The sequence below is a fragment of the Syzygium oleosum genome, unplaced genomic scaffold (genome assembly GCF_021117445.2).
Source record: "Syzygium oleosum isolate NSW1041296 unplaced genomic scaffold, Sole_v2.1 Sole_v2.05, whole genome shotgun sequence".
NCBI lineage: Eukaryota > Viridiplantae > Streptophyta > Magnoliopsida > Myrtales > Myrtaceae > Syzygium > Syzygium oleosum.
The window spans coordinates 6,129,728-6,264,397 of NW_026607489.1; the positions used below are offsets into that span (position 1 = coordinate 6,129,728).

At 41.1% G+C, this 134,670-nt stretch overlaps 10 protein-coding genes, 1 non-coding gene and 4 pseudogenes across 12 annotated transcripts; 8 read left to right on the top strand and 7 right to left on the bottom strand.

Moving 5' to 3' along the window:
* Window positions 1-13,078: 13,078 nt before the first annotated feature.
* LOC115676450 (protein DETOXIFICATION 27-like) lies at window positions 13,079-19,527 on the top strand. Its single transcript, XM_030599376.2, has 9 exons — window positions 13,079-13,640; window positions 14,907-15,448; window positions 16,669-16,755; window positions 16,859-16,915; window positions 17,635-17,873; window positions 18,351-18,469; window positions 18,588-18,677; window positions 18,825-18,938; window positions 19,132-19,527. The coding sequence occupies exons 1-8, from the start codon at window positions 13,344-13,346 to the stop codon at window positions 18,897-18,899; spliced, it is 1,506 nt and encodes a 501-aa protein (XP_030455236.1). The 5' UTR covers window positions 13,079-13,343; the 3' UTR covers window positions 18,900-18,938; window positions 19,132-19,527.
* Window positions 19,528-25,666: 6,139 nt separating this feature from the next.
* Window positions 25,667-30,545, top strand: LOC115676452 (protein DETOXIFICATION 27-like; annotated as a pseudogene).
* An 11,991-nt stretch (window positions 30,546-42,536) lies between these two features.
* LOC115676451 (protein DETOXIFICATION 27-like) lies at window positions 42,537-48,312 on the top strand. Of its 2 annotated transcripts, XM_030599377.2 has the most exons (10): window positions 42,537-42,692; window positions 43,030-43,351; window positions 44,496-45,037; window positions 45,386-45,472; window positions 45,582-45,638; window positions 46,460-46,698; window positions 47,288-47,406; window positions 47,523-47,612; window positions 47,739-47,865; window positions 48,058-48,312. In XM_030599377.2, exons 2-9 carry the CDS (start codon window positions 43,055-43,057, stop codon window positions 47,811-47,813), a joined length of 1,506 nt encoding a protein of 501 aa, XP_030455237.1. In that variant the 5' UTR covers window positions 42,537-42,692; window positions 43,030-43,054; the 3' UTR covers window positions 47,814-47,865; window positions 48,058-48,312. The 2 variants fall into 2 exon arrangements, with proteins under 2 accessions (XP_030455237.1, XP_056167569.1); XM_056311594.1 differs by lacking the exon at window positions 42,537-42,692 and having other exon boundaries at window positions 42,704-43,351.
* Window positions 48,313-53,898: 5,586 nt separating this feature from the next.
* Window positions 53,899-59,690, top strand: LOC115676449 (protein DETOXIFICATION 27-like). The gene is made up of 9 exons (XM_056311957.1): window positions 53,899-54,216; window positions 56,383-56,924; window positions 57,702-57,788; window positions 57,905-57,961; window positions 58,060-58,298; window positions 58,571-58,689; window positions 58,779-58,868; window positions 59,372-59,482; window positions 59,587-59,690. Exons 1-8 carry the CDS (start codon window positions 53,914-53,916, stop codon window positions 59,444-59,446), a joined length of 1,512 nt encoding a protein of 503 aa, XP_056167932.1. The 5' UTR covers window positions 53,899-53,913; the 3' UTR covers window positions 59,447-59,482; window positions 59,587-59,690.
* LOC115676532 (U6atac minor spliceosomal RNA) lies at window positions 54,658-54,754 on the bottom strand. Its single transcript, XR_004005154.1, has one exon. It is a non-coding gene; the product is annotated as a U6atac minor spliceosomal RNA (small nuclear RNA).
* Window positions 59,691-61,381: 1,691 nt separating the features above from the next.
* LOC115667466 (protein DETOXIFICATION 27-like) lies at window positions 61,382-63,159 on the top strand (annotated as a pseudogene).
* Window positions 63,160-64,955: 1,796 nt separating this feature from the next.
* On the bottom strand, window positions 64,956-66,071 carry LOC115667467 (putative clathrin assembly protein At4g40080). Its single transcript, XM_030589042.2, has one exon. It carries the CDS (start codon window positions 66,069-66,071, stop codon window positions 64,956-64,958), a length of 1,116 nt encoding a protein of 371 aa, XP_030444902.2.
* A 17,223-nt stretch (window positions 66,072-83,294) lies between these two features.
* On the top strand, window positions 83,295-86,207 carry LOC115676347 (transcription factor bHLH96-like). Its single transcript, XM_030599231.2, has 3 exons — window positions 83,295-84,037; window positions 84,531-84,998; window positions 85,973-86,207. Exons 1-3 carry the CDS (start codon window positions 83,522-83,524, stop codon window positions 86,069-86,071), a joined length of 1,083 nt encoding a protein of 360 aa, XP_030455091.1. The 5' UTR covers window positions 83,295-83,521; the 3' UTR covers window positions 86,072-86,207.
* Window positions 86,208-91,979: 5,772 nt separating this feature from the next.
* LOC115676514 (RING-H2 finger protein ATL54-like) lies at window positions 91,980-93,705 on the bottom strand (annotated as a pseudogene).
* A 4,715-nt stretch (window positions 93,706-98,420) lies between these two features.
* LOC115676482 (29 kDa ribonucleoprotein A, chloroplastic) lies at window positions 98,421-100,201 on the top strand. Its single transcript, XM_030599424.2, has 4 exons — window positions 98,421-98,906; window positions 99,017-99,115; window positions 99,459-99,746; window positions 99,851-100,201. The coding sequence occupies exons 1-4, from the start codon at window positions 98,499-98,501 to the stop codon at window positions 99,983-99,985; spliced, it is 930 nt and encodes a 309-aa protein (XP_030455284.1). The 5' UTR covers window positions 98,421-98,498; the 3' UTR covers window positions 99,986-100,201.
* Window positions 100,202-106,444: 6,243 nt separating this feature from the next.
* On the top strand, window positions 106,445-107,478 carry LOC115676481 (blue copper protein-like). The gene is made up of 2 exons (XM_030599423.2): window positions 106,445-106,672; window positions 106,821-107,478. Exons 1-2 carry the CDS (start codon window positions 106,507-106,509, stop codon window positions 107,243-107,245), a joined length of 591 nt encoding a protein of 196 aa, XP_030455283.1. The 5' UTR covers window positions 106,445-106,506; the 3' UTR covers window positions 107,246-107,478.
* Window positions 107,479-113,992: 6,514 nt separating this feature from the next.
* Window positions 113,993-114,768, bottom strand: LOC130138260 (classical arabinogalactan protein 9). Its single transcript, XM_056311816.1, has one exon. It carries the CDS (start codon window positions 114,655-114,657, stop codon window positions 114,226-114,228), a length of 432 nt encoding a protein of 143 aa, XP_056167791.1. The 5' UTR covers window positions 114,658-114,768; the 3' UTR covers window positions 113,993-114,225.
* A 4,149-nt stretch (window positions 114,769-118,917) lies between these two features.
* Window positions 118,918-120,528, bottom strand: LOC115676343 (MDIS1-interacting receptor like kinase 2-like). Its single transcript, XM_030599226.2, has 2 exons — window positions 119,398-120,528; window positions 118,918-119,279 (listed from the first exon to the last, which is right to left on the bottom strand). Exons 1-2 carry the CDS (start codon window positions 120,515-120,517, stop codon window positions 118,918-118,920), a joined length of 1,482 nt encoding a protein of 493 aa, XP_030455086.2. The 5' UTR covers window positions 120,518-120,528.
* Window positions 120,529-120,594: 66 nt separating this feature from the next.
* LOC115676322 (probable leucine-rich repeat receptor-like protein kinase At1g35710) lies at window positions 120,595-122,212 on the bottom strand. The gene is made up of 2 exons (XM_056311615.1): window positions 121,004-122,212; window positions 120,595-120,609 (listed from the first exon to the last, which is right to left on the bottom strand). Exons 1-2 carry the CDS (start codon window positions 122,210-122,212, stop codon window positions 120,595-120,597), a joined length of 1,224 nt encoding a protein of 407 aa, XP_056167590.1.
* Window positions 122,213-125,831: 3,619 nt separating this feature from the next.
* LOC115676321 (MDIS1-interacting receptor like kinase 2-like) lies at window positions 125,832-130,216 on the bottom strand (annotated as a pseudogene).
* Between the last annotated feature and the right edge of the window lie 4,454 nt (window positions 130,217-134,670).

Below are 134,670 nucleotides of genomic sequence, written 5' to 3' on the forward strand. Positions count from 1 at the left end.
CACCTCACATGTTAGTGATTAGGTAATACAATGGATCCAGATTGCCTGCATAAACATTTTTGAAAAGAAAAGGTACCGAAAGTGCGTTAGACTAGATCTAGCGTAACCAAGTCCCCAAGCTTAGAATCTCTGGTTCGTAGGAATAAAACATATCTCCCTATGTTTTATTTAGGTTTCTAGTCGACCTACCTCAAATAGATTAGTGGCGACTCCAAGCATGAAAACTTTTGTATGTTAAAAACTTAAACCCTAAGTTGCGAATTAGTAAGGCTTGGGAGAACCCGAGTTAGGCTTAGTCTTAATAATCCATTAGCCTGAGAAATTTAGGTTGCGACGGCTTGGCGACTCCGGTGGGGATTAGGTTAAAACTCTTAGTGGACTTAGGCCAGTTTTTCTTTTCAAAAAATATTTTTGTTTGGCAGCGAGGATTCCAGGTACGTCCCTAATGTTTAAGGTGTTAAATGTTTTTGCAGAATGTGAGGTATAAGGGGAGGCGTGATTGTTAACCCTTGTTTTGCAGGGAGGTGTTTGGATGTATGGTTTATTTTATGTACGAAGCGCTGTATGATATAACCTGCCGTGCATGTCTTGCATTTACACTACACTGCACACACTATCCGCTGCCGGACCTGGGCGGCACAGGTTTAGGATGGTACTGAGACAGCGGACACCCCGACCATACCCGCGTGGTACGGGTCGCCCTCCTTGGTCCCGAAAGTTCTTTCACGGTGTCATTGAGTTCCCACCACGGTTGCACTTTGCAACCCAGGTCGGCTCCTTGACTAAGTCGGAGTCAGGGGAATCCCAACCTAACCACCACCATGACTGGTTTAGCTCGGCAATCCTCGCGTCTCCACTTTGCAAGCCAGAGTCTAGATAGAAATCGAACCTCACATTTCATGCGCATGTCTATGTAGTTACCATGGTCCTACTGGGTGAAGTAAGTCTTCTGAGCTCTCCTTTTTGCAATTAACTTAGTTATTACACTTTTCGGGTCGGTCCATGATAGGTCTAAGTTCGTTTTAAATTTGAAAGTAATAATCATTGAGTCTTTTTTTTAAAAAAAAAAGAAGAAAGAAAGCTATTTTAGAGAATTTATTTTCAATCTATGTCTTTATTTTCCTAGATGTGTCATAGGTCATTATTTCCTGAGAAGTTTGCCATCATTTTCGCAAGTACAAGGAATAATGAAAAATGTCATAAAAAATGGGAATAAAAGGGAACAATTAGACTGAGTCATGGACCGATCGTTTTGAGGTCGTGTACTTACCATGCTCCATTTTCAAATTAGGTTATTACAGACCGTCAACGTTCCCCAATCCGTACTCGCTCAAGAGCAGGAATGACTGACCAAAATGAGTAGGCTCGTGTTGCTGTCCTTGAAACCGAGATGAAGCAAGTCCTGAATGTGCTCGAGAATCTCACCAAACAAGTTGCTTCCCTACAGACAATCATGTCCACACTATCTGTACCCGCTCAACCGAGTGTAGAGATCGTACTGCCCCATGACTCTCCTCCTGTCGAGTCAAAAGATAAGGGAAAAAGCGTTGCCATTGGCACTTCCTCGATCGAGAATGGTGCAACTTCAACTAACAAAGTCCGTCCGATGGTTACAAATGGAGGCGATGCATCTTTTAAGCCACCAAAGAGTGAGGAGGCTGAGCGTATTGATAAGCTTGAAGAAAAATTCCGTCAAATGCAAGGCTTTGATGATCAATTCTCACGAGGTCTTGCTCACATTGTCAAGGTTCAAGCCCCTAAGAAATTCAAGGCGCCTGAGTTTAATAAGTTCGATGGCCTTTCCTGTCCTAAGGTCCATTTACAATACTACACGACGAGGATGGCGTCGTATGCCGATAATGTGCCACTCATGATCCACACTTTCCAAGATAGCTTAACCGGACCCCCCTTGCAATGGTTCGTTTTGAAGAAGATCCACTCGCTCAAGACGTGGAAGGATTTATCTGATGCTTTCATCCATCAATACAAATTCAATATTGACGTGGCCCCGTCACGTGAGGATTTGATTCGCACTGAGAAGAAAAAGACTGAGACCTTCAAGGCCTATGCCACTAGAAGGAGATGCTTGATACCTTCATGAAGACTTTACCGTTCGAGTTTCGTAATCGAATGTTGGGTTCTAATTTCAATTCTTTAGCTAAGTTGATACCTGAGGGAGAACGCATTGAGATCGCTCTGCGCGATGATTGAGCCACTGAGCAGGCTACCTCCGCTAAGAAGTTCACCCTCAAGAAAGATAAGGAACCGGCACCTGAAGTGAATGTAGCTTACTCTCAACAAAGCCGTGACACTGCCCCGACAATGCAGTCTACTAGCAAACAACAAGGTGGACGCCAATTCACTAGTCGACAACAAGGTACTAAAAGGAACTTCACACCTCTGCCTGGGCCGTTATCCAAAGTTCTACCTGTCCTCCAAAAGAAAAATTTGCTTTCAAGTGAGCCAAAACGCTCGAACCCCGAGCGATTCTCTGGTTATGACTCCTCTAAGAAGTGTGAGTATCATATGGGGGAGGTCGGTCATTCTACTGATGATTGTTACGTACTGAAGCATAGAATTCAAGACCTCTTGGACACAAAGGCATTCTCTTTCCGCAGTGATCAACCAAATGTCCAGCGGAACCCTCTACCCAACCATGGTGGAAGCACGGATGCTGTTATTGAGTAGAGAAATTTCTGTTTTTATACTCCTCTGCGAAGGAGTCTTTCATGCTTTCTAGGATTTCAATTCATGTTTATGTTTTTATTCATAGGGCTTTGATTATTTGCATTTCCCTTCCAATAATGTAATTCATTCGACTCTATTCAATGAAATTACAAGTTTATTTGCATTTTGAGGGCATGTTGAAGTATACCAAACTAGCCCGGTGATGATATCCAACCAAGAAAAGGAAAAATATCATCCAAGGAGAAATTCTGAGGGCTGAGCTTCCTTGTGCTTCCTCCCAAAAACCTTTAAAAAAAATTTTTAAAAAAATTCCAAAGCATGCATCAGATTTACCCAGTTTGTTTTTCTGATTCGCTTACTTTATGTCTCAGAGCATAAATTCTATAACTCTTGATGACAAGGGGGCATTTGAAAATGACACATCAAGTTCAAATGATGATGAACCTATAGGGCAAATGATCACCTCTTACTTGGGCATGATGCTATCTCTAAAGAGCGAAAATGAGTGCCCAACTGTAGGGGCAAGTAAAAAAGGACAATCCATCTTTGAAGAAAGAGGTACATCGCGTTCCTGAATGTAACTAATTTTCAAAATGACATTATCTTCCTCTTCTCTTGCAGATGACGAATTGAGGGACATGTTGAACTTTCGTGATGATAGTGGACCGACAAATCCAACTGAGATAATGCCATGGTTCTAATTGGAATCCTCTGAGTCTCAATTCACATTTGTTTAGTATCCTATTCATGCACGCTTTCTTGTGTAGGGGCAAAAGCAAAGATGGAGCATTTATGTGTCCATTCCTTCTAAATAGGGGCAATCAAAGGGCTCTCATTCCAAAAAATGTCTCTCTGTGTTGATGTTCTCACACCTTTTGCAGGGACCATTTATTTTGAATGCTCAATGCCATATTTTTCATGCTTATGATGAGATTTTTGAGTATGATAAATATGTTCGGAAGTTGCAAACTTTTTTGTGCTTGAAGTTGATAAGCTTGTGAAATGATCACATCTTTCAAGGAAAAGAAATTTTGCTTGGAAAGTTTACCTATTTGACCCATCAATTTCATGTTGAAATTTGTCAAGATGGACAATTCAATGAATGATGTGGAATTGCTTGAGTATGCTAAATGAGATATGTTGGGATGATGAAAGGCAAGCCATATCCTATACACCGTCCCCTATTCATACACTTGTGAGATGAGTGAAAAATTTCATGTCTACAAGGTAAAGGGTTATCTCGCGAAAGGTATGACTATCGAAATGACGAGAGGCAATTCACTTCTCTATCCTGAACAATATAGGTTATCCATTGTTTCGCCACTTTGAGCCTAAACACTTGGAGAAGTTTTTTCAAAATACCCCTGTCAAGAATCACCCCACATCGGGGTAAACTAGAGGTAAGTCGACATCATGAAGTGAGAAAAATGAATAGAAATTTTCTTGCTCACACTTGCATTAATCTTCAAGTGTTGCTATTTCATATAAACTCATACGAAATTTAAGTGCTTTAGGATGATGAAGAGCAGTTCTTTCTCTATCCTACACACTTTATCCATTGCTTAGCCCACTTGAGCCTGCAATTTCATTTCATAAAAACCCAGTTGGTGATCATCCCCCACACTGGGGCAAGGTAAAAGCCATCACTGCCCACGTAGCATATCCGGAGCGCTGATAGAAGACGAAGACCCTGAGAGTCCAAATGTTAGTCTTTCGGTCAAAACAAGCCAAAGTGTGGCTGGCCAATGTATGCATTGTAGACAGTGTGTGTCAAAAGTCAAAAAAAAAAAAAAAACTAGGGGGCATGAAAAAGCAGTATGCCTGGTAAAAGTAAGGCCAATGCCCATGAAAAAAAAGAAGAGAAAGAAAAAAATGAAGAAAAAGGAGAGAACTTCAGAGTAGAAAATGTCGAGATATGATGTGACAAAGTCACAAAGATATCCACAGTCTTAAGGAGTCAAGTGACAAGCTCTCGAGGCCAATGGAGCATCTACCAAGAAGACAATCCTTGGCGAAAAAGAGGACCAGTTATAATGCCTAGATGATCACCAACTCTCACCCTATTTATACACATCTTTGAGCCTGATGTGTCCTTTCGTTTCTTAACCAATGAACCCAGCTTACGTTACGTCCTTTGCAAAGTCTCTTCGGATTAGGGCACTTGAATTAACGTAGAATTCATATGTTTATAAGCTTAGCTCGAAGAAATGCGAGCAAGTCTATTTCTATCTCATTTTGTAGGGTTCTTGACTTGTAAACCCGGAGACGATTGTGGAGTATTTTCTTTCAATAGCCTCGACTCGAAGAGTCCCCTTTGTTAAGCCATTGACCAAACCGACGCTACGGTCGCTACGGTCCTGATAAAGACCTCTTAGATTGGTAAGGTTGTATTGCTTGCGAGAATACTCGGATCCTTGTCGACATGATGATAGTGAGATGGAGTGATTCTCATAAAATAGCCCTTCTGAATAAGAGTGAGTGAAAGCCCTTTCTAACTGAAAGTTTCTCATTTAGCACTCTTAAGAAATCCACGTTATGAGTGAAAATTGTCTTAATTAATGATTCTCCCCAGTGGAAATTTGGTGATGCAAATATGGTAAAACCATCATGCATAAATCTCAATTGAATTGATGAATTTTGAAATGTGAGTTCTAGAATAGTCGTGATTGCTAATCTCTTTGATGAATGCATATGTGTTTTGCTCTAGTCATGTTTGACAGGTAATGTTTCCTCAAAGACTGAGGAGTTCCCAATGCTACAGTTGCTTTTTGAAGCTTCGTATTCGTCTAAATATTTTTGAATATTCAATTACTTGATTGTAGTTTCAGGTATCATTTCCGAAAATCCGAAGGGAATTTTTGATCCTATTAATTATATCTGATTATAGTTTCAGATATCTTCTCGAAGATCCGAAGGGAATCATCGAGCCCATTCAAATATCTGATTGAAGTTTCAAATATCTTCTCGAAGATCCGAAGGGAATCATCGAGCCTATTCAAATATCTGATTGAAGTTTCAGGTATTATTTCCGGAAATTCGAAGGGAATTTTCGATCCTATTAATCATATCTGATTGCAATTTCATATATCTTTCTTGAAAATCCGAAGGGAATTTTCGAGCCCATTCAAATATCTGATTGTAGTTTCAGATATCTTTCTCGAAGATCGAAAGGGAATTTTCGAGCATATCCATATTTGATCGCGGTTTCAATTTCAAGTATCTTTCTCAAAGATCCGAAGGGAATTTTTGAGGCCATTCAAATACCTGATTGGAGTTTCAGGAATCTTTCTTGAAAGTCTGAAGGGAATTATTCGATACCTTTTATCGAAAATCCGAAGGGAATTTTCGAGCCCATCTCATCTCAAGCATCTTCTCTGAAAATCCGAAGGGAATTTTCGAGTTTATTTCAGGTCTTATTTCGAAAATCCGAAGAGAATTTTCGAGCTTTCAAATACTATTGGGAATTCTAGATACTTGGCGGGTTTTCAAAAGATGTTCCATAGCCAAAGTTTGCTTTCCCAAATCTTCAGGTAAGTAAGTGCAGGTATGTTTTCTATTTTTGCATTAGCATCCACATATCACATTAGAAAATGGGTGTGGACTCATTGAGATCCCGTTTACTCAACAAAAAGATTAATGTTTCTAATTGCATTTGCATAGTCAAAATTTAGGTATCATTTTATCTTTGAATGAAACCTCTTCGAGCTCCCCTTCAAAGAGGGGCATCTATTGACACCTAAATTTTGGCACATCATTTAGTGATTAATTGCATAGAAAAATAGGGATTAAATTTTAACCCCTAAACAAAAATATCAAAATCACATATCATATAGTTTAGGATCATATAGTTTAATTGCATTCCACATTGGACTGGTGACGGTGAGTAAGCTGAAAATCCATCGCATAAATCGAGCTCGGACACCAAACGAAACTCGGCTCACCTAGGGGATAGGGGCCGAAGATCATGAGTCCAAAAGGCCTTGATTATCTTAATTTGAGCTTAAATCAACCCATTAAACTTAATTAAAGAAAAGCCCAAATTAATTCAGCCCATTTTGGAGTTAAATGAAAATTAAAGGATGAAGCCTAAGCCAAAGCCTATTTGGTCGTGAAAGCTCGGCCAATTAACCTAGGGTTGCGATATAAATATGTGATTATACTCCTTAATAGGGGGGCTTTCATAATTCCTAGAACACAATTCTTGAGAGCACAAGAGACACATGTGAGCGAGAGCAAGAGTACGAGAGAGAGAGTCGGTCGCGCACGCGCCCTCGTCGCCGTCGTGCTGCCTTGCGATCGCACCGCGCAGACGGCTGCTATTGCTGTTCTGAGACGCCACCATCCCACCGCTGCTGCATCAAGCCACCACGGTGAGTCGTCTCTGCCCCTGCTGTCTCGAGACCCCACGGCTATCAAGCCAAGGCACGATCTTCGACGACGATCTATACTTGCACCGGTTCTCCATAGTTCTTCGTCAATCACTAAGTCAAGGGCCCACAGAGAAGACCTCGCTGGATTACTTCGGAAGAAAGTTCACCATCATTAGATTTTGGGAGATTCTCAAAGGAATCCACTTGGGGATCACTCGGTGGATTTTCCTTGAAGACGTTGTAGCAGCTCCTTGCGCCACCGCACCTCACCAACGTCCAGCGAGCTTTGCTCTATCGCTCCGCTTGCCACAACGGTCCAACGAAGCACCATCCAGCGAGCCTTTTCTCCACCGTGACTGCGTGGCCAAGCCGTGATTTCAGGACGACGTCGAATCATCCCTGTTGCACCAAGACGTCCAGCCGGTCGTTCATCGTCCCACCACCATCGTGTCCGCCGATCGCCCACCGTCGATTGCCCGTCGTCGATCACCCGCCATTGGCCATTCCGCGATCCCGATCCGCCGGTGATTCAAATTTGGAAAGTAATCCGTAAATCAGGCAAAAATCTCTATCCGATATATTTTCAAAATATTTAAATTCTTAGTTTGAATATTTTGAATATTCCGTGAATATTGCATGATTGATTAGATACCTTAGGATAGTATTTGCGATATCCGCAATATTCTAAGATACCCAAAATTAGGAATTTTTCGTAATTTAGCAATGTATTTGGACGACTATCCGACCTTATCCATAAGGTACGATACGCGGCGATACGGAAAATCATTATCTTATCCATAATCACTTGGATACGATAATAGACTTTATTCGTTTTCCAAATTCGAACAATCAACTTTCCGTCGATATCTATAACCCTATAGATATGACCGTTAGTTTGATTTCTTTTTCTAATTCAAATTTGATAAGAAGAATCCTGCGGATTGCGTGGATCGTTTGAATGTGGTTGTTATCTTTGTTTGATTGCTTTTTTTTTAAATAAAGAAAATCCAAAAATATGTTAGGTAGGATTTAGATTAGGAGTTTTGCATGTTTAGGAAATCCTAAATGTATCTAGAAGATAGGATAATTATTTAATTTAAATCGGGACTTAAGATAATTTATTTCCTAGTTTAAATTAGGTGTTATTCTAATCCTAAAAGATTGTTTAGGTTATTTTTAGATTCCGAATTTCCATGAAAATCCCAAAAAGAATGATGCATGTTTAGGATAGGTTTAGGATAACTTTCTTTGAATAAGTCGATAGGATAACCTTTTTATTTAAATTAGGAATTAGAGTAATTTATTTCCTATTTTAATTTAGATATTATCCTGATCTCGATGGTTCGTTTTGGGGTGATTTTAATTTCGAATTATCATAAAAAATACCCAAAAGAAGTCACTTTAGCATAGGTTAAATTACGTTTTCTAGAATTGATTGCATGTTAATTTAGGCATTTTTTTAATTCCGAATTTCATTGGAAAAATATCAAAAATAAATCATTTGCCCGTCATTAGAAATAGGTCATATTGTCGCATATCATATAGTTCGCATGCTAGGTCGCATTAATCGCATGTTTTTTTTTGCACGTCATTGCATATAGGTTAGTTTGCATTTTAAGAAAGCGCAAATCATAAAGAACATCTTGAGTGCCTTGCTTTGTTAATTAGAAATCATATTAGGATTGTCTGTGTGATTTCTAATAACAATGCAGATGCTTGCATTGCTCTAAGGTACGTCATTCTCCTAATCTTGTAATTTATTTATTGCTTTCTTGGGTGTTAAATTGGTAGTTTGCATACCCGCACGAACACCTCACATGTTAGTGATTAGGTAATAAAATGGATCCAGACTGCCTGCATAAACATTTTTGAAAAGAAAATGTACCGAAAGTGCGTTAGACTAGATCTAGCGTAACCAAGTCCCCGAGCTTAGAATATCTGGTTCGTAGGAGTAAAACATATCTCTCTATGTTTTATTTAGGTTTCTAATCGACCTACCACAAATAGATTAGTGGCGACTCCAAGCATGAAAATTTTTGCATGCTAAAAACTTAAACCCTAAGTTGCGAATTGGTAGGGCTTGGGAGGGCCCGAGTTAGGCTTAGTCTTAATAATCCATTAGCCTGAGAAATTTAGGTCGCGACAACATCCATAACTATTTGCTCCTCATCTTCATGCAACATCTGCAATCGATTTTTGAGCTGGAAAAAAGGACGATAACCATAACAGAGAGAGAGAGAGATATGATTCTTTGTGATTTAATAAGCTTTGAGAGACTCTAGAATTTTTTAATTTTATAAGATTTGCTGGTTCTCCTATGAGTTTTTGTGGCAGCTTTCTAGTCGTTAGTGATCTACAGTTTTATTTGATGGGATCCCTAAGATGTACTAATCATTATTAACTTCTTTAAGAACTAGTATCATGTTCGTTCAATGCATGGAACTTCATATATACCTTTGCTATAAGTCAAATTAGGTGATAAATTAAATGGTGGTTTCATCATTTTATCCCAACTCTCTCTCTCTCTCTCTCTCTCTCTCTCTCTCTCTCTCTCTCTCTCTCTCTCTCTCTATATATGAAATTAGCAATATTTTTGTGGGACTTACCATATGATTAATTTACAAAATTAGTTTTGGATTATCAACTCTTACTTGAATAATTTAACAATGTTTATTTGGTCTTTTCTTTAATTCATTAGAGTTATCATTTTTTATTTGTCTTAGTTATCAAGCCTATTCTGCGATTATATATTATCAACAAGCTTGTCTCGCTAAACATTATTTAAGTTAGTTATGAACATTCATTTATTTTTTAATTACCAACTTTTCTTATCTTTGACCAAAAAAAACTTTAAATTAATCAACTACTAGCAAATATGAACATGTTGGCGTGTATGCAAGAAATTGAAAGTCGAATGATTGAGCAAAATCACTACATTAGGTATTGGATACCTACTAGCAAATATATTAGCATTATCTAATCTTCGTAGTGAATCTTTTTTCTTAGGTATTACATACCCGATCCATCTTAACACCTCATTAAGGTGTTTATAACATAGGGTAAAAGCCACAAAAAATCCTAAACTATGCCTACTGTGATGCATCTATCCAAAAAAAAAATTAGGGTAAATGTGTTACAGTGAGCATATTTTGGAGTTTGTTGTGACTTTTTCCCCATAATATAATACTACTCTACGCACTCCTCTTTCTATTTCCGAATTCTTATTGATATAAAGTGTTGAATAACTCCATGGTATATGTTTCTTTCTTTCTTAAAATGCACATGGGACATAAACACATAATTTCTCTTTTCTACAATCTTTCGGAAATCCTTTATTTTATTCTTGGGTTAATGCCATGAAAAACCCTAAACTGGTACACCTGTAATAATTTTACCCAAAACTAGTTTTTTGACCATGAAAAACCTAAAACTGATACACCTGTGACAATTTTACCTCAAACTAATTTTTTGACCATCAAAAACTCTAAACTAGTACACTTGTGACAAATTTACCCTCCGTTAAATTGGATTAATACAATGAAAAATCACAAATTGGTAAACCCGTGATAAACAGAGTGGTAAAATTTCAAACTAGTACACCCGTCAATTGCCATGTGTCATCAAACTTAGCAATTTGACTGTAAAATTGAATGGAAACTAAAGGAGGGTAAATTTATCACAGGTATACCAGTTTGGATTTTTCGTGATCAAAAAATTAATTTTAGGTAAAATTTTTACAGATATATCAATTTAGGATTTTTCACTGTATTAACATTTTATTCTTCAATGAGCTCTCTCTGACAGCACTCTTGATCGAATGGTCTAGTCAAACTGACAAACGAAACGGCGACACACATGTACACTTCGTGGTCAGTGATCAATCATTTGTGGATCCATCACGTGTGGGCATAAACAATATAGAAGGTTAGATCGTGCAAACCTCAACGACACCAATGCCAGCGCCCCCTATTCCAAGCACACCATCAGATCAGGCTGATCTTATTGCCTAGACAAATAATGACGCACCAGAAACCTTTTTCAAGCTTTTGGCCATCAAGTGTAACCTCAAGCACTTGTCTTTTGCATTATGGATGGACAAGACTCCATGGGATGATGTGAATAGGAAACCGAGTTTCCATGACTATGACCCTCACCAGATAGTCAGCCTTGCGAAACGAAGTTTTTCATTCACATAATCTAAAAGGTGGAAACTAGACGTGCCATACTAAGCAAACATCTTTTACCCACACCGAAATGGTTGGCCAAATTGATTAGAGCACAAGACAGAAACCGCTTCGCTTCTTTAGCGGGTAGTGCGAGTTTGAAGCTCCTTTCTTAGTGAATTGGATCCTGCTTGCGGGGGTAGTCCTTGTGAATCATACGTCGTCTATTCCACTGGCATTTCAATGTTGTTGTTGCGGTGAATAAGACATTCCGTAGCAAGTGTGGCAGTCGTCTCTAAACACCCATGAAGGATTTGCTAGCTAGTTTTAGAAGCCCAAATTCTCCTATCATCAAGAAAGGTAAAATGATTTCGGAAGAAGAGATTAACATGGAAGATGAGAGTAGACTCGTTAAAATGAGTCATAAACCCATTTTTTAACCCATATGGGGTTAAATAGGTCATAAATGTGTTAGTTATATTCATCAAATGGGTCATAAATGGGTTTAAACACAATATGGATTGTAAATGGGTTTACAACTTATGTAGATCCAACTCACCTCTATGACTTTCTTTTCATTCTCTCTCGCCCACACTCAATATCGCGCTCATTCATACCGCACTCTCACCTCAGTCAGGGTATTCGTTTCCTTAGACAGGGTTTAAATATAAAAGTATTTTATCAATATGGGTTGGGTCGGGCGGATATGGATAGGGTATAAGTCGCTAGATTTACGTTACATAGAAATGAGTCAAAACGGGTTAAATTGATCTATTTGAGTCGGGCCATTTTCGATCTGACCCACTCATTTGACGAGTCTAGACGTGAGGCACATAGTGCATTTCCAATTATATGAAATACCTACGGTTGGCCAGCCCATTTAGGTTTCAACTCGGATTGTACCTAATTCATGACATTAATTGTATTTTAGTAAAGTCGAAATTTGTTAACCTAAAATGAAGTTCCTAATCGCGTAATGGTGCAGGAGGCTCAGCAGAACTGTCTGGCAGTAGGTCCTATCAATTGTGCTTCAGAAGTTGTACATCTCGATTGTCCCATTCTCTTTTTTTTTTTCTTTGGAATTAATAGCAAATCACCACCAAATTCAAACCCGCCCTTTTTGTTTTAGTAACTAATTCTCCAACCAACCATTCCACGCATGCCACCAATTTCTTTCCTTCCGTCCTTTTCGCAACCCTCTTGCAATTGCATGTCTCTATTATGTTTTAGTCATGTCATGGGAGTGAAAGCTAATCGAAAACAGAAGTCAGAGATTAATTTAAAGAAAACTTGTACAAGTCTCTCTGTCTTCTCACTTTTGATGAAGGTCTATACCTATGTAAATAAAAGGTCTATATCAAGGAAAACAGACCTTGGAGCACGTTGACGTCCTATATGGGCAAGCATCATTGAATTAGGCCGTCGATGCTGGTGAATTTCCTTCCTGTTTTAATAAGAAACGATAAGTGATCTAACATGACAGATAGAAGCAATCAAAATTTAAATTCGTCGAAAGAATTATTACGCGATGAGATTTATACAACAAGTCCTACTGTCAGCAATCACCAAGGTTAGAAGTTTCTAATGCCTGCTTGTCGAAGCAGACTCCGCATCGAGATAATGAGAACAATTTCACACCACCAAAACGCGAGAGTCGAATAGGTCAAAATCAGAATTTAGCGATGAGCCCTCGATTCTTGAACTGACATTCTCCATGTTCCCATCTACCTCATTTTTTAAACTTTTCCAGATAAGAAAAGAGTATCTCCATTTCATATCGGTCCAACCTGCCTCCTCCATATGCGCAGTTAAAGCCCCCTCCTTTACAGATGTTCTTCATTATATACCATTTACTCTCACCTGTCAGAGTCACAAAAGAATATTTCCGAAAGACGTGTAGCTTGGGTCACATGGACCGTCCAATATATTGCTGTTTCGATCTGTGAAAGTCAACGGGAGAAGTTTCGAACTTCTAATGAGTACTACTCTTGACACTTGATCCTGCCCAGAGGGACTCGTCCATCACCGATCATTTCACTGCCTTCTAATCATCTGTATTTCCCTTTGCTCTCATTATCACAACCTTCCCTCTCTAGAGGCAAAAAAAGCCGCTGTTCCTTTCATGGCGATCGTCGACGGCAACGGCGACGCCGACCAGCCTCTGCTGCAAGAATCAGTGGCGGATGGCGACTGCGACGGTGGGGATCATGAGGACGAAGAGAAGACGAGCTTGAGCATGAGAGCATGGGCTGAGACCAGGAAGCTGTGGCACATCATCGGCCCTGCCATCTTCGGCCGCGTGGCCCAATACACCATGTTGGTCGTCACGCAGGCATTCGCAGGGCACCTCGGGGAGGTTGATCTTGCCGGCATGTCCATAGCCATCAACGTCATCGTCGGCTTCAATTACGGCCTCTTGGTAAGTACCGGAAAGAAAAATCTGCGCTTGCTAATTCTCTGATTCAATATTCGTTACATAGTTCCCCTGATATAGAAGTCATTCGACATGACAATGATAACCAAATAAAACTTGGACAATTTAAAGTTTTGACAGACTTAATTATATTGACGCAAAAAAAAAAAAAATACCACTACGTTGCATCAAAAGTGTGGGATTGAAATAATATCACAGATATGGGAGTGTTGGCCGGCCACCATGGCGAAGCCGAATTCGCCGCCCACGTCTATAGTCAACACCATGAAGGTTTCAACTTGCTTATCTGGGTGACTGCGATTCTTCTTCACCGGTTACTATTAGGTGTGATCGGTTTCCGGTATGATCCGATTCCAAGGTGGAATCGAGGACCGGACTGGAAACCGCACCAGACGAGTGGTCGGATCCGATCCAATAGAATCAGTCACTTAGGGTTTAATTCACATTTTACTTATTTTTGTCAATGAATATTTATCAATAAAGTTCACTTAGGGTTTAGTTCACATTTTACTAATTTTTACGAGGAAAAAAAAAGTATTTGTAGTCGGTCCGATCTGATTGGTCTGGTTTCCCCTTGGAATCGGGAACCGGACCGCTCGGACACCGGTTCCACTTTTAGGAACTGAGAACCGAACCGACACTTCCAGAAACCGAACCGAACCAGCTAGTTCGGTCTAGTCCAGGCAGTTTTCGGTTTGGGCGGTCTGTTTTGTGCATCCCTAATTACTATGCATTGCAGAATCCTAGAGTTCCAGAATCATTTAAAGTCCCTGCAGTAGATTAAGTTAAATTATAGTGTATTGAATCGATGTGCCTTGATCGGAGCGCTAATAACTTTGTGTCGGTCGGTAGAGTAGGAATTCGCGATTAATAAAGGTCGATGTGCGCAAATATTGAGGCAGTGATGCACGTCATTTGGTCTTTTGTTTGTCTTTCTTATCTGCCCTCTAGCGATGACTTCACGCTCATACAAGAAATGAATATAGCGAAACGAGTTTGGATGATATTTTCTAGCTTCAAAAATCAATTTTCACTCTCACTGAAAGAAATTTAAACATGAAAGGGATCGAGCAGTATCGTTTGCTTGTGTGTGTATGGCATTTTAAAGAGAAATTACTTTTATACACCACTTTACAGATTCATTGGGTGCTCGAAGTGATTTTAGCTAGCTAGACACTCAATTTGACATGAAAAAACAGAGAGAAAACAAGAGTTTCATGTCAACTTTTGTGTATGGATTGTGGTTATTAGTTAGGTATGGCGAGCGCGCTCGAGACATTATGTGGCCAAGCCTTTGGCGCGAAGAGATACCACATGCTTGGCATCTACCTGCAAAGGTCGTGGATTGTGCTCTTCCTGTGTTGCTTCTTGCTGCTTCCATTCTACTTGTTTGCGTCGCCACTCCTGAAGCTCCTAGGGCAGGCGGACGACGTGGCGGAGATGTGTGGCACGGTAGCTCTGTGGCTCATCCCGTTGCACTTCAGCTTCGCCTTTCAATTCCCCTTGTGGAGGTTCTTGCAGAGCCAGCTTAAGACCCAGGTCTTGGCATGGATCTCGCTGGCCAGCCTAGTGATCAACTTGCTCACGAGCTGGCTCTCCATCTACGTGTTCGACTTTGGCGTGGCGGGGCTGTCCATCGGCTTGGATCTCTCTTGGTGGTTCCTGGTGCTCGCAATGTTCGTGTACACCGCGTGCGGTAGATGCCCACTGACATGGACTGGCTTCTCCATGGAGGCTTTCTCGGGGTTATGGGAGTTTGTCAAACTGTCCGCTGCTTCTGGAGTTATGCTTTGGTAAAACTCCGTATTCTTAGTTTCCATCTCCAAGTTACACGATGCATAGGTATCTAAATTTAGCTTGCTTCTATTTTTATCTCATATCTGCACAAAAAAGGGGCTTTTCAAAGTCAGAGTTCTTCAGTTACTTGTTTAACATAATCCATTCGATCTAACTATGCATATCGTAATCGCTTAATTTTCGGTGGACATGACATGATCGTATTGTTGGGTTTATCCCACATCGATTATAGAAAGAGCTGGTGGTCAGTTTGTAAGTATGAGGAAAAGTCTCACCCTCTGAGTTAGCTTTTGAGGCGAGAGAGGCCCAATACTAGGGGTGAGCAAGATGGACCGTCTAAACTAGGACCGGACCGACTGGTTTGGTCCGGTTCTCGGGAATATCGGTCCGGTTCCCGATTCTTAAAAGTGGAACCGATTTTCGGGTGGTCTGATTCCCTGTTCTAGGGTGGGAACCGGACTGACCGGATCGAACTGATAAATATATATTTTCCTAATTTTTTCATTTATATAATATTTAATATATATATGAAAAATATTTAAAATTGGTTCCATTGGAACCGATTGTTCAATTTTTTCATATATTATATATATTTTTCCAATTTTTTCCATGGCCTTAGCCGATCAAATCAGAACTACGAAAGAAAGAACGAAATAATCGGTTCTGGTTCACAAATAATATTAATATTGATCCCATTGGAACCGGACCAGACCGGTCCGGTTCGATCCGGTTTGATCCGGTCCACGGTCCCAAGACTAGCCGGTTCGGTCCCCGGTCCTAGAAACTGGGAACTGGTCCTCCCGGTCCGATTCCCGGTTCTTGGATTGGACCGGACCGGATCGGGAACCGCTCACCCCTACCCAATACTACCCAACATTGGTATCAGAGCCTAAATTACCAATAAGTCTCGACCCAACAGTCCTTGGAAGATACGAATTATTGCCGTTCCAACCTAGGGCCCGATATATGCTTGGAAGATTTTTGGGGTTTATCCCACATTTGTTGTGGATGGGGCTAGCCAACACTTATTAGGAACCTGGATTGATCATAAGATAAAGTTTAATCACTGTGGTTTTACATGTTCTTCTAACTAAATTTAACTCAGGAAACTATGTCGTAACTGCACTGAGAATATTCACATGCAGTTTGGAGAATTGGTACTTTTCAAACAATTTGGAGAATTGGTGACCATATTTTCTTGGTATTTCTCGAACAGTTTGGAGAATTGGTACTATAGAATATTGATACTAATGACTGGATATCTCCAAGACGCAACGGTTGCGGTGGATGCCCTGTCAATCTGGTAAGAGTTTATCTCTATTTCAGTAATTTATCATCAGAAAAATTATTCACCAAGTGTCTCCTATTATGCAACTGGTGAGTTCATAATTGTACGTATGTGGCAGCATGAGCATCAACGGTTGGGAGATGATGATCCCTCTTTCCTTCTTTGCCGCAACCGGGTACTTTCTCTCTCATAACCAAGAACAAAACCAAGTAAAGTATATATTTGAACTTAGATTCATCATCCGGAATCGTATCAATCAATCCCATTATAAATTTATAAGTAGTTGACTGAAGGGGAGTATCCTCTACAAGTGTGTTTTTTATTTATATGAAACTGGTTCATCAACAACACTAGGTTATGTACGATCAAGACGAGACTGTTTTACTATAAATAAATCTGTACAAATGATTTTGTATATGTTGAGTGTAATCATTTAGATTGACAACGATGTAGACTATTTATTAAATAAGAGTAAGTTAAGCAAAGTCCCAGGTACAAGTCCAAACTGCAAAAACAAATGTATAGACAAACCAAGCACAAAGTGTGTCTATATAACGCAGAAAACTGACAGAAAGGTAAACTTCATCTTAGAATTTTGCATCAGCTTTTGACACTATTGTCATATCTTCAAAAGCATCGACACTTGTGAATGGTTTAAATATAATCAACTAAGCATTAGTTCGTAATAAGATTCAATTCTTGATCTTATTGAGTACTTGACTAGTGGAAAAAAAGTTCCTTTTCCAAGAGCGTCAAAACTCTCTTTCGCTTTCTGCAGAATAAGCTTTCAAAATCAAAAGATCTTTTCATTTATTTTTTTTTGGTAAGGAAAAAAATAGATCTTTTCATTTATCGTTCCTTCAATCTTCAATCTCTAGTTCACTTAATATTCAGAGTGAGGGTGGCGAATGAGCTTGGAACTGGGAACGGCAGGGCCGCGAAATTTGCTACTGTGGTGTCCGTTGTGCAATCAACAATGATTGGTTGCTTCTTCTGTGCTCTCATCATGGCTTTGCATGACAAATTTGCGTACATTTTCACTTCTTCCGCTGATGTTCTTGAAGAAGTGGACAAGCTCTCTTATCTTCTAGGCATCACCATACTATTCAACAGTGTTCAGCCTGTTCTATCAGGTAAATCTTCGAAACCATCTATTAATATGCAGGTTTTCGGGCTGTAAGTCTTCTTTTCCATATATCCATCTGTGGAAGGTCACATGATGTAATGGTGAAAGAAATTTTCGCGGTATTGATGTCCAATTGATCAAAAGTGTCCATACAAAGGAAAATGAGATGGTTTGCTCGGTACAAGTGTTGTATTGACGTACAGTCAAGTTCGACCAAGTGAGATATTTGATATGCTTAACATTAACTCAATTGATCATTTGGTGATTTGTTATTAGCATCCAATATAAGCTTAAACTAGAACCCTAAAACAAAGCATGATATATCGGGGAACAAATTGTTTCATTCCATCTAGAATTACTCATAGTAAGCATAATACAACTTCAACTTTAATTTAATTTCTCTCACTACAACTCAAAATTGATACATGAGAATTAGGGTCAGATTCCTTTCTCAGAATACACTCGACTTTCATCAATGCTGCAGGAGTTGCTGTTGGATCGGGATGGCAAGCGTATGTTGCGTACATAAATTTGGGATGCTACTATGTCGTTGGTTTACCTCTTGGATTTCTCATGGGTTGGGTTCTCAACTTAGGTGTTATGGTAAATTTTTCAATCCTTCATTGAGCTTATCACTTCATTTTTTTTCATATGCTATGTTACTTAAGTTCAATAACCAGATGGTTTAATTAATATTAAGGACAACTTTGAATAAATGCAGGGTATTTGGGGTGGAATGATTTTTGGAGGCACTGCTGTTCAAACTGTGATATTGGCCATAATAACAATTCGATGTGATTGGGAGAAAGAGGTAAACTTCAAGTATATTTCATTTTACTTTTGATCAAACAAATATGAGCATTCAGCATTCCATCTTTGGTTCTCTTCTTTCCATGGTAATTTGCGTTTTTACCAAATGAAATCTCCCATATATTTCTGTGATGACGACTTAACGCAGGCGGAGAAAGCTAGAGTGCGGGTTGCGAAATGGTCAACTCCAACCATTGAAGATGATGAATCGGCTGCTAGCTAAAACTCGTTGTTTGAAGCTGTCGGTGTTACGTAGATATAGGTGAGTACGGAAGTAGTTTCTCTAGTTATTCATAATCAGCATAATTAATTTATTAATCAGTAGCCAACTCAATATGATTGATCATGGTGCAATGTTATTTGTTATTAGTTTATGCTGTTCTCCACATAGTTCTTTAATGTGATTGGCTGATCTGTTTGACTAACTTTGCTATAAATATTCTCCCCTTGCGTAGGTTCAGTGTAATGGCAAGGATTAGGATGTATTGGACCAGTAGCAATTACAGCTATTTGCTCCTTTTCATGCAACCTTCTAACGACCCTTATGCATCTGCAATCGATCTTCGAGTTGGGAAAAGGACCATCAACAACAGAGAGAGAAGATATTTGTTGATTCAATAACCGTTTGAGAAACTCTAAAATTTTGAATCTTCGAAGATTGGAGCTTTGCTAGCATAGTGGTCTTTGAGTCATTATGAGAGTAGCATCATTTTGTGAGCCACAAATTTTTGAAAGAGTAGGCCCCACAACAATTTATATTGATTTGCTATTTATTTTTTTGGAGGTTCAACATATGCTGTTAATCTCACGGTAGATTAAGGATGGTAATTTAATCATTTCTTTTCCTTGAATGTATCATGTTCATTCCATGCATGGGCTTTCATATATACCTTTGCTATAAGTCAAATTAGGTGATAAACGGAATGATTGTTTCATCATTGTATGTCAATTCTCTTTTCTTCTTAGGAAAAAAATGAAACTAGAAGTGGCATAACTTTTATACAGTACTCATTTGAATAGCAAAACTTTTCTAATACTTGAGTGCTACTTTGGAAAAAAATCGATCACTCCAATGCCACCGATTATTTTCTTTGCCGGAAAATTTGACGTAATGCCAGAGAAATGTAATTAGCAAAAAATAACGTGGTTGGCTTTTATTCTTGCCCACAATTGACATATTGGCCCCAAATTAGGGCCAAAAAGCAAACCGTAACTCCCACTCTGCCATCATTGTCAACTCTAGTCCTCGAGGCTTAGGTTCAAATTGCATAATATCCATGTCATTTAGTGAACATATACTTAGGTTAAATTGCATATCATATTAAATTAGTTCATGATTCTCTAGCCCGTCATTAGGATTAGTTTACATGTGGATTGCATTTAAATAATTCATAGCACATGTTATTAGTTTAAATTAAAATTTATGTAGACATAACTTAGATTAATAACTGCATTTCATAAATTGCATATAGTTTAATAAAAAGAAGAAAACCCATAAAAAGTTAATTGACATTGCATTTGGAAATCATGTTTAGGTCATATATACGTTGTTTAGTTTTTTAATTAACATCTTGCACAACACTTGGAGCATAATCATAATGAAGTCATATTTTGCTTTATGCATTGAGTTTTTTGCTCTATTCCTAATAATTTATTTATGCTTTTGATTTATTGAGTGTTAAATTTTTGTCTGCGCACTCGCATGATCACACATTGCATATTAGTGGATTAGGATTAAAATCAACCGAGATTGCTTGCAAAATATTTTTGAAATAAAGAGAAAAAAGTACCGAAAGGACGTTAGATTAATTGAGCGTAATCAAGTCCCCGGATCTATGAAATCTCTCATTCGCAAAAGTAAAATATTCTTCTATATTTTACTTGGGTTTCTAATTGACCCATAATAGATTAGTGGCGATTCCTAAATGAGTGAAATGCATGTTAAAATGATTAAATTAAAACCCAAAGTTGCAATTGGTATGTGGTTAGGAGAGTGCACCCTAAGTATTTACTTAGTAATCCATTAGCTTTTCCTTAGTGGTTCACCTCGTGGAAGGTCGTGATAATTTGCAAATCTCTTTGGTGTAGAGCTACAGGAAAATGCTAACTTTAGTACTACATAGGTTAATCTTTTCAATTCAATACAAGAATTGCTTGACACGTGGCGCATTTGTTGAGAAAACCTTATATATTTGACAAAACTATCCATGGTTTTATATCGAACTTGATAAATGCGATAAGTGTTTATGTTTCAGGTAATATTCATGCTGAAAGGATTCTATGATTGATAAATGCGATGACCGTTTATGTTTCAGGTAGTATTCAAGCTGAAAGGATTCTATGATTGAAAGACCTACATGAACAAGTCTAGTGGAATGGAAATTTATATTGACTTGAAAATGTAAGGTTTTATGTCTACAAAATCTTAATTGCTATCGTTGCTAAACTATCTTGGTAAGAACAATTTATCATATCCATGAGGCAAAAAGAAAGTGAACTGCATGAATATCAACAAGTGAACTACTTGAATATCAGCACGATCACTCTATGAATAGCAACTAAATTTCTGAATGAATATTATCAAGGGTTTCATCTGACTATTAGCAATGCAAACGGTGGATATTAGCATGGAAGACGCTGGATATCAGTAGGGCAAATGCTGAATATTATCATAATATATACTCGAATATTAGCAGAGGAATGCGATGGCTGAATATTAGAATAATACTCGATGACAATCTTGTCACGAACTTCAAGACTATTATTTTGAGATATTTAATTTCATAGCTTAAGAATATCTTTGCGAAAATATTTAATCACGCAAGATATCTTAATAGATTGGTAATCATCTCAGGGGCAACATTCTTTCTATAGTTGAAGAACTCCACTTATGGAAACAAATATTTGTTTGTATGGCTGACCAAATCGACAGAAGACAAAGCCGTAGCAATAGATTGAGATATCAGTGTCTGCTCATTACTAAAAACGAATTTAGTGATCGGCCGTCGATCTTGATTTGAAGAAGTCACAAATATGCTTTTTAAGCTTATAACTCTTAACTTTGTTATGATGATTCATCTTGATATGTAGAGCTTGTTTTGTTTTGAAATTGTTTGGGATTTGTCCTGGTTTGCAGTTAGACTGCCATATTTCTTTCTTGTATTTCTGTGGAAATGAATGAGATATTACTTTGATAAAAAAAGTTATTTATTATTAATTATCCTTTCTTTTTATAATTCTCAAATGTGAGTGGCTAAATCCGTTTAACTGACTTTACTATATATATATATATATATATATATATATATATATATATATATATATATATATATATATATATATATATATATATCTTCCTCCTTTATGTAGGTTCAGTGTAATAGCAATGATGAGGATGTATTGAACTAATAACATCCATAACTATTTGTGTGTGTGTGTGTGTGTGTGTGTGTGTGTGTGTGTGTGTGTGTGAGAGAGAGAGAGAGAGAGAGAGAGAGAGAGAGAGAGAGAGAGAGAGAGAGATATGGTTGTTTGTGATTTAATGAGCGTAAACTAATTTTAAACTCAAAACTTGTACACTTGTAATAAATTTACCTTCCGTTAATTTTCGTTAAATTTTACTGTCAAATTGTTGAGTATGACACGTGACAGTTGACGGGTGTACTAGTTTAGGGTTTTACCTCTCTGTTTGTCACATATTTACTAATTTGTGGTGTTTTGTAATATTAATCCAATTTAACGGAAAGTAAATTTATTACAAGTATACCAATTTGAGATTTTTGGTGGTTAAAAAATTAGTTTAGGGTAAATATATCACATATGTACTACTTTGTGATTTTTCGATGTATTAACCCCCTAAAATATTAAATTTTAAAGATTTGCTGGTTCTCCTACGAGTTTCTGTGGCAGCTTTCTAGTCATTAGTGATCTACAGTCTTATTTGATGTGATCCATAGGATGTATTAAACATTATTAACTTCTTTAAGAACTAGAATCATGTTCGTTCAATGCGTGGTTCTTCATAGGGGTGAGCATGGTTCCAAGTTCTACCCTGGAACCTAACCAGTGGGAACTTGTAGGTTTCAGGTTCCAAGATATACAGGGTAGGTTCCAGGTTCCAAAAATTGGAGAACCTATTTCGACGGGTAAGTTCTAGGTTCTAGGTAGGTGGAACCTAGAACCTGAAACCTAAACAAGTGTTTTATGTTTGTTTTTTTGTCTATGTCTTCGCGTGATTGTGTGATGTTTCATGGCATTAGATGATGAGTGTATAATCTGGAACCATTGGTCTGAGCTTTCATTTTATGACTTGTTAATGTTTCATATTTTTCGTGTGTCTAAATATAAGTTGTGGTCTGTGGATCATAACAGTAAGTGGTGGTAATTAAAGATGATATTTCATTGCAATTGTTCAATTAATAATACAAATGTAACCTGGGTAGATCTTGGAACCGACCTAGAACCCTGTGGAACCTGTACGGAACATGGAATCTCTCACCCCTAGTATCGATGCAAACAATGACTTCTCATTTTAATTGTATTTATTTGAACCGTAATGCCAGGAAAACTAGTTTTTTGCATTCTCTTTTGTGAATGACAAACTTGTTCAGTATTGTTGCGTCCATTTTTGTTTTGTGTAACTTAAAATGAAATAATAAAAAAAAAAGAATCTGTTAGACCGTAGAACCGACCTAGGAACAGGTTTTGGGGTAGCTTCCAGGTTCTAGGTTCTAGGTTCCGACGGATAGGTTCTAGGTTCCAAAAAATGAGGAACCTGTACCCGAGGGTAGGTTCCAGGTGGAATCTGTAAGGAATCTAGAACCGCTTATTCCTAGTTCTTCATATATACCTTTGCTATAAGTCAAATTAGGTGATAAATTTAATGGTAGTTTCATCATTATATCCCAATTCTCTTTTTATTTTATCTCTCTCTCTCTCTCTCTCTCTCTCTCTCTCTCTCTCTAGCTCTATATATATATATATATATATATATATATATATATATATATATATATATATATATGAAATTACCAATCTTTTTTGTGGGACTTACAAACTTTATTCTAATTAATTACAAAATTATGTTTGGATTATCAACTCTTAGTTGAGTAATTTGACAACCGTTTATTTGGTCTTTTTTTTTTAATTCACTAGAGTTATCATTTTTATTTGTCTTACTTATCAATCCTATTCCGCGATTAGATCATCAACTAAGTTTGTGTCGCTAACCATTATTTGAGTCAGTTACCAACATTCATTTATTTGAAAGTCAAATAAAAAAACTTTAAATTAATCAACTACTAGCAAAAATGAACATGTTGGCGTGTATGCAAGAAATTGAAAGTCAAATGATTGAGCAAAATCACTTCATTAGGTATTAGATACCTGATCCATCTTAACACCTCATTAAGAGGTTTATAATATAGGACAAAAGCCAAGAAAAACCCAAAAATATGTCTACTATGACGCATTTATCCTAAACTTTTGTTCTGTGGCACCAAAAATCTTAAATTTGTACATGTGTGACACATTTACCCTCTATCAAAGTTTTCTCAATGAGAATCATTAAAAATCTTCCTACATGGACACCAGAAAACAAATAGTTGGCACGGTGCCCGTGGCTTAAGTGAAATAAAAAATAACGTTTTGACTAAAAAATCATCTAACGGAACCTTGACGGAGATTAAATATATCATATTGGTACAAGTTTGGAATTTCTTATGTCTCAAGAAAAATTTTAAGGTAAATGTGTCACAGTGAGTATAGTTTGGGATTTTTTATGTCACAAAAAAATTCAAGGTAAATGTATCACAGTAGGCATAGTTTGGAGTTTGATGTAGCTTTTTCCCTATAATATAATACTACTCCAAGCACTACTCTTTGTATTTATGAATTATTATTGATAGAAAGTGTTGAACAACTCCGTGGTGAATTGTTAGGTCTAATTAGGTTTCTGCATATAATTTTTACAATGCTCCCTTCATTCTTTGTTCATTTGGGTTGCTCTTGACCTGGTGGGTATATTTTTCTCATTAGATCCTGGTGCAATTAGGACAACGTAACTATATGTTTCTTTGTTTCTCAAAATGCATATGGGATATCAATACATTGAATAAATTGAAAGTTCAGAAACTGTATTGCACATTGAGCTGAAATTTAGGGACCTCATTGAACAAATTAAAAGCTTATAGACTACATTATACATTGGACCAAAGTTCATATACCATTTGCATTATTTTCCTAATATATTTCCATATCCGATAGCCTACTATTACTTAAATACTCATCTATATAGCTTGCCCCTTGTTCATTCATTTACATCAACTAGACCATATACACATATATTTGCACGCATCAAAACACAAATCATCATTAATATCAAAATCATGCTTTCGCGCAATCTAAATTTCAACGATTATTATGTGATGGGATCTATACAGTAAGTCTTTTTTGTTGACGTAGACTACGCATCGAGACAACGAGAACAATTTTGCAGCACCAAAACGAGAGAGTCAGAATAGGTCAAAATGAAAATTTAGGGACGAGCCCTCGATTCTTGAGCTGACATTTCCCTTGTTCCCACCGACCTCATTTGTCAAACTTTTCCGGATAAGAAAAGAGAATCACCATTTCATATCGGTCCAACCCGTCTCCTCTAGATGCGCAGTTAAAGTTACCTCCTTTACAAATTTTCTTCATGGACTATTACTTTAACTTATACCTGTCCCAGTCACAAAAGATGCGAATCTCAAAAGGCTTGTAGTTTGTATCACATGGACCGTCCACTTTATTGCTCTTTGGATCCACTTTATTGCTTTGTTTGTATCTACTTTATTGCTGTTTGGATCTGTTCGGATCCACTTTACTGCTGTTTGGATCTGCGTACGATTTCCAACTTCTACGATGAGTACTACTCTTAACACATGATCCTGCCCCGAGGACTCGTTCATCACTGATCATTTCACTGCCTTCTAATTTTCTGTATTTCTCTTCGCTCTCATTAACACAACCTGCCCTCTCTAGAGGCAAAAAAAAAAAAACTGCTGTTCCTTTCATGGCGATAGTCGACCGCAACGGCAACGCCCACCAGCCTCTGCTGCGAGATTCAGTGGCAGATGGCAACCGCGACGTTGGGGATTATGAAGACGAAGAGAAGACGAGTTTCAGCATGAGAGCGTGGGCTGAGACAAGGAAACTGTGGCACATCATCGGCCCTGCCCTCTTCGGCCGCATGGCCCAATACACCGTGAACATCGTAACACAGGCATTTGCAGGGTACCTTGGGGAGGTTGAGCTCGCCGCCATGTCCATCGCCATCAACATCCTCGTCGGCTTCAATTTCGGCCTCTTGGTAAGCACAAAACCAAAGAAATCTGACCCCCAAATTCTTTGATTCGATATTTCATTAGATGGTACTCCTGATATAGAAGTTATTCAACATGACAATGAGGACCCAATAACTTAGACAATGTAAAGTTTTGACAGACTTGATTATATGGACACAAAAAAAACAATACCATCACCTTGCATCAAAAGTATGGGATTGAAATAATATCACAGATATGTGAGTGTTGGCCGGCCACCATGGCGAAGCCGAATTCGCCGCCCACGTTTATAGTCAATGCTGTGAAGGTTTCAACTTGCGTATCTCGGTCAGTACGATTCTTCTTCACCGGTTATTTTTTTTTTTGATAACTGAGGTATCCCACGTGCAATGGAATATTCCTCGGGGTGGTGGGGTACAAGACCAATGCCACCGGGTAAGCCCCCAAGATGTGATCGGTGGGAGTTGAACCTGGGACCTCATCAGTTTTACTGTCCGAGGCCAGGAACTCTCAACCACTCGACCAATCACCCCATTGGTCTTCTTCACCGGTTATTATGTGCTACAGAATCCTAGAATTCCATAATCATTAAAAGTCATTGTAGAGATTAAGTTAAATTATATTGCAGTGAATCGATGTGCCTTGATTGGATTGGATCCCACATTAAATGACTAGTTGTGCCACCTTTGTATAATATGTCCGATATTTGCCGATGGAGCGCTAGTAACTTTGTCTCTGCAAATATTGAGGTAGCGATGCATGTTATTAAGTCTTGAAAGGACGGGACACATTAATCTCATTTGGCATGTGGAGATTCGTTCAAACTAGGTGTGTCTTTGTCCTTTGTCTTTGTTATTTGCCCTCTAGCGATGACTTCACGCTCATACGAGACATGAATATAACGAAACAAGTTTGGACGATATATTCCATAGCTTCAAGAATCAATTTTGACTCTCATTGAAAGAAATTTCAACATGAAAGGGGTCGAGGCAAGCTCAAACCTTCAATCCATTGATTTAATTATGTCTATTATGGGAGCAGTATCCTTTGCTTGTGTATGTATGGTATTTTAAAGAAAAACAGGTACTTTTATACATCATTTTACAGATGAATCGGGTGCTCGAAGTGATTTTACCTAGCTAGGCACTCAATTTGACATGGAAAAAGAAACAGAAATCAAGAGTGTCCTGTCAACTTTTGTGTTTGGATTGTGGTTATTAGTTAGGCATGGCGAGCGCGCTGGAGACTTTATGTGGCCAAGCCTTCGGGGCAAAGAGATACCACATGCTTGGCATCTACCTACAAAGGTCGTGGATCGTGCTCTTCCTGTGTTGCTTCTTGCTGCTCCCATTTTACGTGTTTGCGGCGCCGCTCCTGAAGCTCCTAGGGCAGCCGGACGATGTGGCGGAGATGTCTGGCACGGTGGCTCTGTGGCTCATCCTGTTGCACTTCAGCTTCGCCTTTCAATTCCCCTTGTGGAGGTTCTTGCAGTGCCAGCTTAAGACCCAGGTCTTGGTATGGGTCTCGCTGGCCAGCCTAGTGATCAACGTGCTCACGAGCTGGCTCTCCATCTACGTTTTCGACTTTGGCGTGGTGGGGCTGTCCGTCGGCTTGGATCTCTCTTGGTGGTTCTTGGTGCTCGCAATGTTCGCGTACACCGCATGCGGCAGATGCACGCTGACATGGACTGGCTTCTCCATGGAGGCTTTCTCGGGGTTATGGGAGTTTGTCAAACTGTCCGCTGCTTCTGGAGTTATGCTTTGGTAAAACTCCGTATTCTTAGTCTCCATCTCCAAGTTACGACGATGCATTGGGTAGCTAAATTTAGCTTGCTTCTATTTTTAACAAAAAAAGGAGCTTTTCAAAGTCAGAGTTCTTCACTTTTTTAACAAAATTCATTCGATTTAGAAGGAATCTTGAAATTTTGCATTTAATAATCGCTTATTTAATTTTCGGTGGACATGACATGATCTAATTAGGAGCCTGGATTGAATTCAAAAAGGGTACTAACCACAATAAACAATCACTGGTCAAGTCATAAGATAAAGTTATACCGAGTTTGTATTTGACATCATCTTGCTAATAAAATCTTACAAAAACCTAAGTTGGGAACGTGCTCCATGGAATAATTATGGTTTTACATGTTTTTCTAACTAAATTTAACTCGAGAAACTCTGTCGTAACTGCACCGAGAATATTCACATGCAGTTTGGAGAATTGTTATCTTTCGAATGGTTTGGAGAATTGGTTATTAGAATTTGATGACTATATTTTCTTGGTTTTTTCCGAACAGTTTGGAGAATTGGTATTACAGGATATTAATACTAATGACTGGATATCTACGAAACGCGACTGTTGCAGTGGATGCCCTGTCAATCTGGTAAGAGTTTATCTCCATTTCAATAATTTATCATCAGAAAAATTATTCACTAAAGTGTCCTAGTATGCAACTGATGAGTTCATAATTGTACGTATATGGCAGCATGAGCATCAACGGTTGAGAGATGATGATTCTTCTTGCCTTCTTTGCTACAACCGGGTACTTTCTCTCTCATAGCCAAAAACAAAACCAAGTAAAATATATATATGAACTTAGATTCATCATCGGGAATCATATCAATCAATCACATTATGAGTAGTTGGCTGAAGAAGAGTATCCTCTGCAAGTGTGTTTTCTATTTATATGAAGCTGGTTCATCAACAACACTTGGTTATATATCATCAAGACGAGACTGTTTTACTATAAATAAATCTGTACAAATGATTTTGCATATGTTGAGTGTAATCATTTAGATTGACAACGATGTAAATTATTTATTAAATTAGAGCGTTAACCAAAGTCCCAAGTACAAGTCCAAACTGTAAAAACAAAAGTATAGACAAACCAAGGACAAAGTGTGTCTATATAACGTAGAAAACTGACAGAAAGGTAAACTTCATCTTAGATTTTTGCATCAGTTTTTGAAAGTATTGTCATATCTTCAAAAGCTTGGACACTTGTAAATTGTTTTGAATATAATCAACTAAGCATTAGTTCATAATAAGATTTATTTCTTGAACTTATTTGGTACTTAACCTGCGGAAAATAATTTCCTCTTCCAAGAGCGACAAAACTCTCTTTCGCTTTCTACAAGATAAGCTTCCAAAATCAAAAGATCTTTTTATTTATCGTTCCTTCAATCTTCAATCTCTAGTTCACTTAATATTCAGAGTGAGGGTGGCGAATGAGCTTGGAGCTGGGAACAGCAAGGCCGCGAAATTTGCAACCGTTGTGTCCATTGTGCAATCAACAGTGATTGGTTGCTTCTTCTGTGCTCTCATCATGGTTTTGCATGACAAATTTGCGTACATTATCACTTCTTCCGCTGATGTTCTCCAAGAAGTGGACAAGCTCTCTTATCTTCTAGGCATCAGCATATTACTCAATAGTGTTCAACCCGTTCTATCAGGTAAATCTTGAAAATCATCTATTAGTTTAGGTTTTCTGCAAGTAAGTCTTCTTTCCATATATCCGTCTGTTGAAGGTCACATGATGAAATGGTGAAAAGGAAATTTTCCCAGTATCGATGTCCGATTGATCACAAGTGTCCATACAAAGAAAATGAGATGGTTTGTTCGGTACAAGTGCTGTATTTACGTAAGGTTAAGTTCGACTAAGTGAGATATTTGATATACTTGACATTATCTCAGTTGAACATTTGGTGATTTGTTAATAGCATCCAATATAAGCTTAAACTAGAACCTTCAAAACAAAGCATGCTATGTTTGATTCCATCTAGAATTTACTCAAAGTAAGCATAATACAACTTCATTTCTATATGAATTTCTCTCACTACAACTCAAAATAGACACATGAGAATTAGAGTCTGATGGAATACTTGAGGCAGTTTTCCTTTCTGAGAAGTTATTTGTTTTCACTTTATATCATACACACAAGTTTCATCAATGCGGCAGGAGTTGCTGTTGGATCGGGATGGCAAGCGTATGTTGCATTTATCAATTTGGGATGCTACTATGTTGTTGGTCTACCTCTTGGATTTCTCATGGGTTGGGTTTTCCACTTAGATGTCATGGTAAATTTTGGATCTTTCATTTAGCTAATTACTTTACACCTTCCTTAATACCATTTTCATTCCTATGCTTTGTTACTTAAGTTCATTAACCCGATGGTTCAATTAATATTAAGGCAAACTCTGAATGAAAACAGGGCATTTGGGGTGGAACGATTTTTGGAGGCACTGCTATTCAAACCGTGATATTAGCTGTAATAACAGTTCAATGTGATTGGGAGAAAGAGGTAATCTTCGAGTATATTTCATTTTCTTCTAATCAAAGAAGCATAAATGTAAGCATTTTGTACTCGGTTGCCTTTTTTCATGGTAACTTGTGTTCTAGTTCTATCTATCTTGTCGCATAAAATGTAGCGAATAAAATCTCAAATGCATTTCTGTGGTAACGAGTTACTGTAGGCGGAGAAAGCTAATGTGAGGGTTGCGAAATGGTCAACTCCAACCCTTGAAGATGATGGATCGGTTGCTATCTAAAACTCATCATTTGAAGCTATCGGTGTTACGTGGATATAGGTGAGTACGGCAATAGTTTCTCTGATTATTCATAATCAGCATAATTAATTTACAAATGAGTAGCCAACTCAATACGATTGATCATAGTGCAATGTTGTTTTATTTATTTATTTATCCTTATCTCCGCATAATTCTCGAATGTGATTGGCTGAATCTGTTTAACTAACTTTGCTATAAATATTCTCCCCTTATGTAGGTTTAGTGTAATGGCAAGGATGAGGATGTATTGGACCAGTAGCAATTACAACTATTTGCTCCTTTCCATGCAACCTTCTAACGACCCTTCTGCATCTGCAATCGATCTTCGAGTTGGAAAAAGGTTCATCAATAAAACAAAGAGAGAGAAGATAGAGGATTTTTGATGATTTAATAATCGTTTGAGAGACTCTAGAATTTTGAAGTCTAGAAGATTTGCTCGCTTTCTACGAGTTTAGGTCGCAACTTTCTAGCCGTTAGTGATCTACAATTTAATGTGATGTGGCTTTGCCAGTATAAATGGGCTACCGAGAGTAACAATATGTTGTGAGCCGCAAATTTTTGAAGAAGTGGACTCCATAATAATTTACAATTATTTGTTATTTTCTTTAGTCCATAACATACTATTAATCTCATAGTAGATTAAGGACTATCACATAATCATTTCTCTTCCTAGAAGCTAGAACGAATCATGTTCATTCCATGCATGAGCTTTCATATATACCTTTGCTATGAGTCAAATTAGGTGATAAATGGAACAAATATTTTATCATTGTATTTCAATTCTCTTTTTTTTTTCAGGGAAAAAAGGAAACTAAAAGTGGCATAATTTTTATATGGGACTCACTTTAATGGCCAAACTTTTCGAATGATCTCTTGAATGCTACTTTGTTAAAAAAATCGATCACTTCAGTGCCATCAGCGATTTTCTTTGACAGAAAATCTTACAGCTAACGTGATGCCACAGAAATGTAATTAGCAAAAAATGATGTCATTGGCCTTAATTGCTGCCCAAAATTGAATAATTGGCCCTAAATTAGGACTGTCGCAACCTTTCCTCGGTAGGAAGCTGATGAATTACGGACTCTTCCAAGCCCTACCCATCACAACTTTGGGGGTTAATCATTTTAACATGCTAAATCTGTTTATGAGGAGTCTCTACTAATCAGTTATTGGTAGGTTGATTAGACACCTAAGTAAAGTGCGCGAATACACTTTACTTTTACGAACCAGAAATTCATGAGCACGGAGACTTGATTTCGCTAGAGATTTCTAACACCCTTTTGGTACATCTAAAAAATGTTTTGCAAGTAACTTGAATTGATTTTAAACCTAAAATGCTAACATGCATGGGTGATCATGCGGATGCGCAATCAATAAAATTAACACTCAATAAACCAAAGCGGTAAATAAATTGCTAAAATAGGGAAAAGAATTCAAATAACTTAAAGCAAGCCAAAGCACATTAATTAATTTCCTAAATGTTTGCGGAGTATTTATTAAAAAAAAAAAAGGAAATGCATACCTAACTATGATTTCTACGATCTAATTAACAGCTCTAATTAATCTCTTTTTTTCGGATTTTCTTTTAATGTAAACTAAGTTATATACTTCTCTAACTTAGGTGAACATGCATGGTTTACTATCCTAATGACATGTGACATGATCTAGTCTGATTAAACATGCAATTCTAAATTAATTAATCCTAAACATGCAACCACTAGTGACATGACATATATGACATGGCGATGACGTGGCACGATGACACGTTATAGTATGATGGCGTGGCATATATGACATGGTAGGATGACATGGCATGATGCAATCAACTCTACGTGACATGCATATATATATATATATATTGGCATTTTTAATTACAATTCGTAATTAAAAAATCCATAAAATAAACTACCAAAAAATAATAGCTATCCGATCCAGATCGGGAAATAATTCTTGCCAAATCTTATCTCATCTTGGAAAACTATTTTAACCATGCAATATTATTCATCATGCAATGTTATCTAAAAAAAGTCCTAATCTATTATGCAATCTTTTTGTATTTTTAGATAAGGAAATCAAATCAAATAAGATAAACACGAAATCAAAAGAGGGAAGTTCAATATAACAAAGATAAGCATAAAATCACCAAATATATCAACTGTTGACACATAAATTTTGGCTCCTATTTAGTAATTCATTACATAAAAAATTAGGAATCATCCTCGGTTCCTAACCAAAAAAATCATTTTACTTGCATATTGATTTTAGGAGAATTTTAATTAAACTCATATATTTGCATTGTACTGGCGGTAAATGGGTTTGAATGGGGAGTTTTAAACTTTAATGAGTTGGGTTAGGCTCATGATAGCTAGAATTGATAAAAGGAGTTTTAATATTGAGGTTGTTAGAGCCCATTACTTCTTTAATGTCGTTGAGAATTAGCCCATGAGAAAAGATTCAAGCCCACAACGGAACTAGGGAATAAGAAACCTAGCTTTACACTATAAAAAGACTAAGGCTCCGTTTTTTCACGGAAAACATTTTCCTCATTTTTTAGCAATTGGTTCACTTAGGAAAATGAGTCAACGGAAAACCTATACTTAAATTCAGGAAAATAATTTCCTCTTTTAAAAAGTCGAAAACCATTTTGCAAAATATGACTAAGTATCGTCGACTCGAAACCTTACGCTTGGGCATGAAAACCCTAACATTGGTTCCCAAGTCCCGGCGTCAGGACCAAGTCTCCGGCGGCCAAGCATGGGTCTATCGAGCCCGAGCCTAGGCCCCTAGCGCCCACACCGGGGTCCAACGAGGCCAAGCTTGAACCCCTATTGCCAGTGCCCGATTCCCCGACCCCCGAGCCCGGGCCCATCAAGGCCATAAGCAGGTCCTTGGCGCTCAAGCTCTGATATGTGATTTATGAATGTTCGTTCATATAAATTTTTTAAAAAATAAATTAGTATTTTAAAATTTTCTTTTTATTTATTTCTTTCCTTTTTTTCTTTTCTTTCTTTTTCTCTTTCCTTCTCCCTTGGCTAGTGGCCGGCCACAGCGATGGCCGATGACCAAGCACAAGCGACGGATGGGCTTGGCCAATCTGGCCAGGGATGAGCTTGCCGATCTACGAGACTCGAACTCGCCAGTTGCCGTTCACCAGTCGAGAAAAAAAAGGAAAGAAAAAAGAATAAAAAGAAAAAAAAATTCAAATTCAAATTTTTGTGGGTAATTTTTAGATTTTCCCACCAAATGGCAAAAAATATTTTCTAGTTTGTTTTTAGGTTTCAGTCAAATACCGGAAAATATTTTTATTTTTCTGGAAAATGCTTCTATGGAGTTGCTGCTCTCACATGACTCAACACCACAGCCACCGCGACCCAGCCAAGGCACGATCGAGCTCCCTCGATGACTTGCACTTGCATCGCCCGTTGCTGCACCGAGCCAATACAATGAATTGCCGACCCTCATTGAGCCTTGCAAGTCAAGCCCTCGGATCTATGTGCCTCAAGATCAAGTTTGGAAACAAATAAAATCGACACCCCGATCTATGTGCCTCAAGATCAAGTTGCCGATTTTCCGTGCAATCCATAACTCTTATCTTAGTGCCTAGAGATTGAGTTACCAACTATAGCACATTATAGATTAGGAAATGATCCTAATTGAATATGCCTATCACTCAAGATATTCAATCAGATCACAATATCAACAAAATAAGTAATAAAATATTCGAATTGATTTTGGACCAGAAAATTACCTAGCTCGTGTGGGCAGCGATCGTGAAGGGAAAGAGAGAATCGTTTTTCTCTTCTTTCTGCGTGGGTGCGTTTCCCGTTTGTGTGCTTCTCCACGTGTTCCTGCCGAAAAGAAAAGAAAGAAGAGCCCGCCTCTCTTTAATGCTCTCTAATTCTCTTTTGGTTTTTCCTCCTCCTTCCTTTCTCTTTTCATCCGTGTCTGTCGCTCTTTCAATGCGTGCAGAACGTGCTCCTCTTCGTTTCCTCCTCTTTTTTTATATAGACGACGTGAATTCTTCCTCCGCATGGAAGCGCTCGACTTCGTTAAGAAAAGCTGCAGAGAAGACTGTCTCTCTTTTTCTTTGTTTCTCTCTCTCTCTCTCCTCTTCGAGATCCCTTTTGATGCAAATCTCTCTGGCTTTTATATTGGCCCCTCGCCGACGTCTTCCTTTGAACAAACATATCTCCTTTCCCTTTCTTTCTTCAATCAAATATTTCTTCCTCTTGCTCGACCAATTCCATGCATGAACCCACTTTCTTTTTCTGTCCTCTTGTAGATACGCCAGCACAAGAACCACCCCTCTTTCACATATGAGTATCTTGGGAATATCAGGCCGATTGCTTTTATTTGCCAAAAATTTGGCGATGCAATCGCAAATTTGATCACGAGATCAATCCTCCTTTATTTAGTGCTCCGCATGCAAATCATATGATATTTTCGGCCATGGTATCTCCTAATGGGCTTAGTTTAGTTAATTCAATTAAGCCCAAGATCATTTACTTAAGTCCATACGCCGCGATTTCCGATTTGTAATTATGATTGTGGGGGTTTTGGGGAGAGGATTGTGCTCAAACGCTAGCTTCTTGTCGACTACCTCAAACAACTCTCGATCCAAGCGATCATGGAGTTTGCAGGCTAGGAGCTCGAAGCTGTGCGGAGCGGCAGACGGTGACAGAGATGGGAAATCATCCAAAGCGTGAAACAAAGAAGTGGAGACTATGGGACTCGCCTTGTGACAATTTGCAAATCTCTTTGGTGTAGAGCAACTGGAAAATGCTAACTTTAGTGTGAAGACTTATGAACAGAAAGGAAGAAGAAACAATGAGAAAAGAAACAGAGTTTTGGATTTACTTCTCTCTGAATACAAGAAACGTTTCCATCTTTTGTGGTTCATCTCATTTGCTCTGTTCTCTTATTTATAATACACGATCTAATCCTGAAGAACCACCAAAGGTGGTTTTACAGCTCATCTAATGAAGATAACAAACTAACAGAATAACATAAGAAGAAAGTAAAGTTGTTCATTTAGTTAAATGCACAAAACAGAATAACGGTTCTGCAGTGGGAGAGCTCCACTCATAGTTCGACACGTGAAGCTGGAAGTTTTACTGTTAACTTCATCTCTTGCCTTCCTGGTTGAATCAGCAATATCTTCATTTCTTTTCTTTGTTGAAACAGAGTGCGCATTCATCAGCATTTGATTCTTAACATCCCCCTGCAAATTGGGAAGGGGTCGAAAGCCCATACCCAATTTGGTTCTGATAGTAAAGTGAGTCAGGCGTGACAATGATTTGGTAAAAATATCAGCAAGCTGATGAGTGCTGGGAACATAACGCACACTGAGAGAACCTGAGGAAACTTTCTCCCGAACAAAATGAAAGTCAACTTCGACGTGTTTGGTGCGAGCATGTAGGATAGGATTGGTAGTAAGAGAAATGGCAGACTGATTATCACAAAACAAAAGTGTTGGGGAGGAGAGACATAAACCAATGTCACGTAGAACAAAGCTGATCCATGTAAGATCAGTAGTAGTAGATGCAAGTGCTCGATATTCAGCTTCTGTGGAGGAACGAGATACAGTAGGTTGCTTCTTAGCTGCCCACGAAATGAGATTAGAACCAAGATAGGTGCAGAAACCAGTAGTTGAACGTCTGGTGTCAACACAACCAGCCCAATCAGCATCAGAGAATCCATATAAAGTCATTGAACTGTGAGAATGAATAAAAATACCAAGATGAACGGTTCCTTTAACATAGCGAAGAACCCTTTTCAACTTATGAAAATCTCCAACTGTTGGCTGCTGCATCTTCTGACATAATAGGTTTGTTGCATAAGCAAGATCAGGGCGAGTTATTGTTAGATATTGAAGACCACCAACTAGACTTCTGTATTCAAGTGGATTGGCGAGGAGGAGCGCATCGTTTGTCATGACAACTGGTCTTAGTGACAGAGGAGTTGAGACAGGTTTACATTCTGTCATGTTAGCTTTTGTCAAAAGATCAAGAGCATATTTGGTTTGACATAGGAAAAGATCATTAGTGGTGTGTGTGGCTTCAATCCCTAAGAAGTAATGGAAATACCCAAGATTTTTCATGTGAAAGTGAAGACTTAGTGATTGAATCAGTTTAGTGAGTAGCTGATCTGAGCTGCCAGTCAATATAATATCATCTACATAGAGCAACAGAAGCACTGTGTCTGGTCCATCATGAAGCACAAAGAGTGAGGGATCAGTAGTGCTACAGAAGAAACCAGCTTCAAGAAGGAAGTTGCTAAACTTGTCAAACCAAGCACGCAGCGCTTGACGAAGACCACATAAGGACTTCTTGAGAAGACATACAAATTGAGATTTCTGAGGATGTGTAAAACCAGGTAGCTGCTCCATATAGACTGTCTCATTTAATGTTCCATGTAAGAAAGCATTTTTAACATCAAGTTGATGTATTGGCCAGTGCTTCATCATTGCCACTGAGAGTACTATACGGATGGTGGCATGTTTGACAACAGGACTAAATGTTTCTGTAAAATCAACTCCCTCTTCTTGGTGAAACTCCTTAGCCACTAACCGAGCCTTCAATCTATCAAGGCTTCCATCAGAAGCTAGCTTGGTTTTAAACACCCATTTACATCCTATGACATTCATTTGGTTAGTTCGAGGAACTAATATCCATGTCTAATTTTCATGCAGAGCATCCATTTCATCCTGCATTGCTTTATGCCAGCCTTCATCTGCTAAGGCTGATTTAACTGATCGTGGTTCAAGAGGAACTTTGCATTCAGCCAGACATGCATATCTGGGATTTGGCTTTACAATGCCAGATTTTAGTCGAGTTTGCATAGAATGGGTAGAAAGTGTACCTTGTGAAGTAGGTGGAGGATTTTGCTGAGTTTGGTCGATAATGACTTCAGCTGGTGTCTCAGTTGTGTGAGGAAGAACTTCTTGTTCGTCAGGGACTGAGTCAGACTGCAATTGTAAGTGAGATGAATTTGATGGCATTACAACAGGATGGGACGTATTTAAGTGACCAACTTCCAAGATTCCACTATCGTGTAAATGTCCTAGATGTCCATTTGAGTGATATTTCCCCTGTTCTGCACTTGTAGAATCCAGGAGGTTAATTTCTTCTACCCATTGTCGATACAGAGTAGTATACTGATTGTACTCTGTTGTTAGTTTCTTAGTGAAAGGAAAGAAACTTTCATCGAACAGCACATGTCGACTAATGTATATACGACCATCAGCAGGCACAAGACATTGATATCCTTTATGGCGTTCACTATATCCCAGAAATACACATGTGAGTGATCGTGGATCAAATTTATGTTGTGCATATGGTCTGAGACAGGGGTAACATGCACATCCAAAGAGTCTTAGATGTTCATAGCTGGGCTCTCGTTGATAGAGTTTGCTGTAGGGTGAGTGCAGTTGTAACTTTGGTGTAGGAAGTATATTGACAATGTAGTTATCTGTCATGAATGCATCAACCCAGTATTTTAATGGAATTCTAGCATGATAGAGCATAGCTAGGCCCAGTTCAACCACATGGCGATGTTTTCTTTCATAAATCCCATTCTGTTCTGGTGTATAAGGACAAGAAACACATTGTTTGATGCCACAATTTTGTAAATGAATCTGAAATTTGTTGCTAGTGAATTCTCCTCCATCATCACGTTGAAAAATTTTGATTCTACGATCAAATTGATTCTCTACTTGTTTCTGAAATATGACAAAGATGTCATAGAAGTCTGACTTCAATTTCATTGGATAAATCCAACTATAACGGGAAAAGTTGTCCACAAAGATGACATAGTATTTGAAATTCTGAAAGGAATTGACTGGTGATGGACCCCAAATATCACAATGAATCCTCTCTAAAGGAATAGTAGACGCAGATTCTGATAAAGGAAATGGTAATGCAGTACTCTTGGCAACCTGACAGCTTCTACACATAGTTTGAGTTCTTGTAGTGCAGTGAATCAATTGCTGAGACTGCAGATACTTTAATGTTTTTAAGTTGGTGTGAGCTAACCGCTGGTGCCATACGTCTTCTCCTACAGCTTTATGTCTTTGAGTGAAGAAGGCCTCTGTGATTTGTGGATCCACTCAGTAAAGTCCTCTAACTTTCCTTCCGGGCATCACTGTTGTGTTGGCACGATTGTCCTTTATATAAACCCCATTTTTATCAAAAACAAATGAACAGGGATAATCATCTGTTAGTCTTGATACTGAAAGAAGATTTTTCTTGATTTCAGGAACAATCAGCACATCATTTAGAGGTAATGAATTGATTTCAGTATGTAACACAGCATCACCAATATAGGCAATAGGTAGACATGAGCCATTCCCTATCATAACTGTATCAGTCCCATTGTACTTAGAGGAGTTATGAAGAATACCCGAATCTGCAGTGATGTGAGCAGTCGCACCAGTGTCTGGATACCACTCACTGCCTTTAGAATCTTCAAGATGCATTGCTGCTAAGGCTGTTGGAATCTCCTCAGCCTGGTATGAGTTGTCGAATCGATACCAGCAATGAAGTGCATCATGTCCTGGACGTTTACAGATTTGACACTCCAACCGAATAGTATCTGTTATTTTCTCATCCTGCAAATGTTTGTTAGATGTTAAATTTGGGGAGGGATATGATTTGGTATCTTGATACCTTTGTGAAGAACCTGCATATGAGCGAAATCCTTGACTAGAGCTAGAAAAGTTATTGAACTGCTTAAAACGTTGATCCTCCTGATTCTGATTCAAGCTATTTGGCCTGTAACTCTGATTTCTTCCAGGATATCCATAACTATGATTTCTACTGTTAAATGGACGTCCTCTGCCATAACTACGTCCTCCGCGGTTACTACCTCTTTGACCTCCAAAACCAAAGTTTTGCTGAACAAGTTCTCTGTCAGATTCCACCTTCTGCTGAACTTCAGATTTTCTTTGTCCATAGTAGGCTAGATGAGGATTGTACTGGCTTGAGGAATAGCTCTGTAATCTTGTTTCAAACCTTTCTAACTGTGATATTACTTCATCATATTCTGGTTGAGGTTTCAAGCAATACATGGTAGTTTTGAAATTGTCATATTCAGATCCTGATCCCTCAAGAACACCAAACATCTTAGTTATCTCATCTGCAGGCTTCCCAATTGCATTTAGCTGATCACAGATTGATTTGTATTCTCTGAGATAAACAGACAATGCTCGATCCCGTTTCTGACAGGCTTGTAGCTTCCCTCTTAGTTCAAATTCTCTAGCTACAGACTTCTGTGTGAATCGATTAAGTAAAGTTTGCCATACCTCATATGAAGTTTCCAGACCAATGATCAGACTCAGGATATTCTCAGATACAGCTCCACTGATCCATGATGATACCAGTTGATCTGTTCTTACCCAATCTGTATAATCGGGATTCACAACTTCAGCTTCATTACCTTCAACTTCAACCTGTAATGTTTGAGTAGGTGATGGAATTTCACCACTAATGAATCCAAATAGTTCTTGGCTTCGCAAGAATCTGTGGAACTGTGCTTGCCAAAGAAGAAAGTTGTCTTCAGCTAGCTTGATCGTGACGAAGTTGGAGATATTAACATGGATTGGAAAAGGATATTTCTGCGTTCTTGCTGCCATTCTCGTGATCTTAGATGAGGTTCTGATACCATGTGAAGACTTATGAATAGAAAGGAAGAAGAAACAATGAGAAAAGAAACAGAGTTTTGGATTTACTTCTCTCTGAATACAAGAAACGTTTCCATCTTTTGTGGTTCATCTCATTTGCTCCGTTCTCTTATTTATAATACACGATCTAATCATGAAGAACCACCAAAGGTGGTTTTACAGCTCATCTAATGAAGATAACAAACTAACAGAATAACAGAAGAAGAAAGTAAAGTTGTTCATTCAGTTAAATGCACAAAACAGAATAATAGTTCTGCAGTGGGAGAGCTCTACTCATAGTTCGACACGTGAAGCTGGAAGTTTTACTTTTGACTTCATCTCTTGCCTTCCTGGTTGAATCAGCAACATCTTCATTTCTTTTCTTTGTTGAAACAGAGTGCGCATTCATCACCATTTGATTCTTAACATTTAGTACTACCTAGGTTAATCTTTTCAATTTAGCGAGAGACCCACTTGACACGTGTCGCATTCTCAATGGCACTGAATCATAATGACATGGCAGTCCTGAACTACCTAACGACAACCTTCGCTTGGCCTTCAATGAAGGTTGACAGGCGTTGTGGTGACGACGATTATGATACGGAAACGCTAATTGCTAACATATTAATTGATTGCATCAATAATTTCTTTTGGCAAGTCCCTCCTCAAATAACTGTTCTCCATTTTGCTGATCGAATGTTCCTAGTCAAATTGACAAAGGAAACGGCAAGACATGAATACTTCGTGGTCAGTGATATGACGTCTTCGGATCAATTACGTGAATGCATAAACAATATATTTAGGTGAGATCGTTCGAATCCTCAATGCCACCACAGCCAACAACCTTCATTCCAAGCACGCTAGCAGATCAGGCTGATCTAAGATATATAGCCAAAGACAAGACTCCACTGTAAAACGGTTTTTAGCTTTTGCCCTTCATTCTAGAGAAAGTTGTGACCTCATGTGCTTGTCTTATGCAATGTTGGATGTACGAGATTCCATGGGATGGATGTGAGCAGGAAACCGAGTTTCCGTGAAAATGACCCTCCACCAGATAGTCAGTCTCCTTGTGAAACGAAGTGTTCAGTTCACATGCCCTAAGGATAGAAACTAGATGCGCAGTACTAACCAAAATCTTTTTCCATCACCAAAAACGATTGTCATAATTGATTAAAACACGAGACAGAAACGGCCTCGCTTCTTTGGCGGCATGGCGAGTTTGAACCTGCTTGCTTAGTGAATTCAATCCCGCTTTGGGGGCGTGGCCCTTGTGAATCATATGCTGTTTATTCCACTGGCATTTCGGTGTTGTTGCTGAGGCGATAGACTCAATTTCTGAGCTTGTGGATATTAGCAGTGGGCTTGAACCAAATAGTCCATAGCAAGTGAGACACTCGACCGTATGCACACATAAAGGATTTGCTAGCTAGTACTAAAACTCCAATCTCTCGTAACGTCAAGAAAGGTAAGATAAACCATTCCGGAGAGATTCACCTGGACAAGGTGAGAAATTTCTGTCATTTGATTATAATTGTTAAGGAATAGATCTTTCGGTGTGAGGCACATGGTGCATTTCCCATACCATGAAGTACGCACGATTAGCCTGCCCATGGTTTCAACTCGGACTGGACCTAATTCATGACATTAATTGCATTTCAATCAATTCGAGGTCAATTAACCCAAATTGAAGTTCCTAATTATAGAATATGATGTGCTTCTAGAGCTCTACATCCCAATGGTACTTGTTTATGGAACTTACAGCAAATCACCACCAAATTCATACCCGCCCTTTTGGCTTCGGTAGCTAGTTGTCCAACCAACCATTCCACACGTACCATCAATTTTCCTTCCTTGTCATTGCATGTCTCCAAAAATTTTAGTATGTTCTAGTCATGTCATGAGAGTGAAATCTAATTGAAAAACAGAAGTCGGAGCATTTAAAGAAAAAATTGGACAAGTGCCTCGTCTTCTCGCTTTCACAAAATGGGGAAATATCATTACAACATTAATGGTGGTCGATTTACTTCCTTTTCAACAAGAAAAGTTAAGTTAAATAATGTGATGGATAGATATAATCAAAATCCAAATTCATTGAAAGATTAATTACGTGAGGAGATCTACTATCTTCTCTCGTCAACGTTTGATTGATTTGGCATCAATAAAATCCGAATCGATTTATTCCCTTTGAAAAGAACTGGGAGGATGATGTCATTGCATGCATCATCATCTATATCTCATGCAAAGATGGTATGTATCTGACTCGATAAATCCCGGCTTGGTTCACTGAAATTGGTTAAGAACACTTTACTCATGTCATCATATATTATTATTATTGTTATTTTATTATTATAATTAGGTATAGAAGAATGCACCAGCCATCAGCAGCCACCAATGTTACAAGTTTCATATGTCTGCTTGTGAAGCAGCGTCGGCTTCAACACACCGAGCAGAATTTCACACCACCAAACCGGGTGAGTCGGAATAGGTCAAAATCAAAATTCGGAGACCAGCCCACGATCCTTCAACTGAGATTCTTTCTTGTTCCCACGCACCTCATTCGTCAAACTTTTCCAGGAAAAAAGAAAAGAAAAGAAAAGAAAATCACAAGTTCTTCGATTCTTGTCCAAATTGGCATCTGTGTAGGCGCATCTTCTCCCCCGTATGGCTATAACCTCACCCTTTTCGTCTCGCTAATCATTTCATTGACTTCGAATCAGAGGCGCATCATTTCTCCGCGTGACTATAATCTCACCCTTTATATCTCACTAATCATCTTTTGCTCTCATCATCATACCCTACCCTCTCTAGAGGCAAAAAGAGCGCTGCTCCTTTCATGGCGATCGTCGACCACGACGGGGACGCCCAACAGCCTCTGCTGCGAGAATCTGCTACGAACGGCGACCGCAACGGCAGGGATCATGACAACGAGGAGAAGGCGAGCTTGAGCGTGAGGACGTGGGCTGAGACGAAGAAGCTGTGGCACATCGTCGGCCCCGCCATCTTTAGCCGCGTGGCCGCGTACACCATGAACGTCGTAACGCAGGCGTTCGCAGGGCAACTCGGGGAGGTCGAGCTCGCGGCCATGTCCATCGCCAACACTGTCATCGTCGGCTTCAATTTCGGCCTTTTGGTAAGTACAGAAAAGAAAGAACCACCCACTAACTCTTTGATTCGATATTCATTTGATAGTACTCCGGAGATAGAAGTCATTCAACAAGACGATGGGGACCGAACAGAACTTAGACAATGTAAAGATTTCATAGAGTTAATTATACTGACGGATACCATCATGTTGCTTTAAAAGAAAATATGGGATTGATATGATGTCACAGAAATGCGAGTGTTGGCCGACCACCGTGTAGGCTTTTAACTTTCGTACCTCGGTTACTGCGAGCCTTCTTCATCGGTTATCTGATATCATACATTGCAGAATCCTAGAATTCCAGAATCATTTAAAGTCGCTGCAGTAGATTAAGTTAAATAATGTTGTAATAAATCGAGGTGCCTCGATTCGATCCCACATTAAATGACAAGTCGTGCCACCTTACTCGTAGAAAATGTCCGTATTTGCCGATGGAATTCAATCCGGGGGATTCACTTGGGCCTCTCACGGTCAACTTTTAGTCTGCGATGACATGATTTGTATAGAAACCCAATGCAAACACTGTAGTATTACCAAACTCTCTGTTAACTTGATTTTTTTTGTCTACCTTTCTCTTTCATCACGGTCTTCAATGTCGTCACACATTAATTTGGGCACGTGGAGGTTCGTCCAAACTAGGTGTGTCTCTGTCCCCTCTCTTTGGTTTTTTGGAATCTAGTGATGCCTTCACACTCATACAAGACATGAAAGACTGTAACTAGTCACCATTGTGTATCTACATATGCGAAATGGTGTGTAAGGTGCAATATGGGTTCCACTATGTTCTAGCTTTAATTTACTTCGACAGCAGTTTGGGCGATATATTCATCAACACTAAGGGATCAAAATCAAATTTGACTTTCACCGAAAGAAAATTAAACATGAAAGGGGTCGAGGCTTTCAAACCTCGAACCCTTTAAATTGATTATGTTAACTATGAAGTAGTATCGTTTGCTCGTATATGTATGGTATTACTTATAATACAAAAAAAAACATTATATTATACATCACTTTATGGATTAATCATGTCATCAAAGTGATTTTGGCTAGCTATACATTCAATTTGACATGATAAAAGAAAGAGAAATTGAGAGCTTCATGTCGACTTTTGAGTTTGGATTGTGATTATTAGTTAGGTATGGCGAGTGCACTAGAGACGTTATGTGGCCAAGCTTTCGGCGCAAAGAGATACCACATGCTTGGCATCTACATGCAAAGGTCATGGATCGTGCTCTTCCTGTGTTGCTTCTTGCTGCTCCCATTCTACTTGTTTGCCTCGCCGCTCCTCAAGCTCCTGGGGCAGGCGGACGATGTGGCGGAGATGTCGGGCACGGTGGCTCTGTGGCTCATCCCGTTGCACTTCAGCTTCGCCTTCCAATTCCCCTTGACGAGGTTCTTGCAGAGCCAGCTCAAGACCCACGTCTTGGCATGGGTCTCGCTGGCCGGCCTAGCAATCAACGTGCTCACGAGCTGGCTCTCCGTCTACGTGTTCGACTTCGGCTTGGTGGGGCTGTCCGTCGGGTTGGATCTCTCCTGGTGGTTCTTGGTGCTCGCATTATTTGCGTACACCGCATGCGGCAGCTGCCCGCTGACGTGGACCGGCTTCTCCATGGAGGCTTTTACAGGGTTGTGGGAGTTCGTCAAACTGTCCGCAGCATCTGGAGTAATGCTTTGGTAAAAATCCGTATTCTTATTCTCCATCTCCAAGTTACACTCTGCACGGGTAGCAATATTTGGCTTACTTGCGTCTGTGTTCTACGTCGATCTAGCTAAGTAACTAGTAATTTTTTTTATGACAAACCCAAGTAAAACGTGCTCCATTTAATGACTGGTTTTACAAGTTCTTCTAACCAAATTTAACTCTGGAGACTATGTCGTAATTGCGATGAAAATATTCACATGTAAATTGAAACTTGTTGATCTTGAAAATTAAGACCATCACTTATAACCCTGTTCCTTGTGTAGATTTTTTCCTGGCCATTAGAATTTGATCATCACATTTTCTTGATACTCTTCGAACAGTTTGGAGAATTGGTACTACAGGATATTGATACTAATGACTGGATATCTACAAAATGCCACGGTTGCTGTGGATGCCTTGTCCATCTGGTAATAAAGGATTTATCTCCACTTTGGTAATCTTATCGTTAGAAGGATTATTCACTAAAGTGTCGCCCGGTATGTTACTAATAAGTTTATACTTATACGTCCATGGCAGCATGACCATCAACGGTTGGGAGATGATGATCCCTCTTTCCTTCTTTGCCGCAACCGGGTACTCTCTCTCTCTCTCTCTCTCTCTCTCTCTCTCTCTCTCTCTCTCATAGCCAAGAACAAAACCAAGTAAAACATCTATTTAAACATAGATTCATCATCGAAAATCATATCAATCAATCATACTATAAGTAGTTGATTGAAGGGGAGTATCCTCCGCAAGTGTGCTTTATATTTATATGAAACTGGTTCATCAACAGCACTTGGTTCTATATGATAAAGAAGAGATTGTTTTACGATAAATTTCTAATGATTTCATACATGTTGAGTCTAATCATTTAGATGGAAATCAATGCTGTAAAACACAATGATGGATGCCACAGTCATTAACCCTTTCTGGGAGCAATTCAAGCAAAGTCCCAAATACAAGTACAAGTACAAGTCCAAACTGTTAAAATCAAAGTAAAGAAAATCCAAGCGTAAAGTGTGTCTGTATTGTATGGATTTTGCTTTAGATCTTTGCTAGTCCCAACTGCAAGTCCGTTTGATCATGGTCGTAGTTTACCATCTCTGATAACGTAGAAAATTGAGGAGAAGGATGATGATTTAACGTAGAAAACTGACAAAAGGTAAAACTTCATGTTGGTTTCTAAATCGGCTTTTGAATGTATTGTAATCTCTTCCAAAGCGTGGACCCTTATGAATGGTTTTAATAAAATTACATAAGCATTACTACGTAAACAGATTTATTTCTTGAATTAATTTGTACTCAACCTGCGAAAAAACTCTCTTTCGCCTTCTGCTGAATAAGCTTCCCAAATCAAGAAATCTGTTTATTTTTCATTCCTTCAATCTTTAATCTCTAGTTCACCTAAATTTCAGAGTTAGGGTGGCAAATGAGCTTGGAGCTGGGAATGGCAAGGCCGCGAAATTTGCGACCGCTGTATCTGTGGTGCAATCCACAATAATTGGTTGCTTCTTTTGTGCTCTAATCATGGTATTGCATGACAAATTTGCATACCTTTTCACTTCTTCCGCTGATGTTCTTGAAGAAGTGGACACGCTCTCTTATCTTCTAGGCGTCACCATACTTCTCAATAGTGTTCAGCCCGTTCTATCAGGTAAGTCTCCATATCCATCTATTAATGTATAGTTTTTCGGCTAGTAATTCTTCTTTCCCATATATCCACGGAAGGTCCCATGTATAATGGTGAAAAAGATATTTATGGTATTGATGTCCGATTGATCACAAGTGTACTTTCACAGAAGATGAGGTGGTTTGTTCAGTACTAGGGCAATCAATCTGACATTGGCTTCGGAAATAATATGTTCGACCAAAGTTATAGAATAAGAATCAAATAAAAGCAGCATTATACCACATGGAGCTTGCTTTGAGTTCGATTGAGCTCTCTTATGACCGCGTACAGGCAAGTTCGACTAAGTGAGATATTGATATCACAAAATTGACTCAATTGATTAACTGGTGAATTGCTATTAGCATCCAATACAACCTTAAATTAGAGCTTTAAAAACCAAGTGCCATACTTCATCGAAAACAAATTGTCCGATGTCATCTAGAATTCACTTAAAGTAAGCATGATACAACTTCGACTCTATTTGAACTCCTCTCACTACAACTCAAAATAGATACATGAGAAATAGGGTCAGCTGGAATTTAGATCATACACACGAGTTTCACCGATGCTGCAGGAGTTGCTGTTGGATCGGGATGGCAAGCGTATGTTGCATATATCAATTTGGGATGCTACTATGTTGTGGGTCTACCTCTTGGATTTCTCATTGGATGGGTTTTCAACTTAGGTGTTATGGTAAATTTTGGATCCTTCATTTAGCCTATCACTTATTTTTTTTCATATGCTTTGTTACTTAAGTTCAATAACCAGATGGTTTAATTAATATTAAGGATAACTTTGAATAATTGCAGGGTATTTGGGGTGGAATGATTTTCGGAGGCACTGCTATCCAAACTGTGATATTGGCCATTATAACAATTCGATGTGATTGGGAGAAACAGGTAAACTTCAAGTACATTTCATTTTTCTTCTGATCAAACAAATATAAGTATTAAGCATTCCATATTCGGTTGTTGCGTTTGTGCCGAATGAAATCTCCCATTTATGTCTGAGATACCTTAATGTAGGCGGAGATTGCTAAAGTGCGGGTTGCCAAATGGTCAACTCCAACCCTTGACGATGATGAATCAGCCGCCAGCTAAAACTCATTATTCAAAGCTAGCTACTAAATCAACTGGTGTTACAAAAATACGGGTGGGTTCTGTGTAGTTCATCTGATTGTTCATATTTAACACAATTAATCTATCGTAATCGGTTGCCAACTTATGACAAATGATCATTGTGCGAAGTTGCTTGTTATTAATTATCCTTTTTCTTAATAATTCTTCAATGTGGTTGGCTGAATCTGTTCAGCTAACTTTACTATAAATGTCTTCGCTTATGTAGGTTCGGTGTAATAGCAAGGACAAGGATGTATTGCACCAGTAGCATCCATGGCTATTTGCTCCTCTTCATGCAACCTTCTAACAACCCTCTTTGGCTGCATCCACAATCGATCGTCCAGCTAGAGAAATTACCATAAATATAACGGAGAGAGATGATTATTTGTCGATTTATTAAGCGTTCGAGAGACTCTAGAATTTTGGGTTTGTAGAAGGTTTGCTTGTTCTCTACGAGTTTAATTTGATGTGATCCCCAAAATGCATCGACCATTATGAATTTAATTGAAGAACCAACATATAAGTCAAATTAGGTGATAAAATTAAAGGTTGTATTCCAATTCTCTTTTCTTTTAATTGCGCATTGATTCTATAGTGGTGATCCTCCAACTTTCACGTTTTGAACTTTGTAAAGGTTTTAAGAAATTATATTTTATTAAATGATGTTTACGTAGTTACACGCAATAGTAGTTTCATTTACAGACAAACACAAATACAAAAGACTCGAGCTTATGTTCAAATCATCTGGCAAGTGCTTGCGTCCTTGGAAATCAATCGGACCAAAAATTTTGATAACCCAAGCTATAAAAGAAGAAGCCGGTGGAACTCATGTGTAAAGCAAATGGTTAAAACCCTAGCACAATGCACTTGGTGCATATAATAATAATGAAGCAATAAGAAACCTATTGTATCCACTAGGCTGAAATCTGGACAATTAGAATTCTTGGTTCCCACATGAATCCTAATAGATCCGTCGATCCACATTCAGTTTAGTAAATGTACTCGGTCCATGTAAGTCATCATCTTATATGTCATGCACACGCATGGTAGTAAAAACACGTCGAATCCCAGGGGGATTTACTGAATTCGTCGTGGACACTGACATAACCCACGCGCTCATCAATCCACCAGTCCTTTTGTTGCATCTTTGCTTTCATACTTTCCATGAAAAGGAAAAGAAATTTGAATTTCTTGATTTCACATCCAAATTGGCTTCATCTTCTACATCTCACTCGTTGCATTCTTTTCTCTATTCTGGTTGCTCTAATGAATCACTGCCTTCTCTCTCTAGAGGCAAAAGGATCATTGTTCGCTCTCACGGTGATCGTTGATGACGTCGGGAATGCCTACCCACCTAAAATGTTATGTGCATTTTAAAATATTACAAAAAGCTATACATGAATTTAAGTGTCAATTTGATATATTGAGATAGTTTCAAGAGCTTAAAATTGGAAAAAAATGATTAAATAATATGTTCTGCTAGATTGAAAATAGTAAAATGTAACAGTCGCTTCAAATAAATTTCAAATTTTTCTATATTAATTTCAAACAAAATACTCAAAGTTGGTGCGCAAAAAGCAAACGTTTTTAAAACGAAAAGGATCTTGTCATGAATTTTGTACTCTTTTTTTGCCTTAATTTCAATGAAGATTTTGAGTCTAGCCTAGTGCTCCACTTTAAACAATCAATACATATATTGTTTGTTCAGTATAGTCATGTCAATAATTATATCCCTGGGACCTTAGTCAGAAGAGACATTATATAGATCTATGACTATCGCCATTGTCGATGAGATAACTTAATGGAGGGGTACTGATAGCTTTCTAATTAATTAATGGTCAGGACAGTAAGCCTAGGCTCATTGTGCACTTCCCTCTATACCAAGTAATCAGATTAAAACTTTTTACATTCCTGCGGAAGATTTTGCTCAAGTGTTCTTGCAGTAACTGTGATGCAGTGAAAAATATCAGGAGCGCGCACCAGAAGCTCTATACCTTTGCCCAGGGAGATCATTAAGATGGATCCCAAAGTTCAATATATTCAATTGAACCTACATTCATTCAAAATGTTAAGTTATTAGTTATAAGCCAACTTTGATATATCGACTGTTAGAATTCGCTGCACAATCACAAAGAAAATATAAAATAAAAGCGAGAAAAAAAATTTGAGACGCAAGGTTTTATCCCGGTTCACCCTTAAACTAGAGCTACGTCCAGATGAGAATTCTACTATAATTAGCACATCGCACCCCTCCGTTACATCCCTCAATTATAAAAGAAAGAGAATATATATATATATATATATATATATATATTCAATAGCTATTCGTGAGCTCAAGCCCAAACTACTAATAAAATCACGAATTCAACATTCTCCTGTTGCTAGGAAGTATGAACAAAATCCAAACATTCTCCCACTTGGTGAATACTCCATATGCTTCTTTAAACCCAATACAGTTGTACACCATTCAAACTTTTTTGTACTCATTGTCTCGGTAAAAAAAATATTCATTATTTACATGTATGTCAATTTTCTCCAGTATTACAATCTTCTGTTCTACTTTCTCTCGGATGAAGTGATATTATATGATAATGTGCTTTGTTCTTGCATGAAATCCAGGATTCTTAGCCAAGAATAGAGCACTCTAGTTATCACACCCAATATTCACTCTTCCTTGTGTAAAACCAAGCTCCTTACACAATCTACGCATCTAGATTACTTCCTTAGCAGCATGAGTAAGGGCCATGTACTCTACCTTAGTAGTAGATAAAGCAATCATGCTCTGCCTCTTGCTCATCCAACTCACAACTCTACCGAATAGGGAATCAACATATCCACTGGTTGACATCCTACTATCAATGTCACATCCCTAATCAGCATCCACAAAACACTTCAGTTCTAACGCTGGCTATCCCTTTGAGCTTTTCATACCTTCGTAACATAACTCAAAGTTAAATGTACCGCAAAGATAACGAAACACCCACTTTACTACCATCCAATTCTCTTTTCCCAGATTGAACATATATATGCTCAATATTCCAACTACTTGAGCAAAATATCTTGACGAGTACATATGATGGCATACATCAAGCTCCCAACTGCGCTTGCATATAGAACTCTTGTCATCTCTTCAGCTTCCTCTTTACTTTTAGGACACTGGAGCGCTGATGACTTGAAACTTGTGGACATGGGGGTCTTCACTAGTTTACAGTCCTCCATGTTAAACTTTTTCAGCACACTTTCAACATATTTTTCTGACTTAACCACTGTAATTCGAGGTTTGAGTTGAGATTTTGGAGAGATCGATTGCGCAAGCGAGCAAGCGGTTTGGAAAAACAAAGATCTACGTTTTCTCTTAATTGGGGAAAGAACGGCTGGGCTTGAGCAAAATTATTCGATTTGAGTTAGATTGAAAAAATTTGAGTGAGATCTCAGTTAATCTCAGTTAGGGTTCTTTGGATTGGGGTGTTGGGTGAGCGTTCGAGGATTTGGGGTAAGAAAAGAGGGATTCCACAGCGACAAATTTTTTTAATTGTGGAAAACGACGCCGTTTTGATCTCTAGCGTCCACGTCAGTGCTGGCCGTCCACCGGTTGGTAAGTGAAGCGTTTCCTCTTTATATCTTTGAATCACCTTGATAACATTTATTTGATCATTTTTGGATTATCGAATTTTTTAATAATCTACCGGCTTTTTTTTTTTTGGTCGGTAATCTACCGGCTTTTATTTGCATAGGAATCGACCAAACTAATATTAGTAAATGTTTAAATAAGAGTTGGTAATCTACAATTAGTTGGTAACAAACTCAAATGAAGTTGGTGATTTCTTGTACAAGTTGATAATTCTGATAAAAGTCGGTAATTTTATATTTCGAAAGTGGTTCACTAAGAGCTTCTAACGTAAACATAATTAATCACTTTAGCGGAAAAGAAATGACAAGTGATCCAGATAAAGTTGGCAATTTAATATTAGAGGGTTAGGTGATTCAATAAAGGTTGGTAATATGGAACCGATCAAATTAGTGTTGATAAGTGATTAAGAGTCAACAATTTAAAAACTAGTTAATAACTTAATCGGAGAAAAGTTAGTGAATCACTGAACTGAATTTAAGGTTGTTAATTTTGTTTGGAAGTTTATAAGTTTAACAGTATTCTTTTAAATATAAATTATCCTCAAATAAGTTCATACTTGTTGCTGTCATCGATTTGGTGAAAATTCATCATAAAGCACACATTCGTACGTGAAAATTCATTATTTAAATAGAAACCAATTGAACCACACGGTATCGGGAGACAAATATCGGCATGAAATGCAGTTCATTAAGGAAAAACAAAAGGAAACTCATAGTGATTACTGTGTAACAATCCCCAGAGATTTATTGACCGAAACGAACATTAGAAGTGTCATAAACATACGCGGATAGGCAATGGAAAAGAGATGGATCTGAGTCTCCAACAGGTTGGGAACCAGCCAAGTCTGACTTTTGGGTGTTCAGACGGTGCCGGTGGTTAGTTTTTTTGGCTCCAACCGCACATGTCTTGTCCGCTGGTGACGCAATTTCGTTTTCGCTCATTCCACGTAGAAGATTAGATTAAAGTGAGCTGTACGGGCAAAAGTTTCTCCAAGTCTTGTCCAACGACCAAGGAACCATTCTCTTTCTCCGTTATTTTATTTTTCTGTTTTTGAAAACAGATTTGGCACAAAAATTTATTTAGTAACGTAATTTTTTTTTTTACATCCAGAATAAATTTTTAGTTCAAAAATAGATTTGAAATAGAAATAAAAAGTAAAAATTTTCAATTTTTTCTAATTCTGGAACAAAAAGAGAAATAAAAACTCTTTTCATCGCTTGCCCTCGCCTCTTGCCGCCCGTCGCAACCACCCACCCGCTGGTCTCTGCCCCCTGCGGCTCCCCGCCGACCGCCACTGCCACCCCCCGACGACCGCCTGCCGATGGTCGCTGCCACCCCCTGCCACCACCCACCCGTCCCCCAGCCATCGCTGCCCCCCAGCCGTCGCCTCCCGCCGCCGCTCGTCGATGAATAGAAAAGAGCGTAAAATGGTGAAATTTTGTATCATTATCAAACGGATTTCTGTTCCGGGAAGAAATATTTTGTATCGTTATTAAATGTGTATCTCTGTTCAGAAACTAGTTCAGGAAATAGAAATAAAAATATTTCTGGCTAGAAATTTATTTGTGGTACATAATGATTATCATTCGCGTCCTAATAAGCCGAGTAAGAGAATAGACGGATTGTCAAAAATTTGATCTCTGGACACGAAGGATCCTAGTAACTAGCTTTGTTAGAAACTTAAACTATCAAGAGATGCATACAGGCCCACAATCAATGCACATCAACCATATATCTTGACAAGTCTCCCCTGGTATTTTCATTTCAGAGCTAGGCTTAATAGAGTTGAAGCGAATCGATAGAGATAGAAGAAGGAAAAGTGAGAATCCACAAATAAGTTGATGTAGAAGGATACCTAAATTAAGGGAGAGCAAATCTAACACTGAACTCACACGTAAGGGAAAGATTGTAAAGATACATATGTGAGTTGTATTAGAAAAGTCACATATCGAAGAATTGATGTGGTATGTAGTATATAATATATTTTAGTTGACCCATAACTCATTCCCAACACAAACAAAGTAGATACATTTTGAAATCTCTTATGAGCGAGATGGAAATGTCTATTAGGATAACACTATTTTACCCATTTTATTTGACACTATCTTTGATAATCACATTTCGTGATTATTTTAATGTACATTGGTAATGGAGATACTTAATGGATGTGTTGACACTAACGTATGAACATAATGCACCTTCCCTTCTCATGGCACCATGTGGTGACCGGTCAAATTAAGAAAGTTATAGCCCGCGCACTACACAATGCAATGGGCAAAATAAACAATTGGACGCACCATAAACGAGTAATCGCTCTAAGCTCTGTTCCCACACGATTATTAAACCTCATCGTGTTCTTCCCCGCATATAAACTCTCTCTCTCTCTCTCTCTCTCTCTCTCTCTCTCTCTCTCTCTCTCTCTCTCTCTCTCTCTCTCTCTCTCTCTCTCTCATGGCGAGTGTGGCCGGCAACAGTGATGTTAACCAGTCCCTGTTGGCGCACCCAGTGAATGGCCATCAAAACGGCGTTGATCATCGGGATGAGAAGGAGAAGGAGAAGGAGAAGCTCACGACTAGAGTTTGGATCGAGACGAAGAAGATATGGCAAGTAGCAGGCCCCGCCATCTTCACTCGGGTGGCAATGTACTCCATGAACGTCATCACCCAAGCCTTTTCCGGCCACCTCGGGGAAGTCGAACTCGCTGCCATGTCCATCGCCAACACAGTCATATTGGGCTTCAACTTCGGCCTCCTGGTAATTCCATTGGACCCTTTTTATGTTTATGCTTGTCTTGCTTAATGAGAATAGTTTTTGTCTCGTCGTTCGCATTTTGGTGGTAAAAAACCTCTCACTCGAGCTTTCAAAGATTCAATCGTTAAGGGAATTAATAAAGTTGCTAAAATTGGAAAGAGAAATGATTAAGCGACTGTCATTAATCTACCATGACATTAACATTATATTCTAGACTACAAAAAAATAAATAACAAATAATTATAAATTGATATAGAGTACACTTTTTCAAAAATTTATAATTCACAATATAGTGTTACTCTCACAGTAATATATGGACTATTACGTTAGTAAAGTCCAATTGGAAATGGTATATGTGTCAGAAAACTCTGCTAATGATGTAGACAGATTGAGAGCTCATAGAGTTTTTTTTTTTTTGTAAGGAAAAGAGAAGTGAATTAGCTAAGAAAAATTGGGTTAGAGATCCACCGAGGTGGGTAGGGCTTAACCGGATGTGTCCCTGTCAGGGGAGATGCCAACCATCTCTCCTTTCATAGAGTTTAAGTGGGTTTATTGGCAGAAAAGTCCTCAAACATACAAGATAGATTAAGAGCAATGTCAGGTTCCAATTCACATCAACCCATGGGCCATGATATAATTGTGCACATCTCTCAAGAGCTTCACTCTTCCGCAATGGGTTTTTAACTTTCTTTTGATAAGCAAAAATGAAGATGAAAGAACGCAGAGATGCAAGTAGATTAACAAAGGTCAACTCGAGCCAATGGAATGGGGAAAGAGCTTTGAAAATGCCGGAAGGAAATTAAGTATGACTTCAAACGAGTCAAACTTAGATGAGAAGTGGATCTTTATTTTAATACTCCTTTTGAGGTGGTGGGACACAAACAATTGTCCATATCTCAACGTGCGGAATTCAGAGCCTAGTGGGTTAATATTTTGATTTGGCTTTTGTGGCCAACGTTTTAATTTGGTTAGCAAAACTAAAAGTCAAAAAAAAAAAAGTATCTTGTATAATGGCCACACAACATGCTTTGAACTAGAATTTGTGCATATCGTAAAACAGTAACTCCGTCAAAAAGTGAATTACTTATATTTTCACATTTATCATAGAACTACATGCAAAATATTTTCTAACAAAGATCTTAGGGTCCATTTTGTTATTGTGGCAAAACATTTAACTCTTAGTTATACTTATCGTAATATAGAAAAATTTTAGTTTATGAAAAACGTATTCATATATGAAAAATTTACACTTAAAATTCGAAAAGTGATTCTGGAAATTTCAAAAATCAAGTAATCTTTTGGAGTTGAACCTCTTCCGCCGCTAAAGGTTGGATAGGTGGTTGCTAATAAGAGGATCGAGCCACTGACTGTCGAACTTAGGTGGCCCGGAATCGAGGTTAGTCAAACTAGGCCCATAATCGAAATTGAACAAGTATTGTATGCATCTATTGCATGTGAGCCACTTCATCCTAGTCATCAGATCATGTGGGTTTCACATGAGCGTATACTATATAATGACTGAAATAGAGTGTGCTCACGTGTTTTGAATGCATGCAAGAATTCTTCATCGAAACTTGGTCTATACTTGCATTGTGTGTGATCATAAGATGAGGTGTTCTCGCGACCAAACTCGAGTATGGATGGCCTTCGTCGACTATCAAACTTGAGTTGCTGGAAGTCGATCCAAGATGGTCGGCGGTTGAACCCGGGTCCTTAGCTGCTGAACCCAATTCCCTAACAATCGGACTTTGGAGGTCGAACACGGGTGCCTCGCGGCTCATGGTTTATCTGCCCCCCTCCCCTAAACTGCACTCGTCCATTCGATGGCGATACTTGCGCACTCAATGGCTAGACCATGAATTGAAAGTTCAGTACATTGAGTGATTGTAATCAAAGTTTAGTGGTCAGATTCGAGATTCAACTATTTTAGTTCGGTGACCATTCGTGAAAATTCCTCATATATGTCCTTCAAAATAAGGAAACTTGCCTTCATCTCACTTAATTAGTATCAATCGAATTTATAACTGAATTAAATTTTAAGTGCTCGGGCTATATAAGATCCTCTACAATTTATGTGGGCAAGTAATGAAGATGCGAAAAATACTATATCTCAACTTGTGTATCACAAATCTAACGGACTTCATTTTTGGGCATGGCAAATTTGATTAGCTAGGCATGGCAAGCGCGCTAGAGACGCTATGCGGTCAAGCCTTTGGCGCGAAAAGATACCAAATGCTCGGCATCTACATGCAAAGGTCGTGCATCGTGCTCTTCCTGTGTTGCTTCCTGTTGCTGCCCATCTACATTTTCACGACACCGCTCCTACAGCTCCTGGGCCAAGCCGACGACGTCGCGGAGATGTCCGGCGTGTTGGCCCTGTGGTTCATCCCTCTCCACTTCAGCTTCGCGTTCATGTTCCCGCTGAACAAGTTCTTGCAGAGCCAGCTCAAGAACGTGGTCACGGCCTGGGTCTCGCTGGCAGGCTTGGTCGTGAACGTGGTCGCGAGCTGGCTCTGCGTGTACGTCTTCGACTTCGGCGTGGCGGGGCTGTGCGTAGCGCTGGATGTCTCTTGGTGGCTCATGGTTGTGGGGTTGTATTGGTACTCGGCTTGTGGGGGTTGTCCTTTGACATGGACCGGTTGGTCCGCGGAGGCGTTCTCGGAGTTGTGGGAGTTCTTCAAATTATCTCTCGCTTCTGGAGTCATGCTCTGGTACGTATCTTTCTTTTAGAAAGTCAAAGAGAGATTCCGTTTACTTCGGAGGCAATGCCTCCTAATATGATATCTTGAACTTCACTTATTTCGCGAAAAATAAATAATTTAAAATATATATTTTTTAAAATGATCGCTTATATCGCGTAAAATAATTAACTAATGAAGAGTTTATGTCTAAACATTGCTGTTGACGGTGAAAATATTTATAGTTCATTCATTTTTATAAATGATATGAGTGATCATTTTTTGAAAAATATTTTTAAAATTATTTATTTCTCGTGAAACAAATGAAGCCTTAAATGTCTTCGTAGTAGCCATTTTTGAGGTAAGCATATTACCAAGTTTTAGGGATCTCAATCGTTTTTTCTTCCCTAAATATCCTTGATTATTTTACTGTACAAATATTGTGTCAATAGATGGATGTTGCAAATTCTTAAAAGAATTTTAAATCTAGAAAAGTTTAATCTTTCCATAAGTACAATTTCTTCGTATAGTGTACTTTATCAATAATTTTTATTTTTTTACGAATTAGTTGCTTCTATCTTTTATGATTCAATTCTATGCGTACCTTTTACGATTAACCATACGATAAAATAGTATTGTAATTGTGCTTATTTTTTATATGCTCCATATTAATTATACTTTGTATGACAATCCGCACAATGAGCGGGTAAACGTGTAGTGTTAAATATGCACCTCTTGCAAAATCTAAATTTGAGAGTGATTGCTTTTGTTTTCAATAATTTGGTTCCTTGTATCTCGGCACGCGATCAGCCTAGAGAACTGGTACTATAGGATATTGATACTGATGACCGGATATTTGCGAAACGCTACGGTCACGGTGGACGCCTTATCAATATGGTAAGTGCGATTTTCCTCGAACGCAAGAGATTTATGTGAGCATTGCCTCCTTGGACTGCAAATGTTTCTTCTTGTCTGAGGCTTCTGATGAACTGCTCATTTCATTCTCGTTGTAGCATGAGCATCAACGGATGGGAGATGATGATCCCTTTAGCCTTCCTTGCTGCCATCGGGTTCTCTCTCTCTCTCTCTCATATGATGCTTTTTGATCGTTTTCAGTCTATAACTACTTCTGGAAAATGTGCTCATCGTCGCATTACGATATTTATAGAGTGAGAGTGGCGAATGAACTCGGAGCTGGAAACGCTGAGGCCGCCAAGTTCGCGACCATCGTGTCGGTGGTTCAATCAACTATGATCGGCCTCTTCTTCTGTGCGCTCATAATGATCTTGCACAACAAATTTGCCTACATTTTCACATCATCCACCGATGTTCTCGAAGAAGTGGACGAGCTATCTTATCTTCTGGGTGTCACGATCCTCCTCAACAGCGTTCAACCAATTTTGTCGGGTGAGTTCATATATCGATTCCGTTAACAAATGTTTCAGGGCACTTCTTTCTAATTAGTGTCATGTGCAATTAATGCATCGGTGACGAAAATGTTTTCTCATTAATTATACTTAATCAGTGCTCTTGGACACTCATTAACAAGACCCTTTATATATTGCTTATTTTCGCATCCATCTCCTCGTTATAATGCATTCACAATGCCCAAATACTTACAAGAATTGAGAGGAAGCCGAGTGAACATACGTGACTAGAACTCTAAACCCCTTTCTCAGGAGTTGCCGTCGGATCGGGGTGGCAAGCGTATGTTGCGTACATAAATTTGGGATGCTACTACGTCGTTGGGCTTCCTCTTGGATTGCTCATGGGATGGGTGTTTCACTTTGGTGTCATGGTACGTATCCAAAGCCTCCAATCATTTGCTTTCCATTCGATGATAACTTGTTCCTCAATTATGTTAATCGTGATTCGGAAACATGGTAGGGTATCTGGGGTGGCATGGTGTTTGGCGGGACTGCAATCCAAACAATGATACTTGCCGTGATAACAATCAACTGTGATTGGGCGAAGGAGGTACGTGACTTTAGCACCAGAAAAATGCGGTTAACAAGACTAAGTAAGTACATAAAAGCCTAGAGGTATCAGTGACAAAGTCTAAAGCCCCAGATCGGCTAAGTGTACCCAGCGTATAACCAGAAAAAAATGATGACAGACGACAGGAAAACCTATCTCTAGAAGTCCAAAAACCGGTTCCTAATGATCATCGGGGCCAGCTAACTGCCCGTTGCCCCATTGTCGCATTAATACTTGCCGCCGAAGAGAACCAGCAATTGCTATGTGAAGCTTTCCTCCGATAACATCTTTGGGTATCAGTAGCGAGCCCGTCACTAAAGTAATTTACGTAGGCTATCAATGCCGGCCGTCCTTAATAACCGGACGCCTGGACTTAGTTCTTCATTAGTGTGTGAGCTTCTCGGTACCTGCTATGTGTGGGGTACGTTGCTAATTTTCACTTAATATAGGTCATTAGCTTGGTGTATCGCTACGAATCTAAAAAATTCACTTGATCAATGCAGGCCGAGAAAGCTAAGGCACGAGTGGCAAAGTGGTCTACTCCAGATCCTGAGTTGCTTGCTCTAGCTGATGGCTAGAACTCACATCTTCAGTATTGGATCAGCCTTTATTTTGTATGCACAGTCGAGTTTCCTCATACTTATAAATCTTTCCTAAACTTATGAGCAAAAAAATTGATGAACTGACTATAGTAATCTAGATAAGTCTCTCTGTGCAGGTCCTAATTTGAAGTAGGAGCAATCATGACAGGACTTTTTTTTCCCATACACTGAAGTTGAGTCGCTAGCATTGGTTGTGTGTGCCCTCCTCTTCATGTAAATTACAAACAAAATGCTACTAGTATCAAAGATTAATTGGTCAAGCACTTAGTTCAAATGCAACGGGATGAAGTATTCAGATCATACTCATAGCTTCTCTTATTCACATCATTAGGAATCCATGTTGTTCTTGCAGAAAATACTAAAATACCAATTCATCCACCCAATTGCAGTGTTGGAGCGATTCCATCAAGGTTTGAAGAACGTTAGTTAGTTCGACCGTTAGATGCTATAAGCGACCACGATTCTCATCGCGAGCTGTTTACTTCGAAAAGATGTTTGTAGACTATCATAAATCGACCGAGCAACTCATTTTCTAATTTGTCACACAAATTTGATAGGGAGAAGAACACTAGAAGTACCAAAACTTGTGTACGACGCTCACTTTAGTGCCAAAAGTTTTCACCGGCTCACTTAAGTGCCAAATCGGAGGAAAAACGATCACTTAAGTGCCAACGGCGAGAAATTCCGACCAAATTAATACGTGGCTTTTATAATTAAAATTTTAGTCTTAGTTGGATTTTTTTAAAAAAAAAATAAGTCTACGTGGCATTTCCATGTGTACATTTAGATTTTTTAAATATTTTTTCTGATTTTTTTTCCTTCTTTTCTTTTTCCTTCTCTTTCTTATTCTTCTACCTCCGGTCACCGAAGGCCGGCCACCAGCCACGGCCAACCACCTGGCATCGCCCGGACAAGGCCGAGGCCCGACCGACCCTCGCCTGAGCGAGGGCGGGCAAGCCCTAGCGAGGGTCGACCTCCCCTCGCCTGGGCAAGGTCGAACCCCGGCGAGGCCACGGTGGCCTCGTTGAATCTAGTGGGGGGAGCCCTCACCGAGGCTCGCCCTTGCCATATCCGGTGAGGTCGGCTGTCGCCGTGGCCACGGCGGTCTCGCAAGGCGTCGCCTTCCCCCAGGTGACAGCCGGCCTAGCCTAGGGGAAGGCGACGCCCCATGAGGCCGCCGTGGCCACGGCGACGGTCGGCCTTGCCGGATCTGGCGATGGTCGGCCTTGCCGGATCTGGCGATGGTCGGCCTCGCCTCGCCTGGGCAAGGGCGAGCCCCGGCGAGGGCTCCCCTCGCCGGATCTGGCGAGGGGAGCTCTCGCCGGGGCTCACCCTCACCCAAGCGAGGTGAGGCCGACCCTCGCAGGGGCTCGCCCGCCCTCGCCCAAGCGAGGGTCGGCCGGGCCTCGCCTGTGGCGGGCAACGGTGGCCTCATCCAGGCGAGGCCAGGAGGCTGGCTGCGGCCGGTGGCCAGCCTCCAGTCACCGGCGGTGACTGAAGGTAGAAAAAGAAGAAAAGAAGGAAAAAAAATCAGAAAAAATATTTGAAAAATCCAAGTGTACATGCTAAAACTACGTCGTTTTGATGTGTACATGCTGACTAAATCTTCCAGTGATCCACATCAGCTTTAGAAATTAATAAAAAAATGTCACGTCAGATTTCCGGTCAAACTGACCGGAGTTGGCACTTAAGTGATCATTTTTCAAAATTTTTTGCACTAAAGTGATCCAAAACAAACTTTTGGCACTAAAGTGAGCACCGTATATAAGTTTTGGCACTTTTGTTGTTCTTCACCTAATTTGATACGAGAGACACTGTCGGATGAACCCACCTATCAAGATCCACACAAATATGTCGCGGCTTTCACTTCGCTGTGGAGCGAAGTCTGACCATCAATGGCGAATCCAATCAATGGGAACTGAGATGTCAATCAGCTTCTGCTTCAAGAGTCACCTGCGAACAGCAGTCGTGACAGCGATGTTCGTGGGAGACTTGAAGACGAGCATGACGGCCAGAGTGTGGATAGAGACGAGGAAGATATGGCACGTTGCCGGGCCGGCCATACTCACCCGAGTGGCGACGTACTCCATGAATGTCGTCACCCAAGCATTCGCCGGCAAGCTCGGGCGAAGTTGAGCTCGCCCCATGTCCATCACCAACAACGTCATTCTCGGCTTCAACTTTGGCCTAACGGTGATTAATCCATTCTTATTGCCTTTTCTTGTGTTTGCGTCCATCTGAACATTAAGGAGTTCTTTCCTTTTGCATTCCGTATACAAGACTTATGAAGTACGACGTTGAACCGATAACTACTTACAGAATAGTAGATTTGCAAGTGAATTTGATAAATTCAGGGAATTACCAATTCACCTAATGAATGCGTACCATTTAAAGCTCAAATTGTAGGATACGACTCGAGAATCCGATTCTAATAGTTATGGCCTTGGGAATCAGCTTGGCATGGCGAGCGCTCTAGAGACACCGTGTGGTTGAGCCTTTGGCGCGAAGCGATACCACATGCTAGGCATCTATGCGCAAAGATCATGGATCGTCCTCTTGCTATGTTGCCTCCTCTCGCTGCCTCTCTACATCTTCGTGACTCCACTCCCGAAGCTCCTTAGTCAATTCAACGACGAAGCGGCATTGTCCGGCACGATTGCCCTGTGGTTCATCCCCTTGCGCTTCAGCTTCGCGTTCATGCTCCCGCTGTCCATGTTCTTGCAGAGCAATCTCAAGACCGTGGTCACGACTCTTGACTCAGGTCTCGCTGATAGGTCTGATGGTGAACGTGGTCGAGAGTTGGGCCTGCGTGAGCGTCTTCGACGTCTTCATGGTGGGTCTGTGCGTCGTGTTGGATCTGTCTTGGCGGCTCATGGTTTCGGGATTGTATTTGTACTCGCGTGCAGGGGTTGTGCTTTGACATGGATAGGATGGTCCATGGAGGCATTCTCGGGGTTGTGGGAGTTCTTCAAATTGTCTACTGGGGTTATGATCGGGTATCAGTTCTTCTAATTTCGAAATCGATTATCAATTTTTTTGCCTGATTCTATGATTTATTGTCATTGCATTCGATCGGCCTGGAGATTTGATAATATAGGATTTTGATACCGATGACTAAATTTGTACATGTGGATGCCTCGTCGATCTGGTACAAGATTTTGTCTTCGATTTTTCACTGCGGATGAAACTTCTATACGACTTTTGTTCTGATTATTTTGGCAGCATGAGCATCAATGGATGGGAGATGATGATTCCTTTTGCCTTCCTCGCTGCAATTAGGTACACAAACCTTTCCTCTATAATAATGTGCTTTCATTATCTCAAGAACCAAACACAATAAAAAAAAACTTTGGTGGGCGAACAGCTTGTAGTTTCGATTTTGAATAACGAATTATTGCTCAGCTGACAATTTGATGTTTGTCATTGTGCACACAAGTGGTTGCCCGGTTGACTTCATCTAATTTTTTGATAGAGTGAGAGAGGCGAATGAGCTCGGAGCCGGGAACGGCCAGGCGGCGATATTCGCGACTTCTATGTCTGTGGTGCAATCGACTGTCATCGGTCTCTTGTTTTTTGATCTTGTCATAGCTTTTGAACGGCAAATCTCCAGTTCAGCGTTGATGCGATCGACTGTCATCGGCCCTGGACTCAAGTGCCAGAGGAGGAGTGGTTTGCTTTGCGTTGCTTAGGTGAGGGGAGGCGGAGGACGTTAGGGCTCTGGGGGAGGAGTACCACGTGATCCTGGACTCGGACGTGGTGTACTAGGATCAACCGTACGAGCTACTATTGGAGACGCTGCGATGGCTGTTTGAAGGGAGCGAGAGGAGGAGGACGAGATGGTGTCGCGATGGCTCACCTGAGGAGGTGGAAGGACTCGGCATTCTTCAGGAAGGCATCCGACGTGGAGGCGACGTACATGGAAGAGCCACAGAGGTCGAAGATCGGGCTCGTTGTTTAGGAATTTTCGCTCTGTAATTCATTTTGATCTTTACCTAAAAGAATACACAGTGAGAGAGCTAGTGGGGGAAATTGAAACCTTGATCAAGTCTTTTTCTATCAGCAAACACACACTTTATTAGCAAATTTTTGGAGCATGCCACTAGGCCTGAGTAATTCTTTTGGTTGCCTGAGTGACAATTTGCCAATTGGTTTCCTGGTCAAGCATTTGGCTTTGTCCTGATTTCACCAATAGAAATCTGCCTCAATCCTTCTCATCGACAGTCATTTGAGCCGTAAATAATCTAAAGCATCAACTCTCATGGGCTATATTTTTAAATGTTTCGTGGGGATTTTGTCCTCTTAACTGCTGCTTCGTGCGACGTCCAGTGTGGCTAGATGTACGCTCACTCGCTCCCTTCCCATCTTTGCATGAGTGTGAGCTCGGTCGGCCCTATTGTTTTGCCGTTAAGTTATTAGTTTTTTTTTTTTTTTGGTAAGGTCCGTTAAGTTATTAGTTAATACCACGAAAAATCTCAAACTAATATACTTATAACAAATTTATCTCAAAGTAATTTTTTTGACCACAAAAAACTCCAAACTTGTACACATATGACAATTTTACCCCAAACTAATTTTTTGACCACCAAAAACTCCAAACTGGTACATTTGTGACAAATTTACCTTCCGTTAAATTGGATTAATATCACGAAAAATCACAAACTAGTGCACATGTGAAAAACGGAAGGTAAAACCCCATATTGCGACACTCGTTAACTGTCACGTGTCATTCAACTTAGAAATTTGACGGTATAATTTAACGGAAACTAACGGACGGTAAAATTATTACAAGTGTACTGGTTTGGGGATTTTAGTTTTCAAAAAATTAATTTAGGGTAAATTTATTATCGATGTACCAATTTAAGATTTTTCGTGATATTAACCCAAATTATTGTCGCATGCCGGATATCCGGGTCAACGCCCGAAAATTTCCTTTCTCATCTAGGAAAAGGCCAGTGAAATTCACGTGGAGAGAAGAGAACAAAGAAAAGTAAGGAAGGAGGAGTGGGACCCGCAAGGAAAAGAAAAAGGAGGAAACCAAATAAAAGGAGAGACGCCACGTTTAACTTAGAATCCCTTGGATGCCGAAAACGCGGGACCCATAAAGGTTAAAAATGGTCAAAATATTATGATAAGTAGTGTACTAACGAGAGAGTGGAAAAAGCGCGGCTCGATGAAAATTAACCTGATGAATAAAGTAACTAAAGATTCGGCATAGGAACTATTGAAGAACCCAATGTAACAATAGCATAGAAAGAAACGGCAAAATTACAGTTGTATCATGTATAGCGTTACACTCTAAAAAAAGGAAAAACAATATCTAAGTTTGATCTCGAGAAATTACCTGTAAAAATAGTTAACTACAAAAATTAGCTCCCTTTGGTATTTTTGCTATATACAACAACAGACAGTTCCGGTCTATTACGTAATAAAAGAATTACCGAATTTCCAACTCAGCATCCACTTGTCCCCACCTATGGCGTCCACGTCACCCCACGGCCGAGACCGTTACAGGAACCAAGTCCAGCCCCCTGAATCCGGCGCCGCTCCCTCCTGCCGCCGCCGCCGACGGCACCGCGTAGAGCTTCCTTGACTCGGTGAACCGTCCTATGAGCCGGGCCAACTCGGCCGCATCGGCCTTGGTTTCCTTCTTCACCAGCCTCCACCCTTCTCTCCTCTCCTCCTCTGCCGACGCCTTCGCCTTCAGCTCGGCGGCGGAGTCCCACAGCCCGTCGTTGTTCTTCCGGTTCCCGAACAGCGACATCAGCCCGTCCTTGCAGCCGCCCAGCCGGGTCAGCAGGCCCGCCAGCTGAGCCAACTCGGCGGAGCTCAAGCCGTCCAGCCTCTCCCCGAGCCCCGCCAGCCGGAGCGAGATCTCGGACCGGGTCGCGCCGTAGTCCTCGCCCACCAACCTGACCACCTCGTGCACGAGATCGTTCGCCCGGAGCCGCCCCGATTGATCGGGCGCCTCGACGACCCGCTCCAGAACGCTCAGCAGCGCGTCGAGCTCGATCAACAGCTCGGGGTTCGACGACGCCGACACCTTCTCGTCCCGGTCCCCGGTGGAGCCGCGGCGGGGCGAGCCGCACAGATAGAACCCGACCCGCCGCGAGGCGATCAGGGTCTGCTCCAGGAACTCCGCGTACCATCGCGCCCACGACGACAGCTCCCAGGCCTCCGGGTCCGAGCCGTCCCGGAACCGCGACAGGTTCAGGTAGTTGCGGCCGCCGCTGCCGGGGAAGAAGGACAGCTGGTCCCGGAGGATGAAGGTGCCCTGCGTGATGACGCGGTGGAGCGCGACGAGGCACTTGAGGGCGACGGCGGCGTCGGCGGCGCCGTGGAGGCGGTCCATGAGCGCCGCGACGCACGACCGCGCGGTGACGCGGGACCCGCGGCCGAGCAGGAGGACGGCGGCGAGTCGGTCCTCGGGGGGCGGGGCGCCGGGGGACGCGGAGGCGGCGGTGGCGCGGAGCACGGAGAGGCGGACGGCGGCGGAGGCGGAGGAGGAGGAGGAGGGGCGGGCGAGGGAGAGGGTGGCCTTGAGGATGGAGACCTTGTCCCTGAGGATGCTCATGAGGACTCGGAGCTTTCGCTTCTGCGCCATTGACGATGGAATTGCAGAGAGAGAGAGAGAGAGAGAGAGAGAGAGAGAGAGAGAGAGAGACGTTGAAGAAGGAGAGGAGAAATGTTTTTTTCGACGGTTAATTATAAAAAGAGGGAAAGCGGCGATGATGATACGAGGAAATATACAGAAGGGAATCGTACGCGGAACAGAGCGAGGTACGTGTGCGGTAGGTGGCTATACGGTCAAAGGGTCAAACCCGACCAATTTTTACCATTTCTTGTTTTGGACCAGATGGGAGGCCGAAAATACGGAAATGTTCATATACTATTAATTCAAGTTTTTTAAATTTGTTAGTTTGAAAAAGTAATTTTGGCAGGAAGCCGTAGTAAGGAAAGACCGATTTCGTACTTTGGTAGGACTTTTGAACGTAGAAAGCAACGGTGTAGATGAAGCTGCGGTGCTTGTTTAGGGAGATTGCATTTTAGATGCGAAATCTCTTCTTTAATGAGTTCGGAATCCGATCTACCGATTTCTCTCTCGACCGGTTCGATGGAAATTCGCCAATTTGCATTCGACGGGTTTATATGGATCACGAGCGGATTGTACGAGTTTAAGCCGTCGAACTAATTCGTGATATTATCTGTCTAGATGTTTCGATATTTCTTTCGGGTTATTTCTAGCCCTTATATAATAACTTAATCCAACCCGCTTTCACTAAAGAGGCGAGCATCTAATGTGAATTTAAAATGGTGGATCCCGAATTTATTTGCTTTCCTTCTTCTTTTTAGTCTTTCGATTTCTATATAAGATCTCGTTACCATAATTTAGAAAATAACATATTTTTTGGTGAGTATTACTCTAGGATATAAAAACACTCGTGCTCTCCCTCGGACAAACCCCGTTCTTTTCTATGTTGTCAAGTAGATTTGTGGATCAATTATGAAGTAAAACCCCGAAAAATATTAACATAAATAATCGAGGGTGGTTATGTCTATTTTCAAGAAAAATGAGTGAATTTAGTCAAATAAATGGTAAAAGGCCCCGCTCTTATTCTTTTTTCACGACCGCCAACAAATAGAATCATTCTACGTCGGCTACTGGTAATAAATCATAGGTTGAACGAAGAACGTAGTATGCCAATTATCTTACACCTTATATGTAAGTCATTCAGAGACTTTACACCAACAACTGGCCTTGAAGTTGGCCGAGAAAGAAACGATGAGGATTATTATTGAATCCACTATCGAAATCATAATAAAGATTAAAATAAAAGGTGACACCGGTCCCTTTACAGATGAATTCATTCACATGTCAAGCATCTAATTGCACTCCCATGAGTGATTTCTTACCGCGACAATGGGACCCGCTAAATATTCTTACTTAGGGGTGTCCAAATCGAACCGCAGCCCGAACTAGAAACTTCGCGCATTTTCTATTGGGTTTTCGGGGTAATGAAGAAGCAACCTCTTTTGTTTTTCTGCCGGTGTCGGTTCGGCTCAATTCGTAACCCCGAATCAAAAAACCGCCCAGACACAGTATCCTAATTCCTAACAATAATGGCCCCCAAGAAAATCTTGGTAGTTTTTCCACGTCCGCAATCTATGGCCGCGCGTCTCGGGATTCGCGAAAGCTAAACGAACGGGAAAAGGTGGGAGGAGGCAGAGACAGGTATCATTAGCCTCACTAAGGTAACGGCTAGTTTTACCTCGGGCTTTTGGACCCGACCCTTTCTTTTAACGTTTGGTTCTTGTCGGGATCAATCATTCGACCGCCGATCGTGGGACCGGACAGGACGAAAGGCAAAGGGACCCGCCATCGACACCGGGCCCACATGATGGGCCGGGCCCGAAACCGGAGCTCCGTGACCCGCCCATGGGCTCTCGGGTCCATTGACGCGGGAGCAGGCGAAGGGACGGGCTTTCTCGCCGCTTGCGCCCTTTTATAAGCATGGATTCGGGCCTGGGGGAAGATGAGTCTTGGGCCGATGAGGCCCGTCACGTTGAATCATTACACGTCCGGTCCGAGGTGGTAAAGCCTTCTGACTTGCTACGAGGAAGCAGCAACGAGAGCAAACATTTGGAATTTTAGTACCATGCCATGACCTTGCTCTTCATAGTCTTGATTGGGTACGTGAGCTTCGCGATGAGCATCGGACCGACCGCGGGTCTGGGCACTGATCTTTGGGCTTAGCTATCGAACGGCGAGCAAAGCTGGCGCCACGTGTGTAATTGGCTTCCCACGTCGGGTCAACAAGTGTTTAGACGACACAGCGTTATGGAATTTGAGGTGAGTTAAGCGAGAGTCATCAAAGTTAGGTACCAAAATAGGATTGAAACCACGCATGATATCGCCATCCCCTAGAGGCTTTTTAGGTTATGATCATCGAACGACTTCCAACCGTGGGAAAATTCAAGAAAACTTATTTTTGCATGTAACTTTCTTTGGGAAAATTCTCCAAAAAGTCATAAATATATTGTACGGCGGCCAATTCAATCCTAAACCTTTCAATTGTGCTAAAACATTTTGACAACTTGCCAATTTAATCCTAAACATTTTGATGATTTGTTAATTTGGTCCAAACCATATAACAATTTGCCAATTTAGTCCTTCCGGTTAATTTTGGCCAGAAATAGCTAACGCGGCGATATGGTCAGCACCAATCATCCTGCATGGCACGGCCGAAACTAACGCGACAATTTTAATAAGTTTTTGTATTTATGAATTTTTTTTCTTTTTATCCTTTTCTTTTTCCCTTTTATCCTTCGCCGGCCATCGCTAGGTCTCGTCAATGGCCGGTGGAGGTCGCCAGCCTTGGGTGAGGGACGCTCACACCTAGGTTGGCAAGGGTCGCCCTTGCCTAGGGGGCGTAGACCTCCCTCGCTTGGGCTAGCGAGGATAGGCCTCGCCCTCGCTCGATCCAGTCAAAATTGGCCGAAATGACTAAATTGGCAAATTGTTAAAAGGTTTATGACTAAATTAGTATAATTGAAAGTTCTAAGACTAAATTTGTAACTTTTCAAAACGTTTATAACTGAATTGGCACAATTGAAAGGTTTAAGACTAAATTGTCATTGAAAAATATTACAATATTATTAAAAACTGTCCATATCAACGCCGGCCGTGCCATGTAGGATTGTCAGCGTCCACATAAGCAATTATTGGGATGGATTCAATTGGCAAAATGTGAAAAGGTTTAAAACTAAATCGTCATAATTAAAAAGATTTATGACTGAATTCGGAAAAGTGCAATAGGTTTAGGATTTTTTGAATAATTTTCCCTCTTTGAATTGGCTGTTCTTATGTCATAACTATTCCTCTATATGCGGGTTTAACATTTTGGGAATTTATGCCCATCCTTTCTAATTAAATACTCTCCTCCCTCTGCAAAGGTTATAGTCCCATTTCACTATTTTTTTTTTTTGGTAACCGAGGTATCTGGCCACTACTTGCGTGCACTTTGACTATTCCTCGGGAGACCAAGACAAAGAACCCACCGCCATGGCCCCCCACTTAAATCACAAGTGCTCAGCTGGGGAATCGAATCTAGAACCAGTGCGCCTAACCACACAATCTCAAATACGCCCTATCCAACTGAGCTACCCATGGGTGGGTCCCATTCCACTATTTCTACTCCCAATAAACAATAAATCCTAATATTAAAAGAATATTGCTACCGAGTGTCTTCAAGACACTTAATAAAAATGTCGATATTTCGATGTTCGATACAATCGAGCGAGGAAATCAGTATATGAGCATTATGAAACTATTTAATTTAATTACTCAATGAGTATCTTGAAACTATTTAATTTAATTACTCAATAAGTATCTTAAAGACATTCGTCGATAATATTCATATTAACCCATATGGGGCCTCGAGCTGACGGGGTCCAATTCATAATTGGGGATCGTTCCCGAGCACAAGGTAATTTCCCCAGATTTTCTATATTCTGTAATAAACATCTAGTCACAAAAACTACGCGATCGCACCTTCCCAAAAGCAACGCAAATATTCTCCCGACCTTATCATTCTTATTTCCATCGAGAATTAACTTTCGACAAGCCGAAAACGCGCTTCATTTCTTGGCCATCAAAGGAAGAAGTACAGTTCACGGGGGTCGACAAGGCTTGTGAATGAAGCAAAAAATCATTGGGCGGATCCTGTCCAAGTCGTTCGCGATCTAAGCTGAATTCATCGAAACATGATTTGGGTCCATTCACCAGAATTTTGCGGCCACCTTGTCGCAGTAAGGACGTGACAGCATTCGTTCCCCCCCTTCCTTTTGGAGCATTAGCAAGAATTATTTATTCGTTCATTTAACTGGCTTCGACTGTACGAGAAGAAGAAAAGAAACAGAGGAAAACCACAGAAATGGCTTGAAGCCCCTGGTTTTTCAGGGTGCAAGGGAGACCTGGTTTTAGCGACCGGGCATCGTCACTGCGTAGCAAGAGTACAAAAGCGCACAGTGCCTGATGAGCCAATGCCCCCTCCCGCCCGTTGCTTGTTCCGTTCGATTCCGACGAAACCCGCCACGTCCAATTCGAGCCTAATGTTCCCTTCTCTTATCTCTGATGCTGATTCTCACCTATGCAGCGTACTGCATCAAAAGATTGACCATTTCACATGGGTGTCATAATCCCCTCCTTTTAGCTGGTCCCTAATGAATTATGTATTTGCGCTACATGGCATGGCAGATGCATCTTCGTCTTTGCATGGAAGAGGCCAAAAGATTGGGGGACGGATAGGGTCCAAGTCCGGAGTCCGAGCTCGGCAACACGTTTAGTTGGACAGCCTTCGTTCAAAAGTTTAAGCTAACAAGAATGGGGCAATAAGCGTGTAATACTTGCTCCACACTTATCCAATTCGGGACAGTGCGTCTAACATAACTCACGTGTATAGATCAACGATATCCCCGCATGTGTGAGCTTCCAATGTTGGTACGCTCCCTTTACAGGGCTTCCTTTTGCATTACATATAGCTACTTGACTCTCCATCTTATTGTGTCAAGAACCAACACCCACAATGCCGACCGTCTCCCCTGACCTCTTCTAATAAATCGACTTCTCGAAAGGTCCCCTTCGGACCGTGTGACCACACCACAACTCCCACCTTTGCCCCTTGTCTCTTCCGCTAGACTAAACCATGAAGGCTTTTCAGAAAACACGTTGATCGAGAGATTTATTCCTTAACAAAATTCATGAAATATGTATACATATTAAGAGTGGGCCACCAGTCAATCATAGGCTCTAACATTACTTATTATGATGCGTCGCAGAAATTCGATGCCTTCACATGTCGCACAAAAGAAAATAGCTAGATTTGTTGGTGACACCATTCGCTACAAGGACGGATCATGTTTGTGGGCCAAATATCATCCACTAATAAATTATTATTCAGCCAATGCGTGATATGGAATGTTGTTTATAAAGTTGAAGTTCATTCTTCTCAATCCTTAACATGTATCATGTTAGAAAATTTTCTTTTTCCACCTTTTAAAAGGATAATATATTTCCACAATAAAAAAAGAACACTTAAGTTTTTTAATAGAGCTGTTACTAACTTAATAATCTTTAAAATAAGGACAATAAGTCTCAGATTTTTTAATCCCTACATCACTAGTTCTCGACCTTTTTACGTCATTGATTTATTAGAATACTTTCTAAAGAATCTCTCATAACATGCCGATAGTGTGGAAGCTATCGACGAAAAGTTAATGTTATTAAACTAGAGCAAAGCTCAATCATTCCATCTACATGAAAGCTTGCTTCCCAAGTTTGGATATAATTAATTATGATTCCCCATAATTTCACAATTAGAAGAATGATTGTTGTAAAACATAGCTCTTTAATTGGAAGGATTTTTTTTTTGTTAAAAGTTCCTATTAGTATTTGCTTATACTTTGGAATTTAAAGAAATTACGAAATTTTGACGGAACCAAGAATTTATGGATGAATTTGTAAATTCTTTTTTTAAATAATTGAGCCCAAAATTCTAAATCTGCCCATGACTATCTATATCTTTGTTAGCTTGGTTTATCTGTTTATATATTAACTTGTCTTGAAAACATCTCATACTCCACGTAAAGCAAACTCAGAGGCTTTTGATATTACTGATGTCACATTATAGGTGCGACACATTTTATAATGGACCAAATCATAATTTTTGAATCATAAAGATCATATTTGCAATAATAAGGGTATGCAAAAGAACATGTGTGACCTACAAAATCGGCATAGTTGGGCGAGTTTACAAGTAGCTATATATTGGGATTCAGAAGATAGATTTCAGGTTTCAAAATTTTAAAACCGGTGAATACAAGATAATTTCTAAGGGTTCTAAGGTTGAATCATTCTTTACTTTTCTTTATGATTTTTCACATTTTAATTTGTGAAATTATGGGATAAAGCAGATTTATTATTTGTACTTAACTTTTCATGTTATTATGTCTTAGAACTATGTTACTATGAGCCATAAACAGGTATTTTTCTTATGTACTCCATTTGTGTTTTTATGTTGAATGCTGAATTTAGAAAAAAAGCATTCTTTTGGTTTAACAAAAAAAAAGTATAAGGTAGTATAGGATCCCAGAAATTGTGGAACCAACGGGTTTCAATTCTATAGTGATTCTCGGTAGACATGATAGACCTGATTATGGGTCTAGTGGCCAGTGAATAGCCATGCCTCGCCCGAGCCACTAACTCTAGAGGACACTTTTTGATGGGCTTGGGTAAGGGCATTTACTGATAAAAGACCGACCCGGCCTAAGCTAAAGATTTGATCTCTATTTTAAATTTGAGTCATGGATTCTCCACCCTGCATAGTACTCTTATTGGTGTCTCAATAAATCTCAACCATTGATTTATGGAAATGCGATTATTATCAATGCTTGTGATTTATCGAGGCACCGACACGAGCAGTGTGTGGTATAAGAGGTATTTCTATCTAAGAGCCTATAGGATCGGTTCTAGATTTCAAAAACTTGAAACCAATGCATGTATGGTAGGTTCGAGGGTAGGGCAAACGAACTATTGGACACTATGCTTGATGAGAATGGTGTTCATATTTTTTATTTGTTTTCATATCAATTAAGAAAATTGCAGAAAATATGGATACACTCTCCACAAGCACAAGATTGTACGATAAAACAATTTCATTTATCAAGTCATCATTGGATGTGATATACGATCAACAATAAATCACTTAAATTAACGGCTCTCACACTATATTCTTGACTGTAAAATTGATTTCACTACATTTATTGCATGTGATATTCGTTGTATGTTCTAAGTTAGGATAATTCGGGAGTGTACTATATTGGGCGCAAGTTAAAAACGATGATGAACATTAAAAAAATGTGGCGAGATTTCTTTCTTGTGGGCTTCTATGGTCAAGTGACCTAATCAAAAGGTTACATTTGCTCTTGATGAATGCGCTATACCACAAAATAGAGAAGATATGGCTAAGAACTACACTTTTTTTTTGTGTGTAAAATGTCAGTATTAGAAAGCACATAGAGTACAACAGTTTAGGGTCATCCCCCAGCATTACAAATAGTGCTGATAATTCAAAAAGATGGAGGTGGGAAGTCTCCACATAGTACCAATATAACATTTGTCAGGGAATGTCTAATTTTTTGCTCTACCTCTTACCTTTTTACGCACCTTAGCCAAAATAATATGGATGTTAGTTGACTTGTTTTGAAACTGTCTATGGTTGCGCTCTATCCAAATGCCATATGTGGTTTCTAGAAAGGATACCTTAAGGAGTCTTGCCACCAAGTTTTTATCCTTTGTTGTCCTAATTATCCATTGACGTTCCTCATTCCATCCTCTAAAAAGATGCCTAATCCCATGTTGTGCAAGGATACCGCCCCATATGCTACATGTCCACTCACATTGGAAGAATAAATGTGTTATATCTTCTATACCGGCCGTGCAAGAGTTACACTGGATATCAACTGAAGTTATCCATTGGCTGGCAATCTCTAATGTCGATAGTATAGTTCTGCAAACAAGCCAGCCAATAAAATTGTGTTTGCTAATGTCGCTAGTTCAAATTAGGTTATACCACTCCACAACCGGTCCCACATGTCTAAGTTCATCATAAATTTCTCAACAATAGTACCCTAAGCTATGGGTAACTAAGGCTAAAACATGTCGCAATTTAAGGAGACATCACCAAATCAAAACCATGCTGCCCCTATTGTTGATCAGCATAATTGGAGTACCTCTGTATTGGGTGTTGTAAACCCATATACTCCAAAAGGAAGAGGATGGACGATTGATGAGGTTCCACAACATGCGGCCTAACAATACTTTGTTTCATAAGTTCAGATCGAGCAATCACAATCCTCCTTCCCTTTCAGGTGAGCAAACTACTAGCCATACCACTTTGTGCGATTCATGATTTACTGCATTACCCGCCCACGGGAACTGACGGATCCTCTTCTCAACCTCGTATATGGTTTGCTTTGGAAGTACGAACATTTGCATCTAATAGGTTTGGCTAACTGTAGACTCCGTGCATAACTCATCTTCGTTATGCAGAGAATCTCATTTTTCCTTTTAAAAAAATGTAAAGGAATTACTAAAAATATGGTCCACTTGAATATGATTTAGTTACTTCAAATAAACCTCCCCCGTGAGATCACATCCACACACTCGTTGCATCCAAAGACGAAACACCTTTCCATGGCGTGGAAGTCGCCAATTCACCTTCCTCCTCTTAGACAAGGAAAGTCGGTTCGATGAATCGCCGTGCATGCTTCGTTCATCCTTCTTCGCAACTTCCTCAGAGGCTCACGTTATCGTTTCTCAATTATTACGTCCCATTGCGCTCTCTCTCTCTCTCTCTCTCTCTCTCTCTCTCTCTCTCTCTCTCTCTCTCTCACACACACACACACACACATAAGGAAAGGAGCTTCAGCTTTTAGTACGCTGTATGGCTTCGCTTGTTACGTGAAGGTTCGAACGCATCTCTCGATCCTATGCAGACACGGGACCGTAGTAGATGAGAGCGTTCGAGGTTTAGCAGCAGGCTCACCACTTCTCGTCCTGCATCTTACTTTCAAGGTCCTTGAACAAAGCGAGCAGCGTAATTGGTCCTGCCGTTTTTACCCCACGTTCGAAAGTGTTTATGCAGTAGTACAATGATTTGTCGCAATTTTGAAACTGTTTGCGCAGTACAATGGCTTGTCCCAAGATCACCATGTCTCGAAAAAATCCAAACTTTGGCAGATGCATGAGCGGTTCGATGATAAGCGTATGGTATGTTTGTCTTGCATGTCATATCAGAAGGATTAAATAGGTGCTTCTGATGATGTACCATGTTCTGGTCCACTCATGAAGTCAGTCATGTGCCCCGAAAGATTACCATTTTAGAAGAGAACTCAGGGAATCCGCAATAATTGAGGTAAATTTCAGTGGATGCAAATATTTTATGCTCAGAGAGCATCTAAAAATTGTCTCCAAGATCATATCAACATATCCAGTAATTCATGATAATTCCCTTGGCGCGTACGTTGTGTATAGATCACATCGAACGCAATGATAGAGTACAAATCTTCTTTTATGCCGAACACTTAGATGGGGTAGTCCTTCCCATAACCTTAAATCTGCTCCAAATCCTAAAGTCCTTCCCCTTAGTCTAATTTACGCCCGTGAATATGACAAGCCTCACTTTAGCGAATGAATAATTTCCCAATTTGAGTATGCCTTTCTGTCGGCAATGTTATTGGCACGACTCAATTGGACCCCTCCATTATGACGATCAGGATTTTCCATGCAGGGAAGGTGAACTTTTAACTTTAAAAGGGCCAGCACGCTCGAATTAGTGGAAGGGCCCAATTGGAAAGGTTGTGCCAAAAATTGAACAGTGACCCCATTGGAACCAGGTACCGACCAGCGAATCTCAACTGCAAGTAAAATACAAAAGGACTTCACAAGAGGAGGATGGTTCCCCAGAACTTTGAGGTCCGCCGATCCCTTGTTTCCTGAACTAGTCAACAAAATACTGCGTTTCTTCTATATTTTATCTTGTTTTTTTGGCAGACATCCAACTATTAATTAAGCTAAAAGAGATCAAACCCAAGATTTGGGTGTTGATAAATGTTAGTGATCCTCGCTTAAGGCTTCGATGATTCCTAGTATGCTCGAGCTTTCTCATGGATTCGTTTTTCTCATTTCAGACGTACTTTATGGTCAAGCCCCGCCGCGCTTGCGCCGTCTCAAATGGTACTTAAGCTCGCTCCTATTCCTCATCCTGAGTTTGACTTATCACATTTAACTTTATTCTTCGCAAATAGGGTTTCACCATGAGCACGGTGGTCTGCTCATTATCCTAATACAGGGTCAAGAAGGCGAGATCGCCCCGTGATATAATTATTCACGTACTCAAAAGAAGCTTCGGAGCACCGCGCTTTCGCGCAAGGAAGAACCCTAAATCAAAACCTGTGATTATATTCGGACAGTGTCTAGCTTCGTGAGTTCCTAATCTCAACCCCCCTTCAATTTGCGATTAATTTATGGACCAACCTGCTCTTGGGGGGGCCACCATGAGTGGTAGGTGTTAGGGTTTCTGGTACCGTACTTTGCGCTCCAAGCATGCACATGCTTACGGAGAAAGAGAGACTGATGATCCTGACTTAACCCTTGATTAATTAATATCTTAATCATGGACCTGGTTTTTGGTCTTTTCTGGGTCGATGAGTTGGGTCGTGCATGGACCCTCCTGGGTGCAAACTGGATTCCACATGAGACGAATGAGGAGGGCGTGGATGTGCGAGAGAGATTTAGATTAGGGGCACTAGCTAGTGTTTCCACGTTAGTGAACAAACGGGGCTTAATTAATTCAGTTCAGATCTCATTAATACGCCGCAGCTACCTCCGTATTTGCCTGGATGGCAACACGACAACCTTGATTAGATGTCCTGCTTATGTTTTAAGCCACGGGTTTAAAGTCCTTGGTGTCTGTCTATCGGTCGAGCGAATGGTTCTGGATTAGGTTCGCCTAAGTAATCATGTTGACAAGACAAGGGGATAGGAGATTAGTGTCTGCGTGGGCTAAACGTATGTGTAAAGCCAAAACGCGTCCGCTGGATAATAATTCTAAACATATGCATTCCAATTGGCTAATTCTACCTAAGGAAATGTTAGTAATATTTAGGAGTTTCTCCGTATCCCTTAGGGTTGTGCATATATATACTTTGACTGTGGATATCCTTGATTATTAGTAATTGATATTTCAGTATCTTGCTATCATAGATAGTTGTGTACTCTTCACTATGGAACATATACAACTATGCAAAAAATTATACAATTCTCTATTCCGCATATTCTTATACATCTCCGACACTCCAAATTCCAAATGGCTAATGACCCAAATTGAAACGAAAATGTTAGCGGCTAAAAAGGAAAACTTATTTACAGTCTAAGACATCATTTCCTTAATCAGTTTTTGTATATATATTTTAGACAACATTCAAAGAGTGTCGACTAGCTTGCCCCATACACAGGTCGGATAGTACGAGATTGCAGTAGTCTTGAGCCGTCTCAACCATGCACAAAGCGAGCTGTCATCATGTCATCTGAATCAAGTTGCCCAGAAGAAAAAAGGCAAAAGGAAGTGGCCCTTATGTCCATGAGATTTCTGATATCTCCTGTTAGATTGCACAACAAACACTGCAGTGCCTTCATGATGAGAGATGATATCTACATAGGAGGAAGCCTTTGAACTGATTCTTCTCAAAAAAATGTTGAAGTCATTTATGAGCCAACTAAATATATCAAAATTGGCTGAGTTCCTCTCCAAACATTTGATGTTGTATTCCAATTTGTATTCACACCCCACACATATCTGGAAAAACTCTATTTTCTACTTGAATGCTTGCAACATGGCCCGTCATGGTCCCCAAAGGCATACTAAACATTTATAGCTATGATTACATCATATAAGAATATGTGGAAGAGAATTATATAATTTTTTTCGTATTCCATAATGAAAAGTACATGGGGGGATACTTATGGGCTAAATAAGATTACCATCTAAGATAACAATATATTACAATATCAAATACAATCAATTAGGATCAATCTAGGATACGCACAATCAATAAAGATATATACACAATCTTAAGAGATATAGGGAATCAAGAGAGATATAAAAAAATTCTCCTAAATATATCTCTAACAATATCCATGAAAGACTGGTGCATGGAGTTATTCCAAAAGTCTAATCATTAGAGAACTATAAAATTTATATTTCGTATCTTAATTTACACTATCATGCAAGCTAATCTATATCACGTCTTGACAGTCCATGAGCATACCCGGACTAATAGAATGATGAAATCCAATGAATTACGTTAACACGTAACTTCAATGCACTTATTAAGTCAAGAATGACGGAAAATCTGTAATTTTCAATATTTGGTTTTTCTCATGTTATGTGTTGTGTAATACTATTTTGAAATTAAAATATTTCTAATAAAACATGCTGAATAAGCACCTCGAAATACTCGTTAACAAGATCCTTATATCAAACATATATTGGACAGTAACGCGTTTGAAAAAGTGGTTTTATCCGGTTCCGTGTTTGAACACACATTGAACAATGATTATAGCGGTAAACTTCAGGTCATGCGTTTTTCAAAGAAACCAAAACCAATCGAGTGAGAGGAAGAACTTAAGCACTGAAGATTCCGCTTGATCTGATACATTATGCAGATAAGAGATTAGTCAATTACTCAATAATAACACTGACACTTAATAATGTCCCACACTTATATACGTCAATTCACAGGTCAATTATTAGTCCATATAGGGTGAAAACCCGGTAGGAAATGATCGGAGCCCATTATTGCTTTTTGCGTCACATCCACGAACACTTACAAACCTCTAGGCAATGGACAGAAGGAAAAGTAACAATTTCTGATAATCATATTTAACTAGCGCACGATGAAGTCCATGGCCATCAAATTCCACACGATAGTAAGCTCCGGAGAGGAAGTGCCAAACTAGAGGATGTGCTATCGTAACGCGATACTGCCTACAGTGGCTACGACTAAAACCAAATGAATATAAAAAGAAAACAAATATTTGGCCTATGGTTTGGTGGACGTTGACAATACTCTATAATCCCACGGAGCAAGCTAACTCGATTGAACAGGTTAAACAAATGAATAACATAGGGGGCAAGTTGGGGGAGAGATCCCCTCGAAGACTTAATCGGCCATCGAATCGCATAATCAAATGATTTCTCGGTGATACGATCGATGGAATGCCAGTTGGTCTTCGGATTTCGGCCAACTTCTTTAATCGCCACCATGGTAAAACAAATGTGCCAAAAAGGAATCGCAACATGGCTGAGCACCCGCCACAACTGGAATGACATCGATCAAAAACTTAGGATTCATTTGTTTCGCGAAAAACATTTTCCGGTGTTTGGTTTGCTTAGAAAAATGAGTCTACGGAAAATATTTTCCTAGTTAACGGAAAATATTTCCTTACCAAAGTTTAAATTTAGAAAAATAATTTTCTCTTTGAAAGAATCGGAAAACGTTTTCCGAAGCATGACAGCTATCAACGGTTGGACCCGAAACTCTACGCTTTGGGCACGAAAACCCCGACCTTGGTTCTTGATTACCAACATTTAGGACCAGGTCTCGGCGGCCGGGCTGGAGACCTCAGTGTCCAAGGCTCAAGCCGTCGGCGCCCACACCCGGGACCATTGAGGCTGAGCCCGAACCCCTGGTGCTTGTCCCCAATGCTCCGGCACCCAAACTCATGCCCATAAAGGCCATGCTCAGGTCCTCAATGCTCGAGCTCTAGTCCCGAGCCTCCGGCCCGAGTCCACAAAGGCTATGCGTTTGTCCTCAGCGCTCGGGCTCTAGTCCTTAATTAATGAAACGTTTGTTCTTGTAAAAATATTTATGTAACAAATTTGAAGTTTTATTTATATTTTATTTTTTTAAAAATTATTTTTATTGTTTTTATAAAAAATCGAATTATTTATTTTTTCTTTTTTCTTTTCTTTTCTTTTTTTCTTTTTTTTTCTTTTCTTCCTTTTTCTTTTTCTTCTTCCTCGGCCGGTCGCTGGACATGGTGACGGCTGCGCGAGCTCACCCTAGGTCGGTGAACCCGTGGCCTTTGGCAACGAGCCCGAGCTCTACTGAGGCTAGCGAGCTCGCGGCTCGCCAGATCTAGGTGAGCTCGGCCGAGGCCGAGGCTGGCGAGGTCAAGCTCGCCTATGGCTATCGTCGGGCGAGCCGGCGAACCCAGAGCTTCCCCTAGGCCGGCGAACCCATGGCCTTTGGCGGTGAGCCAAAGCTCCGCCAAGGCCGGCGAGCTCGCAGCTCGCCAGATCTAGGTGAGCCTAGGCTCGGTCGAGGCCGGGGAGCTCGACCTCACCTGTGGCCGTCGCCAGGCGAGCCTTGAGCTCGTCGGTGGCCATCACTGGTCGGTTGTGGCAATGTAAAGGGAAAAAGAAAAGGAAAGAAAAGAAAAGAAAAGAAAAGAGAAAAAATAAAATAAAAAAATAAAAAAAATTCCGATTTTTTCAAAAAAAGAAAAGAAAAAATAAAAATGTGAAATAAAAAATAATTAAAAATTTTGATTTTCTTTTTGCCTGAAATAAAATCATGAGATTGAAATCATTTTCCAATGATATCCAAACATCAGAAAACAATTTCCATCGTGTATCACCAAACAAAAGAAAATTAAGCGTTTTCCTAAAAAATGATTTTCCGGAAAACATTTTCTTTAATCATTAAGTTTTTCACGAAACAAGCGCACCCTTAATCACTATTATTATTATACTCGAGCTGCGAATTATAATGCCTTGGGGTGGTGCCTGGCTGCAACGACAATATTCCCTCCATGGAAGAGAGCCCAAGAACCGAAGGGGTATATCAAGAAACCCTAGAAAGAATGTCTTCTATTATAATTGAGTTGATGCACGAATTCCATACCAAGAGGGGGTGATCTTACTATATTGAAATGGGCATGAATGAAATTTGGCAAAAGATCGAAATTCGAGCAAATCAAATTGTTTTTTAAAGAAATTTGGGGGGAGGGGGGTGGAAAACGAAAAAAATTTAGGGCGAAAAAGTTCTTGGGAAGAGGGGAAGTTTACATCGGAGGATGATTACAGGGTGGCAGCTTGTGTGGTCACATGGATTGCTCTGTGCATGTCCGACGTCTGAACTGAAGTAACCCTGTTCTGTTCCTCCTCTTTCTTCGTTCATTTTTCTTGGTTAAATTTCTCTCTACTATTATTATTTATAGATCTCGTAGACAGAATCTCTGGGGGGGCATCATCAGCTTTTCGTCATCTTTCTCTTTTTCACGTCCAAAGTGTTCCCGACCGCATTATTACCAAATGAAACCGCATGTCGCATCCGGCTAGGGTTTTAGGCAGCCTCTCTCTCTCTCTCCAGTTTCCGATATAAAGAAAGGGAAAACCAGTTCGTTTCTCTGTCGTGCGTCACGAGCTACTTTTCTTTCCTCGAAGCTGGTCTTCTTCTTGTTCCCCCCTCTGCACCGTCGTCCTCGTCGTCGCCCTCCTCCAGTCTTAATGACCACGATTGGGCCTTGAATCCGAGATGGCATCGGCTTTCGATCGTACCCAACTTAGATCGGGCGTAACTATAATTGTCGGAGTCGGATCCGGTCGAAATGAAAAAAAATAAGAGTTAATGCCACAAAAAACTACAAAGTATACTCAGTATGATATAAATACTCCGAACATTTTTGGGTCACACATATACCCAAAACTTTTTTTGTGTCATAAAACACACCAAATTTATACCGGTGTGTCATATATACCTTTTATTTCAGTTCCATCCAAAGTACATTTATCATACATGTATAAATTCTGGTATTTTCATGACACAAAACAAAAAGGTTTTGGGTATTTTGTGTCGCAATTGGCAAGTATAGAGTTGTTCAAGATTTTTTGTAATATTTGCCCTAAAAAAGAAAGCGCTCATCCATCTCTTAAGTGGGCGGTGCGCGAACAGAGGGGGTAAAACACTCTCGATTCCGATGCCCTTTCGGCCGGCTTCAAAAATCTCTTTTGACTTCGTCCTGAGCTGGCTTTTGCGTTCGTTTCCTTTCGGTTTCTGTTGAGTTCACTTTCCATTTTGCGGTGCTAACTACTAATTTTTCTTCCTCCAGAGAAAAACAAAAATAGTCGGAGATGACTTGCGGGTGGGACGTGATTTGTTGCTAATTGCGCGATTAAACAAATTTGTTTAAATCATGTGGGGTTTGCTCAAGTTGCGGGATATGCATTTGATCTCCACGCAACCAAAACATGGTAGTGGAGTAGGGTCCTAAGCAAAACCAAAGGTCCTTGGGTCCCAATCGATTCCAAGGCTGTCTTTTGGCTTTGTACTCTTTGTTAATTGCACCATACGTGGCTCCTGTCTGAGCAGGAGAAACTAATTAGAGATGCTTATAGATATTCACTATCGCTTTTATCATAAGCTTTTAGAGGAAAGCGTTTAATTTTGATGTAGTATTCAAACACGGCTCGACGCTTCGATCTAGCGGTTGTTCCGTATCTCACTCAAGCCGTTTGTCGTTTGTTTTTTCTCCAATTTCTCGATCACCTTGCCAGCGTAAGTGTATCCCACTTCCCGTACATATATTTAGCCGTAAGGTCCGAATTACATATGAAGAGTGAGCATTAAGAGATATATCGTGGTATATTTCCTTGTGAGGGAGAACAATTTGTCTAGCAAACATAATAAACGAGATAAAAGGTCATGAGTTCGAACCGCAACATGTATCATTTATTCAGTTCAGGTCGCACTAGTTATTTCTTTATGTTCCTGCTCGTCTCGATCTTCCTGCTTATGTGGTTATGTTCACATCGAGTGTTTCCGCATGCGAAAGGAGAGTGCTAAGGAAATGGGTTATGCATAAAAACTTAATTCATATTGATAGTTCAGCATATTTGGGGGAAATTGTTAGTCTAAACAACTAATTAGAGGAACTCGAGAAATGTTACCTTCTCCAAACAAAGTCTCTCAAGATGCTCGTGCTTAAGAGAATCTCTTTCTCTTCTCTCTTCTCTCTCTCTCTTTATCTCTCTTTCTCTCTCTAAGAGTAGAGAGGCAATGACCAGTCCACTCTTTCTTACAATCTCACGTGCGACATTCTGTAGCAATTCCTTCCGCAACACATCCCCACACACACACCCACCCACCCTCCCCCCCCTCCCTTTTGAAGAACCCAATTTAAAACCCCCTCTCCGCACACTGCCTTTTCCTCCATCTCGTAGCTCCACACCGAGAAAAAGGGGCCTTTGTTTGTTCTTTCAGAGCAACCTTGCGCCTTGGCTTCTTCTCCTTCTTCTCCATAGAAAGAAACACCAATTCGAGCGACTCGCAGCGAGAGAGAGAGAGAGAGAGAGAGAGAGAGAGAGAGAGAGAGAGAGAGAGAGAGAGAGAGAGAGAGAGAGAGTAGTGAGTAAAAAAGCATAAAAAGAAATGGCGCTAGAAGCAGTGGTGTACCCACAAGACCCTTTCGGCTACGGTCGGGATCAGTACTACGCCCTGGCCGGGGGCCTCCAAGAATTTGCCGACGAGAAGGCCTTCCTGGACGCTTTCAACGACGACCCCAGCGGCAACAATGGATGCTGGGACTACTACTCCTCGTCCTCGGCCAACACCTCGGCCATGCACGGCGTGAGCATCAGCACCAGCAGCCAGTGGCCGGCCGTGGACCCCAACTCCTCGTCCCCGGAGACCACCTGCGCCACCGCCGCCACAGAGGCCGGCAGCGGCAACGGCCAGCACTCCCCGTCCGCCGCGGCGGGGGCCGGCGGGGGAGGAGCAGCTGGTGGGGGGAGGAGGAAGAGGAGGAGGAGCCGGAGCAGCAAGAACAAGGAGGAGATAGAGAACCAGAGGATGACCCACATTGCGGTGGAGCGCAACCGCCGCAAGCAGATGAACGAGTACCTCGCCGTCCTCCGCTCCCTCATGCCCCCTTCCTACAGCCAGCGGGTCAGTCCATAGCCACACTCACCTCCTTTTTCTCTCTTCCATGAACGAAAAATGTCAGAGCAAGTCAATATCTCCTTTTTCCCTCTTTTCCTAACGTAGTTGATGATGATGATGATGATGATGATGATGATGATGATATCTTTTCCGAGCTGGGGGAGGTGGGTCGCAGAGTGAGGTCAAATCATCTTTGAACGCCGCTCTCTCTGCCTCTCTCCACCTTTCTCGTGACTGCTTTTTTCGCGATTGCCTCGGTGTTCTCAGCTTTCCCGTTTCCCTCTTTTCTTGAAAATGATTTACGAGTTAGCTAATGATGCCATCCAAATTTCGAGATATGCAATAAGTGCACCTCACTTATTTTATTAATCCATTCGTTTTGAAACCCGGTGACGAGTTCCCTCAATATCTGAGCTCAAGAATTCGCAAATCTACATGCATTCTCATTAAATAAATATATAGCTCGACATGTTAATATATTTTTTTTTTATTTCCTCAGGGTGATCAAGCCTCAATCATAGGAGGGGCGATCAATTTCGTGAAGGAGCTAGAGCAGCTCCTCCAGTCCATGCAGACTCACAAGTCCAAACCAAAACCACTCCAAGACATCGCCGCTGCCACCACCGCCATCGACAATAACAGCGACGATGTCTCGTCCCCGTTCGCCGAGTTCTTCAGCTTCCCGCAGTACTCGACCCGGTCGGCGCCGACCCAGTGCGGCGGGTCAGCCGAGCCGGACGCAGCCCTGGAGGACCGCGGCGGCTGCCACCACCACCACCCCCAGTGGGCGGTGGCGGACATAGAGGTGACGATGGTGGAGAGCCACGCCAACATGAAGATCCTCTCCAAGAAGAGGCCGAGGCAGCTGCTCCAGCTGGTGGCCGGGCTGCAGAGCCTCCGGCTCAGTGTGCTCCACCTCAACGTCACCACCGTCGACGACTCGGTCCTCTACTCGGTCAGCGTCAAGGTATAGTCCCGTTCCCATGTTTCTCATCACACGCCCCACTTGTCTTTTCCTATTGTTTTTCTCCGTTTTCTTTGCCAAGAAATGATACGCCCGCGTGTTAATTATTAGGTGGGCTTGTCTTTTACTGCTCATGCAATATGCTCTCTGTCTCAGCTAATCTTATTATATTCCGAGACGAATGACATTGTCACAGCTTGAATTTATTCGTACTGTTAATTGTAATCTCAAATCCACTTAGGATTGTATACTGTAATAATTCTACATCGCTTAAGTACGTGATCATAGCGTGTTTTATCTACGTGTAGTCGCTTAGGGTTAGATATTGTAGCACGAATAACAGGTTGGAGAATCAGACTTTGTCGTGCATTATGAGATAAATTGAGATTTCATAGCAAAATACAAATTTCACGTGTTCTCTGTTCATATCTTTCGTTCTTTTCCTACTGATTTTCCGATGCAGCATGATTGATTTTTGGGCTCGAATATTAGAGGACTGTTCAGGTAGGGCTTAAAGTCCTCCAAACAATAATCTTTTCACCAGGAAGAGAATATATTATTATTATATTTTTAACTCTTAAAAATAATGAAAGTATTCTGAACAACTTTTTATTTATTAATCTCTGTATCCTTAAATAGACTTTAAGAAATACTTATTGGTAAGTATAACAAAAATGAATTTTCAAGCTTTAAAGTAAAAATTAAAATGTCAACTGTCGAAAGTAGAAGTCGCGTCAATCACACCATGACATTATTTTGAGTGAAGCCGTAAATTCAAGTATTTCTTTTAATCGTGTAACGAGCCAATTGGTTAGGTCCGCAAAGAACGTACATGCATAATTTCCTAGTTGAAAATTTCTTATTCTGATATGTTCTTTCTTGCCCTTTTCAGGGCGCAATTTAATTATTATTATTATTTTTAATTCCAATCAGCTAACGTGTTTCCTTTTTTCTATGTATGGTGAAATGGGACACAGGTGGAGGAAGGGTGCCACTTGAATACGGTGGATGAAATCGCAGCTGCTGTTCACGAATTGCTACGTAGAATTGAAGAGGAAGCTGGTGTTCTCACCTAAACTTTAATTTGGAAAACCCTCATTAAACCCCCCCCCCCCCCCCCCTTCCTTTTGTAACCGTGTTCACAAACGCCTCGTCTTTTTTATCTTGCTTAATTCCACCTTTTAATATATTCAAATCGTTCTGTATTTACCTCTCTCTCTCTCTCTCTCTCTCTCTCTCTCTCTCTCTCTCTCTCTCTCTCTCTCTCTCTCTCTCTTATTTTTCATTTTCCTTTAGGTTGTTCTGTGGAACCATGGTCGCAATTATGTTAGCTGGAACTCATTCTTAAATACTATAGATAATTAATTAGGGGGGCCACTTGCGTGAAACATATAAAACTACGACACATCGCTCGTTTTGAACAACATGAGCGGGGGTTGAAACTGTTGTTATTAGGTGAAAGTACATGGGAAATTATGGTCGGTTTTTGAAAGAACGTCGTCCAAGGTACGTACCACATTAGAAGTTTTAGGAGGAACATGAAAAGTTCCATGTTTTTTGAAACAAAGATCAAAGCATTATAAGATCAAGAGAGCTTTGGACCTAACACCATCACCTTGACATGGAGGGTTTCGGATCTTGGACCTGAATCATCACCACCTTGGCTTGGATTTGAACCATCCGTTCACCTTCGGGATACATTCAACTCCTCTCGAACTCCCCTAAAAAAGGAATGAACAAGAATGGAATGAGGAGATATGTTGAAAAAAACCTTGATGCCATTTGTAGCGAACTGACGCTTTGAAATGATCAACTAGCATCAAAGATTAGTCATTTGATTGTTGAATTTCAATTTGAGTGATGCAAAAAATTAAGGCCGATTAATGTCATGAAGAATCCTAAGCTGGTATCACTTGGACACATGTACTCAAAACTGCTTTTCTTGCCATAAAAATTCCCAAAAGTGATACCACCGGCCCAAATTTAGCATTCCATCCAATTTCGCAATTAGTTGCCATACGTGTCATCTGACGTTGTAGATGCATGTCATTTGTTCAAGGGTCAATACCTTAAAAAATCATAAACCAATTTCATTTAAACACATTCACTCAAAACTCTTTTTTAATCTAAAAAAAGTCTCAATTTTCTAAACTGGTTATTACTATTTTCTCCATGGTTACTTATACCTTAACGATATTTTTTTCTTTCTCAAATACAGAGCCTACATCTTAAGTTATATTTCCACGTAGGTACAAACAGCAATTGCCTCCTCTGTCGTGTGTTGATCATCGGCCCCCTCCCTCTTCCCGGCCGTTCTCTTAGCGTCTCGACGGCGACAACAATTGCGCGATGGGCATTGTCGTTGGTGATAGCGAAACGAAATGTCAAAGGAGATTGATGATTTGAATGATCATGATGGTCAATCAGGTCTAGGGAGGAGGAGAGGCCAGTGAGAAGGTCGGTTTCAATTGATTATCCATTTTGAATAATCAAATCGCGTGGAGGTTAGACATCTACAAAGAGTGTTAAGAATTTTGAGTTCGTCCCTAATGTTTGTCAAATGCTCACTTTATCGTTATATTCATTGAAATATTCACCAAGCATCGATACATCGGGAGTGGGCCACCAATCAACCAATCTCCCCCTCACGTGTGACCTGTCTCAACTTGAATAAACACCCACCTTTTCGCTTGATCGAACCTCACATGTGAGCTCATCAACGTGTCTCAACTTAAATTTAAACACCCACCCTTTCTCCTAACTGAACCATGAAGGCTATCTTTAGGTGTTAGGTCTACTCCCTACCCCTATCTCTTTTGCTAGACCAAGAGATCCTTTTAAAGGTCCACCTTTCGCGTGATAGAACCTCTTGTGTGAGCTCATCAACATGTCTCAACTAAAATTTAAACACCTACCTTTTCTCCTAACGAACCATGATGGTTGTCATTGGGACAGCGTTGCTACACACGCCCACCTTTATCCATGGTCTCTTAACGCCAGGCCGAACCATGAAGGCCGTTCAAAAATTGCGTTGCAACCATTAGCTCTGATACCATGTGTTGAGAGCACACATCATAAACTCGATACCTTGACCAAGGGAGCTTAAGTTCGAGTCCGTCAACGTATCCAGTTGAACTGATCTTCACTCAAAAGATTAAGTCAATAAGTTATGGGCCAATTAAGATATGTTAACTGTTCCACATCACATCAATTCTCCGATATGAGACTTTTTTAGCACAACTCACACTCGGTTCTCGACAATAATGCTTCACACAAGAACACATTCATGTACTTAAAAGTGTATTCTTAATTATGAAATCAAATCCGCAAGTTCCACACGAGAAAATATAGTAAAAGAAAGAAGAGCACAGATATTTTTGCTTCATCAATTATAATAATATATCAAGCGGGATCGATCACTCATTCAATTGCTTTTCATCTTCCTCAGTGCGAGAAAGCGTATAAGATGATTCTAGAAAAGCTGTCCATCTGCTAGCTACCCCATAGTGTGGTCCAGAGAGTTGTCGTTTATATCAGATTATTCATATATATCAAAGCGGGATCGCTTTTTCCAACTCCTTTTCATCTTCCTGGATACGAGAAACCGAATAAGATGACTCTGGAAAAGCTCTTTCTCTTTTACCCATGGTGGCCGCTTTTCCAGGAAAAAAAGGCAGAAACCTAAAAGCTTTCTTCCTTTTCCATTCCCTGGGAGGCAACCGTTTGGTGCCACCTTAATCCAAAACCTGGTGCCCCCACATTCCAAGAATACTATAATCTTGATTTGGATGTGCATAAAGGGCTTCTCCACTTTCTTGACTGGAACATTGCTCGACGAATAGGAAAATTTAATTTGAGCTGGGGTCTTTGAATTGGATGTTAATTGGTAAAAGAAAAGGCGTTTCGGTTGGTTTTTTCCTTTTGTCATTTATTGAAACTTTGATTGTAATTATCGCGGGATGCTACTCAAACTATCTCTTTGTGTCACTACAAGGACATTAGGAATTTGTGCTTGGGAAAGGATTATTGGTTTGGACATGCTGCTTCATAGATATTTCAGCCTTTTCAAACTTGGAATTACATAGGAAAAAAAAGTATTTATGGATTTCAATGGTGTATAACAATTTATACATAGCATATTTATTCTATGGTAGCGCATATATAACGTTCACATTCATAAGTAAAAATGAGTTCATGGTGTGCCTACCTCAACTTTGAGCAAATTTCACAAGTTGATTTAGCACGAACCCTATAGATTCACGAACACGGTTGATTAACAATCTCCTCATGGTCAGAGTATAATCACATAAATGAACTACACCCACATATCACAACCTAAGAGTCTTGTGTTTTTCCATAGAAACGGTGAAAATGACACTCTAGGATGGCTTTTCGTCGCGCACTCACTTGTGCAAGAACTTGATACGAATATCTATCTTTAATAGCATTCCCAACAAGTAAGATAGCGAGTAAAATACAAGATTGTTGAGGATGTTAGGAAGGAATTTGAGATGAGATATAGCTTTATATCTCCTCAAATTCCATCACTAATCCATACTCCAAATCAGAAACAAACATCTTAGTCAATGAGCTATGTGTCTTCATTCAGTCGGATCGGGTCGAACCTCATAGGTGCCCCCACAAAATTTATTAACCAAGTCCAACAATTTCCTAGTAGGATTGTCTTGGACTAATGCAATGTGATCTGTAAACTTGTTGTTCACCGAGCGCCCACCTTATGACTACAATATAATGCAGTAGAAGTTTGCACGGTGTAAACAACATGAAATTGATGGCCCTCTTGATTGGGAATGCTTAACTTAATACAACTTATATTTGGAATTGGAAACACGTAAGTGTTTGGCTAAAGAAAATAGAGGAGAGCCATATGTCTTCTAAACGATAGATTAGCTCATAATCTTCATTACTCAACCAACGGAGGGCAAAGCTATTGGGATATTCTCACTCACGAGTCACTGGTCTTACTTCTATAAAAGACACAAGCTTGGAAAGTTTCCCAAGTAAATAACATGGGACGATTGTTTTTACATGTGCTCTTCTTCACCTTGTCCCACATTCGACTAACTTGCGAAGGTTGGAGCATACCCAACTGTATAAAATTCAGAAGTGAGATCGATTCGTAGTTCAATTAAGGCTACGTCTTTAGGGTGGGGCACCGCAGGCCACTATTGGCTCATGGCGATTGCCTTGCCCTGCCTCGCGCTGGGTATAGGGGTTACGTTGCTGCCCCATCCCATGCCCATCCAATCTGAATTGATAAGTGAGTACATTACGATCTTTAATAGTTCAACATCAAGCTCAAGAGACATGGAAATTTGGTGCGTGAATGTGGAACGATGATCATAAAGTCCCTTCAGGCCAGAAGATAAGTCACTGTGATCAGATTTCAGTCAACTGGGCCAACTGTGTCTAGCAGTTCAACACTGAAGGCAGATTAATCAGCCCAAATAACCTGGGCCAATACCCCAATTTCATCGAAATTGTGAGTCTATCCCCCTTTGCCCATCTTCTCGGCACACGTTGGGTGGCCGGCCATTTAGGGGTGGGCTAGGCATGGGCAATGGCCGCCGGGACCCCGACCCGCACGGGACGTGTAGGAATCGACTTACATTCGAGGGGGAGTATTGAATCCACGTTGCAAGGTTATACCTAGAACTATCTATTGAATTGACCAATTAGAACCCGTCGGTTTTGTTGTCGATTCAACTATCCGAGAATTGGGAAGGGCCAAGTATGTTCCTGGTTCTACCTTAAAAATTAGACCATGTAGCTCTTGTGTCCACATGCCGTTTCTTATTGATTCAATTTGAATATGAGATGACACTAATACTAGTAATTTGAAACTGACATGACCTTATGTTTCTTTTTTCCTATTTTTTAAAACAAAGATATTTCAATCATATTGAACACCAAGTTCAGAAATCATCATAGCAAGGACATACTCGTTGGAAATGGACATTGAGCATATCGTGAATTACCATCTTAGTTAATAAATGATGTTGTTCTTCTTTGCGTACGAAATTACATGCGTCTGATATAACGAAATTTACAATGAATTAATGCCTCCAAAATCGGTATTTTTATTGTGATAAAAGGTGGTGAGGGGCGACCAGTGCAACTACTTCGTTTGGGCTATACACCATAAGGATCACACACACACACACACACACACACACACACACACACAGGCATTACTGATTATCTAGTTCGAGACAAACTGCTCAGTTCTTCCGCGTTGCTCCAATTCCGTCATCGCAATTCGTGACGAGACAAAATATTCAGTGTAGCTACTTCGTCAGGACGCTACCCTAAGGATCCTACACATGTTATTGAATATCCGGTTTAAGCCAAACTACTCGACCCACCGGTAGGTATATGATTCTGTCATCAGGTACGGTTCACGATGTAGAAAAATACTCGAGGCATAAATCGGCCCTACGATTTATTCACATAAACGACTCGAACCTGTTACCTCAAATAGGACGTCTTTCACAATGTATTGCGTAGACTCGCTCTATTAAATAAAGCCAATCACGTTTTGAGAATCTATGAAACAGACATCGGGTTTTATTAAAGAACACAAGTTCACATTGCTCGACTCTATGTACAATTCTTTCTCTTGGGGCTAATTCCACCCTTGGCTTCAAGGACCTTCCATCTCAAAACCAGCAGGGTTACAGGGCGATGATCTTTCGCAGAATCGCCATTAATCACTCCCGTAGGAGTTTTTTGTCAAGAAAATCACTTCATTACTTTGGACGCATGGTGCCAGATACAATCTACATGTATTCTAGGAATGAAGAGAGAAACAGAGTTCGACTATGCGCTTTGATGTTACTTATTGTGCGCTTGAAGTTACCTTCAAGATGACTCTATGATCATCACAGTCGACGCTTTCCCCTTGCAACTCTGCTTCTAGATTTCGGCCGTACGAGCCATTTGGGCCCTCCCCTAGCAGAAAATTTCTTGCGGGGGTGTCATGATGGCAGAGCTGAATCACAGCCGCTCCGACTGTGTCTTGATAGGAAGAACCCTTCGCTGCACGAATGTGATCTCGTGATGTTCACCGAACTTGGATTGTTCAGAAACTGCTCAATTGAAGAACCGCCCATTCTACCATCAAACACCTTCTGATCTTCATCAACCGTCACTTGCGTACCTTGATCTTTCACGCTGCGAGACTTCCTCAGGACAAAGAAGGGTGAAAGAGTGCCTAAAGAATCCGTGGAAGCTGACCCTTTTACTGCTTCTTGATCATTAGCAGGGTCTCTGTTGAATTCTGCACCGACCTTCAAGATCACTTGACCGTCAGCACCTGCTACGTCATCTTCATCCTCTGTTTCTGTCCTGGTTTCAGGAGCACCGTATCTGTCATGGCTGTCTCCCAACTCCACATTCTGTGCAGAATTCTCTATCCGGGCATCTTGATTGAGTCCCATCATCTCCAAAGTTGGCCCGGCGGGATTGAGATTCGCTGTGCCGGAGATGATGCTGGCGCGGCAGAGAGGGCAATTCGTGTGAGACCTCAACCAGGTATCAATGCAGTGAATATGGAAAGCGTGGCTGCACTTGGGCAACAGCCTCAAAGTTTCGCCTTCTTGGAACTCATTCAAGCACACAGAGCATTCACTGCCTTCTATCAAGCCCTCGCCTTTCCTGTACTTGCAAACCGTTATCGCGTTTATGATCGACTGCTGCAGGCCCATGGTGGCGATGAACCATATGGGGTGGTCGACGCGGTTCTCGTCAAGGAAATCTTCCTCATCGCCGCCATCTGCCGCGGCTGCAGGGTTTGGTTGATTACTCCTCGACGGCCACCAGGAAGAGGACCTTGCTATGATGAGGCCAACAAGAAGGAAAAACGCCGAGAGCAATGCAACTATGATGATCAAAGATGGAGGGATGCGGTTGTCTTGGCCGGGGTGATTAGAGGCCGAGAGCGGCAGAGGCCGCGGCGGCGGCGAAGGCGGGGGGAAGAAGAAGAAGTCGGGGCAGTTGTAGGGGCATGTTGGGTCACAGAAGTCAGGACAGTCGATTGTCTCGTTGGTGGTGCCGACAGCCGGGAAGAGCTTCCTGTTTCTTATTGCCATGGAAGGAGGAACAAGTCCCACCAAGGAGGAGATGGAGGGTGCGAATGTTGAGGAGGGTGTGAAAGTGTGGATGGAATTGTGTTTTGTTTGAATTGGAAGACAAGAAAACATGAAAAATCAAAGGAACAAATGTCTCTTTCAAGGTTAAGTGAAGATGTTACTCAGCCTACAAAACTATTGAAAGAAAGAGAGAGAGAGAGAAGAGGCCTCTGGAAAGTAATGGTTGGATTGAAGAGGAATGTAGGTTTCTTCTCATGTTATGCAAAGGTTGAGTGAAGGAACAGCTGCATTTTCCATTTGGCAACATTCGGGGTTCGACTTCTCGGGCACGCGCATGCGTCGATCTCGCTCGGCGCGCAAATGTCGAAGCGACTCGCGTGTCTCGAGAGGTTTTTATCGACTCGTGGACCAGTGTTAGCATATGTAACCTCTTGCTCAAGAGAAGAAATGAAACCGAACTAAGGAAGCGCGAGAACGACCATAGCTTTGGTGAATGACGACACGTCGCCTCATAAAGGTGATGGATGAACCCTCTCGAGGGCATTGCACCAACTAAAATCTGAGCAGTCACTCGGAAAGAGTATGCAAATAACGCAAATTAAAGGAAAGGCAATTCATATTCTGAATTGCATAATTAAAACAAATTTGAATAGAGAATAGAGCAGCTTATATTCATTCCCTTTGATACAGTGGGCACTTCATTGACGAGAGCGACCTTTCTTCTTTGATCTTTTCGATTTTCTTAGTGGATATTACTGCTGGTAGGTGTTGGAGGAGTCATTCTTTTCTGCTCCCACGTCCCAATCGAGATACAACGATAATGATGATTTAATCTCCTGAAAGGCAGGTTTAGGATGTGTGATTAGCACTCGTGATGTCCGACATCATGCGTAAGGTGGTAAATACCTTTCAAAGCGAAACTGATCTTCCACCAAAGCTCTATATTTTTTTCACCCACTCTTCCTCTTCACTTTCTACCGCACACTAAACAGCAGCCACTAGTTTACCAAAACCTCAACATTACACAAGTAGAAAATAAGCATCTACTCGAGAAGAAGAAGAAAAAAAGAAAGAGGAATAGGGTTTGTTGGAGATCTGCCTAAATCTCCTTAGATTGGTGATTTCGCATCTCGAATTTCTCGACCATTTGTTCGTTTCTCAACTAGTAATCATTCCTTTCTACTCGGTAACCATTCCTTATTTTTGCAATGACATCCTCTGATACTATCAAGAACAATGATCTAATAGAAGATTAGAGCTATTTTAAAGTTAACTAGTCAATGGAATTTTGAAATATCCGAAGCTGAGTGAGTCTCGAAATGTGTAGTGTTCAATCACGTATGAGAACGAACACTCATTTCTATTTAAAGGAAACTAGGAAATTGAAGATGGGGGCAAAATTACACTTTACACCGCATTTTTTTTTTAGAATTAACACCATAACCCATTTCGCTAATCTAACTTTTTAAAGTGCGAAATGGGCATGTATGGGCTTAGGATTTCTAGCATATGATATGATCTCTTTCAAAAGATGGATCAAGCAGACATCCTTTTTGCCTCATTACCACCAAGATATGGGGATTAATATGAGGAAAGTTGGAATCGAAAAGGGTCATTCTCTATGCCATGTTGGAAACTCTTCCCCTAATGTAACTTTATGTTCTTCTAATTATGTAATGCAGAAGAACAAGTATAATAAGGATGTGTTTGGTAACTTATCAAATAGTGACTGATTTTATTCTTTTGTTCCCGGGAATAAAAAAAGAATAAAAATTCATTTGGTAAATTTTTTGTTCCCGGATATAAATTTATTCCCAGAATCAGTTTTGGAACAGAATAAAAAATAGAAGAGATTTTTTTTTTCTTTTTCTTCTTTCCTGGCCGGTGGCCAGCAACATGCCATAGGCCAAGGCCGGCGAGGGCTACGACGCCCTCGCCGGCCACAAGCGAGGGCAAGGCCTGGACCCTCATGACCTGGGCGAGGGCCACCCTCGCCGGATCTGGTGAGGGCGGCAGCGAGGGTCTAGCCCTCGCCAGATCCGGCGAGAGCAGCTCTCACCCAGGCCGCAAGCCTCGACTACGGCCCTTGCCGGCTCAGGCGAGAGCTGGAAAAGGCCGGCGAGGGCCGCGACGCCCTCGCCGGCCATGGCCAATAAGGAGAGGAAGAAAAAAAGAAAAGAAAAGAACAAGAAAGAAATATTAAAATATTTAAAATTATTATTAATAAAAATAAAATTTGTGCAGTTACCAAACACATTTCTGTTCTTTTTCTATTCCAGAAATGAAAATTTTGGGCCGTTACCAAATGCTTAGAAATTGTTTTCGGGAATAAAATAAAAAAAAATCATTTTTGAGCAAAAATTGTTTCCGAAAACAAAATGGTTACCAAACGCACCCTAAGGCTACGTATGGCAACCATTCTATACCCGGGAACAGATTCTGCTCAGAAATGATTTTTTTTTATTCCGTGCCTGGAAACAATTTTATAAACATTTGAAGGCATTTGATAACTACTCAAAATTTCTATTCTTAGAATAGAAAAAGAATAGAAATGCGTTTGGTAACTACACAAAATTTCATTTTATTAATAATATTTTGAATTTTTGAATTTTTCTTTTTTTTCTTTTTTTTTTCTTTCTTTCCCTGCCCTTCCTTTCCTTGGCCATGGCCGGTCGCCGGCGCCAGTGACTGGCCACAGGCTAGGGCTGGCGAGGGCGTCGCGACCCTCGCTGCCGCCCTCGCTGGTCGCGACGGCGAGGTCGGCCTTGCCTTGGCTGGGCGAGGCCCCACCGTCGCGACCACGAACCGCCCTCGCCAGCCACCGGTGAGGGCCGCGACGCCCTCGCCGACCTGGCTTGTGGTTGGTCGCTAGCGGCCGGCAAATGGTGGGCGGCAGGCCGAACAACAACAAACAAGCCAAAAAAAAGAAGAAAATCAAGAAGAATCAGAAATGGAAAAATTGTTCCAGAATTAAGAGGTTACTTTTTTTTGCTTCTTGATTCTGTTCCAAAACTGATTTTAGGAGCAATTTTTTGCAAAATTGTGCTCGGGCACAAAAAATTTAACAAACGGATTTTTGTTCCCAAACTGATTCCGAAAACAAAAGAACAGAAATTTTTACTATTTGGCAAGTTGCCAAACGGGCCTAAGTCTCAGGTGAAATCATTCTAGGCACTAATTTTAATATTTTAAATTATTAATAGAATATAAGTCTGAAAGTGCACTTTATAAATATAAGATTTATTATCACAAAAAACTCCAAACCAATACACCTGTGACAAATTTACCCAAAACTTCAAACTGGTATACCTATGACAAATTTACCCCAAACCGATATGGATTTCCATATAGACTTAATATGTTAGTTGAGTAATTTCACAATAAATTTTGATGAAAGCTAATATAAGGTAAATATGTCACAAGTGTATCCGTTTGGAATTTTTGATGACCTAAAAGTTAATTTTGGGTAAATTTGTCACAAATATATTAGTTTTGTATTTTTTGTGGTATTAACCCTAGATATAAAAGAGTTCATATGATATAGTAATTATTCTCTTAACAGTTGATTGAATTGACACTCGGCCTAATGGCTTAGAATTAGGGCGCACAGGCAATGTTTTCCAAACCGGACCAAACAACATTCAATCGGGCAACAACCAACTCTCCTTTTCGATTCACATCCCTGGGCCGATCAAGTCAAAACATGTCGTAACGATGTCGATGGAGATCTGTATCGTTTCAAAACCAACAAAGGACACTTCTAAAGAGAAATAAAGCCTTCGGAGGTTTCCGAACTTTTTCGATCACTGCAATGTCTCATTTGCAACCTTGACCCATCGCTTCGTGCTCACGCCAGCACGTACCGGGATACGAGGTAAGAGCGTTGGGCACCCAGCCACTTAGGCTGCACATGGCAACAATTCTATGCCCGGGAACAAATTCTGCTCAGAAATGATTTTTTTTTATTCTGTGCTCGAAAACAATTTCTAAGCATTTAAAGATGTTTGGTAACTGCCCAAAATTTCTATTCTTAGAATAGAAACAGAACAGAAATGCGTTTGGTAACTACACAAAATTTCTTTTTATTAATAATATTTTGAATTTTTTAATATTTTTTTCTTTTTTTTTTTCCTTTTTTTTCTTTTTTTTCCCTCCCTTCCTTGGCCATGGCTGGTCGACGGCACAGGCCAGGGCCAGCGAGTGCGTCACGGCCCTCGCCGTCGCCTGTGGGTGGCAATGGCGAGGTCGGCCTTGCCATGGTTGGGCGAGGCCTCGCCATCGCGGCCGCGAGCCGCCCTCATTGGCCCTGGCCTGTGGGAGATGGCTGGTGGCAGCGATCAGCGGCCGGCGGCAGGCCGGGAAGAAGAAGAACAACAAATCAAGAAAAAAAAAGAAAACCAAGAATTAGAAATGAAAAAATTGTTCCAGAATCAAGAAGCTACTTTTTTTGCTTTCTTGATTTTGTTCCAAAACTGATTTTGGAAACAATTTTTTTCAAATTTGTGCCCGAGCACAAAAATTTTAACAAACGAATTTCTATTCCTAAACTGATTTTGGGAACAAAAGAACAGAAATTTTTACTGTTTGGCAAATTGCCAAACGGGCCCTTACTTGAATAGATAAATATATAGTCTAAGAATAAATCGAAAAGATTCAAGGACATCTGATGAACTTTTTATCACAGATACAACCATAACTTATTTTTTTGGTCGAGATACAACCATAGATCAACTTGGCCACTTCAAGTAGGGGTTGCAAACCGGGAACCGCCCTGACCAAATTAAATCGATTTGGTTCGATTCCAGGAAGTATCGGTTTGATTTCCGGTTTTTAAAAGTGGAATCGGACCAAACTAGACCGACCAGACTGGACCAATTACATATACTTTTTTTTCAAAAAAATTAGTAAAATGTGAACTAAATCCTAAGTGAACTTCATTGATAAGAATTCATTGACAAAAATTAACAAAATGTGAACTAAACCCTAAGTGGACCAGATCGAACCGGATCGAACCACCGATTCGATCCGGTTCCCGGTACTAGGACCAATCGATCCGGTCCCCAATTCTCAATTTTAGGAACCCGTCCACCCGGTACGGTTCTCGATTCCAATATGGAACCGAACCGGACTGGAAACCGATCACCCCTAACTTCAACTCTTTATTTAAAACAAAGTTCAGTCTAGATCTTTATTTGAGAAAATGGGTCCGCTACATATCCCTGTATGGAATTTTTCTTCTCGGATAAAATCACAGTCGAGGAAAAACGACGCCGTCTCATGGGCTTAAACCTTCTTCTTCAATCGCGATATTTCCATCTCTCCCTCCCTTATCCAAACCGATGTTTCAGGAATTTGCGCAGCTCGCAGGTCGCGACCACCCTTGACACCGCCGATGGCTTCCCTGCTTCGCCACCCTCAGTGCTTCCCCTCGACCTCGCCGTTCTCCTCCGACGTCTTCCCTTCCGCTCCCGCTCACCCACTACACCCTCAACCCTTCCTGTCGCTTCCCCTACCGAAGTCCCCGCTCCCTTCTCCTCTGCGCCGCTCTCTCAAATCTAAGCCGATAAGGCCTTCGCCCCTTTACCATTGCCATTGCGCTTCTTCTTCGGCGACTTCGGCTCTTCTTGTCGAAACCCAGTTGCCCGCAAATGACGAGGGTGCCGCCCCAGTAGGCAAAGAAGAGGAGGAGGAAGAAGAGTTCTCGAGGACCAGATTGATTGCCCAGAACATTCCCTGGGCTTGTACTGCCGAGGATGTTCGGTCTCTGTTCGAGAAGCACGGGACGGTCGTCGAAGTCGAGGTTCGTGCGCGCTCCGTTGCTCCTTGTCGTTTGCGTCTGATGCTCTGGTTGCACGGAAAGAGAAATTCGCCGGGTGTTGATGGGTTGTGCGTATTGTGGTTGCGTTTCAGCTGTCGATGCATAGTAAGACGATGAACAGGGGTCTAGCTTTCGTGGAGATGGGTTCAGCTGAGGAGGCTCTCGCTGCTCTCAACAGTCTCGAATCGTCCGTAAGCATGTCTCTCCCGCTTTCTCTTGTTTATCCACCTGTTATAGTGATTGGGTGTCGAATTTTCCTTCTTTAGTAATGGTTTTGTCGCCTGATGTTTTATGGTAGTGTGTAAAAGTAATTTGAAGTTAATTTGACTACTGATCGTGTGGAAGTTGAACCTGTATGCAGCGTTAATGTATTTGATGAGTGTATATCTGGCTCTTGAGTTCCTTATTGCCCTTGAGTTACACTTGAACCCTCATAAGATGAAATCAGGTGGTGCTAGATGTGATTTGAGTGTATCGCCATGGAAGTGTTTTATCCCGGGCTAAAATTTCAATTCTTTTATGAATATTTTGTAGGAATTCGAGGGTAGAGTATTGAAAGTCAACTATGCGAAACTGCGAAAGAAGAAACCTCCTCCTCCTGCGCAACCCAGACCGGTCGCAACATTCAACTTGTTCGTGGCTAATCTGTCGTATCAGGCTAGAGCGAAAGACCTGAGGGAGTTTTTCGGCTCGGGGAGTGGTAGGGTTGCTTCTGCGGAAATAATATTTCATGAAAATCCAAGAAGGTCTTCTGGATATGGATTTGTTTCTTTCATATCCAAGAAAGAGGCTGAGGCAGCCTTGACAACCTTTCAGGGGAAGGTGAGTAGTTTGTGTTGATACACACTTGATTCGTTAGCTGCTGATTTGTACATGGGTATAAGCAGCATATTTTAACATGTATTTTGGCCGAAACATTGCTTCAGGATTTTATGGGAAGACCATTAAGAGTGGCACGAAGTAAGCAATTTCTGAAGCTACAAACTAAAGAAAGCTTGCAGTCCAAAGCTGCATCAGACGAGTTGATACCTGATGCTGAGCAGGCGGATGAAGCTGAGTAGAACCAAAATTGGAAACACAGAGACACTTCCTGTTTTTGGTTATAGTCAGTGAGGTTTCTTAAACACAGGCACTCAGTTTTCATTTTATAAAGCTGTCCATTTTTTTAGTGGTATATGTAACTTTGTAATGTGCGCTTTCGTCATAACATTGGAATCCATTCCCAAGCTAAATGAAGCATTTATAGTGGATGGTGTAATTCTCCATCTGTATCTCCATTGAAGGAGAGCATGTATATGTATAAGTAACTTTGCATGTCATATAACTAACTCCTTAGTCATTGTCTGTACAGATTTCTTTGCTTGAACTGCGCCCAGAGCTTATTACCTCTTTTTAGGATTTTCATGATTCATGTACTAGATATGGAGTAAGTATTCAGCAATTGATTCTTTCCCATTAAAGAGCTTTGTGTGAAAGGGTAAGCTAGAACTTGAACAGGGAAGTTACATTTAGACCATGAATATCCTGATTAAGGAGCTTTGTTTACTTTTCTCCTCGTGGGAGATTGTACCTCTTGCTTCCTTCAATCGTACAGTCTTGCATTCTGTCTTGCTTTTAGTAATGGCATTTTCTCTGCATATTTGGGTTGCTTCTTTGTGGTTCCAAGGTAGCAATGGGCCTGTCCGGCTGTTCCTTGCATGTAGCAGTTCATTATTTTCTCTACGTTTATCATGGTTAGAAAGTATTTTTTATTCATATTTCCTATTTGAGGTTTTGGGCAAGAAGTGTAAGTCTGTCTCAAAATTTTGACCAATGTTTTGAAGAGCATAGTTTAATGTGAAGGATTAAGAACTTTCCTGTAGCTAATTATGCTTCTCATATGTTGCTGAATGCTATTATTTTGCATTTTCAAATTTGCGAATGAATGTTTTTCATTATCGGTGGAATTAGGTTTAATTTATTTCCTTGTTCTTAAATATTTATGCTCCCTTCCTTTCCAATTGGAACTATCAATTGCAAGTTGTTGGCTAGTGTCTGCGAGTTTGTATAATGTAGGTTGGGAATGCCAATGAGATAACCATCTGATTCCTTTTCACCATCAGCAGAATTTGGTATCACTTAAGACGTGATTTAGGTAGCTTGTGTTTTCTTTTCATGTTCTTTCTTAAGTGATCTTAAACAAGAAGCTTATGCTTCCATAGAGGTGAATTTTTCTTTTGCCTGTCCTACCTTGGTTCTGTATCATTTGGTTCGTTAGCTTAATTTCTGTTTGTTAGCCTATCTTAGCGAATCGATCCATCTGAACTGAACAAGGCCTTGATCTTCGTCTTGATGTTCCACAGGAATTAATTATTGCTTAACCAGTGGTTTGCTTCTTGGAAGCCGATCCTTCACTAGAATAAGTTCTTTAGCATGGGTGACAACTGAGAAAATCTATATCAAACTCCAATAAATTTCTTTTTGAGTCTATTTTTTATTTCCCCCTTTTTTGGCTTCCCCACCTCCATTCTGTATTAGGGTACGTGTGTGTGATGAATCATGCTCTGCCTGTAAGGTCTCTTCTCTTCCCATTTTCCCTCTTTTACAAGTCCTATATGCTGATCCCAAGTATTTTAAGTTTCTGTGATTAATTTGGACTTTCCATCCGATTATATTGCACTTATGTTGCTACTTTTTTTTCATACAAATACGCTTCAGTGTAAGGTGATCTTGGAGAATCTATCGAGTGCATTCCGATAAGGCAGTTTACAACTCCAGCTCAACTCCTTTTGAATTGTGTGAGGGGTCAAGACTCATTTTGAGCTCGATTGAGCTTTTCTTCCTTTTTTAAAGTTAGACTGTGAATTGATGAAAAGTTTTATGAGCTCAAGCACGCTTGAGGTCGACTTGATTCATTAGCAGATGTCTAGTCGAGCAACAGACTTTACTACGCAAGCTTGATCTCAATTCGGTTTAATTTTTTTTAGCTCAAGCAAGCTCAAACTCAAAGGTAATTTTTGTTTGAGCTTGAGCTGAAACGAGATTTTCTTTTTCATTTGAAATGGTGTTCTTACGTACTTGTGGTATTTAGAAATGTTTAATTACAATTAGAATATGGGAAAAATCATCTGCTCAGCCATGGTCTCTAGCCACTTGAAGTCTAACATACTTTATTCTTTTGGTAACTGAGTCTAGTATATTCAGCTATGAGCTCAATGAGTGCTCGATCTGCTCAAATTGAACTCGAATCTGAAAAGAATCGAGCTGACATCAAATAGTCTGCCAGTTAGCTCAAGCGACTCATGAGAAGCTCAGACTCATTCGAAGCCCTAACTTGACCTACGGTGGCTTCACGCTTCATTCTCTCTGCTAGTTCTGAGGCATTTAGTAGCATATTCCTCCCTGCTGTTGTTGTGCTCATCTAGTCTGAGGAGCTTGTAGAGCTATGAACAGGGGCATTGATTTTGACTGGCTCGCATATCATTATACGCAAATAAAGTTAGTTCATTTGAATTTCCTGTTTACTTTTGTCCTAATGCTTAGCTTAGTTGTCTCTTGGGTTGATATACTGGTCAATGTGTGATTTTCAGCTTGTTTCAGTATACCATCGGCATCAAGAAGATATTGCATAATTCAGGAATATTATTCTTGAATGCATTACCAGTTGAATCTGGTACAGTCTCTGCATAGTTAATGTAAATGGGAAAGATCTAACCGATATTGAAGTTAACACCAGGATGAAGGGTCAGCTTTATGGTTTGTCGTGTGCTTTTCCTTTGTTTGGTCTGACTAAGCCGGGACTGTATTGACATACTGTTAAATTTCAAATGCTTGTTTTTTCTCTTCTCCTGAACTTAATCTAATGCCTTTAACCAGCTCTTGGTAGTTGCATGCTGTTAAAGGATCCAACACTTGCTTGCACTTGGCTATGACTCATCAGATCATGTGCATCACGAGAGGCCCGCCAAATTTAACAGCTCGTTTCTATGGAGTTCACATAAGTCGAGAGCACACGATGATCCTTTTCGTGAAACGGGTAGTCTTTTTCATATTTCCCACGCTCAAACTAGGTCCGCTGTGGGAAAGTTGAGTGACTCGCCCATGTCTCTCGCCGCTGACTACGGATCTCGTGTTCGTAATTTGCTAGTTACTTTTGCCCTCCTAAACCAAACCCTTCAAAATCGAAGTAAGAACTCGCGTGAATTGTTTCTCTTCTTGCTTAGAGAAATGCATGCTTTCATACAGAGTTAGCATAAACAAATAAGGGAAAATGACACAAATAGTCATTGAATTTTGGTTCAATGTGCAATATGATCCATGAACTTTTAGTTTGTTCAATGTGGTCCCTGAACTTTAATCCAATGTGCAATGTGATTCCTGAACTTTTAATTTATTTAATATCGTCCATGAACTTTTAGTATATGTTCGATTTGGTCTCTGAACTATATGAAAATATTCAATGTAGTCCTTCCATTAATTCAAGTTCAGGGACTACATTGAACATTTTCATATTGTTCAAGGATTACATTAAATATGTATCAAAAGTCCACAGACCACATTAAACAAATTAAAAGTTCAGGGATCACATTGAACATTAAGTTAAAGTTCTTGGATTACATTGAATAAATTAAAAGTTCATGGATCACATTTCACATTGAGTCAAAATTCAAAAACTGTTTAGGTCATTATCCCAACAAATAAAGGGGCAACGACTTGTGATCTCATCGACGGTGATAGACTTCCCAAGTTTATAAACAATGAGCGTTTTGTTTGGTCGGAAGAAAAAAGAATTGCTTCACGAGGCTCAGGATCTGATGGCAGGTCAACGACCAATTCAAGGTTGCTCAGTTATTGCTCAAGACATATATAATAGGTGTAGATGCATGGTTCATAGTCAGATATGTCGAGCGCATCCATGCACCACAAGTCCTCTCTATGTTTAACCACCAACGGCAAAGAACATTAATAACAACAATTTGTCTCATGATTCGTGGAGGAACTATCCATCTTTTTTTTTTTTTTGGTAACCGAGGTGTCCGGGCCAGCTTGCGTGCACCTCGACTATTCCTCGGGGGAGACTAGCACAGCAACCCACCGCCATGGCCCCTCACTTAAATCACAAGTGCTCAGCTGGGGAATCGAACCTGGGACCAGTACGCCTAACCACACAATCCCAAGTACGCCCTAACCAACTGAGCTATCCATGGGTGAGTGGAACTATCCATCTTTAGTCTCTTAGGATGCGAATTGCAGCAAAATTACCAAAAAAAAATCACAAACCTATTATAATTATACCAATTCAGTCCTAAATATTTTAATTTGGCCAATTTAGTCCTAAACCTTTTGATAATTTGTCAATTTAGTGTATACGGCCAGTTTGACCAGTAATTGTTGACGTAGTACTGCCGGTGCCGACGTGGATAATTTTTATAAATTTCCAAAAATTTTATGAATTTATTATTATTTTCCTTTTTTTCTATTTTTTCATAGAGGCCAGCGAGGTTGCTGACGACCCTCACCCCGGGCGAGGTTGCTGACGACCCTAGCCCCGGGCAAGGTCGACCTCATCATCACTGGGCAAGGTCGACCTCGCCAACGGCCAGGCTAGCGAGGGTCAAGCCTGGCCCTACCATCGGCAATGATGGCCCTTGCCAGAGGCCGCGAGATCAAAGGCCATGAGGGTCAACCTTGCGACCTTTAGCGAGGCTCAACCTCGCCAGCGGCTGGGCTAGCAAGGGTGGAGCCTTGCGGCCCATGGGCAAGGCCCAATCTCACTAAATCCGGTGAGGTCATGCATCGCCAAGCCCCTATCAGCCCTCGCCAGAGGCTGCGAGGGTCGGCCCTCGTGTTTACCCCTTTTTCCTTCACATCGGTCTACATGAGCTCTCCTTTGTTGTTCCTACTCAAGTTCTGTACACGATAAGGATCACCCCGAGCAAAAGATAATCATGAAAAAGTATAAAGCCGCAAAGTTTTCTCTCTCCCTCTCTATTAAAATCAAAATGTAGGACATTACAACCCTTTCTAGAAAGCAAAAGGGTGGTGTGTGTACAAATGTATTTGACACAGATTCCCACGTAAAAGAGTGAGTGAGCAGTTGGCCAAATCAATTGGACCCTCCACAATTATGCGCTCCACCAAACCCTAAGTCGTCACCCACTCCTCCCCCCATCATCATCCGATCCATTCGAAAGTGACCATCATCACTATGTCCTCACTTTCTCAGAGCTTTGGCATGTGCGTGTTGCCCGTTTCATCCCAAAAATTCCGTGTCCTGATTCAATCTTTGCATCGCCCTGTTGCAGGTGAAGCTCGATGTCCACGACGACCTTTTATCGCCTTTTTAGGTGGAGGGTTTTGATCGTAGTTTGGTGAAAAAAGTGGAAGCACATCAAGCTACATGATCCTGCTGTTGACATGTGGTAGTAATGTCTACCCCATTTTGTCTAACCTCTGATGTCAATATGGTGTAATTCGATGCTTCAAACTGAAGCAATTAGATCTTGCGCGTCTCTCTCATCATGCCTCCTGAGAAGGATTGATCCCCTTGTCGCCACTAACCTACTTGTTTTGATTTTCAATTTCCAACTTAATTGGAGCGTAGCGCCTAATTATTCCTTAAGCAATTGATGACAATTTAAGCAACATCCTGAACTTGAGCATGTCGTTACTGTAGCTCGCTAATCAAAGATATAAACTGGGAAAATCTCGATTAAACCGCTCAATCTGTTGACAATGAGGACCGTTTCCCCGAGACTTTAGGATGCGGGAAATGTTAAAGAATGTTCCTACGGCAGTTATTAGGACTTATCAAAGGTGTTTGCGTGCAAGAATGAGGAATTCGTGTCTACTTTTAGGATCGGTAGTTCTCTTTATAACGCGCATTACTATATCCAGGACACAATTTGTGTCGATTTCATTAATTTTGATCATTAATAGTAAGAACATCCACAAAGCGTATTGAAAAGTATAGTATTGCTCAGTCCCCCAATGACATATCATCCCTCTTATGGAAGGATTCCCTTTCCCAACTGTTCAACAGCTCACCAGTTTACTCGATACAACATTCCCAACAATAATAGCAATAATTCAAACAAACAAAAGCTCCCAAGTTCATTCAGCTTGAAAATTACATGGAGTAGAACTTAAGAACTCGTACAACACAATGACTAGGTTGAACTGGTGAGCTCACCACTGCGTCAAATTGCTCTCATGGCAATGAGGATGGGTTGGTTCTTATGTCTCAAGAAAAATCAGTGGTGTGGTTAATTTTAAGCTTGCGAGCATTCTCAGGATTATGATGGGCATCTGTAGATTTTTTAGCCAATGGAAATGGACGGGACACCATCATTACAAGCTGACAAGAGAGGCTAAAGAGAGATGAGACCCATCTGTTCTTTTCCGAGGGCATTAGGTGAGGAGGATCAATGAGGAGTTCCTTTCGAAAACTGCGCCAACATGATGAGATTAAGTAGACCAAACATTACCGACTCCGGCCCCATTTCCCTCGCACCCTCTTTATATAAATCAAAACCCGGACAGTGTTCCATTGAAACTCACCAATTACTATCTCTCACTCTTTCTCAGAAGACACAAACCTAAGATGGCAAGAGCTGGTCTTGTGATGCTTTGTGCAACTGCAGTGTTGCGCCTTGTGGCACCAAGTTTGGCGACGGATTACACGGTGGGCGACACGACGGGATGGGTGATGGGGATGGACTACACCACTTGGACGAGTGGCAAGACCTTCTCGGTCGGTGACAGCCTCGGTTAGTCCTCTAGAATTTCCTAAGACGTGCTGATTTTTTGCTTTCTTGTTGCTAAAATATGATGATCAAGGTCGGCCAAGATAGGAGTACATGCTTTTCTTTCTCCCGTGGTGGCTTAATTCTCTAGTCGCAAATTCATTGCCGACAGTGTTCAACTACGGAGGAGGCCACTCCGTGGACGAAGTGAGCAAGAGCGACTACGACGCGTGCAGCGCCGCGAACGCCATCAACACCGACAACAGCGGCGCCACAACCATCCCCCTCAAGACCGCCGGGACCCACTACTTCATCTGCGGGGCGGCTGGCCATTGCAGCAGCGGCATGAAGCTCGCAGTCAGCGTGAAGGCCGGGTCGTCGCCGGCCACCACGCCCTCGACCTCCGGGGGCTCCCCCGCCACCACCACCACGTCGCCGCCTTCGACCACCACCACTCCCACCACCACTCCCACCACCACTCCGACCACAACCGGTTCCGTCACGCCGAAGTCCGATTCCGGAAGCCTTGCGTCGCCCATGGTGGCATTGGTGATGGCTAGCTTGGTCTGTTTGTATGAGTTGGCTTTTCTTTCATGATTTGCCAGGATAGGGGCAGTGCACTTTGTCGTCCCACTGAACCATCTGCGGTTCCGTTGCTTTAAATTTCATCGGATTTGATTGTTAGGTATGCGGACCTTCCTTTTATTGCAATTGCAGTAAAATCCGTCACTTAGTAGTGGTCGTACGGGGTGAGAACATTAGGCGTGTGTGTATTGTAATTTATTCGGTTGGTATCAGAAACACATATAAGAGTCTCATTAAAAGCTTAATTTCGAGTCATTTTCGAATCCGGCCGACCTTGAGTCCGATCATAATCACCCACCAAGCCAAATTACGGCCACCTTAAGATCGAACTACAAACAACACTTGACCAACATTACAAATCTTGTCTATAGTCACGAATTACACGTTACATTCGAAGTCCAAATTCACTAGTGCAAAAGTCGGAGCGGGCTCAAACAAGTGCATGGTCAAAAGCAAACTCTTATATGTTCATTGAGGATGATAACTCCTAAAATACTAGTTCTGACAGTTGCAATCAAATTGTATGCTAAATTTTCTCCTATGTAGTATGTACGGCAGTGATTGACAGATCCCAACCCCATTACCTTTGATACCAAGATTTGGACACTCAAGAAGATCTCTAACATTTCACTAAAGTGTACTCTTTTAAAAAGGCGATACATTGTTCCCGAAACTTACCTCAGCCACCATCCTTTTACCCGGTTTCGTACAATGCGATCAGATATTTGACTCAGGTAATCAAGGCGAGGTTACTGATTATTCTTTTCTTAGAATATTTAGTTGCGTCTTATATTCGAGCGAGGAGAGAATTGTCCAAAAAATTCTAAACCTATTGTACGGCAGACAATTTCGTCCTAAGTCTTTTAATTGCGTCAATTTGATCTTAAACTTTTTGATGATTTGCCAATTTAATCATAAATCTTTAAATTGTGCTAATTTAGTCCTAAATTTTTTTATGATTTGCCAATTTAGTCCTAAATTTTTTGACGATTTGCTAATAAAGTCATTCTAACTAACTATCCAAATAATAGGTTTAAGACTAAATTGGCAAATCTTTAGAAGACTTAAGAATAAATTGACACAATTTAAAAATTGTCAAAAGATTTATGATTGAATTGGCTGTCGTACAATAGATTTAGGACTTTTTAGACAATTATCCCTTCGAGTGAGTGATGGTAAGCTCGATGATAGGGCAATTAAGTGCATTTTTCTAGATTATGCACAAGGGAAGCAAGATTACAGTTGTAGTGCCCGGAATTAAATTCTTCTTACATCATTAGGACAATTACATTTGACGATTCTCCACTATTTCTAGGTAGAAGTAGTTGTGGTATTGTTTTTACAAATTTAGATAGTATTTAGATCAAGATGGAGTTGCAACAAGAGATTCTAGAGTTACTGGGTGTTAACACCATAATCAACACATACGATGCTCGTAGTGAGGCATGGTTTGTAGAGCAAACGGTCGTTGTACCTGCTAAGTTTGATAGGTGCAGATATAACACTAGTTTGCTTTATTTATAGTAGAGGATGTTGTGTCTAAAAAGTCTTGTCGAGTAGCTAAATGTACAGTTGAAATTGGTGTTCTATTGAGGTTCGCAGCTATCACAAAGTTCTAGCACAACTTGAACTTGAAAGATGTCTCTAGTGGTTGAGGAGTCCATGAGAGGTTGTGATAGAATAGTAGCTATAAGTTTAGCTTCCAAAGAAGTGATTGTCACTTGCATCAAACGTCTAGCTAGTTTGACATTTATTAGAATGTGTCTCGAATTTGCGCCAATTGGATGAAACACTAGATGAAATTAAGTGTGTGTAGGCCTCGTACATGGAAGTATGAGATCATTATGTCCATTTTGGATTCTTCACGGGCAAGTTTGGTTTTATGTGCAGAAGTCTTGGGCTTGAGATGCCCGTGTGCACGTATATCAGCGACACGTTAATTGCACCCAATTGGAAAATTTCTTCAGAGATTTGAAGTGTGTCAAATCGATTAAATCTTGTGATAAGATTTTGCATATTTCTTTGTAAAATTGAGTTTTTGTTTTGCAAGAAATTATGAGGGTTAAAAGAATATGTAATTTATTATTGTGATTAGAGGCTAGGAAACACTTAAAGTATTTAAGAGACTCAAGTGTGGAACTAGTTTGTAATCTCATCGTATTGCTTAATCTATAGTAATATCATGTGACGCTCCCTTCATGAGCATAGGTCTAACAAACCAAATCACGTAAAATCAATATGCAATTTATTTTCTTGCTTTGTTTATCGTGATGCTCGATCATTTATTTTCGCAGCACTAAAGTTAGTTGGCTTACCTTCCCTAACTTAAGAGAAGCCATATATCTCTTGATTATGATGAGGGTCGATTTTATTTTTTTTCGAAACATTTCGTCTATGTCAATTTGGGGAAGCTCCAAGCACTTAATTTGAAATGTCAATTTAGGGAAGCATTTGGCCCTTGGACCCTTGGAACATGGAATTGAGGCCTTCACATAGTATTATACAATGGGCCTAGGCATGTGAATGATATTGAAGACGAACAAGGTGGTCTTGCCAGGTTCACATCTCCTATTATTGCAATTTTCACAACTTATGTAAAAGACGAAATCTTCATAAAGGGAAGATTTCATGTTGTTTGTAAAATGATCGGGCGTGACTGCAATGAATTCAGAGTGTAATTTTCAAGGTTAAGACCAAAATTCGTTGGAGAATTCGAGGCTGAACTGTACATAACTTTGGATTTAGATGTTAGCTGATGCCGATTTGTAGGGTTTTCCCCGAGATTGCATAACCATTTTCTAACTTTCCTTACCTCCATTGTTCTATGGATCAAGGACTATTCACCTTGGAGACTTGATATGGTTATAAGTATGATGAACATATGTGGACGGCGCTCGGTCCTCTAGATTTTCAAAGGCCGCCAAGGGCGCAACATGCACCAAACACAATACAACTCACGGTACTCTTCCACCCACTAAACCCTAGATCTGGCGGAGCCATTTTACGAGGGTGGGCAAACAATTAAACAACAAACATGACTCATCCTGAGGCCACCACCGACGTCTTTGGACTCCCTAGCATTGCTGTGAGCTGCCACATCTCGGTTCGACAATTTTAGACTTGATTCTCTTTCGAACCTCTTGCACCAAGCCCTATTAGATGGGCTTCTCTATTTTTTAGGATCGACTCACCCATGTGACCCAAGCCCGGAGAATAATCCAGATTTGCAACTTTATTCTGTTTTCTTATCTATGGTATTATTTATCTCAATATTTTAAGAAATGTTATTTCCTTCCACAAAATTACTTGATTAGTCTGAATATGGAGGACTTCGTGGATTGGCCGGCTAAAGTGAATCGATCTTTCAAAGATGGGATCATTGCTAGAGCAGTGGTTTCTTCCCATTGTTTACGGCTGGGTATTTCTTTCGTCAACCTCGGAAAAGTGTACAAGGAAACCTATGGGTGGATCGGGTCCGGTCCAGTCGGATTTAGGTCAGGTCAAAAATGATATTATCCAAAATAAACCCATTTAGCTCATTTTGACCCATTTTCATATAATGCAAATTTAGTTAATCCATACCCAATACGACACATATACATTGGCCCCGTTTGGTTCAGCTTTGGGAAGGGGCTTTCGGCCTCGAAAGCCCCTTCCCAAAATGCTTAACCGTTTGGTTCAGCTTTTCGAGTCCGGAAAGCCGAAAGTCGGTATTTGGAATGCCGTTGGAATGCCGAAAGCCCAAAACTGGTCCGGACCAGCTTTGGGCTTTCAGCATTCCACAAATGCTGAAGCATATTTTTCCCTTCCCAAATTGCCCTCACTCAAATTTCTTTATTCCGGTTTTGCCCCTGTTACTGTTCATCTTCTTCACCGCGAGGATGGCCGGCGAACGGCCGGTGAGGGCGGATCTGGCCGGCGAGGTCGCCCGACCCAGGCGACGGCCGCCATGTGGAAGGATCGTTTGCGCGGAACCTCTTCTCTCTTTGCTCTTCAAAGTTTTCATCTATTTGATAATCCCTCGGTACGACCGTACATGTTCGGCCACGCAGCGTCCTGTGGAACAACACCCGACAAATCCCCCGCGAATGGTTTAAGTCCAGGCATCTGGCCTACGCAGGCGACCCTGATCTAATTCAGTCCGCACGCAATCGACGGAACCTGTACCGGCGACATCCATTTCTCGAGCCGAAAATCTCTGGATACCCTAATCAACTAACTGCTTTTATCCCTATATAATATTTTTCCTGGGTTTATTGATCCAGCTGATGAAAATGCCACAACTTGCGTCAGCAATAAATTCCTTGGAAGTTTTATATAGAAGCCTTGCCTATCATCATATCGTTCTTTCCTTTTGTCGAGCCACAAAGCATTCGCTGGCCTACGAGCTACGACCACTTTTCGGGGCCTTTTTCTAGAGATGACCACCACACCACACCACGTGGATCGCACTTACCGAGGAATCGAGAATCAGATTCATCAATTCACTCAAAAGAAAGAAAGAAAGAGCAACAAAAAGAATATGCCCTTCACTCCGATGTGTCATGGTGGTTTTGCAAAGGAGAGGAATTTGCAAATGTCTTTCTTACACCATCATTGTTTCCCCCTTAATCACGAGTATTGCGAGACTTCTTCTGTGGCGCAGCTAATGTCAATGGTCACTATCATATGTGCGCGTGTGTCCAGAAAATCATTTCAAGAGAAGGCAAGTATTCGATGATTCGAACTCGGATCGAAATGAAATGCTGGTGGGACTACGTTAAGCAGCCGCTGAGCCCTAATAATCCGAGCTCCGGCGTGGGGCAAGACGGATCCGGGACCCTCCGCAGAGACTCGACCGCGAGCAGGCGGCGTCTCGCTCCATCCGCACTAGTCAACAAGGCTCGAAGCACCACCGCACGGGTCCAAGATAGAGTCCTCCTTAGACCCGAGCCCGTCCATACAGATCAGCTATTATGACGAAAGATGGTACGCTTTCGAATACCGAGCAAGCCAGCATTAGGATTTTTAGGCTAAACCCACGACCCGCCCCCGCCAAAACTCTTCCGCGAATAGGACGATGTACTGTTGATCTAATCCTCCCCAAACAGAAGGCAGCAATCAAAGCCGAAAACTCCGACTCCACCTCGATCGAGCTCCAACTTTCCGACTCCACATGTTATCGAAACACTCGAAGCTCTTGCCTCGATTCAAGTAAATTTACTATCAATTCGTATATGAACTAAAAGCTCGAGTTCAATGAACCAAAGATTACCATGTAAACGATGGAAACATTAGTCTCACGCGAGCTCTCGGCTCAACAGAATAGGGGTGATCGGTTTCCGGTTCAGTCCGGTCCCACCCAAGAACCGGGAACCGGACCGGTTCCCAAATTCTGACCGATGGTCCGGTTCCAATGGAACCAATCACTTATTGAAATGAACTGAAAATCAATATTTAGTTCTGCAAGAAAAAGAAAGAAAAAACGAGAGACCTACATATGCTGCTCAATGTTCACAGATGACATATCTGTACTTTGAAATAGAGGGAAGACATAGCTACAGAATTGATGAAAAGAGAGTCATTACAGAGATGCCACAACCTAAATTTGGAGAAGAGAGAGTCATGCTGGATAATCTTGAGGCACGACCAGAGTTAAAAAGCATCAAGCATCACGTATAAAAGCTGGCCAAGTGCAAACAGGTAAAGGCAAAAGGGAATTAGAAAAATTAGATTAGACTTTTTATTTTTTTTCAAAAATTTTAAAAAGTAAATAAATATATATTTATCGGTCTGGTCCAGTTCTAGAGTGGGAACCGGACCGTTCGGAAACTAGTTCCATTTTTATGAATCGGAAACCGGACCGATACTCTCAAGAACCGAACCAAACTAACTGGTCCGGTCCGATTTCGGGCAATCCATCGTGCTCACCCCACTGCGACAGAATAAGAGCTTTAAAGACGGGGAAATCAAGAGCGAAGTCCATCTCGGTCAAATATTAGTTGTACATCATACAGTTTTTTTCCAAAAAAAAAAAGAACTTTATTATATAGTCCCGATCAAAATAAAATCACCCAAAAAAAAAAAACAAAAAAGGACCCCCCCCACCAACAACACGTGCCGCTGCAGGACTCCCCTGCCCGGTCAACGGACTTCCTCCCTCCCCTTCACGGTTTCACCTACTCTCTCTCTCTCTCTCTCTCACCTACTCTCTCTCTCTCTGACAACCATGTGCTTCCACACCCCGCCCTTACAGTTGGCATCACGTGACCCCGCCCTTTTCCCCCCATCGCTTTAACAAAAAAGACCCCTGAAAAAAAGAAAACTGAAAAGATATTTAAAATTAGCTGGCCCCCAAAATAGGAAGAATCCCCCCCCCCACGCGAACGGAAACGGCGTCGCAGCGACCCCCTCCCCCTTTTCCTAAAAGAGAGACTCCAACAGCTGTCATCCTCAACATCCAACAAAACAAAAGCCCCACTTCAAACCCGAAAAGACCAAAACAGCCCCCTCCCCCGCTCCTCCCTCTTCCTCGCGTTCACACGACGCTCCCTAATCAAGAAGGTTAAGCATTAAACCTCACTCATCACGGAGCTTCCAGAACAGGGGAAAAGATGGATTTCGCTACTCGAGAACGCATCGAATCATTTCACGAAATCATCCATAATCATTCACTCGCTAAAGTTCGACGAACAGCGAAACACGGAGATCGCCAGATGCAAGATCCATAAGCAAAGATCATCATCATCATCAGGAGGAAACAAAGGCAAACCAAAAAAAATCAATGCAAGGTGATCATCATCATCATAATCATAGAACAGGAAAAAAACCAATCAAAACTCCAAGTCTCCTGATCAAATCGTCGCCTCCACCACAGGTAAAAACCAAGCAATAAATGAGAGAGATCAAAATACAAAAAAAAAAAAAAGGCTACAAAACCAAAGAGCTACTAACAACTGAGTCAGCTAAGCAACACCTATTTATCTCCCAAATCCAAAGCCCGATCTCCGATCTCACATCAGCAGCGCACCGGCCATCACCGCGGCGGCGACGGATCCGGCGATCGCGACTCTGCTCAGAGCGACCGCGCCGTCGGATTTAGCCGGGGTCGGGGCGGCGGCGGCAGGGGGAGGTACGGCGGGAGCCTTCGCGGACGCGGGAGCGGGAGCCGAGGTCGGGGGAGCCGGCGGGGACGGGGGCTTCGCGGTCGAGGGAGCGGGAACGGGAGTCGACGTCGGCGGCGCCGGGCTGGGGGAGGGGGTGGAGGCCGGCGGGGGGGTGGTGGCCGCCGGGGACGGGGACGGGACGGGAGCCGCGGTGGGGGGTTTGGTCGGGGAAGCGGCGGGGGACTTGGACGGGGAAGGCGCGGGGGACTGCGCGATGGCCGAGGCGGCCAGGAGGGCGAGGGCGAAGAGCAAGGCGCACGCGAAGCTCGAGCTGGCCATTGTTTCCACTCCCTGCAAGAGCTCACTCTCTCACTCACTGAGTCGCGTTTCTGCGTTCGCTTCTAGAGAGAGAGAGAAAGCGAGAGGAGTCAAGTGAAGAAGAAGAAGAGAGCGATAGATGCATGTGACAAAGTAGGGTTAACAACACCAGAAGTGGAGTTTATATATATATATATATATATATATATACGTAGAGAGAGAAAGAGAGGGAGTGTACGGATTTCAGTGAGCCGGTTCCACAGAGAGAGAGAGAGAGACCGGAAGCTGAGGGGGAAGCTCACCTGACCCGACCCCTCGCCCTTTTTGCGCGTATTTTCATTCCGACCCCTCCCGGTATTTTCTCTTTCTTCGAAATCTGCCCCCCCAGGTTTAGAATTTCTAATCAATTTAGGACGCCCAGCAGATTGATGCTATAGTGAGGTGGAGCGTTTCGGATTCCTTAAAATGCCTGACTTAATCTTAATCCGGCCGTCGCGATGACCAAACGCGCGCAGTAAGGGATACATTGGTTGATGGGCTCGTAGGTGGAACGTATCATGTGGTTTTAAATCTCCCCATTGATTGTCCTCGAGTGGCATCGAATCGCGCTTTATCGGAAGTTATGTACGAACCTTAAATTTTCCCAAAAAAAAAAATGTGGCACCAGCGGAATAACACGTAAGTAGAGGGACCGAGTGGGCAAAACGTCGCGTCACGCGATCACAGATAAGCTAAGAATTCGGGTGACAACTCGATGAGGAATTCAAAGAGGGGGGTTTTTGGAGCTTTCTTTGTTGTGTTTTGCCCGCCCACCACCATCGAGCTGGGAACCGTGTATTAGCTGGTGGTGGTGCGCACAGGCTTTTTGAATGGACGGTGGGGCGGCGATCCTCCGACCTAATTCCCACCACCACCTCCACCTACGCAGGACGCGCAGCTGCCGTGACTCGGGATTCCCGCGAATTCGTGACTTGTAGCGACCGTCGGCCGAGGATGGCTTTGCCACGCGCAGGCAAAGAAGATGGAATAGGATTCGGGTTGCGTGCGCGCGCGCGCATGGAAAAGGCTTTTTAAGGATGATAACGCTCAAAACGAAGCAGGGGCAATCTGTCTGAACAGAGCTTGCCTTGTCCGTCGCGATGGCCTTGACTGTCCTTTACCCTGTTTAAGTGGCTGGCCGCGTCCGTATCATGTGGGTGGACGCTTTGTGATGATGTCGGAATGGGGTTTCGTTGCGGTCCAATGTCACGAGGGATAAGAGTGCGAAAACGTTCGGGCGTCCATTTGCGCATTTCGTCGAACGCTCGGTGTGTGTGGGTGCCCTGGGCGCGGTACGTTCTAGTTCTTAGGTTTGTAATGAGAGTCGTTTTGATCCGCGCTCGACCCCTCGCTCGTTATAGTGGCCGAGGAAGTCTTTTTGCGGACCGTGGAACCATTGCGTCGGCCATTTCAATTAGCATGCGGTTTGTATATGCGCGGGGCATCGCGAGAGCAGGCACGGATTATGTCGTGCGCTGTGTTGGATCGTGCTGCACGCTGCTTGGTGTGGCGCCGCAATTATATCGTTCGTACCGTTTTACAGAGCTCGATTTCCTTGCCCTCGTGGAACAGAAAAGATTGGACCGTGACAGTTAGGCAACATGCTTTCACATGAAACCGGTGTGTGGCATGGTCTATGCAGATCACTCAAAGACATCACGCGACCACCACATGATAGTTGCCCCTGGCACCAACATTCGCCACTGTAGATATATCAAAAGCCTAACAAAAAAATTTAAACTGATAAGTGGAGGGAGTCCACATGTATATAAAAATAAACATACGAACTCCATTATCGAGTCATTCAGTGATATGCCAACACTTCATTTGCTATTCACCCTCAGCTTTTTTTTTATAATTTTTTTCACCCCTGATGCGCAGAGTTATATTTTGTTACCTTGTCTAAGTACCCCTTGTTCTTAAGAAGTCACATTGCTTGTATGTTGCAAATAACGTGAATATAACATCATCTTGCCTCGCATCTTGCCTCGCAATTTAATTCAAAAGCACATGAAGCAGTTGGAACTCAAAAGCCCCAAAAGCGGAAACACCCTGTCATACATCAACCTAATTCTTACAAAAATTAGCCGTTGTGCAAAGTCAAACGAGTCTCCTAGATAATATTATCACCAGATTAAATTAGCAATATTTTTTTTTAAACAAATAGTATTGTTCCAGCTAGCACAAACACACAAATAATGCGAGATCCAAAGGGTTTTGAAGTATTCGATCAATTGTACTTAAATTTTTTATTTAGTGTCCAGTGATAGATAATCGTTTTCATTTCCGTCCCGCTTATCCAGCACCCCATATTATATTCGTAGCCAACTTGGAACAATGTCTACGACTACAAAGTTCGAGGCCTGGACCGTACAATAGAATACACCCGTTGTCGCGTACCGTTGCGATCGGCACGTTAGAGATCCTAAACTAATCTAATTTTGTTCTTTATTCTAGACCTAGAGCGAGTGGGGGGGTCCGATTGTAATCTAGTGTATAAAAAAAGTGGACCATCGTGGTCATTATAAAGAAAATGTGTGTCCATTTGCTTTACTTTTATTGCTTTGTTCATGTGCTGTGACATGTGAAGCACCTCGGATTCTGACAGCGATTGATGCACTTTGATATTAATTATTAGGTGAACTTTCCACGGTTTTGTTGAAAATCGTACCAGCCCAACAGGACGTTGAGATGAGGAAATCATTATTAATATTTATTTATTTATTATTATTATTATTTTAAAATATAAGAATAAATGAAATAAAACCAAAAGTTCTTTGGGTCAATTTCTTCGGTGGTTGTCTCGAGCTGCGAATTTTGAATCCAAATCTTAAGATTAGTGACAACTTAAGTGGGGCGTTAGGTGTGTCAAAGACTCAAAGCGACTGATTGGAACCCAAAGGATGGTCTAGGAAAATGCATGGTGCTTTACAAAAGCCTTACCAAGATAAGGGAGGATCGTGAAATTAAGCATAAGGGCCTTTACGCCAGAACGGAATGTTTTGTCATACTCGAGTTACATGAATTGAGCCGATAGAAATTGTTGGAGCATCGAACGTGAACTCATGCTGCGAAACATATGGAGATAATTATAAAAATCCGGTAAAAGGAATCTCTATCGGTAATATGCGAGACGGAAATTATACAATTCGGGATACGAAAAATGTATATACTATCGTTTTTTTCTAATATGTATGTCAAAAGAATTCGGGGTTGTCATAATAAAATCGTAAAATGATGCTCTCATGATTTCACATCAATTGTATTATATATAAATGTAAAATATGTTTTGAAATTTATGTTCTCGGTATGGTTCAACACCCGACCCGACATATTTTTGTGCGACTCGAAAATTGAGATTTAGTTCGCGAAGCGGAGAGTTGGGCCGATAGGCCCAACTCGTAGCAAGTGAACAAATCTCTATGGCGGTCCGCCAGAGCTGGAGCAACGAACAAATGTCTTGGGGGTTCGGGGGCTACGCCCCTGAGGAAATTTTTTTGGGAGCACTATTTATACCGCGGCTAGGTTTTCTCATTGAGGTACAGAGAGAATTTTGTTTTCGAGAGTTTTGTGAGCCGTAAGCTTTTGTCGTTGTTTTCGACTTCTTAAAACTGGACTCTCTTTGATTATAATGGAATTTTGTCTTGCCTCGCCCGTGGACGTAGATCACGTTGTGATCGAACCACGTAAATCCCTGTGTTCTGTGTTTGTTCTTCCGCATCTATTTACAACAATAAACAAGAATTACTTACATGTTATAATAGGACTATTTAAAACACAAGATTTTATACAAATGTCATATCTAATAGTTGAACTTTATTGCTGATTCATGTTATCTAACGAGAAATCACGAGAATTTTACATTTGTTTTCGCAAAGATACAATAATTTGCTCATATTTTGAGACATATGAATGATTCTTGACATGTTATATCGTTAATTGACTAAATAAAAGACATAAGATAAGTTCAAAATCAAAGTAGTTTTGACTAAATATACTACATGTTTTTTTATACGTGTATAGTCCGGTTCATTGCAAAAGATTGAGAATTTTTTCATAAGTTCAATAAAACTGCTGTAGGCAGAATTTTTATTGAAAATCACGTACATATGTGTATTTTATATAAAAATGAGAACTTAAGTGAAATAGAACATATAATGCCTGTAAGAGAAATAAAAGAGAGAACTTGCTACACAAGTTGCAACAGAAAGACCTAAATGTCAATAAGGAAAGCACCCAGGATCAACTAGTTGTTCCAATTTTATGTCCTCCGCCTATCATGATCGAATTACATGTCGATATTTCTTGAGACACTTGTTGCATGCTTGGACGATGCTCTGGTTTTGCACTCAAGCACGAAAATGCCATCTTCACAATGAAAGCCACTTGCCCTAGTACGTCACCTTCTGGGTATGGAATTCTCTGATCTAAAACTTGTTCTAGTGGCCAATGTAGAGCTGTTGAAATGCTTGATGATGATGAAGATGAGGATACCAGTGACGATATAAGATCGCCCGGATGGCTCCCTATGATTACTTCCAATGTCACTACTCCAAAACTATAAACATCACACTTCTCCTTCACCTCCATCGTGTATGCGAGCTCTGCAGAGGAAAAATAGCAACAACAAAAAAAAATTCTATTTCTTATTAAGGCTATCTTTTTGGCCAAAATCTTAGTAATGCTATCTAATTGATTTATTTATTGAAAAAACCAACTTACCTGGAGCTGCATATCCAAAGGTGCCTGCAAAGGAAGTCCAATTGGATGAATAAGGTTCTAGAACCTTAGCCGTGCCAAAATCAGAGACGCGAGCTTCGTATTCTTCATCCAATAAAATGTTCTTGCTTGATACGTCTCGATGAATTATCGGAGGAGAGCATTCATGGTGCATGTAGGACAAAGCATAAGCCACACCCTTAACAACATTCGCTCTCTTATTCCAATCAAATGCTATTATCCTCTCTTCATTGTTCAATAAATCCTTCAAGCTGCCAAATTCCAAGAACTCGTACACCAAAAATGAATATCTAGAACTTGAGCAAAAGCCATAGAGCTTGATAATATTCCGATGCCGAGCTTCAGTCAAAGCATGAATCTCCCTTTCAAATGCTTTTCGACTAGTGATTTCGACTTCCACGGCTTCCTTAAATTTCTTTACCGCAACAGTCTCACCTGTTTGCAACTGGGCCTTGTAAACACTCCCATGTCCTCCCACACCGATGCAATATTTGGCATCAAACTCCTCCGTGGCTTCAATAATGCTCTCGTAGACCATTCTTCCGTCAAAGCTCAATACTGCCCATGGGTTTTCATTGCTTCCGTCATTCGAAATAGGCTCTGTTTTCTTTAATCTTTGGCATACTAATCTTGATATTCCCACAACAAGAAGCAACGAAAATAGGCAACCTAAACAGGGAATCAAAATTAGCAGCAACTTTCTGCTTTTGTTTTTGCCTTTCAACATTGTTGCTAAGCAAGGGTCGAGACTAGCAATAACTCCACACAAGCCTTTGTTCCCTTTCACAACTTCAATTGTAGCATTATGAAAAGCTGGGATGTCGGGTAAAGGACCCTCTAACTCATTATACGATATGTCGATGGATGTCAAGCTAGCCATATCATCAAAGGTCGACGCAATTGAACCCGAGAGCATATTGTGTGAGAGATTGAGTATTTCCAATTTGCGCAATAGCCCAAGTTGTCTAGGTATCTCTCCCGTAAGCAAATTTTGACTCAAATCGAGAACTTGGAGAGACCGGAGATTGTCGATCTCCATAGGAATACTCTTTTCAAGATTATTCCTGCTTAAATTTAAGAACTGAAGGTTGGAGCACTCCATAAGTTGGGTACTTACTGAGCCACTCAAATTGTTTCCTGCAATGCTGAGTTTCCGCAGACTGGACAATGCTCCAAGTTCTAGAGGGATGTGGCCTGAAAGGTGGTTGCAGTCCAACAAAAGCTCTAGCAGCAACTTCAATTTTGCAAGTTCTTTAGGTATTTCCCCAACAATATCATTTGAAGAGAGGTCGAGTATGTGCAATTGATTCATGTTTCCAAGCTGAGGTGGTATAATGCCGGAGACTTTGTTGTTGGAGATTTTGAAGCTCGTCAAATTTCTACATTCACCCAATGTTGGTGGTAGCTCACCGTAAAGTGCATTGTTGCTCAACGCAAGGTAATTTAAGTATGGGTACACACCAAGAGCATCCGTTATATTTCCGGTGAGTGAGTTATTTTGGAGCCTAACTCTATACAAACTTGAACAATTTTTCAGGCTTCTTGGGATGGGTCCGGTGAAGTGATTGTTTACTGCAGTAAAACGTACAAGAGCTTGGCTGCTGCATATTTCTTGTGGCAATTGGCCAACAAAGTTGTTATCAGATAGCTGTATGACTGTGAGGGATGTGAGATTATTCATCTCGGTGGGAAGAAAGCCCCCCAGATTATTCACATGTAGACTTAGATGACTGAGGAGTCCTAGTTTTCCAATCTCTTGAGGGATAGGACCAGATAGATTATTGTCATGAAGAATGTATTCAATTAGAGCGCCCATATTCCCTATGGATGACGGGATCGGACCGGTTAATTCATTGACTTGCAATTGGAAATGTACGAGGGATCTCATTCCTCCAACTTCAAAAGGTATGGGGCCAGAAAGTTGGTTGACATAGAGGTAAAGAGATGCCAAATTACTGAGATTTCCTAAAGTTGTAGGGATGGATCCATTGAGATAATTTCTTGATAAATCAAGTTGTTTTAGTGACCCCAAAATTCCTATTTCCTTCGGAATGAACCCCCCGAGTTGATTACGGAAAAGCCATGCATACAACAAGCTGCTCATGTTTCCAATGGAAGGAGGAATTGGACCGGTGATGAGGTTGTTCATCAGGTAGAGATATTTGAGAGATTTGAGCATTCCTATTTCTTTAGGGATGAAACCAGAAAGCTTATTATGTGAAAGGATTAGGGCGGCCAAGTTGCTCAAGCTACCTATCTCATTGGGAATTGGGCCAGTGAAATTATTATACGAAAGCTCGAGAACTTGTAAAGATCGTAATGACCCGAGTTGAGTTGGAATGTTTCCCGAAAGGTTATTTCGAGACAAGTCCAAATGAGTAAGCTTGGCAAGATCAGCCATGCTCGGAGGGAAGTTCCCAAAGAGTGAGTTATTGGCAAGCTTTAGAGCAACCAAGTTGGGCAATTGGGAGAAATTGAGATGACGAAGCATACCACGTATGGCAGAATCTGAAAGGTTCAAGCTTGCTACGCTCCCGAGAGGATCACAATCGATTCCGCGCCATGAACAAGGGTTGCTTCCATTCCACGAAGACAAAGTAGAACGACTCTCGCTGTGCAGCTTAGACTTCCATGTTAGGAGTGCCTCCACTTCCTCATTTACCGTTTGGTTACTAGCACCAGCAAGGGCCACTAGAGAAGAGCTTCGAGATGAAGCAAGACAAGGCCTTTCTTGCGTGAGCATGAGGAGGACACAAGCGAGGAACAACATGGAGGGTTGTTTTTGAGATGAGGCCATGACAGGTTGTTTAGGTGATTTGGGGTGGGCTTTTCTTTCTTTCTTGCATGAGCCTGAGGAGCACAACCAAGACATACTTAAAGAAGAAAATCGGGGCCATCAAGTCAACAACCAAGTCAATAATGTTGGTGACGGTCCCTCCTCGTTACGAAAGTCTTTCAATCCTCTCAAAACCTCGAAACATCCCACTAGGAAAAATTACCAAAAAAGTCATAAACCTTTTGCAATTGTGCCAATTCAGTCTTAAACCTTTTTTTTAGTCATTTCAATCGTAAACCTTTTACAATTATGCAAATTCAGTCTATCCGATCACGTTTGGCCAGCCGGCGCTGACATGGACGCCGGTTGACACTAACGTGGATACCCACCGGCTGATGTGGTATTATTTTAATATTTTTTTCCTTTCTTTTTTTTTTTCCTCTTTCCTTCTTCCCCCTGGCCGAACTGGCCAGGGGAAGGCTCGCCGGCGAGGTGACCTCACCAACCATGGCGAGGCCGACCTCGCCGACGAGGCCTCACCTAGATCTGGCGAAGCCTCGCCGTCACTGGGCGAGCTTGACCTCGCCCGACCATGGCGAGGTCGAGCTCGCCCGGCTACGGCGAAGCCTCGCCCAGATTTGGCGAGACCTCGCCATCGCTGGGCGAGGGGAGGTCGACCTTGCCCATGGCTGGCGAGGTCTCGCCAGATCTGGGCGAGGCCTCGCCGTCGTTGGGCGAGCTCGACCTCGCCGGCCATAGGCAAGGTTGAGCTCGCCTAGCAACGGAGAGGCCTTGCCCAAATCTGGCGAGACCTCGCCGTCGCCGGGTGAGGTTGAGCTCGCCCAGCGACGGCGAGGTCTTGACATATCTGGGTGAGGCCTCACCGTCGCTGGACGAGGTCGACCTCGTCCATGGCCGACATGGGCGAGGTCACCTCGCCGGCGAGCCTCCCCCTGGCCGGTCCGGCCAGGGGGAAGAAGGAAAGAAAAAAAAAAAGAGAAAGGAAAAAAATATTAAAATAATGCCACGTCAGCCGGCCGGCATCCACGTCAGTGCCGGTCGGCCAAAAGTGGCCAAATTGACTGAATGACACAATTGCAAAAGGTTTAGGACTGAAATGGCAAAAAAAAGATTTAGAACTGAATTGACACAATTGCAAAAGATTTAGGACTTTTTTGGTAATTTTCCCCATCCCAATACCCCATGTCAGGTTGATTCAGGGAGATAACACTTACGCCTATAAATGGTCACCACCTGATCTGGTTATTTGAAGTTCTCCCATGTGGATCGGGCCAAGCCTCACATGCCTGGCCAGTGGTTGAGATAGAATTTCAAATTTATGTTTTATTAAGTTTTCTTAAGGTGCAGAATTTTCATTTGGTCAATGGGGGACTTTAATGCGGGAATTGAAAGGTAAATCGTGAAATCAGGGAAGAAGAAAGTGGAGAGTTTTCTAGTTGGTTTTTGCGTGGAGGATAATCTAGTCTGCTTCAAAATAAGTCAAGTCTTTCTTCCCTCTCGTTCTGATCACGTAATTGGACTTATCAAATCAACAATCAACAACAAAGGGGAGTATATTTATTAGTCCAGAGAAGTCACATCGCAACTTGTTCTGCGAAATTGCAAAGACTTATTCGTCAATGGAGGAAAAGTCTAGAAGGGTTTACCTCTGCGAAGAAGTGGGATGTTGTAATTTAGAGAAGATTCTCTCCACTCGTGAAACACGGCACCTAAAAGACTTGGACGGATTCTCAAACATTTGCAACTTGACGTCAATGGAGGAAAAGTCTAGAATTAGGATAGTGCTTGAACTTTGATGGGGAAACAAAAGAGTAGGCAAAAAAATGCAAAAAACTAATACTATCTAAGTCGACTTACTTATTTATACCGAATTTAAATTTACCGCCCTTCTTTCAACAATCTCTAAAGAAGAGAAAATTCTCTTGAACCAATCTACGATCGGTGTTGCATACATGTAGTCAATATCTAATTCTCTTCCACGGGTCTAAGATTATATTTTTCTTGTGTGAGCATGAGGACATGAGCAAGGAAGAACAACACTGAGGGTTGTTTTGGAGACGAGGCCATGGCAGGTCGTCTAGATTATTTGGGACGGGCTCTTCCCTTTTTCTTGCATGAGCAAGAGAAGTACGATGGAGACGTACTTATAGAAGAGAATTCGGACCATGAAGTCGACAACCAAGTCGGTAATCTCGGTGACAATCCCTCCTCACTGCCAAAGTCTTCAATTACTTAAAAAATGGTTTGGAATTTTGTCATGGTCGCCAAATTTCTAGATTTTTGTCATGTTTGCATTATTACAAAAAGGTTTGGGGCTAGTCAAGAAAGTTTACCTCGGTGATGGTGACTATTTTAATTTAGGGAAGATAATCTCCACTCGTGAAATACGGCACCCTAAAAAAGGTTTGAAGCTAGCCAAGAAGGTTTAATTCTGGGAATAGTGCTTGTACTTTGAAGGGACAAAAAAGGAGAGAATTACCAAAAAAGTCTTACAGCTATTGCATTTGTATCAATTCAGTCTTAAACTTTATTTTTTTTTCTAATTGAGTCCTAAACATTTTACATTTATACCAATTCAATCAATCCAGCCAATTTTAGTTGCAAATCGCTAACATGGATGCTGGTTATTATCCTACATGACGCGACAGATGCTGACGTAGACAATTTTAAATAATATTTTATTATTTTTTTGAATTATTTATTTATTTATTTTTCTTTTCTTTTTCTATCTTTTTTTTTTCTTTCCTTCTTCCTCTAGCCAGTCGCCGAACCCCTGGCGAGGTCCACTAGCAAGGGCGAGCTTGCCTTGCCCAGCGATGGCAAGGCTGGTGAGTGACCTCGCCAATAGCAAGTAGAGGCTCAACCTCGCTAGCCCTTGCCTCTGGCCAGTCGTTGAGGTCCGGCGATCGGCTAGAGGAAGAAGGGAAGAAAAAATATAAGGAGAAAAAAAAGATAAAGAAAAAAATAATAATTTAAAAATTATTAAAATATTATTAAAAATTGTCCACGTCAGCGCTCGCTAAGTCACGTAAGATGTCCGGCGTCCATGTCAATAATTTCTAGCCAAAATTAGCTGGATGGACTTAATTGACATAAATGTAAAAAATTTAGGACTCAATTGACAAAAAAAAGTTTATGACTGAATTGACACGATTGCAATAGGCTTAAGACTTTTTTAGTAATTTTCTTGACAAAATGGAAGCATGAAAAAATGCTAAAAACAATAATATCTATTCAGAATGTAAATTTAGTACCCTTTTTTTCCTTCTAAATCTCAAATATAGAGGAAATGGTCTTCAACGGCACTGCTTTAATTGATCCCATTTTCTAATGAAGCATTCCACGATAGCTTTACTTATTCTCTTCGCGATGTCGTACGCAATATGGCAAGCTCGTTTGGACCGCTGATCATGTATGCTTCTAGACTGATATGGGTAAGGAGAGTTGATGCATAAGTCATAAGTCGAGTCAAGTAACACGACGAGAAGTATATTGAAAGGATCTCTGCTCAAAAGCTACCCATTGGAAGGGGCAACTGTGAAACCACTAACTCAAGAATTTGTTGGCCACCCATTCTTATCAATGCTATCTTTTATTGGCCAGATACATGTAATGCTATTTAATTTGTTGTTTTTATTGAAGAAATTGGGTGTCCCGGAGCTGCATATCCAAAGGTGTCCCCAGAGGAAGTCCAATTAGCCGTGCCAAAATTAGAGACGTGAGCTTTGTATTTTTCATCGAGTAAAATGTTGTTGTTGGATACGTGTCACTCCCCGGTCCGATCCACCAAGGCTCACACGCGTGACTTCCCTTCTTAGATCATTTAATTGCAACGTCCTACGAGGCGTCACTGACCCATCCTATTATCTAACAAATAAGCATATACGGAAGCGAAATCCAAATCATCCAACCGACAACAACAACCATAGGGATAGTATGGAAAACACATTCAAAAAAACATGCTTCAATAATAACGACCCACATTGGAAGTAAAGATAAATACACGCCCACTACAGCGGCCCTTTTCCGATTATATCACAAAAAGGAGAGGGGGTCGAGGTCTACTTAGCTCCTCTATCTACGAGAGCTACCTCAAAAAGAACATGGCTTCCTCCACATTCGAGCATGCTATGGCTTGGGTTGAGGGTTGTAATCCGGATCCGACTCCGGATCACTGACGACACCATCAGGGAAGTTTGACATCATAGAGTCCCACGGAATTGTGTCCGGCGCACCTGGGAGTCCGTCAAAGCCCCAGAGAGGTCCCCAACGCTCTCCCTTGAACCAAACATACCATGTCTTAAAACGATGAGGAACCAAGTTGGTAAGCCCTCCGTCGACCCAAACGGTCGTTGTATACTCCTCGTACGTCGTATCCGTCCCCGGTAGTACATACTCAACCATCTCTACGTCTTGGTCTACCGAGACACTAAAACGTACAATCCGAGTGTCCATACTAGGGGCCTGAAAAGAGGTAAGCAACAACACATTAGTAAAACTCAATAAGTAGAACATCTAAACGTCGAGTAGGATGATACCTCACCTTGGAAATACGAACGGTAGCCTCAACCTCTTGGCATACCAAAACGCAATCAAATAATCACACACGAATACTTACCTCCCGTCGGCACATACAATTCACACAAATAATCACACGTGAAGCCTTGCTTCCAATTGGCATGCGACAATTGCACATAGTAATCAAGAACACTCCATATCACATAATCATGCACAATGCATCCACACGTGTTTCGATTATTATGACTACTTAGGGCCACAATCGACTCTCGCATCAGTGGTCATCCGGCGTAACCGGCCATCGTTTCGCCCCATCAAGCATGACAACATCTCGACCTCGCTCGACGACGACATTCAATTAAGAGCATCGTTCCGAACTCTATCGCAAACGGCAACCGAAATCCATCGGGCATCGCCCCCCGCAGTCATATGGGTATGAAACCATTTATGTGATCGCGCAAGTACATGAAGCACTCAAGCCAATTATTGTCTTTCACTTAGGCCAATGCAAGAGTGTTTCATGCTTACACGATTAGAATATTTAAAATCCCGCACACATAAGATGCACTAAAATCGGAAGCATTTCAAGAGGAAACCATACAAAATTAATATATGGGCTTCCTCTTCCTAGAACAAGCAAGACAAGTATAGCATCACCCAACAATGGTTCCAATTAACCTTCCATAACCACGTAATCCATTCATAACCATTCATAGCCAATGATAGCCACACACATGATAGAACAAGCTCAAACAAGACTAAACCTAAGTCCAACATGCGTAGAATAACGTCATATCCACGAATTAGAAGAACTACTTACAAAACCGGTTAGACTACGGACAAGACGGATGAATGGCAACGGCGAACGAACGGCGACGGTGTTGAGCGGACGACACGGCGGCGGTGACGAATGGACGGCGCGGCGGCGGTGACGAATGGACGCCGCAGTGGGGATGAGGCGGCGGTGAGGCGACAAGCGGCGGCACAGCGAGAACGACACGGTGATGGATTGATGCATGGCGTGAACAGCGGTGGTGATGGTGAATGACTCAGCGACGAGGACGACGAGTGGACGGTCAAGATGGTGGCAAACAATTGTGGTCTACACGGCAGTGGCGAACGGCTCAGCGACAGGGACAGCGATCGGCGGCACGGCGGTGCGGACGGCACGATGAGCGGCGGCACGACGAACGGCGGTTGGCACGGACGGACAGCGCGACAGCGGCAAGCAGCGACAAACAGTGGCGGTGGTGGTCAGTGGTGATGGTGGCGCGAGAGGGAGAGAAGGAGGGAGAGAAAGAAAGACATGAGAGTGAGTGAGAGTGAGAAATGAGAGAAATAAGGAAGGCTTCTCCCTTAAGTAATCTTGCAAGAAGACCCCAATAATGCAAATGTACTAATGGCTCAACCACCAAGCCTAACCTAGCTCCTTAATTTGCTCCCAACCAAGCAAATTCATGGACAAGAAGCCATCTTGAAATATCTCCATCAAGTCTCGCTCTTAAGTAATCAAGGCTAATAGAAATAGGCGCATGTAATTAGTTAGAGACTAACCATGGTAACCAAATGGGAAGCCAACCAAGTGGATCTCCTCCCCTTCCTTCAAAAGTGACACCCAATCCTTCCAAGACAAGACCAAACTTTGGTCTCTACCCAAATCCAACTTCTAGAAGATGAATTAAAAGCTAAACTATAGGTTAATAAACATAAAACACTAATTATGCACAAAATCACATTAACGTGCAATTATCCAAAAATCATCCAAGGTCAAATGTGGCAAGATAGGCTTTACCCTCTTGATTAGCGCCTAATCGAGGCCAATCAAGTCCAATGATGTGTAATTAAGCGGCGTCAGCTTGAGGATGTCACAATACGTCTCGATGAATTATAAGAGGAAAATATTTATGGTACATGTAGGACAACGCATAAGCTACACCTTTAACAACATTCACTCTCTTATTCCGGTCAAATGTTATTCTCCTCTGTTCATTGTTCAATCCTTTAAGCTACCACAATCCAAGAACTCGTACACCAAAAACGAATATCGAGAACTTGTGCAAAAGCCATCGAGCTTGACGATATTCTGATGCCGAGCTTCGGTCAAGACATAAATCTCTCTTTCAAATGCTTTTCGACTAGCCATTTCGACGTCTATTGTTCATAGGGGTGAGCGGTTCCAGGTTCTACCTAGAACCTGGAACCTACCCGCGGGTACAAATTTCTTATTTTTTGGAACCTACAACCTATCCGTCGAAACCTGGAACTTGGAACCTACCATGTCACAGGTTCCAAGGTAGGTTCCAAGGTCTAACGGGTTCTTTTTTTTTATTTCATTTTTAGTTAAACAAAACGAAAATGAACGTAGTAATATTGAACAAGTTTGTCATTCACAAAAAAAAAATACAAAAGATTAGTTTTCTTGACATTACGGTTCAAATAAATATAATTAAAATGTGAAGTTATTGCTTGAATCGATACTAGGGGTGAGTGGTTCCATATTCCGTAATGGTTCCACCCAGAACTTACCCATGAAAATGTATTCCTCATTTTTTGGAATCTGGAACCAACCTTATCACGGGTTCTAGGTCGGTTCCAGAGTCTACACAGGTTTCACCTGTATTATTAATTGAACAATTGCAATGACTCATCACTTTTAATGACCACCACCTGTTACTATGATCCACTAGCCACAACTTATATTTAGACACACGAAAAATATGAAATATTAATCAGTCATAAAATGAAAGCTCAGACTAATGATTGTAGATTATACACTCATTATCTAACGCTATGAAACACCACGACCAAGAAAAAATACAAAAAACTTGTGTAGGTTTCAGGTTTTAGGTTCCAGGTTCTACTTACCTAGAATTTAGAACCTACCCGTCCAAACAGGTTCTCCAATTTTTGGAACCTGAAACCTATCATGCATATCTTGGAACCTGAAACCTATATGTTCCTATCGATCAAGTTCTCAAGTTCCATGGTAGAATCTTGAATCATGCTCACCCCTAACTGCTTCCTTAAGTTTCTTTACATGAACAGTCTCACCTGTTTGCAATTGGGCCTTATAAATACTCCCATGTCCTCCCACACCGATGTAATATTTGGCACCAAACTCTTCCGTAGCTTCAATAATTCTCTCATAAACCACTCTTCCAACAAAGCTCCATACTGCCCACAGGTTTTCACTGCTTTTATCAATTGAACCATCCTCTATTTTCCTTACTCTTCGGCATACAAAACTTGAAGCTGCCACAACAAGAAGCAACAAAAGTAGGCAACATAAAGTAGGAATCACAATTAGCAGCAACTTTTTTTTGCTTTCAACAATGTTGCTGGACAGGGGTCGAGATTATCAATAACTCCGCACAAGCCTTTGTTCCCTTACACAACTTCAATTGTAGCATTATGAAAGGCAGGAATGTTTGGTAAAGAACCCTCTAACTCATTGTACGATATGTCGATGGATAAGAAGCTTGCCATATCATCAAAGGTTGACTCAATTGAACCCGAAAGCTGATTGTTCAAGATATTAAGTATTTCCAATCTATGCAATCACGCAAGTTGTCCACGTATTTCTCTCATAAGCAAATTTTGACTTAGATCGAGAACTTGAAGAGATTGGAGATTGCCGATCTCCACAGATACTGTTCTTAAGATTATTCCCGCTTAAATTTAAGAACTGAAGGTTGGAGCACTCCCCAAGCTATGGACAAATGGAACCACTCAAGTTGGGTCCTGCATATTGAGTTTTTGCAAACTGGACAATACTCCAAGTTCTTGAGGGATGTCGCTTGCAAGACGGTTGCAGTCCAATGAAAGCTCTAGAAGCAACTTCAATTTTCCAAGTTCTTTAGGAATTACCCCCAACAATATCATTTGAAGAGACGTCGAGTATACGCAATCGATTCATGTTCCCAACCCTCGGTGGTATGGTATCAGAAATTTTATTGTTGGAGATTTTCAAGCTCATCAAACTTCCACAGTCACCCAATGTCGATGTTAGCTCACCATGAAATTCATTGTTGCTCAAATCAAGGTAATCCATTTCCCTTGAGTGAGTTGTCGTGAGAAAATTACCAAAAAGGTCCTAAAGATATTGCAACTGTGCCAATTTGGTCCTAAACCTTTTGATAATTTATAAATTCAATCCATCCGACCACTTTTGGTCAAAAATCATTAACGTAGACACCAGCCGTCTTACGTGGTGCTACCGGCACTGGCGATGACAATTTTTACGTTTTTATATATTTTTCTATTTTTTTTTATAATTTTTTCCTTTTTATTTTTTGTTTTTCATTTTGTTAGGTGATGGTTGAGCCTTGCCAGAGAACACGAGGGTGAAGGCCACGAGGGTCAACCTCGCAGCCTCTGGCACGGGCTCGAGCGACAACAAGGGTTGGCCGAGGCTCAAGCCTCGCCAGCCCAGCCACTAGTGAGGCCAACCTCGCCCAACAACGGCGAGGTCAAGCCTCGCCAGCCACAATGAAATACAAAAAATAGAAAGGAAAAAAAAGAAAGAGAAAATACCAATAATAATAATAATAATAATAAATTATATTAATTGCCCACGTTAGAGCCGGTGGTGCCATGTAGGACAACCGGCATCCACGTCAGCGATTTACGGCCAAAATTGGCATGATAAACTGAATTGACAAATTGTCAAAAGGTTTAAAATCAAATTGGCCAAATTGAAAAGTTTAAGACTGAATTGGCACAATTGCAATAGATTTATAACTTTTTTGGTAATTTCCCCATGTCGTTGTAGAGCCTAAATCTATACAAACTTGAACAATTTTTCTAGCTTCTTGGGATGGGTCCATTGAAGTGATCGTCTGATGCACTAAAATTCACAAGAGATTGGGTCACAAGTCACAGATACACCTGTGACAAATTTACCTGTGACAATTTTTTTGACAAATTTACTTCAAACTAATTTTTTTTACCACCAAAAACCCCAAATCGGTATATCTGTGATAAATTTATCCTCCGTTCTTTTCTATTAAATTTCACCATCAAATTACCATGTTGAATGACACGTAACAGTTGATGAGTGTACCTTACCAAAAAAAAATTAGTTGATGAGTGTACCAATCTAGGGTTTTACCCTCCATTTGTCACAGATGTACCAGTTTGTGATTTTTTTTGTGTATTAATCTAATTTAATGAAAATTAACAGAGAGTCAATTGATCATAAATTTGCCAATTTGGAGTTTTTGATGATTAAAAAATTATTTTTGGTAAATTTGTTACAGGTGTACCAGATTGGAGTTTTTTGTGGTTAAAAAGTTAGTTTGGGGTAAATTTGTCACAAATGTATCAGTTTGAGATTTTTCGTAATATTAACCCTTTTGGTTATGGAAAGGACACTTAGATTGCCCAAGTTACCTATGGAGGACAGGATAGGACTCGACAACTTGTTAATGTCAAGGAAAAGTTCAGATAGATTGGTCAAGTTCCCGTGAGAAAGAGGAGAAGAAGCCCATGAGAAAGAGGGCAAAATGATTTCCTTCTTTTCAGAAACGAAAATCATTTTCCCCGATTTTAGAAGGGTATTTTACTTTGACAAGAAAATATTTTCTTTGATCACTCATTCTCCACGTCCAAACACCGGCCACGAAACAAACATAGCCTTACTCTCTGCTTTCTCTGCCTTTATTGCCTCGGAACTATTTTGAATTCTTGCCCAACCGAGTACACCACTATTCGGCCAATTGCGCTCTCACTCTTCTATTTTGAATTTCCTAATTCATTTTTATCCATTCAATCTAAGAGCTCCCAATCTTACGTGCGCTAGTCTGTGATACATTATAAAGAGGCCACATAATCAGCATGTGCATATCATTATTGACACCTAATTTTTGCTTATCCGTTTAAGGTTTAATTGCATGAAAATTATGGATTAATTTTTAACCCCTAAACAAAAATAATTTTCATTAAAGAGCATAGCATATAGACATTAGGAGCATTTGCACGAATAATATTAAAATTTATTTGTAAAAAAAAAATAAACGGGCCGGGTTGGACCCTACCCCCCTGAACCTGGGCCCCCTCCTTCTATTCTTTTCACCTGGCCCAACTCAGCCTCCTTCTTTCCTTCTCTCTCTCCCCTTTCAGCCACGGCCCGGCCCTCCCTCCTTCCCTTTCTTCTCAGCCCAGCCCCAACGCACCTTCTTCTCCCTCGCGCGAACGACAAAACAGAAGGACGCTCTCCACGGGGAGGGTGATAGTCGCGATTTCAGAAGAGAAAGAAGCATGGCGCAGCGCTGCATCCTGGTAACACAAGAACCCAGGAGATCATGCAGCCGTTTTAGGAAAGAAATGGATCTGATCCAGTCCCAAACAGGAGGACCCGGCTGCTGGCGTATATAGAGATAGAGAAGGCGCGCTTGAGCTGGCAATGGCGTCCTTGAGCTGGAAATGGAAGGGGAAGGCGGCTGGCGTGGTTGACTAGCAAAAGCCGTCTGGAAGGGGACGAGAGAGAGGAAACGGGGCGAGAGTTCTTAAAGAACAGAGAGAGAGAGAGAGGGAGAGAGGGGGTGCACCGAGAGAGAACAGAGAGCAAGAGGAGGGACCAAGAGTGAGGCCGCGAGTGAGAAGGCGTGCTCCGGTAACTCGGCCGTGCCTGAGCCCCGCGGCCGACGACGTCCGCCGACGTTCCCCTTTCTCCGCGCCCAAAACCTACGGTAGGTCTTGGTTTTGCCTTTTGTTTTGATTTCTCTCTGGTCTTGTTGATTACCCGAGGATCTCTGCTTGGAGGCGACCGGACGTACTACGAATTATCGAGGTCGCCCATTCGCCATTATCGAGCCGGGTAGGGACCTCCGCGTTCAAACGCTCGCTCCGCAAATTTTTTTTTTCCAACTTGCCCTGTTTTGGCCGGACCGTAAAACCAAGGCTCGTTCCTTGTCTTGGGATTCATAGGCGTACTGAGTTTGGATCGGTTGATGTGGTTGTTTTTGCGTGTCTCGGGATGATTTTCTCTGGGTCTAGATCCGAGTCCGAGTTCGGAAAATGTTAAATTCCGTCTCCTTAACGTGCGCGCACACCACATGCTCGACCAAATGTTTGAACCAGACTCGCACAAGCTTGTCTCTGTACCATATGTACGAACTGACCACCAGGTGTTTGTAATAATGTCTGAATGAAGCTATGTTTTTGTTTAAGGAAAAGCTTTTGAACCAAAACACTTGGTCGCGCATTTCATTACTTAAATCACAACATTAGTCTTCGCTTCATCCATGTCGCATTCATTCTCTTGCAATTTGAGTCTATGTCCGTGTGCCTCGCATTCTCTCCTCTCTTTGTTGCCTATCATTATGGTCGTTAATGGCCGATTATGGAGAAATCATGGATCCGGTTTGTTGGACTATCAAAATGCACGTTGGTTTGTGATGCCTGAAGATGGTGTTGGGTTACGTAATTTTCTGAAGTGTGATAAAATGCTTTCATTGTTCCGCGTTTGTGCTCCTTTGCACTATGTTTGTATGTTGTGGCCGGATGGTCGCTATGACGAATGGAGGTGGCGGACGGCAGTGATGGACGATCCCGAGAGGAGGATAGTATTGGGGCGTGCAGTGATAGATAGCTTGAGAGTATGGTGGGGCATAGGTTATTCCATGGTTTAAAATTCTTAACCGATGATTCTCGGTTGATTCATCCGAGTTTCTAGAATTTTAGTTTATCCGTCAAGAGTGTTGCTCTCGGTTTGCAAGAGGAACCTCGGGCTTGAGCAAATCGGATCCGTGAACGGTGAAGGGCAAGAAAAGTAAATGGTTAGGTGGGCTTAAGTGGGGTCTAGTGGTTTTGGACTCGGTCTAGTTAAATGAATTTGGACCTCTGCGTTGGTGCCTTTTTTGGGGTTCAAATTGGCTTTGACGGATTTGGGCTGATTCGGGTGGTGATTTTTGGGCTTGTCTCCTGTTAGAAGCGGATCG

Excerpts from the sequence above, each read along its gene's own strand:
- LOC115667467 (XM_030589042.2), bottom strand. The coding sequence starts at position 66,071 with ATGGCGCAGAAGCGAAAGCTCCGAGTCCTCATGAGCATCCTCAGGGAC.
- LOC115676482 (XM_030599424.2), top strand. The coding sequence starts at position 98,499 with ATGGCTTCCCTGCTTCGCCACCCTCAGTGCTTCCCCTCGACCTCGCCG. Across the intron at positions 99,116-99,458 it reads TCAACAGTCTCGAATCGTCC|GAATTCGAGGGTAGAGTATT; the intron begins GTAAGCATGTCT and ends AATATTTTGTAG. Across the intron at positions 99,747-99,850 it reads TGACAACCTTTCAGGGGAAG|GATTTTATGGGAAGACCATT; the intron begins GTGAGTAGTTTG and ends ACATTGCTTCAG.
- LOC115676347 (XM_030599231.2), top strand. The coding sequence starts at position 83,522 with ATGGCGCTAGAAGCAGTGGTGTACCCACAAGACCCTTTCGGCTACGGT. Across the intron at positions 84,038-84,530 it reads CCCCTTCCTACAGCCAGCGG|GGTGATCAAGCCTCAATCAT; the intron begins GTCAGTCCATAG and ends TTATTTCCTCAG. Across the intron at positions 84,999-85,972 it reads TCTACTCGGTCAGCGTCAAG|GTGGAGGAAGGGTGCCACTT; the intron begins GTATAGTCCCGT and ends AATGGGACACAG.
- LOC115676451 (XM_030599377.2), top strand. The coding sequence starts at position 43,055 with ATGGCGATCGTCGACCACGACGGGGACGCCCAACAGCCTCTGCTGCGA. Across the intron at positions 45,639-46,459 it reads TCCTTCTTTGCCGCAACCGG|AGTTAGGGTGGCAAATGAGC; the intron begins GTACTCTCTCTC and ends CCTAAATTTCAG. Across the intron at positions 46,699-47,287 it reads TGTTCAGCCCGTTCTATCAG|GAGTTGCTGTTGGATCGGGA; the intron begins GTAAGTCTCCAT and ends CCGATGCTGCAG.
- LOC115676322 (XM_056311615.1), bottom strand. The coding sequence starts at position 122,212 with ATGGCCTCATCTCAAAAACAACCCTCCATGTTGTTCCTCGCTTGTGTC.
- LOC115676450 (XM_030599376.2), top strand. The coding sequence starts at position 13,344 with ATGGCGATCGTCGACGGCAACGGCGACGCCGACCAGCCTCTGCTGCAA. Across the intron at positions 15,449-16,668 it reads GCTTCTGGAGTTATGCTTTG|TTTGGAGAATTGGTACTATA; the intron begins GTAAAACTCCGT and ends TTTCTCGAACAG. Across the intron at positions 17,874-18,350 it reads TGTTCAGCCTGTTCTATCAG|GAGTTGCTGTTGGATCGGGA; the intron begins GTAAATCTTCGA and ends TCAATGCTGCAG.
- LOC130138260 (XM_056311816.1), bottom strand. The coding sequence starts at position 114,657 with ATGGCCAGCTCGAGCTTCGCGTGCGCCTTGCTCTTCGCCCTCGCCCTC.
- LOC115676481 (XM_030599423.2), top strand. The coding sequence starts at position 106,507 with ATGGCAAGAGCTGGTCTTGTGATGCTTTGTGCAACTGCAGTGTTGCGC. Across the intron at positions 106,673-106,820 it reads CTCGGTCGGTGACAGCCTCG|TGTTCAACTACGGAGGAGGC; the intron begins GTTAGTCCTCTA and ends CATTGCCGACAG.
- LOC115676449 (XM_056311957.1), top strand. The coding sequence starts at position 53,914 with ATGGCGAGTGTGGCCGGCAACAGTGATGTTAACCAGTCCCTGTTGGCG. Across the intron at positions 54,217-56,382 it reads GCTTCAACTTCGGCCTCCTG|CTAGGCATGGCAAGCGCGCT; the intron begins GTAATTCCATTG and ends AAATTTGATTAG. Across the intron at positions 58,869-59,371 it reads ACTGTGATTGGGCGAAGGAG|GCCGAGAAAGCTAAGGCACG; the intron begins GTACGTGACTTT and ends TGATCAATGCAG.
- LOC115676343 (XM_030599226.2), bottom strand. The coding sequence starts at position 120,517 with ATGGAGTGCTCCAACCTTCAGTTCTTAAATTTAAGCAGGAATAATCTT. Across the intron at positions 119,280-119,397 it reads CTTTGGATATGCAGCTCCAG|AGCTCGCATACACGATGGAG; the intron begins GTAAGTTGGTTT and ends TTTCCTCTGCAG.